The 139,563-nt window shown below is 40.2% G+C and overlaps 16 protein-coding genes across 18 annotated transcripts in view; 9 read left to right on the top strand and 7 right to left on the bottom strand.

The window, feature by feature from the left end:
- Positions 1 to 60,141: 60,141 nt before the first annotated feature.
- On the top strand, positions 60,142 to 67,215 carry LOC128260647 (uncharacterized protein CG3556). 2 transcript variants are annotated; one of them, XM_052993794.1, is made up of 6 exons: positions 60,142 to 60,510; positions 61,593 to 63,052; positions 64,119 to 64,314; positions 64,379 to 64,455; positions 64,522 to 64,604; positions 65,131 to 67,215. In XM_052993794.1, the coding sequence occupies exons 2-6, from the start codon at positions 61,606 to 61,608 to the stop codon at positions 65,143 to 65,145; spliced, it is 1,818 nt and encodes a 605-aa protein (XP_052849754.1). In that variant the 5' UTR covers positions 60,142 to 60,510; positions 61,593 to 61,605; the 3' UTR covers positions 65,146 to 67,215. The 2 variants fall into 2 exon arrangements, with proteins under 2 accessions (XP_052849754.1, XP_052849755.1); XM_052993795.1 differs by having other exon boundaries at positions 64,379 to 64,459.
- Positions 67,216 to 67,359: 144 nt separating this feature from the next.
- LOC128260646 (AP-3 complex subunit beta-2) lies at positions 67,360 to 72,528 on the bottom strand. Its single transcript, XM_052993793.1, has 4 exons — positions 71,571 to 72,528; positions 70,679 to 71,510; positions 69,369 to 70,607; positions 67,360 to 69,310 (listed from the first exon to the last, which is right to left on the bottom strand). The coding sequence occupies exons 1-4, from the start codon at positions 72,210 to 72,212 to the stop codon at positions 68,523 to 68,525; spliced, it is 3,501 nt and encodes a 1,166-aa protein (XP_052849753.1). The 5' UTR covers positions 72,213 to 72,528; the 3' UTR covers positions 67,360 to 68,522.
- A 537-nt stretch (positions 72,529 to 73,065) lies between these two features.
- On the top strand, positions 73,066 to 75,264 carry LOC128260648 (transmembrane emp24 domain-containing protein 2). Its single transcript, XM_052993796.1, has 3 exons — positions 73,066 to 73,307; positions 73,371 to 73,705; positions 74,960 to 75,264. The coding sequence occupies exons 1-3, from the start codon at positions 73,166 to 73,168 to the stop codon at positions 75,107 to 75,109; spliced, it is 627 nt and encodes a 208-aa protein (XP_052849756.1). The 5' UTR covers positions 73,066 to 73,165; the 3' UTR covers positions 75,110 to 75,264.
- Positions 75,265 to 75,921: 657 nt separating this feature from the next.
- On the top strand, positions 75,922 to 78,661 carry LOC128260601 (uncharacterized). Its single transcript, XM_052993741.1, has 4 exons — positions 75,922 to 76,202; positions 76,263 to 76,407; positions 76,952 to 77,949; positions 78,292 to 78,661. Exons 1-4 carry the CDS (start codon positions 75,963 to 75,965, stop codon positions 78,460 to 78,462), a joined length of 1,554 nt encoding a protein of 517 aa, XP_052849701.1. The 5' UTR covers positions 75,922 to 75,962; the 3' UTR covers positions 78,463 to 78,661.
- Positions 78,662 to 79,077: 416 nt separating this feature from the next.
- On the bottom strand, positions 79,078 to 83,178 carry LOC128260602 (uncharacterized protein DDB_G0271670). 2 transcript variants are annotated; one of them, XM_052993743.1, is made up of 3 exons: positions 83,000 to 83,178; positions 81,867 to 82,940; positions 79,078 to 80,971 (listed from the first exon to the last, which is right to left on the bottom strand). In XM_052993743.1, exons 2-3 carry the CDS (start codon positions 82,859 to 82,861, stop codon positions 80,701 to 80,703), a joined length of 1,266 nt encoding a protein of 421 aa, XP_052849703.1. In that variant the 5' UTR covers positions 82,862 to 82,940; positions 83,000 to 83,178; the 3' UTR covers positions 79,078 to 80,700. The 2 variants fall into 2 exon arrangements, with proteins under 2 accessions (XP_052849703.1, XP_052849702.1); XM_052993742.1 differs by having other exon boundaries at positions 81,867 to 83,177.
- A 455-nt stretch (positions 83,179 to 83,633) lies between these two features.
- On the top strand, positions 83,634 to 84,567 carry LOC128260617 (rhythmically expressed gene 2 protein). Its single transcript, XM_052993759.1, is given in 2 exon segments — positions 83,634 to 83,873; positions 83,875 to 84,567. Coding segments are annotated over 2 exon segments (747 nt in total). The 5' UTR covers positions 83,634 to 83,657; the 3' UTR covers positions 84,406 to 84,567.
- Positions 84,443 to 86,787, bottom strand: LOC128260616 (uncharacterized). The gene has a single exon (XM_052993758.1). The coding sequence runs from the start codon at positions 86,650 to 86,652 to the stop codon at positions 85,258 to 85,260; it is 1,395 nt and encodes a 464-aa protein (XP_052849718.1). The 5' UTR covers positions 86,653 to 86,787; the 3' UTR covers positions 84,443 to 85,257.
- An 85-nt stretch (positions 86,788 to 86,872) lies between these two features.
- LOC128260611 (torsin-like protein) lies at positions 86,873 to 88,118 on the top strand. The gene is made up of 2 exons (XM_052993752.1): positions 86,873 to 87,141; positions 87,206 to 88,118. The coding sequence occupies exons 1-2, from the start codon at positions 86,946 to 86,948 to the stop codon at positions 88,021 to 88,023; spliced, it is 1,014 nt and encodes a 337-aa protein (XP_052849712.1). The 5' UTR covers positions 86,873 to 86,945; the 3' UTR covers positions 88,024 to 88,118.
- On the bottom strand, positions 88,050 to 88,817 carry LOC128260613 (39S ribosomal protein L30, mitochondrial). The gene is made up of 2 exons (XM_052993754.1): positions 88,596 to 88,817; positions 88,050 to 88,533 (listed from the first exon to the last, which is right to left on the bottom strand). Exons 1-2 carry the CDS (start codon positions 88,721 to 88,723, stop codon positions 88,119 to 88,121), a joined length of 543 nt encoding a protein of 180 aa, XP_052849714.1. The 5' UTR covers positions 88,724 to 88,817; the 3' UTR covers positions 88,050 to 88,118.
- Positions 88,818 to 89,411: 594 nt separating this feature from the next.
- On the top strand, positions 89,412 to 91,717 carry LOC128260614 (helix-loop-helix protein 1). Its single transcript, XM_052993756.1, has 2 exons — positions 89,412 to 89,498; positions 90,826 to 91,717. The coding sequence occupies exon 2, from the start codon at positions 90,896 to 90,898 to the stop codon at positions 91,397 to 91,399; it is 504 nt and encodes a 167-aa protein (XP_052849716.1). The 5' UTR covers positions 89,412 to 89,498; positions 90,826 to 90,895; the 3' UTR covers positions 91,400 to 91,717.
- Positions 91,718 to 92,712: 995 nt separating this feature from the next.
- On the top strand, positions 92,713 to 98,119 carry LOC128260612 (protein Flattop homolog). The gene is made up of 4 exons (XM_052993753.1): positions 92,713 to 92,851; positions 95,742 to 95,878; positions 96,839 to 97,148; positions 97,728 to 98,119. Exons 1-4 carry the CDS (start codon positions 92,825 to 92,827, stop codon positions 98,016 to 98,018), a joined length of 765 nt encoding a protein of 254 aa, XP_052849713.1. The 5' UTR covers positions 92,713 to 92,824; the 3' UTR covers positions 98,019 to 98,119.
- A 762-nt stretch (positions 98,120 to 98,881) lies between these two features.
- On the top strand, positions 98,882 to 100,646 carry LOC128260609 (uncharacterized). Its single transcript, XM_052993751.1, has one exon. The coding sequence runs from the start codon at positions 98,912 to 98,914 to the stop codon at positions 100,607 to 100,609; it is 1,698 nt and encodes a 565-aa protein (XP_052849711.1). The 5' UTR covers positions 98,882 to 98,911; the 3' UTR covers positions 100,610 to 100,646.
- Positions 100,647 to 101,437: 791 nt separating this feature from the next.
- Positions 101,438 to 105,216, bottom strand: LOC128260628 (capping protein-inhibiting regulator of actin dynamics). Its single transcript, XM_052993775.1, is given in 3 exon segments — positions 101,438 to 103,749; positions 104,636 to 104,868; positions 104,871 to 105,216. Coding segments are annotated over 3 exon segments (1,944 nt in total). The 5' UTR covers positions 105,085 to 105,216; the 3' UTR covers positions 101,438 to 102,252.
- Positions 105,217 to 105,949: 733 nt separating this feature from the next.
- LOC128260622 (centrosome-associated protein Alms1a-like) lies at positions 105,950 to 111,993 on the top strand. Its single transcript, XM_052993765.1, is given in 6 exon segments — positions 105,950 to 106,509; positions 106,512 to 108,212; positions 108,267 to 109,213; positions 109,860 to 110,664; positions 111,279 to 111,427; positions 111,496 to 111,993. Coding segments are annotated over 6 exon segments (4,077 nt in total). The 5' UTR covers positions 105,950 to 106,097; the 3' UTR covers positions 111,559 to 111,993.
- Positions 111,994 to 112,198: 205 nt separating this feature from the next.
- Positions 112,199 to 122,746, bottom strand: LOC128260595 (uncharacterized). Its single transcript, XM_052993735.1, is given in 4 exon segments — positions 112,199 to 114,103; positions 114,106 to 118,503; positions 119,462 to 120,379; positions 122,308 to 122,746. Coding segments are annotated over 3 exon segments (5,958 nt in total). The 5' UTR covers positions 120,350 to 120,379; positions 122,308 to 122,746; the 3' UTR covers positions 112,199 to 113,431.
- A 13,339-nt stretch (positions 122,747 to 136,085) lies between these two features.
- LOC128260624 (G2/mitotic-specific cyclin-B-like) overlaps positions 136,086 to 139,563 on the bottom strand; it is a 5,996-nt gene continuing 2,518 nt past the window's right edge. Inside the window, exon 2 of the mRNA XM_052993771.1 lies at positions 136,086 to 137,614. Coding sequence (XP_052849731.1) covers positions 136,095 to 137,519 — 1,425 coding nt within the window. The 5' untranslated portion in view covers positions 137,520 to 137,614 and the 3' untranslated portion in view covers positions 136,086 to 136,094. The remainder of the gene's footprint in view (positions 137,615 to 139,563) is intronic.

Here is a 139,563-nt window from a genome sequence, read left to right as displayed (position 1 = left end):
CCAAGTGTAAAAATGGTACCTGCCTCAATAAAAGTTTGTTATGTCACCTCTTTTAAAAACGTAAAAATGTAGGATCGTTTAGATTTCAATAAACGATATCAGACATTATTAAATCAATGCTATTAATGAAATTAACAAAAGTACTAATTTTCCATGCAACCTTTTTGTTATTATTCTGTATTATGAACATCGTGAAATGCTTGAACATAAAATTAATTTAAAAGTCAATTCAAGACAGAAATATTTTGAAGCATAATTATTTGTTTGTTTTATTATTCTGTATTCCTTATTGATATTTCGGAAACTGTCGCTTATCTACACCCCCAAATTTGAAAAGTTTTTGTCTTTTTTCCCTGTTCCTAATGGACTGACGATGATGGACTTAAGCACTTGGGCCAACTCGACGGCCGGATATCGAAGGTGTAACATTTAATTTAATAAAAACTTTGCCTGTGGCTGCAGTCGCAGTCGCAGTCTGGCAGGCAGTTTTGGATTAGCCAAGCGGCGATTATCGACGGCGTGGCTAAGCCAAGCGTTAAGCACCTGGGCTAATAGAATTTGGCACGAATGTGCTTCCAACTCGACGAGATAACGTCGGATTACGGCGTATTTGTATTTTCGGATCCGTAATTGAATGCCCGCATGCGGGAAAAGTGTATAAACACGTATAGTATGTAGTATAGTTACAGTCTGGGAATCGTTGGTTACGCCCGACTGCCGGCGATTGTAAATTGTAACGCTTCACTAGCAAAAGGCGCAAAGAGTTTTAAGTGCGGCCGTAAAAGTTGCAGGAATTTTCCATTCCCCCCGTTCCAATTTGGTTAACCCTTTTCCCCCTTTTATTTTTGCCCACGCACTGTCTGAGTGTGTTTTGGGCCAAAAGTCAAATAGAATTGAATGCCGAACATAAATTACGTATTATTAATTGCCGCCGCCGCTGTCGCCAGTGTCACCAATGTCACCACCACCAAAAAAAAAAAAACCGTCGACCCAACCAAATGTTCGACAGCAAAAGGGGTTATATCGATGTTGACAACAATAACTTCTCCGCCTCTGCATATCCCCATCCCCATCCACATCTATATCCATATCCAACCCCCCACCTCATCCCACGCACTTGAGTAATTTCCCTTACAAGTTACAGATCCGACTTGTGAAAGTAAACACAAAGTTGGAAATAAATAGTCTTTCGCTAAAGGATTTATTACTACAAAGTATCTTTACAAAACAATTAACGTCTTCAAAGTTCGATTTTCAATAAATGCGATATATTAATAATAATTAAAATCATTCATTGCTAATTCTTAAACATCATAACTCGACTAAGCTATGGCTTTCAATTTTATATCGATGAAGTACACATATTTAAAAAATAATTGTATTACAAACCCAATTACCAATTAATGTGCTCTATAGGTGTAAATTTGTGCCGAAACTTTAGAAACTTTAACATTAAAATAAATTAGACATTTGTAGAGGTATCCCACAATTAAGATTTAAGTGTAGGTAAATGGAAAATGTAAGCATTGTGGCTCGAAGATATATTCCATTTAAGATCTGATATCGTGTGCCACCTGCTGATCGCCGATGACAGCCGTCCATCACCCGAAACTTTCTGCACGTCATTGGGTCGAACATGCAAACACTCCGCCGGTATAAATATTTAGATATCTCCGCCACTAAACATGAATTGGCATTATCATAACTTGCGTTTTATTGCCAAAACATTTATGAGCGACAGACAACAGCGAGGAGTTTTGTAAAGGAATGAGGAATGCGGAGTGTGGAGTGTGGAAAGTCAAAGTGTGGAGTGTAGAGTGTGGAGGGGTCGTAAGGTGGGCTCGAAATGCGTCAAAGTGCGTGACGAAGTTACTGGGTATTCGAATACCCTTCGCTTGGCTTTTAAAGGGGCGGCCCCCTGCCATAATGATCATAATAATAGTTTTACGGGTTAGAGAAGTCACAGTCGCAGCGACGGCGACAACGAGCGGCCATAATTTAGCAGCAAATCGACATTGGGTTAAATCGACGAAATGCCTTTTGTCCTTTCTTGTCGAGCAGTGATGGTTGTTTCCATTCTCAGTACCTATTCAATATATAAGGTCATATTGCAAGACCAACTTGACTATAAATAGTAAGATCATAATATGTTATACCTTTCTCATTTCATTAGGTACGATCTACAGTATCTAAAGCTTGTGTATATAACATTAAATTGCTTGACTACTGCAGCCATACGGCTTAAAATAAATACCAACGTCTTTCTATCGTTTACTTAATACATATATTTGTATTAGTTACTATTTTATTTCTTGATCAGAAAATTTTAATTTAATATAAAAAACATATAAGTAAAAAGAGCAACGTTTTTATTCAACTTGTTGTTATAATTTTATAATGTCAAAGAAGAGAAGGTGCTAAAGTTTATAAAATTTGGTTTTAATTGCCTTCAAATTAACAATGTTTTTCCCAACTTTTGGTACTGTTTGGAAACGTAAAAGAAAGGGTTAAAATGACCTGCAGTACCTTTGTCATCACTGATTTTAACCCCTTGACGGTGCGTAGATGTTGCGTGAGTTGGCTTAAAAAGGGGTGGCCTTCGGCGGGTTGGTGGGTGGGTGGCCCAAGTTTGTTATGCATATTTGATTAGTTAGCGCATTTTGTGGATACGCACAGGAAGTTGACTCTTTGCGTGCAGCACGGCGAAGGGGTTGAGAGCACCCCCGACCCCCTTCCCCTGAAACCCCCTTTTTTCTGGCGGTCGATGGGCGGAGCTGTTGTTGTACGTAAGCGGCCGCACGGCAGCAATTAAAATGCTCAACTTGTCAACAACGCATTCCAATTCCATCCCCCAATCTCCATCTCAGTCCCCTTTTTTCGCAAAACGGCTTTGATTTGTGGACAACAAGAGTCGAAGGACTGTTGACAACATGACGATGGTGATGATGATTCAGTTGGCTGTTTGGTGGCGATGATTCAGCCAAATGGGATGTTCCCAACAGCGGGGACATGACTTGGGAAGCTGTGGACACTTTTTACTGACTCTCCATCGATTCATTAGCAATCAAAGAATTTCTATGCTTTGTCGGTAAAAACCTCATTTTTTAAGTTTAAAAAAATCTTTTCACTTGAGAATGCATGTTCTTGTTTAATTTAATGTATATAAAGAAGTATATATAATATAAAATACAATAAGCATAAAATTATATACTTTCTGCGTTTAGTGTGGTTAAGTATGATAAACTGTGTATACAAATTTGTTATAACATGGGAATAGCGAACATTTTATAAACAGACCTTACAATCCGTTTGCATTGCAAATCAATCTATGCTCTTAACAACTTATTGACAAAAGATCACAAATAAGTATATATTTTTTTAATATTTTGCAACACTGTAAGGGAAAATTACACATGTATAATTATTAAGCCCGTGGCGATTTTGGCTGTTCATATTAATATTTCTTAAGCTATAAGTTTAATATGCAACGTGTAGTTTAAACAAGGACCAGCCAACATTTATCATCAATGATGGCTATTGCAACCGATAAAGAGTAATTTATCACCCATTCAGGAGAAGGGTTTTTAAGTAACTTGCAACATTGTAAGGGAAATTTGCATATGCCTCGTATGGGGTGCTTAAATATGGAATGGCAACTCTAACGTGGAGCAGCATCATTACCCACTGCATCCATTATCCCCGTGGGCGGTGCTTCAAGGCCACAAAAAGCTGCCACAGTCAGCACCTCGATTAATGGACACGGACTAATCAGGAAAGCGGGGGGGGGCATCCAATATCCAAACACACACACATCACATATTGGCGTATCCTCTGATCATATTATAAGCACAATTTCCCCCTTTTACGATTATCCTCTCATGCGAAACAGGCTTTTTTTGCGAAAAAAAAACAAATAGGGGGGCAACTCTGCCTATCAATACGTGGAAATTTGTTTTCAATTTTTTCGGTTGCAGCGGTCATAAAAAGAGCTCACGCACACACACACACACACAAACACACACATACACCTGTGCTCGAAAAAGGGTTGACAGGGAAGTCGAAAAAGGGTTAAGGGGGATCGGCTGGCTATATCCCAATACTATATACCTTTATATGTTTATGTATTTGTGCAACCATCAAAATGCAAATGCGCGACCATAAATAATGTGCACAGACGGAGACAAGCGGCCTAATAAAAACCACCCAAACGATTTAAAAAAAAAAAAAAAAAAAAATACCTATAAAACCGAGACAAAACCCAAAATCGAAGTGGGCGTGGCAGAGGGGGAAGGTGGTTGGGAATGGGGCATTTTTGGGTGACGCTTCAATGGCTGCGGCGTTAAAGGGTTGCCATCGATTTGGTCGCTCTGCTCGCGTTTAAACGACGCGACAAATTAAAATTCCCTACATCCGGGAAAGGTGCCCCCCATCAAAAATACAAATAAAAAAAATAAAAAACCCCCTTCCAATGCCCCTGCAACTGCTGCGTAGGCGTTGCTCTACAAGTTTAACCAAAAGTCATGCTCGATTAAATTGCTTTTGTTTGGCAGCCAAACGGAAGTTAAGTTACCGAAAAACTCAGAAAGCCCATGGAGCACCAGAGTGAGAGATATATCAGATACCATATATACCATATAGTCGATACCCGATAGAGGTATATCCCTCTCCACTGATCTGTGACGTAGGTGCGGCCCTCGCAGCATAATGTGAGGGAGTTGTCTTTTGTGTGTGTGTTTTTTTTTTTCGCGGCTGGGTCGCAAATTTGAAAATCAGTTAACGGCCAATTTGTTGGCCAGCCGCAAAAGAGCCGAAAATAATGCGGTGCCGCTTGGTGTGGCATTGTGGCACCCTCATCTACACAAAGCAATCCAAAAAATCACTCATTCCAACGCACACACCACACCCCACACTGGTAGCCATCGATCCATTTACTTATTAACGAAAAACATTTTCCACATTCGGTCAGTGGCTGCTGCCAAAAGATGACAAGATGATGGGATTTGCCCGATATCTGAGCCTGCAGTCCGGCGGAACTCTATTTGCGGTAGATTGTCGACCCCTCCATTGACATCTCCCCTAAATCACACAGAAAATAAATATTATATATATATATGTAAAATTCACCTAAAACAGGGAAGGAAAACCATCTATATAGGACAACCGGCCAAAGAAATTGACTTTACAATTTTAACAACACCTTCATTTAAAGATCAGTGATATAACACTCGTTAAAAAATTAATTTAAGCATTAATTTTTAAATAATTTTAAATCTATTATTATCATTTTTTATATTATAGCAATGTATAATGATATCAACTTAGATATATAAACAGTTTAATTTGTTTTGCCTGTTTTAATTTTGTTTTGCTTAGCTCTTAGCATTTTGGAGGGGATATAGGAAAAAAAAGTGTTAGAAAACAAACTTGGTGATCTTACACTTTGTGTTTTTAATGTAATTTTTGATTGATATTAAAAAGATCTTAGTCTTTTTTGTTTATTTCTTTGATGTATACAGTTTCAGTTATTTTTTACTGTGCATCTTTCAGAACGAGCCATCGAAATGAGTGAACGGTGGACATTCCCGTGGACTGGCTGACCAAACTGGCTGACTGACGCTGCCATTATCCAATTTCCATATGCAAAGCCAGTTGACATTTTGCGGCAGCTACAATAGCCACCCCCCGCCGCCGCCGCCCATGGCCCCTCCCCTCCCCTCCCCGCTCCTCCCCTTAATATGGGATATATAACCCAAAACCCCCTACCCCCCTACCCTATCTCAACTGAGCCAGTGTTCCACTTGCATAGCAATTTCGTCTGCGCCGTTGTCGTCACTTTGATTGATTTGACTTTTTGTGCTGCGATTTTCGTGTCGATTGCGAATGTTTTTGCGGGGTTGGGGCATTGGATGATGGCCATGGGAAGGGGGTTCCATCGATCGTTGGGTGTTTTTGCTGGATTAAGTCTTGTGGCACACTTGCTATAGTTTAACAAGAAATGCGACATCTTCTTAAAGTCAAGACTGTTTTTTGTATTTATGTATTGTCAAAAAATTTGGTTTTTCTGGCAAAACAAAAATCACAAACTTAAATCTTGATTTACAAATTTTTAATATATAACGAAATTGGTTACGGATAAAAAAAGTGGACCTTCTTAAAAAACAGCTCTAGAAGCCTATAAATTTAATTTATACCTTAATTTGTTTTGGTATCTCAAATAATTAACTCCAAATAATTAACTCCATACGGATTTGAATACTTGCATCGCTTTCTATACACCAGATAAATGCTTAATTGATTGTTTTAAGACATCAATGCCCATAACATAAATTTATTTATAAAAAAAATATATATTTTGTTTATATTTCTTGAATAGTTTTTAAAAAGTTTTTAAAAATTTTATTGGAAGACAAATCCCAAGTTGATCAGTATAAAATATAAAAAGATGTAATACAAAGTTGTGGTGCGAGATATAGTAAATCATGACAAAGTCACAAAGCAGCACCAAAAAAAAAGAAAACGCAATAAATGATTGTCAGCCTTTAGTAGCTGCACTCGGGAAGTCTTTGAATCTTAATCAAGTAATCGATTATACTCGATTGCGAGACCAAAAACTTTGTCACTGACCGAAAAACTGCTGAAATCCAGTCAAAATGCCAGACAAAGACCGATCCGAATCGGAACAATAGGAAAGAGTGCAGACGAGGGGAAAAGGGCTAACTGCCGGCAGAGATTGTCAATAAAGTGGATGAGGAGGGAGATGATGGGCTCCCCGAAATAGAGGGGCGAAATCCTGCCGAGAACTTTATTGTCAATGCTCCGTTTAAAATTCCAATCGACACCCGTATGCGGCAAAGTTCAAGCGACTGCAGATCCGCGGATCTGCGATTCTATATGGCCAGAACCCAGAGCCCAGAACCCTCGAGTCGAGTGTGTTTGTGCATATTTTATGCAAATTATCGCATCGCCGCAGCGATTTATGTGGACTCTCGCAACTCCAGCGACGAAAAAATGTAAAACAATTTAACACTTTACACGACATTCAAATACTTTTGTGGGAAATTACGTGCAGACTTCGCATCCGTCGCCGATTGTTCCTATATAACTACGTAGGTATAGTATAACTGCCCCCGAGTAATTGGCCGCCTGTTTATTGGGTGTCGTCAGCAATCGGCGATGGCAATTGGCAATTGGCGCTGCCAACTCCGCAGCTCAATTTCATTTCATCCTCCATAAAATCCAATCCCCGGCTGCATCTGCATTTGGCGGCTTCGAATTGAGATTGCAGGGACTGGGACATCCAGACATCTACATCTCCGTCTAGGAAAATCCTCTTCCCCAGCTGCAAACTGCATTCACACATTCCTTCTGCTTGATGGCTAAATTCTACGAAAATTCGCACTAAAATTGGTGCTAGTATTTTTACTTCGCTTTAAGTGATCAATGCGAAATTGACTAATTTATTGTTCACTAAACAATTCACCTAGATAATCATACGTACAATACATAAATAAAGAATAAAAGCCAATGGCAATTACAATTGCAGTCAGGCCATAAATATTAACAGGTGGTCACTTATTGTTTCATAATAAATATATACAAAAATTAATACATTTAAGCCATCTTCATTGCTTTGCTATACCAAACAAATTATTTAGGACTTAGTTTTACAACGCATTCTATTCTACTGTAATCGCACACGGTTATTGTCTAATTGATTGGTTTAAGCCAACAATCAGAATGAGCCATTGTTCGGTCTCTTATTGTGCTTGAAATTAAGTCCCCTTGCTATTATTACGGTCAAAATGAAATGGCCACATATTGAAGATGTGCACAGGCAAGAAAACAGCTGTATGTTTATTAAATATTTTCATTTCAGCTTGTAAAAAGTTATGGATTTTTAATTAGGAAGACTTTGAAAATATCTCAAGGGCATTCATTGGGTTAAAAAAAAGTACTTATTTGTTACAGTTACAGTTTGTAAAAACAAAAAAGTGTATTTCTGTTATATTTATCAGCTGCATTGTTTATGTGGACATTGAGATTGCAATGTTTCTGAAAATGTGGAACGCCTATAGAGAATGCTTAAAACTCCTTTTGTTGTTCATATTTTTTCACTGTATTTTTTTGAAATGTGCATATATTTATGGATAACAAAGGTATTGATATTGCTAGCCACTCGCAAATTCTTGAAAAAATCGCAGGACAATAAGGGCATTGCAACGACAACATTAAGAACAACCACAAACAGTGTTTCGGCAATAAAGAAATCGACGACGGAGGCAACAAAAATTGGTCCAAAGAATCGGGCATAATAAATTGGCTACAACTGACGGATTGTGGGCAGACAGAGGCCCAAAAAAAAAAGGAGAGAAAAAAAGCACCAAAGGGGGCAAAGGGGGGTTAAAAGCAGACGAAGAAGAAGAAGCAGAGGAAAATACGCGCACGGTTGCACAGGGGGTGGAAATGAGGGGTGCGGAGGGGGCTTAACGGCTGCTGCTGCTGCGTCCAGCATTTAACACTCAATTTAATACGAAATTTATGGCCAAGCGTCAGCGACGACATGCGAGTTCGATTGGGAGATTGCGAGTTGCACTTAGCAAAAAAAATCAGAAAAAAATGAAGAAAATAACATATGAATTGGATAACTTATACCAACAAATAGGATCATTGTTTTGTTATTAAGTTTCCTTAAGGTTTAGTATTTAAACATCTTAAAATAATAACTTATTTTACAAATATTCGTATAACTTCATTCATTTATAAGCTTTAAAATCAAGATTGAGTACGGTGGTGAAGAGCAAGGTCACACCATGCTTTATGTAGGAAACAGGCCACACTAAACGAGCTTGTTGGATGCTAAGGTGTAGTGTGACCTTAGTTCAAGCGAACATTACACTATTTAAAGCTATCAATATAATAGGTGTTAATGTTGTTTATCAATCAAAATGCTTAAACAGTTTTTCGTGAAACATTTAAAAATGATAAACCTATTTTTTCTCCGTGTGAAGAATTCAGTATTTGAGAAGTTTTGGAACCGACTGACTAACTGACTGACTTGGCGGACGCATCGCTGCACACTTGACTGCCCGAAAAGCGGGGGGAGATCGGAATGGGAGGTGGGTTATACACATATATATATAAATATATATAAACAGTGGGCTGGGGTGGGACAACTCAAACAAATTAAAGACATTAGAGTTGATTTAATTTACGCCTGGCCATCTGACCCCGCAGCAAAACGGACCTGCAATTGGCACTTTTTACGCTGCCCTGTGACAAATTGTCGTCCGGCCACCAAAAGTGACCCCGTCGATAAGAGTGGGATTGCGATTGCGATTGCCCTTCTCTTCCTGAACCGTTCCATATGGGCCCGCACAACTTAATTGCTGGGGTTGACTCGAGACCTGCCCCCGGAATTTGGGAATCTTTCGAGTGTCAATTTCGTGAATTACAACGATTTGCCAAAAGGCGAAAGCCAGATGGGCAGCGTCATAAGAGGGTTGAACGCATCGTGGGTATTAAGCCATCAGGATAATGCGTTTTCAATACTAGCCGAGCAATTTTCTAATGAACCTTGGCTTGGACAAAGGAGAAGGGACTGAGTTGGCTGCCATTGGGTTGAATATGCCTGAAATTGACAGAAGATCAAATGGAAAACTTTGTTTATAGAGTTACATGCTTAAATTACTCAACCCTTTGACAAATAAAGTAATTTTGCTGCAGATTTAAGAAAATGTTTTTCTTTTTAATTTGACACGACATTTCAAAGCCTATTTCAACTTGTGCCATTACTTTTGAGTAAAACCATATTTTCCTTTTATAGCATTTTATAACTAATTAAAAATTATAAATGTTTCCCGTTCACCTTTTTTATATAGTGTGGATCTTAAATCAATACAAAACTGAACTTACTAGTATAATTTGGTAGTCAAGAAACTAAGCCACTTAAATCCATAGCTCTTAAGTTTCTTAACTGTCAACCAGATTAAAGTAAATTGATCAAAAATAAGTCAAAGGCAACCCATTCGTCCCAACCAATTAATATCATTTAATTGCTCATCTATTTGATGCCTATTTCCAAGATCTCATCGCTTTGCCCGCCAAATGTTCACTCGATCGCAAGGGATCGCAAATTGATCAAAGCTAATCTAGGGAAAAGGTCCATCCGATGCGATGGCTACCTAAAACTAAAAACCCATCAAAACCAAGTCAGCAGCAACAAAGTAGATCAAAAAGCGAAGGCGAAGATCAACTCGGCACAAGCTCGCACTCGGAAATTTAGGCTCAGGTCCGCATGTGCCGCCTCAATGAGTTCGACGAGGGGTCTTTGGCAAGGGATCTCATAAAAAAGATCCAAGGGAGGGGGTATCTGGCCGGGAACTGCCTTTTGGTGCCCTTTAAGGCCTATCGCGTGATACGATCGCATAGCCGAATGTCGTCTTCGTCTATACTTTTCGCGCCAGGAAGAAGTCAGTGCTGTTTAAATGGCTATTTTGTGGCCATTATAACATTGTTACAAAATTATGAATAAAACAAAATATTATAAGCTGTATTAAATAAAGATTCATTAGATTAACTAAAACCTAAACATTAAATATTGTCTTGCAAATGTTTTAAGAGGTAACCAGTTGCAATTTCAGTTTAAAGACCGATAAATAAATATTGTCTTTTTAATAACATGCTTAATGAATTATTTATTTACTTGTTGGATATTATATACTCTATATAAGAACATAATAGTTTTTTTATTAAACGCAGAACTCAAACTAGTAAAACAAAAGCATTCAAAATTACAACAAATATTTTAGATGTAGTTTTCGTAGTGTTTAGAAATAAAAATGTTGAAAATTTATCTATAATATTTGCAAAGAAAACTGTTAAATTCTCTCTAAAAAATTATAATTATATAAAACATTCAAGTGCTATTAAAGTGAATTTGCTTCTTAAAAAATAAAAATAATTTTAAGGATTCTGATAAGCCAAATTAAAAAGAAAGATAAATATTGAAATATCATATAAGCTGCTGCAGTTAAAAAAATATTTTTGCCATGCAAATTCTAGCTTTTTTTTCAGCCTATCCGATCTGATCCGATCCTAACCAAACCATATGTACATATGTGGCTGCCGTTACGTGCGATCGGCCACTTGGAACCGATCAATTAGGCGCAAACACAACAGACAACCGCAGGAGAGGAATAGGCATAGGTATTCCGATTCCGGATCGGTGGAGACGATCGATCGGTGGATGGATGGTTGCCGTTGCCGGTGGCAGTGGCAGTGGAAGTGGCAGTGGAAGTGGCAGTGGCAAAGTGTTGGCCCTAATGGGAAAAGTGGTTTGGTTAAATGCATCGCTGGGCTGTCTTTTATTCGTATTTTCTTAGTTTGTGCCCAGTGTCAGAGGTCAAAGTCTGTATGAAAGTCGAGGTCATTCTATTGTGAGCAATCCTGACCACCGCACCTGACGCTCTGCCTTGGATCTTTCACACGATAGTGCGGCATTATTATATCGAATATCGCATTTATATCGCTTGGTGGTGCTCCTTCTTTGCGGTTTCATGCCAGTTGGCATGGCTGTAATTTTTAGCACGAAAGGTTTTTGTGCCACAATGCGAATGCGTGCGTATTCAACTGTCAAAGTCTTTGAGTTTTGGGCGTTTTAATCAGCAAATAACAAGGCCATGTCGGCGGTACCCTTACCCCTTCAATATGTAGTATGCCATTGAAATTGAATCGATTCGATCGGAATTGGAATTTCTTGCAGTTGTTGGGTGTCAGTTTGATAAGTTGGTTGGGTCGCCAAAACAATGCCCGCTGTTAGCGATTCTGCCCGATCCCGTCTGGCGTTAGCACCTATATAAATATATATATAGAGGTGTATTTATTCGTATATATATATATTTTATTCAGTCGCATGGAAGTGCACCCAACGCAGCAGCTGACATTCCGGAACCCAACCAGAAGATTGGGAGAGGTACTTTCTTTAGATCGATGAAGTGGCCACTGGGCAGCAGACAAATCAGCAGTTGATAAATCAATCAGGTGACAAGTAAGGCCCTATGAAAGCAGCACCCACTCCAAAATGTTCTCAATTTTTACATATTTATTTAAATATTTCTCTCGCTTTCCTCAAATTTGTGTATAGAATATCTTACCCTAATTATTTCAAAATTGTAAAATAAATATGTTATAATTTAGCACAAAGCTAATCGTTTTGTAGCCTAGATAAAGGTACAAATTGGTTTATTCGGCGATAAATTCAAAGTGCTTTTATATTTCATTAAATCTTGATTGGTTCAAACTTTTAAAAAATATAAATGCTTTTGCTTATAGTACTATCTAGTATCTATTAAGAGTTTTGGACTTTCTATGGACGTGGATTTGAAGCACCTGATCCCCCAGAAAGTTTGTCCATTGGAGCCTTGTGGCCTCTTTGTCGCTGGTTAAAGATTAATCCGCTTCCATGGATCCATGTCTGGCTTGAAGTGCCACCGCCAATATAGTACTATAGTATGTATGGTAGTGCCCCATCTCTTGGGGCAATTAGAATGTGCCGTGGCTGTTTGGGTTTGCATGACTTGGGAGCATATGATATATGCCCCCCTGAAAGCGATGCACACACGTGGCCAGCTGATTAATCACGTAAATGCGTAGTGGAGCACTCTGCCATATATATATTCTCCTGTATGCCCCTGGATATTTCAACCTCCTGGCCTCCTTTCCCCCTTTTTCCCTTCTTTCAACTACACTGATATAATAATCCAAGAACTATATAATTTACAAATTTCGCTTCATTATTTAATATAATAAATTTTTTTTAATTTTGAATTTATTTGGTTTCGGAATTGATTTTATTATTTAAAATATATAATTTAAATTTAAAACATAATAAACTGAAATATATTGCATAAAAACAATTAACACCATTTTAACTAATATTAAATCATGTAACTTAAAATGGATTGCTTTGAATGCTATTATATTTAATTTAAATATTCTATACGAAATTTGTATATTTATTTCAATTATTTTATTTTTTTTTTTTGATCAGTGTACTGACAAGTACGTGCAGCCGGAGAACACTCTTGCTCTAATGAACTAAATGGCGGCAAACGGCGACGACGACGACGACAGCGGTCAACTTGAGTTCTTGTAGCTCCGTGATGCGACGGGATGTGATCCGATGTGCTGTGATGTGATGTGCCACACGCATGCGAATGATGCAGCAGCAGCAGCAGCAGCAGTATCCTTTTGCCACCGACACTGCCACGCCCCCTTGGCGACCCCATTAATATGCCATGCGAGCGCTCAAATTGCAGGCCATCCTGCGAATGTCTCATCCGAACTGCAGCGGAAATGTGGCCACTCCTCCAATGGCATACCACACTCACAGTCACAGGCACAGTCACACCCATGCCCATAAGCCCATCGTCCTACAACTGCCTCTGAGTCCTGGAACTGACACTGAAACTGAAACGGAAACGGAACCCAAGCGAACTGAGTTGAACCGACCATAAGTGACCAGGACACAGTGCAATTTGGCAGCATCGAAGTCAACTCTCGCCATGGCGGGTCATCATTAACACACAGCCAAACAAACTGTGGCAGAAGGGGCGCCAAATGAAGAACACACAGAGAAATTATGTGGTGCAGCATAACCAAATTAAGTTTAGGAACTGATAGAATTACACAAAGATAATTTCTTGTTAAACAAATAATATGTTGTTTATGAGAATATTAGTTCAAATCAATTTTAATTTTTTATAAACACAATTTTATTGGAGAAAGAATAAAATTGTAGACTGCAAGAGCTTTACAAGTTAAAATTGTTTAGTAAATATGCAAAGTTAAAGAAATTACAGATTTTAAATATATTTGTATAACAATGGCTTGCACACTTAACTGAAAGGAAATAATTTAACTAGTTTGATAAAGACATGTATGTTCCACTTAGGTTTAATATTTTTAAGTTTGGCTTTACAAACTAAAATAATCCATTATACTTCATGTTGCAAATAAATTAGTTATTTAGAGCCCTTGATAAAATGGAATGCAACTTGTAAAGTAAGTAAATCTAATTAGGTAAATAAACTATGAATTAGATTTAACTTTTTTAAGAGTGTACATATGTCCGCGCAGACTTGCCTACAATTCAACTTTAGCCAATTGAGTTGTGTCCACTGCACACTCAAGGGGCAAGGAGGCTGCGGAGTAGGGATATGATAGAGCGGGATGGAAATGGGCGGGTCGGAGGACAAGGACTCAAAGCTCCTGCAGCCGCATAGAGGGACGGGCAAACAACAAATGGTTTACGTGCCCCTCAACTAACGGACTACCAGAGAGCTCTCTGAATCCCCATGATCCGCCGAAATGAAGTTATATAGTATAGTATGTGCCCCATGCAAATGTGGAGGTTCGGGGCAGAAATGCTGTACAGCGCTTCATCCGCTGTGCATAGCAGTTCTGTATGCATTATTTATAGTTTTGACATCTCCGTTTTAAGCGACATGTTGACCCAACACAATATTGCGACCAAAATAATATTGCTTAGTTATTGACTGATTACAATTAAAGTATTCCATTTGAAAAATATTTCTGATATTTTTTAAAACCCTTTTCTATAACTTTAAGGCCTGGAGCAGGAAGTTCTTACCCACTCAAGATAAGGTTTTGCATTATATTATATGTACAATTATATTAAGTAGCAAGGTCACACTGCGCCAACTGGAAGATAAGTGTGACCTTTTCCATACAACAGTTATGATGTGGCCTTGCTAGCCGCAAATTAAATAATGTAGATTTAATTAATACACTTATTTCAAGCCGGAAATCTCTACCCACTCAACGCACAAGTGTTTCAATTTAAGCATAAAGTGTGCAAAATCACAGTAAATACATGATAACACCCAAAAATTTACTAAAGTGTTGTCTCAACGAGGCACAATAACACAATGCTAGTTGATGATGCCTATGAGGGCACTTTTTCAATGCCACTTTTTGGAAGTCAGACAAAAGCGCAATGTGCCGCCACATTGGGCCCAGCAGGTGATTTCTTGGGGTGACAAAAGACGATGGTAATTGCTGGCATAATCGCTCCACCTCCGCTCCACAATCAATTCGCCTTTGTCCCGTAATTTCGTTAAGTCCAAGTCCAAGTAAAGCCAAGTCCCAAATCCAGGAAGCTGTCCGACCGCACGAAAAAAAAATTATCCCGTGGTTTCTGTTGCGTCTCAACCGCAGAGAAATGCCTTCGATCCACAACCCACAACCCCCTTCTGTTCGCCACCCATGACAGCTCCCGGTTCTTTTTTCGGGGGGTGGCTGTGATAATTTGGGTGCAGCGGCTGTCGCCGCGGGAAATGTAATAATACATCCGAAAATCAGTTGTTATTATTGCTAAGCGTAAGCGATACGGACAGATCCGGTGACCCCTTCCACTGCACTGAGAAAAAATAGCTGATAACTTGCTTACAATATGAATTAGAGAGTTACTTTATATAACATTCAATAAAGCGTGAGCAAACACTTCTTTTTATAAGCAAAAATTAAAAGCTTTTCCAGTCTGAAACTTAAATATTATTTTTGTTCATGACATAAAAAATTTTGTTTTTTAATTTTCTTTTTTGTAGACAGAGCCTGCAGAGCCTTTAAGTTTTAATCATCCATTGGCAAAATCAACTACTATCAGTGATAGTTATACAGCCAGGGGTGTTTAGCTCTTTTTTTTTGTATACCTGAGGCATATGAACTACGTTTCTGCTTTATATTTTTGGGTTATTGAAAAGCAATCAATCTTATTTTTAATTATTAGATATTTGGTGTTAATTTAAGAACATATAACAGAAATTTGTATTTCTGTGTGCATACGTCCGAGTTTCTCAGCGGAATTCATAACGCACTTCGGCGGCGGCATAATCACAGTAATCATAAGCCAGGGGTTGGGTGACAGGGGATGGGGTTGGGTTTTGGCTAGAAGGTGAGGGGTTACTTGGGTAGAGCACCCCACCGACTTGTTGTTGCTGTTTATTTTTTACGCTGACTCAATAGAAATGTTTTGTGCAATTGCGGCTCATAAAATCACAGCGGGTTGGCGTCTGGCGCGATCGGGGAAACCGAAAAAATAAAAAAAAAACCAAAACGGATTCCGGACCTCGAGCTCCAGAGAGTTGTGCAAAACGATGACAACAGCAATAAAAATTGGTGGCTCCTGCCCTTGCACTGCCAGTGCCCAACCTATTTTTCGCCCTTTGTTTCGGTGGTGCAAACTTTCAAATAAAGAGTTCATTTTGTGGCTCTATTAGTTAAGGTTACTAACTAATTGGTTGGGAAAATATGGAACAGTGTAGAGAAAATCCAGTGAATGATGGTTTTCCAATAGATGATCTTACAATCATGAGGAAGCTCACACTTCTTTTTTATTGACTAAGTAAGAGATTAAGGACTATACTTAAATAATCATTTTTACTTTACTCTATCTACTAGTCTGTATAATTATAAGCTGATTAGAAGATCTAGTAGTGTTGGTGTACCTAATAGCCTTTTATATTTCAATGATACAATATTTTGTAAATTAGAAATATAGATTAAAGCTTATAATGTAGTAAGAAATAAATTAAGGGTATTTGTGACTAGAGTACCTAACAAAGGAAATAAGGAGGCAAGTTTTGTTTTAATTGCAAAAACATATCTTTGGTGGGTCAGAAGGGATCTAGATCTATAAATCGTAATTTTCTATCTTTAACCCTAATTTCAAGCCAAGAGCTCTCATCACCCCATCAGTATTAATCAGCTTAAGCTGCGCCCTAATGGTTGCCATAGCCGAGTGTTGACACCACCCAAGGATCGGGGTCACCACCACCAACATCTCCAACCGTGTGCTGCGTGCTTGGTTCCGGTTATACCGTATATACATACATTGCATGAATATATATATATATATATATTTCTGTTTCGAGGGATCCTTTTCGGCGATGTCACCGCCGCTTTGCATGTCGCAAGTCCACAAAAGGTGAGTTCGCCCCAAGGAGACAGCACCACCAAAGCGAAAGAGTTGGTGGTTGGTGGTTGGGTGCTGGGTTATTTGAGCGGTGGCTCAGTGGCTTTGAGTGTGGGTGAGCTGAAAAAATTAACGGAATAATAAACAGGCGCTGCTAACGACACGCGGACAGAGCGGAAAGGCAGCCAAAGCCAGCGGCACGAATCCTTGCGAATTAATTGTAATTCATGCGCCGCAATTATCACAAAAAAGAGTCCTGAAATTTCAGGCAGTTTCAAGTTGGTTTCCCCGCAGCTATATGCCACCACAATATTTTGTACACAAACAGAAATTATAATATCCTAAGGTAGCTTGGTAACTTAGAGAGGAGCTTTACGAGATAACTTTACCTAATACTAACTTTGATTTCAAATATTATAAATAAAGAAACTTTTTATTTAACTTCTTTGTATATATTCCAATAATCAGACAATTAAAAAAATAAAATATCGATTGTTATATTCTGAATATATTTTGTGTTATTAAAAATCTTAGATCAATGTGAGTAAAAGTAAAAATGTTATAAAGAATGTCTGTACCACGGGAATTGAAATGGTAGCATGAAAATTTAGTTTAGGTCTTCAAAATATATTCAACCTGTAGGATAAACGAATGTTTTTTCTTTAATTGGGTAATCTATTTTCTTCTTAATTTCAACTGATCTTGTTAATTAATGTTCAAAAATGTCATTATAACTGTTTAAGATTTCCTATCTCTGTCATAGATCAATGTATTATTTACAATTTTTTTCTTGTGTAAATTTTCAAAACCATCGGATCTCCTACCGCCACGTCTCGTTTCGAAAACAACTCAAACTGTCAACTGTTTTCGAGGTCATAGCCTAACAACGACAACCACAACAACAACAAGAACAACAACAACAACGTGGATTTGGGGTGGTCGTTGGGTGATTTTCGATGGTTTTGTGGATGGGGTGGCTTTACCAGGGAAGACGTTCGGTGACGGAGGCTCTCGCGCTTATTTAGTGACACTGATGAGTGGGCGTGGCAATAGCAATGAGCGTTAAAGTGAGCAGCGCCATCGAGGCATAACGTTTTTGGGGAAAGCCCCCCTGCCATCGCAACTATATCTATATCTGGCTATATCCCCACCGCACACCCCCTTTTAATCAGAGGGGCTGTGGCAAAACTTTTCGCTCTTTTCCACTTTTCTTTTAGGAGGGTGTGGGGTAATAGGGGGCCTGGCCGCAGAATTATGTTGATTGGCAGCAATTTGTCATAACGTGAAATGAGTTTGTTGTCGTAACAAGCTTAAAAAACCACCAACCAACAATCCCAACCAACTCCCTCACAATCCCCACAAAAAAAAAAAACAAAAAAAAAACAGAAAGTTGGGCAAAAATATGTCGATAAAAACAAACAAATTAACATTAAATGAAAAGATTAAGTGTTTAAGTTTTGCCCTTTTGCCAGGCACGAAAGACGGCACCAGATTTCTGGGGGATTTGTCGAGTTATGTCAGCCACAAAATGGCTGCGATTTAAGAGGTATGCAAATTAGGGTATCTATATAATTTTAATTGCACCTATAACTTGGTTTAACTCATCGTAAATTAATTGTTTTTCCCTTGGAAATTGCACATTTAACAATATTTAACTCAAGTGGCTTATAACCTAACCAGAGAACATATTCCATAGATTAAAATAATACAAAAAATTAGAGATCCATGAAAGTTGCTGTCAAAACTTGGGTGCTTCGTTTACTCAAACATAGTTTTTCAACACTACTAGGACCAACACTTTGAGGTTAAGTTTTCAGCACTCAGAGTTTATGGTGAGTGTGAGGCAACTGTACCGCTCATAAAGTTTATGGTTAATTCTTCAGCTTCCCATTCGTTTCCTTTTCTCTCGCCCACTTGCAGATGAGGACAAGCTGCTACGGGTCCAATTTATATGTCTCTCTCTCACACACTTTTTAGTACAGTACAGCTCCTTCCGCTTGAAGTTAGAGGCTAAATGCAGAAAAAGCGCCGCTGACAAACGACCCGAGGCGGATCCGCAGAACCGGCCACAGCCACCGCCGGAAGTCGAACAATTTCAGGCTATTTAACTTGGCCAGCCGAGCTCCGGTTTTCAGTTACCAGTTTCCCAGTATGCAGCTTTCAGTTTTCAGCTCCGGGCCGTTTTGGTGCACGCTTTGCCACGCTTTGTTGACAATAGTTTCACAGCAAATTAAGAAAAGGTTGGACACAGCACAGCAGCCTCCGGCCGAAATTTGTGGTGACACTTTCTATGCAAATTGCAGGGCGCATACAAAATCACACTTACACACATCCCACATTCCACCTCCCCCTCCACATGGCGCAAAAGTACAGTCACCGTACCGGAAGTACAGTCACGAAAAGCGGACGCAGTGTTGCATTTGCCTGCCCGTTTTATGTATGTTTGTGTGTGTGTGTGTGTGTGTGTGTATCAGTGAGTATGTGGCAAGTTTTTGGGCAAACTCTCATAAATCTTCGCTTACACAATGTTGGCGGGTCAGTTGTTGTAGCCGCCCCGCCCCCACGCCTTCTTCCCAGTTACCCTGTTTCGCCTTCAGCTTCCCGGCAGCCGACAGAGTTGCCATCCCTATGTGACAAGCATTTAAAAGCTACATTTAAATAGCTAGATGCAAATCCTTTTAAGTAAAAATAAGAGAGCTAAACAATTCGAATTCATATTAAGGATAATAACAGCACAAACTAGTAGAGCTTTAAAATCGATTTTTAAAAACTCGACTTATGGCTTCTGGAAAATTAAGTTTTGGGTCATTTTTTGTAAGTTTTTCGAAACTGAGAAATACCATAAGAAATGTGTCAAAAATGTGTCACCTTTCTGGAAGCTTTCAAAAGAAGTAAATACCATACCAAAAATTCACCATCATTAATATTAAATCTTTTCAGGGGCAGGCTTCTTTAAAAAAATTTTGTAATAGTTCAAGTTATACGCCAAGATGTCTAGATAAGGTAAGTTGGTGACTACAAAGCATTTATTTTGGCAACACTGACAGCCATGGCAGAGCCGTAAACTTTTGACCAGCTTTGCATATTCGGGGGCATCTGTTGGCGGGGTTTTCAATTTGGCGGTGGTGTTTCAAGGCAGGCAGGAAAGTTTTATTGAACATATTGTCTAAACAACATTATCCAAACCAAAACCAAACCAAACCGAGCCGAAGTTTCGGAACCCAAACCCCTTTTTGCAGTTTGCTGTTAGTTTCGGAGTCAATTGAAATTAATTATGTTGTTGGTCGACAATTTATGCGCCATAAGTTGGCCCACAAGTGTGCGGCGGCATAAATTGCCAAGAGAGCAATACCACACGGGACGAAAAATGGGTATATAATTAAAATGCGGCAGTAAGTTGAAGTATTTTTTATATTAATTTGGCCAGGCCAATGGAAATTGTTTGAAAGATAGTTTGAAACTTTAAAAATTGTGTATTATCGGGTTTTTTGACCAATATTTTGCTTATATATATACATTTATTTGTTGATTGAACTTGAGGTCGATTAGCCTATCTTTCATTATTATCATAAAGTTATTAAAATTGTAATTGCAAATTTAACATGCTTCTTTTACCTCAAAATTGAAAGCCATCTTTGAAGTGTTATGCTATTTTTCTCCTGTGCACTGGGTCAAAATGGGGAAAGGGAATGGGTTTTTTGGCCAGCATTACATTCTGGCAATTCTGGCAATTTCCATAATGGCCAAAATTACACTGACCGCGAACAGTCGGCTGCCAAACCCTGACAAATTTCCCATCGAGTGTCGCCTGACACTTTAAACGCCCGTCTACCTGGCTTTATTCCACCTGTGATGGATAAGAAAATTACAAAATTTCATGTGACACTTCATAAAAGGAAAAGCAATTGGCCAGTCAAAGAAAATTACAGCAGAAATCACCCATCGGCTGAAGAGGTTGAAAAACGCAGACGAAGCTTGCATATTAAGCAGCTGAAATTTTTATGAATGGATTCGGGATTGGGTTAAGGGTTTAGGGCTGTGGATTGTGTGTCTTGGATTTTGGACTGTGGTCTTTTGGTTTTTTGGGATTCCGAATTGGATTGGAAGCGATCTTATCTCGGTTCGGTGACGCCGCTTTCGACACTCGGCACACACCTAGAAACCAGAAAATAAAACATTTTCAGTAGTTGGGGGGAGATCGTGACAAGTGCACTTGATTGCCCGAGAACAATGAGGCAAGATTTAACCGAAGACTGAGCTTCCCAGAATTAATAGCCCAACTGGGTTTGAAATGGGTTTGGCCACCATTCAATGTTTCATCTGGTTTCTGGGTTACTATTTAATAAATCTTATGGTTTTCTTGCTCATAATAAACACAAAAGAATTAGTAAAACCAAATAAATATACAATATTAGTCGATTGATTATAACAAGTTATCAGAAAATTCCATAAAAAAAAAACCACATATGATACGTATTATATGAAACCCTTCGCATAAGTTTAAAATATTTTAATATATGTTACTGTTTATAAAACATTTACAAATTAAAGTTTTTTTTAGAAATCAATATTGATAAAATTGAAGTCAGAAAAATACTACAATTTGGTCGAAATATAAAATGATTTATTGTTTATGCACGATAATAAAATTATTTGGTTTATATTTTAGTAAAGTTTTGTCTTATTAATAATAAGACAATACCAAAAGACTCTTCAAATTCTGTTAATATTGTCATATTTTTAATTTAGGTTTCTTCTCAAGGCTAAGGATATTTCCTCAAATGACGTCAGACGCCACTTAATTGAGAACCCTTCTCTCTCAAAAGCAAAACAAGACAAAAAGAAAAAGGACGCGGAAGAGCTGGAAGCAGCGTGGAACTTGAGGACATCCTGAATAGCTTTCTTTGGCATTCAAAGACCAAAGTACGGCACTCCAGCTCTCCAGTTCTTAACTCTCATGTGTTTATATGTGCGATTCACACCTGCGGACCCCGGCAGTTGAATATATATGTACTATATACAAGTAAACCCAGCTCAATCCAATTGCCAGCCACATCCTCAACGGAATCCACGGGAAGAACTAACTGGAGCGGAGGCACCAGGAGTGCCACTCGTCAGATAATCGCAAAACGGCCCAAGAAGAGCATCCTCAAGAAAATGATATATAAAATGCCAGTCCCCATTTTCAAGGGGGCCACAAGTCCAAGTCGGTGAGTGAGTCGACACATCAAAGCAAGTGCACAAATTAAGCTAAACAAAACCAAACAACGGGCAGAATGACAGGGGTTCTGTGAAGGGGGGCTTGGTAAAAAGATCAATCATAGGGTTAAATTAATGGGGGATACAATATCTAGTTGAGTTTGATACAAGTTATAATTACGTATGCGTTCCCAGAAAAAAATAAATTAATAAGTTTGCAATTTTTGTAAAAAAAAAACCCGTACTTATAGTACCTATAATTTCATTATTTACCTATATCATTGATTTATGATCTAAAGAGCTCTGTATGTATTTCTTCACAATAAATTGATTGTTCTTAAAAATGTATTTATTTATTTGTGTCACTAGAAAATTTAGTATTTTGCTGATACCTCTTGATGTGAAATTTTAGCGTCAAAATTTTCATTATGGGTTTTTAATTTCAAGCATTCAAAGTAAATACACTTATATATTTATCTTTTGGGCTGACATAAAATTGTGAAAAAATTATAACTATCACTAGTTGATTTAAAATATTATTGGGAATTTGGGTTTACCTAAATTATTGTATTTTGTTCCAAGCTCTTTCAATTTTGTAAGTTAGATAGGCAAAAGCTTCTGAAAATGGTTTATAAAACCCTTTGATAAGTTTACAAAAATTCCCCTTTTGAGCTACGCCACTGGTGGGGACAGTCTTGTCGGCATTCTTTCAAAGCGTATCCTCCCTGATATCCCTGAAAAGTTAGCCCCAAGTTGCAGGAGCGTCAGATGAAGTTGCTCCACTTCAACTCATACACTTAAGACTCGCTTGGTTAAACATGTGTGCGTGTGTGTATGGATGCGCGTGTGTTTATGTATGTGTGTGGGTGAAAGTTCAACTTGAAAGTAGCTGTACTTGGTTGCCTTTTTTTCAGCGCAACTTTGCCGACTCCTCAGCCCGCAGGACGAAAGGAAAGCACCAAGACGACATTCCTGGGGGCCGAGCAAATTTTTGAAATCAGGCAGCGAAAATGTGTGGGATGAAAAAAACAGCATTTTCCCTTGCCAAAGGTCACCCTATAACTGGTATTGTGTAAACAGGGAGCCAATCGATCGATTGATTCTACTTATAACCATGAGCAATATAAAACTTTACTATATGGTTAACTCAATGAGCAGTTGATACATTTTCAGAGATCCCAATTACAAGGTATTTAGTCAATTAACCTTTTTTAAGATCTAGTTTAGTGTTAGTTTCTTTGAAACCCTCCAATTTCATTACTAATATTTACAAATTAGTTTTATTTCTAAAATAATAAGATGTGATCGTTATTTTCTAAAGCTTTTGAAATAGCATGAATTTTTTTTCTATAAAGTTAAAGCAACTAAAAGCGTTTCAAGGCCTAAATCCCATCTCACTTGAATTCATGGAAGTCATTTTTTTTGCCAAAATATACAATTTATGTTTCATTTGAGCTCAATAAATGGAACCCAATAAGGTACATCTTTTGGGCATTTGTGTGATGTTTATGAGGGGAAAACTTGTCGGTGACGGCTAATAAATAGAATTAAAATGCATAAATATATAGTTCTGATAGCTGCTGCAATCGATTTACGCACACACGATTTTCCTCGTCTCCGCAGGGAAAATTTAGAGTGCCAAATGCAGTCGGGAAAAACACCACAAGAAAACACACACACACACAAACACCCACACACACACAAGCAGACATACACATGTCGAAAAGGCATTAACTAATTTTATTAAGCCATCATCAAAAAGCCGGACAAATTGCAGGCAGTCCTGCCTGAAAACGAAACGAAAAAGCAAAACTGCGGGCTAGCTACAAAATTAAATGGACTGGAAAACTGGTCACTCACTCTTGTGCCCAAGGAAATTTTCGGGGGTGGAATATCATACATCCATCTATGCCTCCTATATCCATATCCATCCATCCCGTGGAGAGTGCGTGCATAAAACATAGCTTATTACAACAATAAATACAACAACATAAACAACAACAACTGGAACAACAACCACTTTGGAGCTTGGGACACATTCACAGAACAGCAAAATTCCACAAATTCCGTACACACATGGAAAAGGAGCTTCGATGCAAATTTGGCTGCTCCTTTTGACTCCTTTGGCTGCTGCTGTTGTTGTTGCTGTTGGGCCCGAAACTAATGGGGCACAATGTGTCCACACACACACACTCGCAAACACACACACACGCAGAGCAACACACACACAGACGCACCGCCTCGGGTCGAGAGCAAAAAGTCCTGGCCTTAAACATGAGCTAAATCATCTGTAAATGCGGGCCTCAGCACGAGAGTCTCGGTTCAGTTAACAACACTGTCAGAAAATGTTCGTAAAATAAAATAAATAATTTTAATGAGAAAGCAAGTTTAAAAAAGAATTGCTAAAACATTAAACATTATATTTAAGCAATACATTTTACTGACAGTTAGCCTTCCATATAAGCCACTAATCCTAACCTATTTGTTCATTAAAAATAACATCACTTTAAATTTTATGTTTAAAGAACTTCTGTGTTTTATAAGCACTGCTATTAGTTTACCACTAATAAAGATTTTCTTAAATCCCTACAATCTATGCTGATTCAGCTCTTTTCTCTCTTTCCTAACGAAACTCTCATCACATTCTCTTTTATTCTACTTTTCAAAAAGAGAGCTTATCTCTATCAATAATCTTCAGCCACCGAAACTAAAAGCAATGTAAGATAAGTGCGATATAATTGTAAGAAAAAGGTTTGAAGTCCTAGTTATACTAACACTTTTAATTTCAAATTAAGCGTCTCATTGTAGCTAACTCTGAAAATGTAAATATATTTTAATTGTAATAAATGTATTTAAATGTTATAGCCTTATGCAGTTGGCTGTTTCGCTTTTCCATGGATTACTTTAAAAATTCAGCAGACTTTTAAACAGTTACTAATACGATATTACCTTTAAAATCCGTTATTTTTATGTCATTTGCGATTCCAAATTTTCCATGAATCGAAATTTTTGTTGATTACTGATTTCCATCACTTTCCACTTTCCATTTACATATGCGTAGATCTCTGTCTTTGTACAGAAATATTAAACTTAAAATTGGGTAAACAATTATTATAAGTTCACTTAGTTAATGATTTATAACATGAGCGCGGCCAAAATGGTGCCGAAACCGAAGATTAATTTAATTTAAAATCGTTTATTTGCATCGACGTTTGAACACAAAAACGACAACGAGTGACTGACTGCGCAGATCGAAGAGATAAGGTGCTCTTATCTCATCTTATCTCTCCATATCTCCACAAATTGCCTTAGTATACATACAAAATCTCTCCAAAGAGATTTACAGTTGTTTAGATTGCAGTTCTCAGCGATGCTGACGAAATTAAAACAAGAATACATACATTAAATTAACTGTACAAATTTGTATTGGCTCCCGACATATACAGTTGCGGTCGCAATAATAGAAGTGGGACAATTAGTCTATTAATTTGTAATCATGCTTACCTACAAAAGAATAAGTTTAAAAACATCAGATATTTTTTTAACCCAACTTTTGTATTATTATTTTTAAGTAATTCAATTTGAGGATTTTTATATTTTTCCAAATAGTTTGTAGTGTTTGCTTTTAAAATACTTTAATACGCCTTTTCCATAAACTTAAAGATTACTGTTTTTTTTTAAAGCAGCTGTGCATACAAGACTACTATTATTTTGTCCACAGCTTTGCATACATACATACATATACATACATATGCATATGTATGTATGTATATGTGTCATTCGAACTAATTTCTTGTATTTCGTTGCAAAATCGCCACTACTTGTGAAAATGAAATATTACCTAACGGCTTATTGAATTTTGGGCTGTAGATTGTTCCCTTAATCTGAATGCTCCCCTTATTTCTAGCAGTGTAGGCTTCTTCGGTCTATCGTTCGGTACGGTTCAGTTGGGTCCAGTTGTTTTGGGTGGGTTTCAGTGGGGTTTTGGCCAGCATCACAGGCATCGTGGGCATCATCAGCCTCATCAGCCATGGCCAACAGCACAGTCGACCACGTCCTCACAATGCACACGCACTACGCACATGTGTGTGGGTGAGTGGGTGAGTGGGTGGTTGGGTGGTTGGGTGGCCTTTCCAGTGGGAGGTGGTGGTCTGGTCAAGTGGGGTTGTGATTGTGAATGCTGCTGCTGACGTTGCTCTGTAGCCGTTTCAGGCGAGAAAATTAAATTGGCCAAAAGTTGAATCCATAACTTTTGGCTATGGACTGGACACACACATACACACACACACCCGCACTTTCGCCTGTGAAAATTGAGTGTGTCCAGGATGGGTAGTGAAATGGAAATGAGAACGGGAAAATTGGGGCTGCCCCAGCCTGGCTGGATGAAAATGGATGGGCAGAAGAGGCGGCCATTTTGGTTGGACCCCAGGAGAGGCCCAAAAAAATACGTGGCGAAAATGGTCACGTCGAAAATGGCAAAAACGGGAAATTGGCCATAACAGTCAGCGATAATTTGCTCGAAAACGGTGTTATAAATCTTATTTTTGGTATTTCTTTCCATACTTTGGTTTTTTTTATGTTCATTTAAAATTTAAGTTTTTAAAAAATCCTAATATAACTTCGTTTAACTGTGTTAGTAAATCTCGAACATTATACATACATAGTTTAATTTAAAATTCTCTCTAAAATTTCTTAAAATATTCGGTATTCCTACAAACACCGCTTCAATGTAAATAAATATTTAAAACAGTAATTAAATCAAAAAAGTAAACAAACATTTCGAAGAATAGAAATACTCACTAATATGAGTATATAAAACACTTAAAATGAAAGTACAAAAATACTCAATGCGAAAGAGTTTAAAATGAAACAAAAAAATTTTTCTTCTATGGTCCACTGCATAAAAATGATTTTTTTAATTTCAATTATGGCCACCCATATAGCCCGCGGCTACGGCATTATTTTCGATTTAATTTAATTTCAAACTGTGATAAAAAACAACTGCAAAATGAATACTTGACATACCGTGAAGAGTTTTCCGAGCCAAGTGGAATGCAATAGGCGCTCGAAAGCCCAGTGTCTGGCTCACAAGGGCAAAAATCCGGGGGGCTCCATGTGGAATGACGGGAATTTCAGGGACCACCGACTTGCGAGCTCCATTTTGGGGTCACTCTAATAAAGAGCCCGTGCCGGGATTCGGGAATTTCCCCTTAATACCCCGCGTTTCATAACATATATGTGTGAGCTTCTGCTTAAAGGCCAACAGCAGCTGCCCGAAAAACCCAAGGAAAACTGGGGGAAAAGCTGCCAGAATTCTGGGATGGATGCAGTAGGGAGATCCGACAGCCCGGTAATGTTTGTTGCTGCCTTGTTGACTGGAAAATATGACCGCCAGCTGTTTGTTGTTCTCTACGAACCCACCCACGAACTTCATCCCAACCCCATGCACCCACACACATATGATGATGGGTCGGAAATTTATGCACTGCCGGACCACCTCCTTAATTCCTCGGTTTATTTCCCCACTTTTTTACTCCTCTTGTCAAAGTTGGTTAAGTAATTTATCCTTTTTTTATGCTCTCACTGGACAGCTTTTAGCCCTTGAATATCTCATTCCCCTTGTCTATGATTTCTTTTTATCCTATACATAAAAAGGGGGGTGTAGGTAATTAGTAGCGAACTTAATAATTTTGTATCACTACCATTCGAATTTTAAATAAATGTAATTAATTTCAAAATTAATTTAAGAATTGTTCAAAAAAAAAACTCCCCTATTTGCGCACACTGCCGCCATCTGGCTGCCAAACGCTAGGCATCAGGTGGCGCCATCTGTGGGACGGTGACGAAACTCGACTTGGGTTTCTTTCGCTGTGGTGGCAAAACAAAACAAAAAAAAAAATCAAGAAAACAGGCTTCGTCTTCAGCGAGTTTGCTTTGGGGGTGGATTCTTTGCACTCCGAAATAAGACAGGGTTGTTATGTGTTATTCGCGGGCGACTTTCGGTTGCGAAAAAGTTTGCACAGTGTAGGGCATTCAAGATCACTGAAGGGCAAAATTCAATTAAATTTTAAATTATAAACTTCCCATTTTATACAAAATATTTTCTGGTTGTAGAAATATGGAAAATAATGTTGGCTAAATTTTGTATTTTAAATCAATTACGATTTGAAAGTAAATAAAAAATTAAAATTCTAAAATAAAGATGAGGCGGAAACAGCTATTAAAAAATTGTTACCCTGTTAACTTTGTCTGGTTTTCTTTCCACAATCCAATTTCAGCTTTGGCGCATCCCCTCTTAAATTCCACATGGCTCACTATTTAATAATGAGTTGTTAACAAACTTGTGAGCCAATGTAATTACAAATATTTTAATGAAATTAACGGCGGGATTTATACTAGAAGCTCCCAATTCATCCTCAGCGATCCTCCAACCACTTGTTGCCCCAATTCCGGATAGTTTTTCGCTCAGTCCTCAAACAAAATAAAATACAAAAGGAAAACCGAGAAGAAAATGCACAGAAAAAACCGGGAAAATAAACGGCTCATGCGTGTGGGTGTGTGCGAGTGTGGGTGTGGGTAAGAGGATAATAAAAGGTGATGGTGTGCGGGTAGTCCCGGTGGTCATGTGTCACCATTGGCCAAGTGCTTCTCAAAGGACAACGAAGACACACTCGAGAGCGAAAAGAGAGCCAAGGAGAGAGAGAGAGAGAGAGAGCCAGACAGGGCCAGAGAGAGTGAGTGTAAAGAGGAGCAAGGACTAAGGGTGGTTTTCTGCCAGCGTCGCTGCCGTGGTGAGTTTCACTTAGTCGAGGACTTCGTCCTTTTCAGATTTGTCACCACCGCCAAAGGGGAGGATTTCTTTTTGTAAAAGAAAAAAAAAAAAACGCTGACAGGGTGAAAAAAGGACAAAGGGGGAGTCCTTGTTTTTGCTATTTTTGCTTGCCAACGTCGCCGACTGGATGTTTATAAAAGTCGCCTGCCTCTGCATTTCCCTATGTGTGTGTGCGTGTGTGTATGTGTGTCTGATGTCCTGCGTGTGTGACAAAATGGTGAATTTGCTATCGCCGTCGTTCTACATGGCGTTTTCTAATAAAATGGCAGCGCCTAGGCTAAAAAAAAAAAGCAAGGAACCTCCTTCATTCGATTTCTCCCCTTACAGTCGCCTCGAAAATCAAACCCACCGCATCCACAAAAAAATACAAAACTTTATATGACGAGGAAGATACTGATTGCGTTTTGGTGTTTTTGGTTTTTTAGGGTGCCCCCTCTAATCTTTTGTTTTGATATAAACATAAATAGTCGCGGCTCTTATTAAAGTACAGTTGTACTACAACTATAAATCACCAATTAAGTTTTATAACTTTTCATTTAAAGTTATAGTTATAATATTTATTTTAAAATTCTTTTTAATTCAAGTATTTCTTTATAATTTAAAATACTTTCCTTGAAATGCCCCCCTTTGTCAAAGTACCATACAAATATTTATTTAGTCAACGTACTAACTACAATTTTCTATCTCTAATTGTTAAAAACAAAAGGATAAGCTAATATAATATAAAATAATAATATAAATAATTATTGATTTATAATAAGAAACTTTATATGGAGGAAAAATGTTATTAAGTTTTCAATAAATGCCGGGTTTTCTAAAAACAAAACGGTCAAAAGAAATATATATAATATTTGGTCTCAAATATTGGTTCAAATATTTTCAATTGTTTTTTTAGACTTTTTAAAAGTAACTTTAAAAAAATTATATTTAGATGCTAAAAAAAAAATAAATACCTATTTTTGTAACAGTTTTCTAATTTATTATTTTAGTATATAAGTTACTTCCATTTGTCTTATAAAACTACCAGTCTGACTTCTTGTTTTGCGGACATGGTCCATCCATGATTTTTTCAGTTCTATTATTCTGGGACCCTTCTTTCATGGGTGCCCCCATTCTTAAGGACTCTTTGGTTATTTCCAATTTGAGCTTGGGCGAGGCGGTCCTTCGTGTCAACCGTCGTCATCCCTAGACGCCATTGTTGTTGGTAATATTCCTCTTGGTATTGTTGTTGGTGTTTTTGGTTTTTTTTTTTCTTTTTATTTTGCGAGAAGCTTGTCCTGTTATTGTCCTGACATTGTTGCTGTTAAGCTGGCTTTGGCGTTGGCGTTGTCGCCCCGAGGGTGAAAATAAGGCATTCAAGTGAGAGACACATTCAATATCTATCTTATACTCCACATCACCCACATATATATATACATATATATATATATATGATATATATATATACCTTATATGGATCGTGTTGTTGTTGTTGTTTTTGTGTACATTTGCGGCAGCCGGCAATTTACAAATTATTTAAGATGTCATCATTTATGTATATTGATTTGCCCCGGCAACAAGAACAACTTCGTGAACAACAGTTAGGTACTTATATGCGACCATTTGCCATCACTAATTGAAATACTTTTATCAGCAGTTGTTGTTGTTCTAGTTGTGCACGGAGAGAAAAAGGTGTCCTAAATTTAATTTCATTATCACAACTAAAACAGTTTTCAATTCTCACTAAAAGACAATGAATTATCAAAACAATTTTTATGATAATTTTAAAAAGGCTCTCAATAATCAATTATTATCTTTTAGATTTTGAAAAGTTTAAAGAGGATGCAAAAACTGCAGTATTTAAAAAATATATATTTTTTGGCAATAAATACATGGAATTTGTTCATAGAAGATAATGTATTATTATTGGATTATAAAATACTTGACTATTATTTAAAAGACTAACATAAAAACATTATATTTTTAAATAAAGAATTTAAGATTTAATTCATTGAGTCATTCGATTTTGGTTTTTATTTGTGAAAAACCAGATTTCAATAAGCACTAGATATGCTCTACTTTTTCTCGCCGTGCATTAGTGGCTGTAGTCTTGGGTTCATCCTTGGTCCCTGCCCGTTTATCCTGCCTCGAGGGACTAACATCGATATGATCTAAGGGCTGCTGCTGTCCTGATTTGGCTTCCTTTGCTTTTCTTTCCTTTTCTTTCATTTCATTCCATTTCGGCTGCTTTTATTTTATTTCGTTTAGTTTGGTTTGGTTTGGTTTTGGATTCGAATCGTTTCTGTTTTCGTTGTTTGCGCCTGATTGCGCAATTCCTGCCCACTCAGCTGTAATCATCAGCCCTATCCACATCATCCTAATCATCAGGTAGAGGATCGCTAACCGAAACTAAAACAGAAACACAAAAAAAAAACGGGGAAAAAAAAAATAAACAAAATCGGGGCGCAATCTTCCGGGCAATATGGAAATGAATAACCCGCTGGGGAAATGGCAGGAATTGGGCCAATGTTTTTGCCCCATCTGGTGCCCCGGAAAATGTGTTAAATATTTCAATTCCAAATCCAATCCAATGCAATTCTAATAACCAAATCCGGGGCCATATGCAATTTGCATGGCCAGCTGCTGGCCAATAGTTCGACCCCCTTTTCAAGCCCCCAAGAGAAAATTGCCATGCGGAGTGAAAATATTTTATAACTTGTTTCACTTCATGGTCTGGGGTTTAAGATTATGTTTCGCATTTTGGGAGTTTGACAGCTAAACTGTTAAACTATCACAAATTGTGTTTAGTCTGCTGACACATTCAACCGAAGTCCCTTTTAATGGTTTTGAAGTGATAAATATCCTAAAGCCATCGATTCAAAAAAGACCACTTAGAAATGTCAATGAAAATGTGGGAATGGGAATTTGTGAAATTGAAGGCAAATGTTCTTAGCCAGTTGGTTTTATGTTCATCTCAATTTAATGTTATGTTCAATCTCAAAAGAGAATGATGCAGCGGGATTTTAAATGGAAATTGGGAAATGGTAAACTATATTTGAAGAGTTATTTCTATGAAGTGAAAATCAGCATAAAAAAATGGTAACAATCTTAAACTTTAACAAGCTAGTTTAACACGATATTGTGATTGTTTTTTTTTTTAGAAATAATGTGGGCGAAATAGAGAAGTTGGGGCTGGTGGCTAAAATCTCGGCATTCCCGGTGCAGTCGAGCATGAAGCTAATCAAAAATCGAATTCAAAATTCAAATCTCGTTCACTCACGTATGCAGAGGCGTTCGAAAGTATGCAACATGTTTAAAAATGCAATAGTCGTGTGTGTGTGTGTGTGTGTGTGTGTGTGTGTGTGTAGGGGCGAGGATGGGAGGGAGGGGAGGTTTGGCAAATTGGAGTCTGCAAAGTGGGCGTGGCGTTGAGGGGTGGCGCCAAATATGCAAATTCAAAATAAATCAAATCAAACGCGCCGCACGAGGTAACGAAGCGGCAGCAACACCAGCGCCTCGCTGACCAAGGGTTTTGACCATGCATGGGGGTGTCAAAGGGGGCTCCATCGGGGGCTACCAGGGGCGTAGGGTGCGCCCACAGCGGAGGGGTGAGGCCACCTAAATATTTTATGTTGTATTTCGCGCTGATTGTTCATCGGCAAATTGCCTGGAAGCGCTTTGAACGCTCCATAGAGCGCTCACAACAAGTGCAACATTTTCAAATATCCGCACGGAAGAACCAATAAAAGGGGGTCCATTTAGACGATACCCTGTTTAAACAAAAAAAAAAATCTATGACTCTATAAAATTTTATAAAACATAAGACAACTAGAATCAGAAAACCCAACCGAAACAATTGTCAAGTCAAATATAGTAAGTAAATAAACCTATATGTATAAGCCAAAATACCAAGCGCAAAAGAGATAAAGAAAATCATAAAAATTATATTTCCTCAAAAATGCATTATTTAATACTGAAACATAAATACATTTCATAGATCAGATAGTAAAGATGGAGGAGCCGAGTTCAAAGCTAGTTCTCAAAGTAATCGATTTCACATTTTAAGACACATATACTAGATATGTAATATTCATCATATTCTATTTGCAAAAGTATAAAAAGTATAATTTTTATGTCAAAAGTATTTCCATTCCCATGTAGCTGCTACGTGAAATATACAATTTTGTTTTATTTTTTATACATTAATTAATGTATTTATATATTTGCAGCTGCCTGAATTTAATGCAAGTCCTCCAAAAGACTCTCGAAAGGGAAATCCCGGCGGTTACAGGATGCGAACTTTGGCCGAGAAAAGTTGCACCGCACAGCAGCGCCCTCCAGCGTCATAAATACGCAACAAACGTAAAAATTAAACAAAAACATAACAAATTCATGTATGCATGTGTGTGTCTGTGTGGGCGAAGAAAGCAATATTTTGTGTAGCCATACACTGCCAGAAAATCATAATATGCCATTCCAAATTTTTAAAAAATATATTTATAATATAAGACTTTGCGAATAAAGACTAAAGTTCTTTATGAATTAATCTTGTAATGAAAAACTATTTATTTGCATTTTTAAGATCGAACTTGTGTAAAATCGCAGCCAAATAGCACTTAAATACAAGAAGTTTTGAGCCTCAATGATAAATCTCTAAATTACAATTCTTTTTTCGTCTGTTTTGAGGGAATTGGAGTTGCAATAAATCCAGAGAAGGCTGGCTAGCCGCATTGGTCGCTGGTCCCAATTCAGTTTTCTCTACAAGCTCCCCGCCGTTATCCTTTTGCCTCCGATTCCCCGAGCCCTTCGTCCTTGATACCATCAAGCATCATTCCCATTCCCCCCACTGTTTTACATCGGCGATTCCTTTAACACTCGTGAAAATTGCGGAAACGGGAGATGGAGATCCTGTGAGGGAATGGGTCCGAGTTCGAGTTCACTGTGCATAGTCAAATATTTTTCACCATAAATTTCGCACGTCCATCAAAAATTGATTGCGCAACGGACCGTGCAACTTTTGCACCTTCAACTTTCACACACACACACTAACACACACTCACACACACACTGGTGCATTGTTGGTGTTCAAATTTGAAATATTGTTTACATATGGGCATTGTCCAGATATTCACTCACCCACAGATTGGCGGTACATTTTTTTTTTTTTTTGTTGCCCCAAACAGCATTTTCCTCTCCGGCAAACCCATATTTCTATTTTCAATTTAGAACCAGCGATAAATAAATTCATCAATTCGTTTGGAAAATTAAAAACCTTTGAGCGGCTTTCCAGTTGGCTTCAAACCGGATTTAAGCGGATCTTTATAGGTAAAAATAATTAGATTAACTAGGAAAGACTACCAAATAATAATTTATATAAAAATCAACATGGGCATTTAAAAAATTAAATTTCAAGACGTTTTACTTTTCCTGTTCGTAGATAATCTAATAAAAAAAAACTTTTGTGTTTGTTCTACAGTTTATTTTTCTCAATCAAACTATTTTCTAATGTTAAAAGACCGTTTTTTATTACACAAATTAATGGAACAAATCAATAATGTAACTTCCTGCCGTTCAAATAAAAGCTGAAATGGAAAGTGACTAACTCGTTTTTTAAGTATTTTAATCCGAATTTGACCATGAAAAAACCTGAAATGTCCTTATAATTATTGCTGCTCCTGCGTAACTTGGATAAACACTGGTCTAATTTCTGTATTTGGGCCTGTCGAAACAGCGATTAAAGCGGCCGTCAATCACTTGAATAAATTTGTGTACCCTGCTGCACCTGCTGCACCACCTCACTGCCCCGAAAAGAACCCCTTGAATTTGCAGCACCACCATCGGCAATTGCTGTCCCCAAATGCTGAAGCGGATGGGGTAAAAAAGTTGAGCTGAAATGGCAGCCGAAGTGCAGCAATGTGCACTAATTTCATTGCTGAGTGCTTTTAGTGGGGACAGCATGGCAGCACCACCCCCTAAAATCTGCCAGCAAACCCAAACCCAAACCCAAACCCAAAACCCAAGCCACCAATCCACCAACCAATCCACCGGGCGAATGAAAAAGCTGAGTGGAAACTTCTGCACAAAAAAGAAAGATGTCAACAGCACCAATTAGTTTGAAAAATTGGCATAAATGAAGCCCGAAGCGGGGGGTGGTGCAAAAGTGGTGCAAAAGTGGTGCAAGTGGTGCCAGTGGTGCCAGTGGGGGGGTGGAGGGTCCTGTGGTTCTGTGGTTCTGTAAAGTGGGTGGTGCAGCTGCGACAAGTGCCTGCCATTGCCATGTTGTAAATAAATGTAGTGCGGGCTCAGCCTCGAGAGCCACTCGATTTCAAATTATGAGCACCGCCCAGCCATCTAATGAGAACTTCTATTCCACTTTTTTTTTACACGCTAAAAAAATATGGTTAATTTCTTACTCATGTTGAATATTCAAAAAGTAATTATATATATTTTTGCAATTAAAAAGTTAAGAAAACTTGTTAAGCAATGTTAAAAGTGCTTTGCTTTTATAAGTTTTATAAAGGTTTATCTTTTTTTAATTTTCATTATTATCCAAATATTTTTTATTTTTTTGAATAAATCTTGAATATTAACTGGTCTTTAATACAATTGCTAAGCTCATTCCCCATTTTGTTTTTATTTTTTTTGTCGCTCGTTTTTATAGCCCTTTTGTTTTATACATTTTTATTAAATAATATAACATATATTTGAATTGTTCATTAATTATTAACTTAAAATGGATCAAAACTATTAACAAAAATGCAAAATTGATGCAATTAAGGTAAAAGGGAAACCAAAATCTATTTATTTGTATTATTCGAGACAAAAATAACTATATTTTATATTTATTAAATTAAAAAAATTATGGCGCCCAACAATTATTACTTTACCCCCTTTAAAGTAAAGGTAAATTAAAATCTGCTAAAGCACAAAATGCTCTTATTAACAAGCTATAAATATGATGAGCTTGCAAGTCATAACGCTAATTGTTCAGTGTATTTCTGAGGTTCCTGAACTAGATGTGCGACAATATTCCTGAATGGGTCGGGTCACTCCAGAATCGGTTAGCCGCCGAGAGTCAAGTGAGTCGCCCCCAAAACCATCAAGACCATCAAAACCATCAAAACCATCGAAAGCATCGAAACCACCGAGAGCACCCACTGCTGTGGTTGGTCATTAATTAAAATACACAAAATTGCACAAGTGCCCAAAGTGCCCAAAGTGGTTCGATGGGGGAGCCAAGGGTTTTGATTCCGTTTTCTAAGTTCCGAGGTTCCCGGCTTCAAAGTGTCGCCCTCGATTCGTTTTTTGTCCCTTCTTCATCTCTGCTTTTTATTATTTTTATTTTTTTGCAACTTTTGCTTGTGTGTGTGTGTGTGTGTGTGTTTGTTTTATTTATTTATTTTTTTTTTTTGTATTTTGTAGTATTTTTTAATTAAGTACGGCTGGAGTTCTTTTTTGCGAAATGAAAGGCAATAAATGCCACTCTGGCAAATGAAATTCTCCCCATGCCGCAATTCCAAGAGAAGGGATTCCAATTTCGCTGTGTGAGGCAAGCCCAACAAATGCCAAAATGGCCGATGCTTTTTATGGGTGGTTCGGGTGGTGGTGGTGTTTCAACTGTCGCCCTAATTAATACACATCTCCTCCCACCGCCAAACTAAACCCTCTTTGAGGACAAAGGCCGCCATTTAGCGCTCAAGTGCTTGAATCTCGAGGGCCGGCGACAATATATATCAAACGCCTCACATCCGCGCACCGCTAAAGTCCTTATCCGCACACTGCTTAAATCCTGATATCCGCACCCACATCCGCATTAGCATGAACCCAAAAGATGCTGAAATTAATTTCGCAGCGCTTTTAATCAAATGCTGGCACATGTCAAATAAAAAAGAGAAGCTAGAGGGTGTAATTGCCTGCCCATGTGCCATGCATATAATATAATGTTATATGGGCGAGTGTGTGTGTATACGATGGATTATGGGGCATTTCATCAAATCAAACAACTTGCGAAAATTCCCGGGAGCCAGATCAAAATGGCCACCACCACCACCACCACCACCACCACCACCATTACCATCACCATGACCATCACTACCGCTACTAGTTGAACCACTCGGCACCCTGATATCTGCACCACCCAACCACCTTTTGATGGCATTCGAACAGACAAGGAGTTGAGCCAAGTGGAAAAATAATGAAAACATTCGTGGATAATGATGACGTCGTCGTCGACGGTCCTTGAAATCGATATAAGGTCAGTGGTTGGGGAAGTCCTGCCCTCCCCTCCTCTATATGTACAATATATGGCTAAGCCGGGATAAGCGAGCCAACCACCAACCACCAACCACCCCGATGGGAAGCCAGCCAAACCAGCCAAGCCAGCCAAGCCAGCATCCTGCCCAGTGAAACACAGCGAAATACAGCAAAATCCAGCACCCAGGACTCGAAGGGTTCGGAAATGAAATCGGGACACTCGTTCTTGTCGCGACTCAACCCAATACAACCGTCAGCGGAAGTCCTCGATAGGCCTCAAGGAAGTAAACACTCTTCAGATCCCCGCTAAAGCTTGCCGCGCCCTCGAGAATGTTGAATATTGGGCTAAAGGTTTTGGGGAGAAACAAGGAGTAAGGGTGTCGAAAACCTTCACACAAAAATAAGGAGTTCAATAAGCTATAATAGAGGTTTGAGGGAACTACCTTACATATTTTATTTTTAATTATTTCGGAAGTATGTATATAATATAGCTAAAAAGATCTTAGGGAACTACATTTATAAGAAAATGATATAGTAAAAATTGATATCAGTATTGAAAAAAAAAAAATAGAGTTTACTACATTTTTTTAAACCAGTATACAAAGCCCAGATATTATTATTATTTTTGTTATTTTGTTTTACTAACTAACAAATATTTTCCTCAGCAAAAAACAATTCAAAGGACATTTGGCCGAGCAAAATTATTAATATTTTTAAATGATTATTGTTATTAAGATTCAGTTTAAATAATATGGCATAATTGTTGCCAAAATTTGTATTCTTTAAATGTATTTTTCATCCTGGCAAAGCAAAAGTGGGAAGTACTTAAATCCTAGAAAATATATATATTAACTAGTTTTTATTTAAGACGATATATATAAAACTATTTGCAAAAACTGTTCAAAATAATCTTATCATCAAAAGGGTCAATTGCAATCATAGAAAATAAATAAAACGAAATATAATTTTAAGGATCTTTATAAAAGTCTCAGCTCCTATAAGATAATGTTTATGACTCACATTACACATTTCTCGTTTGAAATCGACTCAAAAGATGGACACATTGTTGGCAATCCCTTCCTAAGCTATCTGTCACATCGACCACTCGATTTTAACCTCCGATTCCCAACTGAAGGCCTCATTTTGTCCCACTCCCCTCGAAAAAAAAGCCCCACTTTGTAGCTGTCTGTGTTGTGATGAAAGCAGCAGGATCCGGATCCAAATCCGAATCCGAATCCGAATCCTGCCAAGGAGCAGGAGTGGAGTAACGTAAAATGTTTTGTCGTTTGTAATCTATTTACACAAAAGGATGCTTCCGACTCGGTTTCAGACTCCTTTTTTGCAGTGCCTCCCAACTGAACTCATTGCATCGCATCCCATCGTTTTGGTTTTTCAAGAGCAACGGAACAAGGACATCCAGATGGACGGACGGATGATAAAGCATTACCAACAGCAGGTCCTGGAACTGGAACTCGGATGTGGATGTGGATTTGGATGTGGATGTGTATGTTCAGCTCCTGCTGGATGGATTGTCATGGTGAGGCGACATTTCATGACAAATCCTTTGTGTATGCATTCCAGGCACTGGCACGAGCGAAGGACGAAGGACTAAGGACCAGAGCCTGAACAACACTGGACATAAAATATCGCACATAATAATATGTTTTAAGTTTATTATTTTGGTTAAACGTTAAATAAACTACGATTAATCAAAATCGTTAAAGCTGTGTAAAGTAAGCTTTTTTCAATATGTTACCATGACCTAACTTTGTGTGGACAAATTTTGAAATTAAATTTAGATAAAGAATTCAATAGCAAATGTATGTTGTTACGAAACAACATTTTATTAAAGATCGTAAAAATACAAATAACGTGTGCACATAAGCAGTTAACTTCAAAGAAACTCAAAGGAGAATCATAAAATCAATTGTTTTCCAAGTAATTTTTTTTTTTTTTAGTTTGTTATACTTATAAAAGTTTATGAATGTATTTCCATTTATTTCCTTTTTAGTTTTTAATATTTCAGGCTATATATTCCTGCTTTTCATCACTCTTTTTTCGCCCAGTGTCGTGTCTTGTGTATAGTGCTCCTGCTTTTCTGGTGTTGGCGACACAGTTGACGCGCACTCGCCAAACTCTTGCCCCTGCCACGCCTCCCACTGCCGCTGCCAACGCCTCCCGCCTCCCGCCTCCCAGCTCCCACGCCCACTTTCGTAGCGCCTCTTTGGGCAAATTTTGAGTGGAGGAGGCGATAGAACAGTGGGTGGCACACTGGGTGTGTGGGCAAAAAAAAAAAAAGAAAAGAAGCGAAATGGATGTACACCCATGTGTTATTGTGTGCTTTCCTCTTTCCTCCTCCTTTTTGGCCTCTCTGTCTGACCATCTGTTTGCCATCTCTTTCTGGGCAAAAACAACACGGGCAGAGCTCCACTTTGAAAAGAAAGATAAAAACAACAACAACTGGCTGTACTACGCCGATGCTACCAATCCCGTACCCATTATCTTTTCGAGTTTACCTTGCTTTTCCTTTATTCGCATTTCATTTCTTTTCCTGAGGCAATTGTTGTGCGCTTCTTGTTGTTGTACAAACAACACGTTTACAAGTATATATAAATGCAGCATATATGCGGTAATACCCAGGTATTACAAAGGTTCGAAAGGTATTCTCTATTTATGCAAATTTACCAAACTGTGCGAAAAATATATCATTTTATTGCATTGACTACTGCACTACTTCCTTCTCATGCAACTGCATACCAATGAAAATTGGATTCTTGAAAACAATAAAGTCAGGATCACAAAAGTTAGAAAAGCAAGACCATTAAATCGATATTTTTATATTTAACATTTACATCACCGAGTTAAGTAGATGTGAATGGCTATGACAATAATACAATATTGTGTTAATAATGGTATCAGAACAAAACTTTGTTTATGAGAAAAACGAATGAAGAAGATCTAAAATTTCAAAGACCTCAATATAAAATTATATTTATAGCTCTTTAAAATGTTGGGGATCAACGTAGAGCCCAATGCACTAGATTCACAGCATTGACATGTTTTTCAAATGTTTTTACTGTATAAGCACAATACGTGCTAAAATCTAAAAGAAAAAAAAAACATCTTCATCTGATAGTATTTTATAGTTAATAATTTGATTATAATAAATAAAACTTTACTTTGTACTATTGTAAGTTTCCACAGTGGAACGAAAACGGGGAACTCGAATGGCAGGAGCAGAACGACTTTTTCTTGTCCCAGTTTGTTCGAGGCAGTGTGTGTGTCCCGGAGACACATGCAGGGTGTTCCCCCATCCAGGCCTTTTAGGTTTCCTGGCTCCCCGAAACACCCTCCCCGAAACACCCTCCTGTAACCCCCTCTTGGAGTCCTCGAGTCGAAGGACTATGTGTTATGTGCCGTGCCGCTGTCGAGTGTTTGGTAAATAACACGTTCGCTGTGTCGCCGCGTCCGAATCTGCACCACCATCGTCACCACGGCAGCACCACCATGTTACACAGGGTTGCTGATTCAGATGGTACGATATGCCATATCCATACCATACCATACCATACAATACCATACCATACCATCGCATATGGATTGCCCAGGGGAAGCTTTCGGCTTTCGACTTTCAACGCTTTCGGGGTTGAATTTGAATCACTATACCAAACTGCGGATATGCCGCATACCATATTCTGTAGTCTGTAGTCTGTAGTCTGTAGTCTGTACCTCTGTACTACGTATTCACAAAAACCGACAGCTGGAGAGGCCAAGTGAAGTGAAGTGCCAGGGCGGCCGCCATTATGCCAATCATTTCGAAGGGCGGTGCTGTGGCAACTCTGGCAGGCGCCTAAACAAAAACAAAAAGGCGGAATAAAGCGGGAAAACGAAAGCCGAAACGAAAATGAAAATGAAAACGAAGCGAAATGAGATGAGATGATATGAGTTGAGTTGAGTTGATTCGAGATGAGATGAAAGCGCGACACGTGTAGCCACCCGCACCACACAAAATACCATCCACTTCCCACCCCCCTGCGGGCGTTTTGACTTTTAATGAAATGAATATGCACCACGAGCATCCACAAGGGTGGTGCACCCGCATTTGCACCGCCAAAAAAAGGAACTAGTTACAAAAAAAAAATAAAAAAATTAGAAACTGTTGGGAAATCATGTTCTAAGCGGAAAAAGGATCATCGTTTTATCGATCTTATAGATAATAATCAAATAAATTGTTTATATTATAGAGGCTTGACTTTACATCGTAGTCAATCAGCCTATTCTAGTTTTGACTTTCTATTAATTGTAGTATTAACTTATAACCCCTCACCCGTATAAAAACCAACTGATTTTTAACTTGTATACAATATTATTTTGAAATTATTTTTGTAAGAATTTAGAATACAAAGTACGAAACATTTTTAGAGTATTGTTCTTGATAAAAAATCATAGATAATCTTTGTAGTTAACCCTAACAATAAGCTTAATCGTTACCTGAACTCTTTCTTTTATTTTTATTATGAAAAACTCAAGTCAGTGATTTTATATATGCCTTTTAAGGTTTTACGGACTTAGAATCAAGTAATATTTGAACAAATAACTTAAAGGTTAAGCTTTGCTAAAGAATGTATCTTTATAATTCTCAGCTTTTATTAGAAAGTAACGATTAATAATTATCACTTTTTAATAATGTGCAAACCTTTAAATTCCCAACTTTTAGGCAGACCAAAGAGCAAAAGAGTAGTGTTGTATGGCAGGTATGGTAAAGCGGGACCTTTTCTCTAAGTGCACAGTCGAGTGGGCTTCCCGATGAACGTTTTGCCTTTGTTTCGGCCCTTTGTTCGCGTTCAAGTGTCGATTTGTGTGCCCCAAACTCCGGCTCCTTGTTTTCCGACTTTCCGACTTGCCGACTTTACGGCAAACTGCATCCGGCGGAGAATGTGTGCCGGACGGATCCCGTAAACTGGTGCCGTTTGCCGTTGCCGTTTGCGTTTGCGTTTGCCGGGTGTTGCCGTAATGCACTTGAGCATAATTTATGCTGTTAATTAGTCCCGACTCAGTCAATGGCCATTCACACGACTCGCCCCGATTTTTCGCATTTTCCAACCATTTTAGCCCCCACCCCTACTCCATTCCACCAACCATTTGCACCATTTTCGTGTGTGCTCGCTGCTTTTGGCATTGTTTTTGGCCCTAATGAGCCAACTTTTCAGAGGAGCGTGTGTTTAGGGCCTGAAGTGCGGATTAGGAACCCAAATGGTCCTGGATTTCAGATGGAGCCCGCCGTTTGATGATGGGATACGATCCCAATCGAGGGTATTCCATCAGCACATCGGCGAAGGTGTGATGAAAGTGGATAAAATGAGTATTTGAGAAGCTTCGCGGAAACTAGAGTGGCAAAATGGCAGCAAAACTATGCGCCCGCTCGAAATTCGTTTTAAAAATGGGGAAAAGATCGAAGTAATAAACGCTGGGGGTATTCAATATTCAAGCAAATTACAATAGCAAGCGAAATTACTTGTCAAAGACTGCTTAATGCGAAAATTCTTAAAAAATAACGTGACTATACTTAGTAAATATTTTTGGTCAAATATTTTTTGTAAAATAAAAAATTTCGTTACAATTATGTAACGCAATCGTGATCGTAAAGGATTTTTGATTTTTTTTTTTAAGATAACCAATTAAAAGGAGCTGTATTCTTAAATTTAGAATTATATCCTTAATTTTATTCTGTCAAAACTTATTTCGATTGATATGTCCCAATTTTTGAGTCAGCAAATATGTATTAAAGGCATTTTAATTAAATTTTGTAGTTTAAGATAGGAAAATTAAAAGCTTATCCTTATTATAAATATAAAAATCTTGTTTTTTAGATAACTGAAAGTATTCTAAACCGGGAGATCTAATCCTGAACTCAAATTTTCAGCGGAGGAAAACACATTTCCATCATTTGCTGCTTGAGCACGTCTGCTGCCCCGCCCCTTGATTCGGCAACCCCAACGCCCCCAATTAACAGCCATCAAAAACATATGGATACAAAAAAAAAAAAAAAAAATGGAAGGAGTTGCATAAAGGTTTTTGTCATTTCTCAAAGATATTTCGCCGTTTCTTCTTCGGCTGCTCCAAACGAGCTTTTTTAATTAACTGCTAGTTGCTCTCTCTCCCCGTCTCTTTCCCACTCCCTGCTGCTGTCTCTTTCGCTTACTCTCCTTTTATCTCTTTTTTTCTAGGCCCAAGATAAAAGAATCAGAAAAATGGGAGTTACAAAAAATCACCAGCAAAGCATTTTTTCACCATTTTTTTTTCTTTTGCCCTTTTTAATATTTTTTCTTATTTTCTTTTTTTTCTTTTTTTTAAATAGGTGGGGGGTGTTTGTCAAAGCTTCGTGGGTGGAAAGAAAGAAAAAAAAAAGTAAAAGGAGGGTGACAAAATAAGGGGGGCGGTAGAGATTGGGGGCCTTTGTTTGGTGTTTGCTGAAAAGATTGTTTTGTTGTAATGCCGCCATTTTGAAAATGAGTGGAGTCCCCAGAAGTAGCAACAAAAAAAAGGAAGAAATTCAAAATGGTAGCCAAATGAGGCAAATAATGGGGAAGACCCTTTGGGGTATGCCATGTAGAAACTAAGAGTAGTATCATCGATTTGCAATTTTTCAACCTACCAGTACCACAAGTTTGGCAAGCAAATAAACGTTCCTATTATGTGTTCCACTAAAACCAACAAAAATAATGCAATAAGTTTAAACATCTCAAATTAATATTTAAGAAGTGCCTGATTACAGATTTAAACATCTGCATTTAATAAATTTCAATCAATACCTTTCTTTTCCCAAACATATGTATTAATTATGTAATCAAAACTGTATAGCACAAGTATTCAACAAATTCTTTAAGGATTTTTCTAGTATGTGTAATCTCTACAATAAAGGTTTTGAAATTAAAAAGTATATAAGTATAATAGAAATATAATAACCCAAAAAGTGAAATTTTAAGAAGTGTGTCTTGAAATAAACTACATACAGTATTAAAGTATAAGCACTAATTGAGTACTAAATATTATAACTCCTATACTTTCAAGTTTTATTTCTATACCTTAAGAGTCTAAAACTGTAGTCTAAGGACTTCTTTTTAAGCGATATAAGTTTTATTTTTATACATATGTCATATCCAATAGTTCAAAAATCATTTAACAATAGTTTAGTTCCTATGACCATTCATTTTTGCTTCACCCAAAATTAATTACATGAAAAATAGTGGATTTTAAAACCAACAACACCTTCAGATGTTCCTAAAGGAAGTCATGTTAAACTATACATTCTTTCCCATGTGTCGGACATTCAATTAAAAGTTATTTCATCTCATTCCAGATAGGTTTCTTCGAAATTGTCTCGCAATCCTAGGAATTTGCTGCCCTGAAAAAGAGCCAAGTTGATTACCATTTCCATGGACAACTGACGAACCCTCTTGCCACCATATTGCCATGACACTCACCCCGGTACCCACTTTATATAAGTCTATATATGTATATATATATGTATATCGCTATATGTATATAAAGACAAATCTGTAGCAAAGCGTATTTATGTGTATATTTGTTGGAGAGGCGTTCTAATTAGAGAGCAAAAATTCACGCAGATTGACGCAAGCACCACTCAGCCCACACAAAGTGGGATTCTGGGTTCTGAAAGGGGAACTTCGGGGGCCAGAGACACCCTCAATCGCACAATGGGAATGCGGGGTGCAAATTCTTCAATTTAATAACTCACATCCGGAGGCGGTGATGATGTTGATGTTGATGTTCATGTTCATGCTGATGATGAAGAATCCGCTTCGTCAGGCAACTGAATGTGTATGGTATACATACACTATAGAGACCACTCGCAGATATATGGCATGTGAACAATAAGATGTTGGTACAACAACCACTGAAGGACTCCAAAGCGCCCGACGAATGGTTGACACGGACGCAAACACGGACACGGACACGGATTCGGGATAAGGACATAAGGACCAAGCACCAAGGCCTGCTTTTGGCACCCCTGAATTACCAAAATCAAGGGTATGTTATGCTGGTTAAGAAGCCCTAAGTCCACTCCCTAAATACCATCTAAAAAAAATGTATATAATAAATTAAGTGAGTTTAAAGAATATCACCATTTTGCCATATTTATGTTCAAGGCATTATTAAAATTAATTGTAGATAAGCACTATATATACAATTTATATTATATTTCTCGTTGTGAGAAGGAAAATATAATCGGGTACCATAAGAATACCTTTTTACTTAATACTTATTTAATTTATTTAATTATTTATTATTATATTTTGTAAAGTATATTCCATTTAATAAGATAAAATGTCTTTTTGGTTTTTTTCAAACATATTTTAATGGTAGATTAAAGTATAAGTAAAATCAAAATAAACAGCTTCGGATTTTACTTATATTTTAATTTTAACAAAATCATTCTTAAGATATAACAAAAAAGCAAGAGAACATTTTCTATATTAAAATGAATATATTTTTCAGGAATTTTCGTTTCGTTGATTACTTTTTTTTTCCATTTTTAGCCAATACCTATGCCAATTTATATGTTCATATTGTGGTTCAATTTTGCCACTTCAAATAAACCCTTTCTCATTGTAACTTTTGGTTATTGCAACGAAAGTCAAGTACCGGGTATCACAAAGTCGGAAAACTTGAAGGTTTTTGTTTGTTTCCCGTTTTTCCCGCTGGTGTTGTTGGCGGTGGTTGTTTGCACAACAGCAAAAAGAGGGTGTTCGGGTATTCGGGTGTTTGGGTGGTTCGAATGGGTGGGTGTGGGTGAATTATGGGTGGTGGATTGGGTGGCCATAACGGAAATGAGACGTTTCATTTACATTCACACAAAGCGCTGATTTGGTCTCGAAAATTGGGATATAATTTGGGCTTGAAAGTGGGATTTTGGTGGGATGGGTTTTTGGGTTTTACACGGGGAATTGGAATGGGAATGGGATGGGAATGGATTTGGGATTCCGGATGGCGGAACCTGAAGACATGCAAGTGACAGTTGGGTAATTTCGAAAAGAGGGTGCCGACTGTACCTGCGTGTAGTACAGTCCGCACTCTCTCGGCTCATGCATATTGAATGTATATATTCCGCCGGACAGGAACCGGACCCACAATATTCCGGCGGAGAGCAGAGGACGAAGGACGAAGGGCGGAGAAGCATTTGTATTTCCGGTGCTTAAGACAAATTTTAAAAGAGGCGCCATCAATATTTGATGCCACTTCCTGGCTGACTCGACTGGCAAACTCCGACTGGCTTTCTAACAGGATGCGATGTCCTTGGCAGTGTGGGTTGTTTTTGGCCCCACAAAGGGGGCACAAAGTGGGCGGTGAAGTGGGCAAGGCCTTATTTATACATGTCATAATCGCCTCGCTGCCGTGCGTCTGTTAATTCAAATGAAATTTATGCCTTTAACCTTTTAGCTCTCAGTTGGCAATGGCATTGGAATTTAATTTGAAGGTTTCTTAGCAAGCTAAAAGCTATTTTTTATTTTTAATGGCATAAAAAGAATAGATAAAAGTCAAGAGGTGTTTAAATATTAAGATCATTTTCATAACCTTAACGAAATATGCATAACTTAAAGTTAGTTTGTTAAACTACAAAGTAAAAAGCAAAAGACTTATTTACAATAATAAAATTTATAAAATGGCATCAACTTCCTATACGAAATTCAAAATAGAGTTCACCAAACTAAAAGCGTTAATCGCTAGTCAACATAAACTTAATTTTATTCTTAATTTATTATGATACAACTTATTACATTTTAAGTAGGTATGAAACAGACAATGCAAAATCGCTAGTCAACATAAACTTAATTTTATTCTTAATTTATTATGATACAACTTATTACATTTTAAGTAGGTATGAAACAGACAATGCAAAACATTTTAAATTTAAATTGATTTGCCAATGCTTTTGCCCATTAAATACATGAAATTATTAAATTAAATTAATTATTAAACAGGAAATTATTAAAAAGTAATTCTTACTCACTATGAAATAAATATTTCAATCTGCATTTGGTAAATTGGACTTTGCTCAATTAGTTGGGGATTTCTCAAGTATTTTGGAATTTGGCACATAACATAAAGGCTCCACAAATCATTCAATCCAAAGAATATGTGTATATTCCGATAACATTTAATGTTAATAGCGCAACACAGATTGAGCTTGAAGCCCAAATTAGTAGAATATGTATATAAAATATTGTGCATTGCATCGATATCTACGATTCAATTGGTACTCGAGTTGCGTTTTATTTTGTGTCCGGCCATCGCAGGACTTAACCCCCATTTTCCTTTGGAAATCCACTCCCTTTATCCATCTGTATCCTGAGACCAAATCTCCTGGCTTGTTTGCCCACTAAAAACGACTCCCGAGCGTCTCGAATGTCTCCAGTTTTGCCCCTAATGAGCTGCCCATTGTCCAGTTGGTGCTGTACAGGGGGGCAAAAGGGGGCGTGGGTGGTGCAAAAAGGGGCGTGGGTGGTGCAGGAGCATGAACCGCAATCGAGACAGGGACAAACTATTTGCAACTTTAGCCAGCGCCCAATTAGTGACGCTCAAATAGCAGGAACAGCAGCAAAAGCAAGGATATACTGAAGAAAAATACCAACAAAACTTTCATCTATAAAAAAAATATTATAACAAAAAGTATACCATCTTTTCTGATTGCTTGATTTGACTTGCCGACTTAAAAATTCGTTTTTAAGGTGCTTGCCAATCTTCATCTCATATTCTCAAAGTTAAATATTTATTTTAACAAGAGGAATTTAATATATTTATAAATAAAGGGTTTCAATATTAGGTAAATATATATAGTTTTAACCATTTTTAAAAAATTGCAAGTTGTAAACAATAAACCTGTTATATTAATATAAATTAAATGTTTTAAATGTTTACATAATTTCAAAGATCTGACATTATTTAATGTGATTCTAAAAATTAATAAAAACTTTAGGTTCTTCGAATTTATAGTTAGAAATGTGAAGATTTGAACATCTATTTTTCGTAACTTTTAGTATTTTCTCAACAAAATGGTAAAATCAACAACGTTAACATATTTTGATTGATAGTAGTTTTATCTTAATTTATCGTTTATATATTTTAGAGTTTTCTTTCACAGTGCATGTGCACAGAATATTGCTGTTTGGCTATTGAGCAGAATGTCCTTATCCTGACCCCACTCATTCTATCCTTTGCCGTTGGAGATTTTTGCGCCGCAGCACTTAGAAAATTGCGCCATAATCAGCCGCAAATGGGAAAAATCGGGGCCGGGGGCGGTGAAGATTTGGCGGAGAACGACGACGAGCCTGAAGTCAACAATAAGCCTGGCCAGGACCAAGGGACCTGGTCTTGATCCTGGTTCCAGGATCCGGGACAACAAAAGCCAATGCCAGTTGGCTTCGGCATGGGCCTCGACTGCAGGTCTGCAAAAGTGCTGACTGTGACAGCTTACTTTATTGGCAAAATCAAATCAACATGGCATTTGCATGCACCGCCAAAGATACAGGATACAGGACACAGCATACAGGACCTCCAGAAGGCGCAAAGAAGTAGCAGGGAAGGGGAAGGGGAAGGGGGGGAGTCAATCTGCAAATATGATGAAATGCCAGGCTGTTGGAATCGGCATAGCAATCGGATGGTAGTCTGCGCTAAATGCAAGTCAAACACAAGTCAAGAAGGGACTGCCAAGGGTGCTCCTAATGGGTCGGTGAGGGGGGCTGCGAAGGGGTCTGGGGGCCCAAGCCCCACTGAAATACGCACAGTGGCATGAAAACATCGAAAACGTATTGGAAAGTAATAAAACTAGCATTTAGTTATGCAACAGAAAGCATGTTATGCATGCGTAAGACTTTTTTGCTAGTTCAAAGATTTTTAGATCACTAATACTTTGTTGTAATTTTTTCAAACGATAATAGCTCCCGGAAAACATAAGCAACATGGCAAAATAAAGATATGTATGTATGCACACAAGAATATTGATTTTCCCTTCACTTGGTTATCTTTGTTATAAAGGCGTTCTTTGAAAATCACTCATAATAATAAAAGCAAACATTTAATTATACAAAAAATAAAGCATGCAAAGGGCTTACCTTTTTGGCTCCATTTTGGCTCCATTATATAACACTTATGTATTTGTTCTTGTAGTTTTTTAAAGACAATAACTCCAGGAAAACATGACTCACATTCCGTTATAATTTCTTATAGATTTATGTACAGATCTTCTCACTCGCTTAACTTTGCCATTAATATTTCGCAAGTTTGTAGTTCTTCTTTGGAAATCAGTTTAACAACTGTAAAGAGAGAGATTATCAACTGGAGAGATTGCAGTGTGAATATTTTTTGTGGAGAGTTAACAATACGCATCAATACAAAAACAACATGGCAGTGTGTGTGCACTAATCTAGTTAAATGCCATTAAAGAGAATCACATGAACTTATGAATGAAACTGTTTTTGGCTTGCTCGTTTTCTTATCAGTAGCGAATTTTTTTGTAAAGAAGAAAGTGTAAAATTGTTTGTGTAATTATGTATACTGTTGGCTTCAAAAGCTTTGCTTACACAAACAAATGGGCTACGAGAGCATACATACATACGGTGAGTAAAGACAGTTTAAGTACACTTTACACCGAAATTTTATATAAAATGTACGTAACTTTTTCGAGCCCACTGTATGTAGGCGGAGGCACAGGCACCACTGATTTGAAAAGGCTTGTAAAAACATTTTGCTAACGAAAATCGAAAAATTACGAATTTAACTAAGTATTCAACATGATTAGTGGTGAGATAATTATCTATTAATGATTTTACAAATTTAATGAATCTGAAGACTTTAATATTTTAAACAAAGATTTTTCTTATCACGAATTATGGTACAAATTATTAAATATGTATGTTATTTATTATTAAGAAGAAAATGTCTTTATATTTCTGTGCTGCTCAGAAAACCTATAATATCTAGAGATTTTTGGGACACGGTGTTCGAATTTGATGGGATTGTGGGGTATGTTGGGATGCTGGGATGTTTATGATGGCCTCGTCTAGGTATTGAAGCTTGTAAAAGTTGCATGGCGCTGCATTGCCGCTCAAGTACGAGTGGCGTAGTGACGAGCGCTGAGTGCTTACGCCCCCATCAAGCCTCCCCCCTTTGGCCCCCGCCCATGGAAGTCTCCACTTTGGTGAACGGCAGCCATCTTAGCCGGGAGTCACTCTATGGAGGCCTCCCCCAGTCATTCACATGCTTTCAAGTGGGCCTTTTCTGCCTCCCATTTGCAATCCCCTTTCTCTTTCAACCCCCTTTTCACCCCCCCGCATTCACCCATCTATGAGCCATATTTTACCCCCTTTTTAGGTCTGTCAACAAATCGCATTCATGACATTTTCTTGCATTGACTGGGCCACCAGTTGCCTTATATTCATGGGGGCGGTGGGTTAAAGGGGGCGTGGGTTGTCGGCTGTTTTATTTATTTGTTGTCGTCATCATCATCAGTTGTTGTCGTTGTTGTTGTTTTTCGTTGGAACCGCCATTTGCCTTTTTAGCCGTCTGCCAAGGGTTGCTGCCTCAGATTTGTAATGAGCCAAAAATGAAGGTGGGGTATTGGTGCTTTTGCCATGGCATAGGAAACTCTGGAAATTGGGGGTACGAGATGTATGAGCATCTGATTCAGGTGGGGTTGACTTGGCTTTAGCTTTAGCTTTAGCTTTGGCTTTGGGTTGGCTTTGGCTTTGGCTTTGGCGCACTTGACGCGTTTTATAATTTCCGTAAATAACAAACGGCTTAATTTGCGCATATTTCCGTTTGGATTTGCACGACTCGAGTGCCGATGGTAGGTTTTCCCTTATTTTCTTTCTTTTTGGCTTTCTATAAGGCGACTGTGGGGGGTTTTGGCTTAAGAAGGGCGTGGTCGAGGCACTTTTGTAGCAATATGCATAATTAGAAATGAGGAACAGAATGTAACGTCTTTGAAGTTTTGTAAAAATATATATTTAATGTTATATTATGTAATAATTAAAAAAGCAAACTCATTATATTTTTAACGTTACTTTAAGAAAAATGGAATTATTAGTAACAGTTAAGATTTGAGTAAACAAGTGTCATATAGAATTGATTAGTAACCTTTTCAAATAATTGTAAAGAGAGTAATATGTATTGTTTCTTGAAGGGGATTTATAAATTTGAATAAAAGATATTCAATTGAATTTAATTTCAAAGTAAAATTTTAACTTATTGATGGGTGTCTTTAAATTCTTATGAATACTAGCTTATCATATTTGTACTTTTAACTTAACCTTAAAGAAAGTTAAGAGTTCAAACATGATAAGCTAGCTGAGGAAGTTTATTTTATGCTTAACCGACTAAGAACTTGTTTTCCGATCTTAAAGAAAAGAGTTTTAGTTCTTAAAAATAAATTTATTTTTTGGGTCTAAAGGAATATCTTCCTTATAGTTTTAGGTTGGTATCACCAATTTATTTTCGAGTGTGCTATCATCATCATCATCATCATCATTTCGCATGCGGATGCTCTGTGACAAAAAGCCTTTCAACGTCGTTAGCTTAATAACTGTCAAGTTGATGTACGTGTATGAATAGGGGGCGTGGCCTGCCCATACGCTCCTTTTTTTTTTTTGCACATATTCTTTAGCTTTTGCTGGTGCAGTCAAGCCACATAATTACAGCAACAACAAGAGCACCACCCACAAGTGTAAGTGGGAGGGGGGGGCATGGTGCCAGGGTTATCCTTTCAAAGGACATGTGCCAATATGACGAACTGCGGTTGGCTGCACACAAAAAAGAACGGGGAATGCTAAAATAGAGGGGCACCGGCACCAAGCAGTCAAGAAATGTACACACTTTCAGTGATAGAAGACGCTTTTAATGTCCTGGAGCAAATGGTTTATTTTCTAAACATTAAACACTTCATTAATTTTAAGACATTAAAATATGCCTTGAAGCCCTAGCCTTACAATCGTCTTTATTAAAATTATTGATTTATATTTAGTTTAGTGTTTAGTCTAATTTTTAACGAAACCAAAGACAATTTTTGTCATTATGGATTGTTAAATTTACACCTTAGGTATATTTTGATTTTTAGCTTACTTAAATTGGTTTAAAGTTAGATAGCATAGAAAATTACTAAATAAATATTTGTTTTAAATATTTCTGTACAGTCTCAAATATAAAAAAAATTGGTAAATTTATTTTCAAAATTTTTTCAGAATTCTTCTTCAAAATATTATTTTTCAGGATTTTTTTTGCATAATGTATTTTTCGTTCTAAGGACTTATAAATAATATAACTATAGTTAGTTTGTAGGTATAAAACTACCCACATATACTCACTTTCAGAAATTTTCTCAGAGGTATTCAAAAAAAAAGAGAAAGAAAAAGAAAAAGAAAAACAGGACTGAGAGTGCGGTTCAGTCACTAGAAATGTGTGAGTGCCATTGATGTTTGTTGGGTGGATGGGATGGAATGGAATGGAATGGCATGGAATGGGTGTTTGTGGCCCCATCTGATCCCCTTGAAAACGCCCCCCTGCCCATCCCCTTTGGCAATCGTCGACCTCGACGGTCTCATTTCCTCGAGTGGCAGCCAAAACAAAAGATTTCTACTTGCTGCACCTTATCATCTCGACATTGCGGTCTTTTTATTTTCTACCCAGCCCCCCGAATGACATTTTGCACTTTATTAAAACCACATCAACGAAGCGGAAAAGTCAAATGCAATGCTGATTACCCTTGTGGTGGGTGGTGGGTGGTTAATGGTGGACTCTTGGCCACATTTGTCCTTGCGGCTGACAAGCTGTGGAAATTGGCGCTTGATGGCGTCCCTAACGGAAACTGTTTAATGGCCAACGGGAGAGGGATCAAAATCATGATTAAGGATCACTAGAAAATTGCAATTCGGGCTTGACGACACAGGACAATCGAAAACGCAGAGTGAAACACAATAAATAAAGGTGTACGACTTTTCTAATATTTTTAATAAGAAAAATAAGAAAAGAAACGTTTACATCATTTCGTAACCTTATAAAACAAATTAAGAATTTTCTATGTCTTTTGTAACAGCTTAGGAAAATTAAAAAACTAAAAGTAACGAAACAAATTTACTATCATTTTGAATTTAAATTGGTGTAAACATTTTTTCAAATCTTTTTCATGTAATGATATTTTTTTCACTTTCGTTTTCAGTAAGACATTAGTTGTCTTTAATTAAAAAAAATATCACGAAGATATTTTTCAAAACTAAGAAAACAAATCTGTAACTTAGAGTGAATGTGAAATGAATTATCAATAAATGGAAGATATCATTTAAGGATTTATTACATTACTTATATACTGTGAGCAAATGTAAACTATATTTTTCGAAATATTTACTTTATTTATTTTAAAGTAAAAAAATGAAATAAACACATTCAAAAATAGCCTAACCATTGTTAACATTACTTTGCAGATAATTTCCAAACCAAAAATAACAAACACAGAAATGAAAAAGCTTGTTCTCTCAGATGGCCTTTAAAGATTTTCTCAGTTCCCGAAAGAAAAACCGAATTTACCGCTTAGTTGGACGGTTTTCCCGCTGCGGAAATAGTCCCAAGTTCGGTTTATCAAAAAAAAAAAAAATGCTATCTGGAACCGAAAACCCGGGGAAAATAAAAAAGGAAAACCAGCGAGCAAACAGAAAATGGAGCGGGCAAGGGCAAACAAAAATAGATAGAAAGCGAAATGTGTGGGGGCGGGTGTGCGTTTTCGCCTGTCGCTGTTCCAGGACAACTGACATCTCTGCGAGGACATGCAGGACAGCAAGGACATCCAGCATCCAGCCAGGATCCCATTGCCACCACTCCAAAAGCACCCAGCAGCCGTACATAAGGCCCATCCTATGTACAGGTCCGGCAAAAAAGAAGAGTAGACAGGTGAACACAACAACACCTGAAGGAGCAGCAGGAGCAGGACGATGTGGTAGGACACCAGATGACAGGACAACGAAAAAAGAGCGACTTACCGACGGAGCCCACGTGCACAGGCAGAATATTCTATGCCAAATATATTGTAGTAGCCGCCAAAAACTCTTCAAATTCGCAAAATGATTTTAAGAAAATATTATAAAATACCAAAATGACATTTCACTTACCCCTACTTAATTAAAAAATTTATATTTATCAAACGTAACATAACATTTTAGTGTAATAATAGTATTTAAACTATTAAATTTACAATCGATTATATTTTCAAAACATATATCAATGCAATACAAAAACTGAAAATTATAGCCAGTTAAGGTTTATTATTTTATTAATTTATTGTTGATATAATATTTTGATTGACTACAAAGAACTAAAATTATTTATTAATGAATCCGGCAAAAATATATTGGAATATTCGATTTTTGAAGTATAAAGTGATTAATTAAAAAAAGTGAAGTTAATTTAAGTTTATTTGTAATGTATTTATCTAATTGATTCTAAGACAGTAAATGTATTTTTTTTTAATATTTTTGTTTAGGTTTAGAAAGCTGTGTTTGAATATTTGAAAGAACTTGAATTGTTTTAGTTTCAATATAAAAGCCATTCTTAGTTTTGAAAGTAATAAATCTAAATGGTTGGTACCTGCAAATATTTATACCTATATCGATTGTTATACTGAAACGTTTAAACTTAAGATATAATACAGGGAATTATAGAACAAACTTTAAACAGGGAATTTTTTTTTAAACCTGGCCAATTTACGATCTGGGAATGCAATCAATTTATAGATCTGCAGGCCGGAGATATTTTGAATTTTTTGGAAATTCAGGAGCCACTTCCGCAGTGTTTCGAATTCCATGGCCTCCATGGCCGTGTTGGCCAAAAAGCGGGCCCAATGAAGCAGGGGCGTGGATTGCAGGAGCGGAATGGGACCGGGAAGGGGTGGTCCTTGGCCACCTCAGACACAGGGCGCGTATATATGTATGTATGTTGGGTCGGCATAGCCAGCATTTACAGCCCTATGTGTGTGCAGAGGGTTGCTATATATAAATATATATAATATATACATATAAATCATATACAAGGGAGGGTTCCGCTTCGTTCCGTTCCGGTCCGCAAAAAGCGAGGCAAAGTAAAGCGCTATAAGAGCAAATATGGCTGCCAACACCCGAATTCGACACGTAAAGTGACGCGTTAGCTGCGTTGCTATGACAACCCAAAAAGGCATCCTGACTTTTCCCCCCATTTCCCATTTTCCATTTTCCACTGCCCAGGAAAATCTCCTGCCCTCCTTCCCAAAAAAAAAGAAAAAAAGAAAAGAAAAACGCGGTGGAAAATCGGACAAAAAAGATATAAGAGCAAAGGAAACGGCTTGGCTTTTCCAGGGTTTTTTCTTTTCTTTTTTTATGTTCTGGGGGGTTTTCGCTTTGAACTGAGAAGGACGTAAATAAAGTTGATGCGGCGGTCTATATTGGTGGGTCATCGGATTTCGTTTAATGAGATTTTCCATACACGTCGTCGTCAGTCAGGTGAAAAAGAAGGAGCAGAAGATGGGGAGTCCCCCGGATTGGAAAAGTTTACCATGGTGACGCGAATTTTCCGTCGAAAAACGGCACTTGAAATCTCTGGGGGAATTCACTTGGAGTGCGAACAATTGAAAGTACATACCACTGTTCTTCGGTCAGCTGAACAAAGGCATTTCCCCTCTTAATTAGGTGGATTTTTCTGCATTAAATATGGTTTATGTTATGTAAATAATAATAACAGCTGGGGCGGGGTTTGGAAAAACCCATTCTCAATGTGCTTTTATTGAATTAATAATAATTATATTAAAAAAGAATGGAATAAACGAGAGTAGCATGGTAAAATATACAAATTGTGGCACTGAACTTAACAAATTTAGAAGCCATTGTTTATAAGTTATTTACTCACATAACAAATAATTCTTTTTGGAAAAATATGCATAACAAATCAAATAAGTAAGCAGGATTTTGAGAATTCATTAATAACAAAAGCTCAAAACAAATTGTGTATAATGAGCTATAAAAACCGAAAATCAAATTATGTTGTAAACTTTGATTGTTCAAGCTTTAAGATATAATTAAAATACTAAAATCTAAAATGCCAAAAACCCTTAAACCAGAAGATTTTACTTTTCTTTTATCACTTTTACATATAAATAGTAATAAATTCAAATATGTTTATTTTGCGATTTTTTGTACATTTATTATATACATTTTATATATACATCTAATCATATTTTACTGTATGCCACTTAATTAAATCTTAAAATTCTTTCAAAAATAAATTAACTATGAAAAGCGAAGCCAATTAATAATGTTACATTCCAAAATGGCGCACTTCATTTAGGCTTATATATAATAAGTTAAAAATTCCCCGAGCTACGTTCACTTTTGACACGGTTCTTCATTTTTTCGCCCCCTGGGAATTAACCCAAATTGCTGATATGTTCGTATCACATGGTATTCGAAATACAAACTATAAAATACAAAAAAAAAAATATATAAAAACACAAAAGAGCGCGCAGGGTGCAATGCATTCAAATCAAGCGAATCGGGCTCGAATCAACGAAATCCGGACGCAGTTCGGTGCACTCCGAGGATTTTGATATCCTTTATTTTTGTTTCGGTTACCCATCTTCTGTATTGTTTTGTTTTTGTTTTCGTTTTGTTTTTGTGTGTGCGTCTGTATTTTTTATCAGCGCTCATCTGCCTGTCTGCATTGAGATTTTCAAACTGCACTCGCGCCCCTGAGAGAAAACAATTGTTTCGATTGCGCAAAACGTGAATTTCGTTAGCGATCCTGCAGGATAATAGCTCAAGGCTGTGTGCCCCTATTGTTGCCGTCAGAAAACTCTCAATCCTTGGCACACACACACAAACCGTTTGTCGGCTAAGCAAACAAAGTAATTGGGTTGCCAAATATTGCGCAGACAATCCCGATTCCCGATGCCCGATGCCCGATGCCCGATTCCCAATGATTTCCCCATCTCCCCCACCTAGATATCCGAATATATTTCTTTATTTTGCCGGAGATCTTGAGACGTTGATAAACACGAAGGTGCATCCTCTTTACTGAGTTGGCGGAAGCAGACAATTGTCCTTTGGCTTGAGGGAGAAGTAAGAAAGGATCCTCCGCATTTGCCAAGTAAAGTAGAGGCTAGAGGATCTACGAGAACCTAAGCCGAGAAGCTAAGTAGCTGCGATCGCCGCTTTTAGATAGATCGGTTTACAGATGCCGAGATACGAAAGAGTTGTCCCCCGTGTTTAAGGATTACATTCAAATCCAAAGGATCTGTCAAATTGTGCGTGGGTTTTACATTTTTCGTTTTTTTTTTTTTGGGACCTTAAACAAGGTGTTGCGCCAGCTGTCGCTCATTCAGAAAGTCGCCGAACGAAAGGATCCCGCTTAATATTTCGTTGGGACTCGCGGGAAAGGAGGCACGAGAGCCGTATAAAAACTTTTCACAAAAGTTCGTGGCCCAGGCTTTGAAGTGGCCGACGATCCTCTGGAAACAGCACACACCCAACGAGAATTATTTGTCAAAATTATTCAATTTATTTTCATTCAAAGCAAAAATGCAGAAAATCTGTATAAAAAAGTAAGCTCACATATATTATATATAAACAAAAATGATGTTTATTTAAACGATTTTAAAATGGCAAAAAATCGATTTTTATTATATCAAAAACTTGTTTATTTTTATTTTATAAAAGTCTAATATAAAAGCCTTTTAAATTTTAATTCAAATGCTTTAAACATAAGAATAATTATATTATCTCTATTTGTAATTATTATCTTTTCGCTGCCTATTTTTTATTTTTCAAAGATATTGCTCTGGCATTTTCTGTACACCAATGCTAATAGGCTTACCAACCTTGTTAAAATTAATAAAATGATATTAAAATTCAGTTAATAATAATAATAATAATAGTAAATATAATAGTAATAAATATTAAAATTTAATAATAAATCATTATATTTAATACAATGTATATAAAATGCCATTTTATTTAAGTTAAGTATGGTTTACATGAACATTAAATTTTCAGATATTAAAATCAATTCCAAAAAAAGTCTTATGTTATTGTTTCATATTCAAATTAACTAAAAATATTCAAATTGAGTACAAAGTGTTTCGATTTACTACTTTGTTTTATAACTTTAAAGTAATGAATGAATGAAATTACTTAACTATAAACGAAGTATTTCAAAACATTTAATAATTGTCCGGAAACATCTCTTAACTTCGAGTATTTCCTGCAGCTTAACGACCATATCCGTTGGCATTCTCCAGAGAATTAGCTCACTTTCGAAGTTCAAACATTTCCCCTTGGGCGTGTGCGTTTGATTTGCCAGGATCTCTGGGCTGTGGCTCAAAATGCCGGCAAAAGGGGGACGCCTGTCATAACTGCACAATGGGAATGAGGGACGCGAAATCGCAGGACTCACAGGACTCGCAGGACTCACAGGACTTCCTTCCTTTGTTTCGAATTCCCCATATAGATTTCATTCCGCTCAACGAAGGTAACCGATACGGATGCTTGTTCTTTTAATTGCTGGGGCGAAAACGATAGGCAATCATCATCGTCTGAATCTAAATCTGAATCCGAATGTGAATCAGAATCCGAAGTTGAATCGGATCAGGAATCAGAAATCAGGATGGCAGGATGACGGGGGCAGCGGCGTCCATTTGGCGTCGACTGTTGGCGGTCGGCGGCATTTTGATTGTCGGCTTTTGCGGCCGGCACAGAACTATATCGGATTACACATCCCAGCTTGTCCATTCGTTGGAACAAAACTGACTGATGGACTACAAAGCGGACAAGGACAAAGTGTCACTTTCGTTCCGAAGTACCGAAATACCAAAATCGGGACTGGAAAAAGAAGATCCACTAGTTGCCTTTCTATTTAGAACCATGAACTCAAGCTCATTTGCAAGAAACATGAAGTATAATATAAAGCTTTATTTAAGCCTATATTATTTTGAACTTAATATTTATGAAAAATGATCAGTCATAATATACACATTTATGTAATTGGTTTATCATAAACCATAACACATAGTAATGAAGTAATTAAAAAAATATATAAATATGATGACTAATGTCGAATACCTAACCTAATAAATTAAAATGTAATCATAAATACAACAATCTAAGTAACGAAAAAACAAAGAAAGAAAGTTTCTTAACTCTGCATTAAGTATTTACATATTTTCATAAGAAAGTTGTTTTTAAAATTAAGACTCAAATCAATATTTCGTTTTGTAAAACTTTAAAAATTTGATTTTTAGCAGAAACCAAAAAATCAAAAGATCAAAACTCTGGGATATTAGAATGGTCAAAAGTTGTCAAGTTTAATTCTTAAAAATTTTAAGCCTGTTTTTGCCAAACCTACAAAAACCCACAAAACACTTGTATTTTGTATCAAAACCTTGGGGAAGAATCTAAAAGTTAAGAATGCAATAGATTGTTGAAATCTCCATTAAATTTCCAAACGATTGGCATCCACTGCCTAAAAAATTTCACTTTTATTTAATTTCAGCATAATATCTTATTTGTACAAAATGCAAAAATGTTAAATTTATTTTTAAGCGATGCGCGCGTAAATTCCGAATATTCTGAAAATAACGACCCTGTCTTTAACCCTAAGCAGCTGAGAGCGCCATCTAGCGGATAACAGCAGACACTACAACCTAGTCGGACTGGAAACCCAATTCCAAATTTTAATTTATACACACTCCCAAACCGATAAGCGAGTATCGATTTCCTATCGGTATTTAAATATCCGATAAATGTCCTTTTCAAGGGTAACATTTTTTAGCACATTTTAAAATTAGTTAAGCTGGCAATACTGCAACGAACGGTCTGAGAGCATTGAAACATTGAAAGTCAAAAAATCGCAGAAAATAGAGAAAGGCGAAAAGTAAACGACTTCCGCCCCGCCCGCAAAAAAAAACGGAAATTCGCAATTTAAAACACCGAAACGGAAACAAGAAAAAAAGAAAAATAAATCCCTTTTACCGAAAGGAAGAAACGGACAAAAATCCAGGACTTTCAGTTGTGACAAAATCGAACAAAGGAGAAAAGTCGGATTACGGATTTCGGACTATATATATATATATATAGATTTATATATATAGCTTGTATATAGCTTGATTCCGGGTCTCAATTTGCCCGTTATCCTTGGCGGCTTCGTTCTTTTGTTGTTATTGAATTATTATGTAAGCTTTTTTGGAGTGTTGTGAGTGTGTGTGTGTGTGTGTTGTTTTTGTTGTCGCAATAAACTCTTTATTGTCAAAGGCAATTGAAAGGCCCAGGCCCAAGCCCACGCCCCCACAGCCCCTTTTCGTCCACTCATCGCCCAGCGCGCCCACTTTCCACCCCCACAAAAAAGGAAAACACAAGCGCACACGCAGGACACGAAGGACCTTTGTCTAAAAAGCCAAGTTGTTGCTGTTGCACTTATTTGATTTGATGACTAAGTGTTGTGTGTTTCGGTTTTTTTTTGTCGGTTTTGGTTTTTTTTTTTTTTTTGTTGTAAAGGAAAGGACAACGAGGCGATATCGATCGCCAGGTTGCCAATTATCGATAATTCGTGTGACGTGTGCGCTGCGAAATTCAGTTCAAGGCAACGCCTCTAGTCCTGTGTCTCCGCTTTGTGCTCTTGCTTCGCCGCCCCCATCCCCCATTTTTGCCATCCCTTTTCGCTAATTTAATAACAACATCTATGATTACATTTGCACAACCGATAGATAAATCGATGTTTTTGATACATTTAACTGTTTCTTTTGAAATGGAAATTTAATTGTATATTTCTAATTTACTTGCCTTGCTATTCTTAAAGGTTTAGGATACCCCTTTTCTGCTAATTTAATAAAAACATAAAAACATAATTGCATTTTCAAAACCGATAACTTGAAACAGCTTATGCGATTTCTTCGATACATTTAATTATTCATTTTGAAATGGCACTTAAATTGTATGATTCTTGTAAACGCTTATGAGATTCTTAATTGGTTTGTGAATCTTTAAGGTCTAAAAAATATTTTCTATAACAACAACATCTATTATTGCATATCGATTGTTTCGATAAAATCAAATTTTATATTCGAAATTAGAATTCAAGTGTAAACTTTTTTGAAGTGATTTAGTTGCTTTGTCAAAAATAATTTAAACCATTACTATATGCGTTTTCCGGAGTTCTGGCTAGAATTATTTTTAAAATTATCTTTTTTTTTTATTGGATAATAAAAATTAAATAATTATTTTTCCCCTTAATGTACCTGCTTTGTTTTTGTTTCAGAATTCTGTACAGGATGTTGTCGCTGTCGTCGCCGCCGTGGCTGCTGCTCCTCGTCCTTTTCTTCTTTGCCAATGGCTCGGCAACGGTGGTTTCCTTCACGGAGAACGTAACATTGGCGACGTTACCTGCGTCCTCGCCAATTTCCGTGAGTTTCAGTACGGTCTCGCCGGCTGCACCGCCCATTTCCCTCGAACTGGAGAATCAAACAGTCATCAGTAGCCCAAGTGCAAACAACGAAGCCAGCGATGAGCAAACCACTGGCAGTTCCAACAGCCACATTAGCAATCCCAGCAGCAGCAACATCAGTATGCCCAGCAGCAGCAGCAGCAGCAGCAGCAGCAGCAGCAGTAGCAACATCATCACCAGCAACAACAACATAAGCAATCTCGATGCCAACAGGAATTTCACTTCAATATCCACTTCGAGCACAACGACGGCCGCCAATTCTGGCGGGGATCGGGATAGGGAACGGGAACGGGAGCAGGATGCCCTCATCCTGGCCACGCCCACTGCCCACTTGAACGGCAGCAGTGCGCTGCCCGAGCATCAGACCATTGGCCAGGCACCGCCCACAAAGGGGGAGCAGGAGGCGATCCTGCGAGCCTTGGACTGGCTGAAGGAGAAGAGGGCCTCGGACTACGGCTGGGGCAACGACACCCATGTGGTCATCCTGGCCAAGGAGCTGTCGGGCGGCCGGGATCCCAACGACAGTGTCGATGCCCATGTCCTGGTCATTCAGGAGCTGGAGGACACGCTGTCCGTCAAGGAGATGGAAATCGAGATACTGGCCATGCTGGATCGCCATCACACGTTGCCCAAGCCGCTCGATCTGGACAAGCTGGCCCGGTATGTCCTCGCCCTGGGCTCCCTGTGCAAGGATCCCAAGCACTTCCATGGCCACGATCTGGTGGCCACACTGCAGCACCACGAGCCGGCGCAGGACATCGAATTCGCCCTGACCACGCTGTCGGCCTGCAGTTCGGCGGCCCATGTAAGGAAACGCCAGATCCGGCGACTGCTGGACATTGCCAGTGGAGTGACCGACCAGAGTGTCGATGCCATTGCCATGGTCATCCTGGCGTTGCGGTGCATCGTCACCGACCACCGCCATCGCCACCTGCAGCACTTCGTCCGTCGACCGGCACGGGGGCTGGCCAGTCTGCAGGATCAGCGGGGCAGCTTCGGATCGCTGCGCAGCACGGCATTGGCCATGCAGGCTCTGCAGGATCTGGAGTACGACCCGGCCGGACACTGGAACCGCACGGCCGCCTCGCGCTACATCCTCAGTCGCCAGCGGGCGGATGGCGGCTGGAGCGAGGAGCCGCTGCAGGATGGCCAGGAGCCCGACATCGGAGTGGGCCTCACCGCGGACATCATCCTGGCCCTGGGCTGGAAGGGATTGGGTGCGGTGCGGGCACTGCAGTGCGACCATGTGATACGCGAGAGCAGCGATCCCACGGGTGAGTTATCCCAATTTTTTACAAGCCAACAATTATATAGAACGGGGTTACCAATCTCTAAATCACAGCATGTTGTATCTCTTGGGCTAAGGCAACAAACGTTAATAAATCGCGGTAACATATACCGTTGAATTTGTCAAAAAAATTTCTAATCGAATGGCATCCACAGTTCAAAATGTTGAAAATTAACCAATTTCCGCAAAAAATTATGATGTACCTTACAAAAAAGTCCGAAAATTGGACATAAAATTAATTCTTCAAAAAACTTTTTCAAAATTCGATTTTTATTCCAAAGAAATATTTATTTTAATCGTTCGGGGATTGATAGTATAGGTTGCCAGCTGTTCAAAACAGCATCTATTGTGGCTTTGGGTCTTATTTTGGCAAAGTTACAACAAAAAGACTCTTCAGAAATAATTTATTCTGAAATATCTCCAAAAACACATTAAAAACTCGGTTTTTCTGCCAAAACCTTAGGAAATAATGGTCAAAAGTTTGAGTGCCATATACCGTTGAATTCGTCATAAAATTTCCAATCGAATGGCATCCACAGTTCAAAATGTTGAAATCTAACCAATTTTCGTAAAAAATGATGATGTACCCCCTTACAAAAAAGTCAGAAAATTGGACAAAAAATTAATTCTTCAAAAATCGTTTTTCAAAATTCGGTATCTGTTCCAAACAAATAATTATTTATTTTAATTGATCGGGGATGGATAGTATAGGTTGCCAGCTGTTCAAAACAGCATCTATTGTGGCTTTGGGTCTTATTTTGGCAAAGTTACAACAAAAAGACTCTTCAGAAATAATTTATTCTGAAATATCTCCAAAAACACATTAAAACTCGGTTTTTTCTGCCAAAACCTTAGGAAATAATGGTCAAAAGTTTGAGTGCCATATACCGTTGAATTCGTCATAAAATTTCCAATCGAATGGCATCCACAGTTCAAAATGTTGAAATTTAACCAGTTTTCGTAAAAAATTATGATGCAACCCCTTATTTCAAACTTACTCCTCGAATTTCTAATTTCTTTTTTGACTATTTCTTGACTTGACTTGCCCACAGAGAACGGAGAGCCGAAGCTGGCGGTTCCCTTCGGATTGAGTTCCTCCGCCGAGGAGTCGGATGCCAAGAACATCTCGTATACGTACACACTGTGGGTGGGATCCAATGTGACCGAGGCCTTCTCCCTGTCCCTCGTGTCGCCAAAAAACACTAGCTTTTTCAAAGCCATGACCCAGGCGGCCGAAATGGATCCCAGGTGAGTCAACAGAAATGATCGAAAGTTGTCCTTTAATTACTTAATAATACCTATAACCATACAGATTTATTTTTGAGGCGCGGGAGTGGCCCAATGGCCACTATGTGCACACCCTGTACGGCAAAAAGAGGAGCCCCGAGGGTGAGTCACCCAGAACTGATATTATATCCCCAGATAATACTGGCATACATTTAATCAATGTTTCAGGTATCACTACTGGCTGCTTTATCGATTGCCAGAGCTGCCCGATCCCAATAATACGCCCGGGAATCAGCTTATTGCGCCTGTTGGTAAGTTCGATTCCGATTCAAGATTGTAGTGGAACTTCTCTAACTCGAAATAGTAGATTGATAAAGAGATTACTTTCAGGGCTAAAACTATTAAAACCATTTAAAAACTATTTCAATTTGGAAGGTTACAAATCTATAAAAATTTGATTTAATTACCAAGGCCATAAATTTGAGGTTCTATACATTTTCAATAAGGTTTTAAAGGTTTTATGCCTTTAGAGAATTCTATGATTAAATTATATTATGTTAGGATTATAGCTACAGATATCAAAAACGTTTTAAAAATGGTTTATAAAGGTGTTGAAAAGTATGCAATGAAATATAAACTTCGGACTAAAAAGTATCTGTTAATTTTGTGTTGCATACTTTTAGACAGCTTTTAAAGTAATTTTAAAAAAGGTAGTGATTAACATAAGGGCATATGTTTAAAGGCACCTAACTTATGATCAACAATTCATGGCTAATTAGAGTCAGAGAAGTTTGGACCACAACGAACAGGTGATAATTGAGATGGTAACTCTTGCAGGTGTGGACGAGCTAATGGTCGAGGATGGGGAGCACTATCTGTACTGGTACAAGAAGCTCTAAGCACGCGGCCTTAGACGGAGCTGCAGTTTAACCCACTAAGCAAAGTCGATAAACACCCGGTGCTATTGGACTATATCTATTATACATATATATGGCCATATAGTCACGACTCACACACACACAACACACACGCAACAAGCAAAGAAGCTAAGAACAAATAATGGCAAACACACTCGACCAGGAATAGGTGTATTTACTACACCTATTCCTGACTGGGTGCATTGCTCCCTCTCTATATATATTGCATATATATCTGCATAATAATGGCGTAATCAAAAAAAAAAAAAAACCAAAAAAAATACACACAGAGAAAATCACAAGAGAGTGAAAGATCGGTGAATACAGAAGGAGGTTAAAAACGTGGAAGCCCTGATTTCTAACGAATAACTAGGATACAACACCCCAAAAATACCAAAATAGTTAAATGCTCTAGACCCCACAAATGATCTCGATTCGGAGCACCTCAGGCTAAAAAAAAAAAAAAAAAAAAAAAATTATGCATAAAGCGATAACTAAACGAAAGGAGGGTAATGGAAATGGTAATGTGTGATCACAAAATGTATCGACTTAAATGCACTAACAACTGGCATCGAACGGTTAGCAATCCGTCCGTTTTAGGCCCTCTCAACAAAAGCTTCGCTTGGCAGCGATGCATACATATTTCGTTGCTCGTTTAAAAAAGACACCCAAAGAAACTAAGTAAAACCAAATGCTTTATATGTTATTGAAGTGGAAGAGATAGGGAGGAGATATCCTTGGCATCCAATGGATCCAATCGATCTGGAGAGGTAGACAAAACGGAAGAGCTGGGAATCGAGGCCATCGAGAGCTAGTCCAAGCGATGAAGCATGTTATACCAAACACCGTACGTAACAATAAGTGATTGAAAATCATCCTTAGACATACACACATACTGCATAAATCGATATATACATCTTGCATATACATTTAAAGAAAACCAAAAGAGAAAAATAGATAAAAAAAAAACAACTAGTTTTATATGAAGTTAAGCAAACGAAAAAGGCCGTGGCATATTATATAACGATTATACAGGATAGCGACAAGGAGGAGAGAACAGTACTACCCCAGGACACTACTATATACAAACGCTCTATATGCCTGTCAAGCACTACTCACTCCCCATTATTGCATAGTAGATACATACATACATAAGCCCCATGCCGTACTACCCATATATAAAGTAACACTATCTATCCCCCGGAAAAGCCTACTCATTGTATATCATTATCTACATTACATCTACATCTACCACACCCACATTTCTTCACTTGTCACTCGAACTTTCAAGCCGTTGATCTTAAAGCCTAGCCTAACCGAAGAAAACTACAAACTACTACAACTACTACTTGAGAACTTTAAGTGCAGCAGCGAATCCAAAACTAAACGAAACTTAACATTACTTACCTAGCGATCTAAACTAACTCGTTTATATTATAAGCATGAAATTGAGCTTTTTAATTGTGCAGAATGAACCCAAATTAGAACACGAAACACCCACACCTAGACACTGATGGAAAAACGGAGAGAGAGAAGCGTAGGATTTGAGGAATGAGTTATGTATGTTCTTTAGCCCTGTACTATACAGTATGTCCCCTTCTATGACGACCCATAGAGTTAATTTTGAGGTCCACAACTTTCAAGCGACAGCAACAGCCGGTACAGTTGTGCAGTGTCATTCGATTTCACTCGAACTTTTCGAAATTTAATGTTTGTTCAAATGATGTTATCGATAAAAGTATTTAAAATGAATACAACTCTGTAGAAATCGAAAACATTTATCGTTTTTTGAGGAAACTATTGTGTATCATTTTATCGAAAATTCGATCAGTTTTATGTTCTTTTTAAAAGAACTTGATATCGATGATTGTGTTTTAATTAATTACAACATTTTAGAAATTAAGAAAATTGCGTTTTAACCATATTGATTTCTTAAAATTCGTTAAGTTCATCGAAAAGTATACCTTGCAATTGAAACCTGCTGCTGCTGACTTCTTATATTCTGTTTGGTGAGTGGAGAAAGTAACAAGAACAAGCGTGAATAAACATCAAAATAATTGAAAACTACATAAAAAAGTGTTTTTACTTAAGAAATGTTACCAGAATACACGTAAATAACGTTGGATTATGGACAAAAGGTAAGAATTTCTTTTTTCAAATTTAAAATTTAAGCTTTATTTCAGCTTTTAATGCGGAGAGGCGACTCATTTCGATTTCAGGCAGATTAACAATGTTGTAGTTTTATTTTATTATTACGTTCATTCATTTTTTCTTTTTAGTTTGCCATTTAGTTTTTGCGCTGTATATTGTATGAATATAATATATAATATATAGATTCGATATTCGTTTGTCTTTGCTACGATTTGAAGAAGGCCGCATAGAGCACGAAGGCAACAGATTTACAACATCAAACACTTTACAAATACATACGTTTCGATTAGTCATGCACACATTACACACACGCCTAGCTAACTAGGATGGATTGGATTTGGATTTGGATTTGCATTTGCATTTGCATTTATGATTGGCAACAATTCGAGTTCAAACAATTACACACTCGTTTCGTCTGGAATTTGTGGTTGCAGTTTGTATATAGGAATAGTAAAAGCGATTGAATCATGAATCATGTATAAAGGAGCGGGGCGTTAAGTAATCCTTGAAGCATTCAAAGTTCAATCCGGAAACTATAATAATCTCAAGCTGAGTTCATCCATTTACAAAAATAAATGGTGACTCTTGGATGCAAAATATCTCAGTGTAAGCGAATAAAAATGTATAGGAAAATATTATGTAGGTAGTCTCCGTTTTGAACAGTAACCTTTAGTAAAATATAATGCACTGTGAGACATGGAATTTGCAAAGTAGAAATATAGTTTTTACATTTTAGTATGTCGATTCCATCACTTTTCTTTGACTTTCTAATTTACAAACACAATTAAAATTAATAAATTCTTGGCTAAAGTAAACAATTACGTTTGAATTCCACTTTGCAAACTCCCATCAATCGTTAATCTATAGATTGGCATTCTTAGTTCCACTTCCGAATCACATTTTCGATCGATCGTTACATTGCACATTGAGTTAAATTTCGAGGAAAATGTTGTGGAAGTGGAATCTTCAGATATTTTGAAGAGAATTACTTTCGTCCCGCCCTTTACAGTGTATTATATTCTAAATATGAATGCTTAGGTTTACGTAGTGAGGCGGCTCTGCTTTGTTCTCCCTTTGAGTAGCCCTCTTCCCGGGGGATTCCCCTGCTCGACTTCGTCGTCGGTCAACTGCCATCTCGCTCGCATTCGTGTCCTCCATTGCTCACATGGCGAAGCTGAGCTGCAGGGCATTGCGCAGTTCGTTGAGCACCATGGATCCGATGACCATCTTTTCGCAGTTGACCAGCAGCGTGAGCGACTCCTCCGTTTGCCAGTGGAGGGTGAGCAGGACGAGGCTCTTGGAGCTCAGCGTTTGGCCGGCAAAGCAGTGCAGCTGGCCGCCGGAAGAGCTGTGCGTATGCGCCACATTGATGCACTCGAAAACCTTTTGCCGTAGAGCGCTGACATCGATCAGATCTCTTCTCAAGCCGCGCAACTCGCACTGGTGCTCGTTCATGCCCCTCAACTTGGCCCGCTCCTCGCGGTGACAGCTCTCGCCGATCTGGACGGATCTCACCAGCTCACCCACCGGCGGTTTCAGTTGCAATCGTGACGTGCCCGCACTGGAGATTATCTCCAAGTCCAGCGCATGCGTAGAGTCATTGAAATCCACGCCCAACACTCCACTGGCCGTTTGTTGCGGCTGCAGAATGGTGACGGGCGCAAACTCATTCAACTGCATGCCGGCTGGCAATGTCGAGGCTCCCAGTCGAATCGCCGTGATCTCCTGCTCGCCACGGTTCTGAAACTGCAGCTCAATGGAGCACATGCTCGAGGAGTAGAGATGCGGCGAGCGGGTGAAGCGGTAGGCCAACTGCAGCCCATGGCCACTGACCTTGTTGAGCAGCTCCTTGTGCTTGAACTCGATGTGCGAGGGACCCACCAGTTCCACCCTGTTCCGGGCATGCTGCGGCTGCAGTGGTGCCGCCTGGCCGGCCATCAGTGGAGTGCCTGTTGGGGATTAGTTTTTAGTTATCTAAATCGTTTCAGGAAGCATGCTGGCTCTCACCAGGCGTCAGGAAACCTCCCAGCGAGGGCGTCATCACCGGACCAATGGGCGGAATGTCATCCAGATCGAGCAGCAGTTCCAGATTGCTCTTGGAGGGCGTTTGCTCTGGCTGCTGCTTCTCCTCGTTTGCCTTTACCTTCTCCATTTTTGGCTGCCCAGCCACCTGCAGCTGCTGCTCCTTCTTTTCCGCTTGGTTATTGGAGTCGCTATTGGAGTCGCTGTCGTCGCTGCTGCTGCCACTGTACGCCGAGGAATCCTCGCTGTCCGAGGTGCCCGAGAAACCAGCCGCATTGTTATTATTGTTCGTGATGGCCTTCGCCGGCGAAGTGGGCATTTGATCGATAAGCTGCTTCTGCTTCGTGGAGGAAACCTTTGCGGGCAGCTCCTTCCGATGCTCCTCCTCCTCGCCGCTGCTGCCGCTGCCATCGCTATCGGAGTCACTGTCGCTGGTGCTGCTGTCACTGCTGCTGCTGCTGCCCGACTCCGAGTACGCCGACGACTTATCCTCCGATTCGGAGAGGAAGCCCTTTTCGCCAGCCGCCCCTGAACCCTTCTCCTTGCCGCCGCTACTGCCACCGGCAGCCGCCTTGGACGTTCGCCCCGAGGGGGAATCCTCGCCGGGCAGCTTCTCCTGCATGAAACCAGCTATGTTGCGCACCGACGAGTCCGGCGGGATAACCGGAAAGGCGGGCAGTTCCTTGTAGCCAGCCGCTGGCATGTTCAGATAATGGGAGAGCGAGCCCAGCTGGAAGGTGTTGCCATCGCGGTACTTGCTCTCTGGCACCGGGGCCGGCTTGCTGGCCAGGAACACTTGGCGGGCGTGCTGGCTGAGCACCGAGCTCGAACCGCTGGCCGGGAAGATGATCTGGCGCAGGAAACGGGCGCGATCGCGCACATCGTAGTTGGGATCGTAGCGGGCCAGCGTGAACACGTACTGGCAGAGCAGCGACGTTTGCTCCGGATTGGTCAGGTAGAGCTTAACGCCCAGATTCAGCACCTGCAGCTTGACCACATCCTGCTCGTCCACAAACGACTTGGCCATTTTGCGCAGCACATCGGGTGCAATCAGTGGCACCTTCTCATTGTACTCGCCTATCAACCAGATGATGGCCGCCCGAGCTGCCGGCACATTGATGTAGTCAATCAGTTTGGCCATCTGGGTGATGATCTCGAAGTGCTCGGCTGCCTTTGTCTGCAGTAGTCGCTTAATCACCACCACGCTCTCGGCCACCACGTGCTCTGAATGGTTGAAAAATTATAAATATGAATGAGATTTCTGGGAAAACCTATTGGTAAACAGAGGAACCCACCATCATGATTGGACAGCAGATGGACCAGGCCACTCAAACAGGTCTCGGTTACCTCCTTGATGCTGGACGCACATCGTCCAATTGCCTGAATGGTGGCCGCCACAAACGAACGATCGCTGCTGGAGATGTAGGTTTGGAATTCGCGTAGGATGAGCGATATACTCCCGGCCGAGGCCAAATTGGTAAGAATGTCCAGCTTGAGGAGCTTGAGATGAGTGGGATCACTGGTGCGGACAAAGAACGACTTGAGGTGCGGCTCAAAGATGCCCTTTCGCTTGGTGGCCATGGAGGCAATGCAGTTGAGCACCACACTCTGAACTTCCTTGTGCGAGCGCAGCAGTCGTATCAGCGCCTTGGCTATCAGTTGCACCTCGTTCTTGGGCGCCACATGATGGTACAGCTGCGCCACCGCCATCACAACGGATGCGTTTCGCGACTGGAGCAGGGGTTTCGTTTGCCTCAACAACAGGCGATGGTCCACATCGATGTGGTAGCTGTTGCTTGGCGAACTGGGCGTCCTGCTGCCATTATTATTGTTGTTATTATTGGTTCGGGCCTTTTTCTTGTCATCCTCATCATCACCGCTACTATTTGCGTCTTCGCTGTGGGAAGACGAGTGCGAGGATTCGTCGTAGAAACGTTCGTTTACGGGCGTTTCACCCAGACCATCGGCCAGATCATCGTCATCCGCATTGGGATCCACGAACTGCGTGCGTGCATAGCGGGTGAGCATATTGATGATGATCACCTGACCCCACTCGTCCACGTCCACCAGTAAATTGCACAGCTTTCGATAGTTCTTGTGGATCAAATCCACGCGTTCCGGGCAGACCTAAGCATATTTATGATTAATTAATATGGGGGATAACAGATTTCCTAGCTATAAAGTCACCTCGTCGAAGGCCATCACTGCCGAGCCCACCACCAAAGTAGTGCGATCCGAGAGGAGCTTCTCTATGACCATGACCAGTTCGTCCTTCTGGTCGGCATCCAACGAATACAGCTTGGGTATGGCATGGGCCGCCGTCTTCCTCACATACGGACTCAAGTCGGCGGCACTGTCCCTTATGGCCAGCATTACAATGGGTACGATCATGCTGACCCTTATGGAGGACAGAACCCGCAGGGCCGATGCCCGGATCAGTTGATTGGGATCCTTGAGGGCCCGCTGGAACGTGGATATCGAGAGCAGGGCAAGGTCCTGCTGCTCCTCGGCATAACGCACCAGGTAGACATAGACCAGCTTCTTCACCTCGATATTCTTGGACACCACATTCTTGACCACCGCCGGAAACAGGTCACTGGCATCCCGACCGCGGGCAATCATCCCGATGATCCTCTTCATGGCCTCCAGCTTGAGCCCGTCCTTGTTGCTGTCCAGCATCTGCTTGAGATCATCGTGTTTTCGCCCGTCAGATTGGAAAAACGCAGCTCCACTCGCAGGATCCGCTCCGAATTCCACATCCAAACCCATTTGGGGTCGCTCCACGTACGTGGACATGGCAAACGGATTGCTGGCCGTGTTCTGCTGCATTTTCCACAGCAATCCCCTTGGAATCCGGATGACCAATTGACAATTTGACCTTTTTTCGCGTTTTTTCTTTTATGTTTGTGTGTGGGAGTTGGCAGTTTTGTTTGACGCTTCAACTGTGAAACCTTCGATATGGAACCCTCCACTGTATATATGCTATATCTAATCCTCGAGAGGATCAGGTGGTCCTGCTTGTCCTGCCACGCAGCGGGTGAACTTTTTCGGAGGAACACTACAGGTTTGCCGAAAATTTGGTCGAATTTTGCATTTTTAGCTTTCAAAATTAGTGGTGAGCCACTATCGATAGGCATTCCACAATATACCGAATGAAGTAAAATACAAAAATACCATAACGAAGTGTTCCCGTATTAAATATTAGGTACATTTCTAGTCCCATAGCTGTGTGTTTTTACATAGGTACGTACAGAAGTAAGGGACGGCCCATAAGTATATATAAATAGTAATAGGAATAGTGTATCAAAGTAATCCGATTTTCTCCCTTCATTTAATCAAACACACACAAAATTGCGTTCAAAAAATTTGTACAAGATATGAAATGTAAGAATTAAATATATATAAAGCTGGGTTCGAAAATAATTGCACTTTTTGAGAAAGAATAAATAGTACTAATTTGCTAACAAAGATATATAATGAAACCACTTTTAAAAACACACTTGTCACAAAGTTGTATTTTTTATTTTAAAAAAAAGTTATTAATTGGTTGAGATAATTTTCCATTTAACCATAAATTTGTATTAAAAAATTGTACAAAATATGAAGGAATTGAGAACATTTGTACAAACAGCCCCTTTTCAGTGTGACCAATAGTCTTTCAAGTTTGGGATTTCAGCAGCACAGTTATCTGGTCTCACCTGGTCCGCGAACAACTCGACAACTACGTGGCTGCTGCTCGATTAAAAGTAACTAAAACCAGGCCATTTAAACCCAAATCAACAATGGAAGGGACGCTCGCCAAGGTGCTGCTCCTTGTGGGCAGTCTGCTGATCCTGTGCCGCTCCAGTCACGCCTTCATCGTCAGCGTGGACGCCCACAACGAGGAGTGTTTCTTCGAGAATGTCGAAGGCGGCACCAAATTCGGTACGAAGACTTTGTGGGATTTAACAGGGGATTTAGCTAATAAAATCATGATTCCTTTGGCAGGCGTCACCTTCGAGGTGATTGACGGCGGCTTCCTGGACGTGGACATCAAGATCAGCGGCCCCGAGAACCATGTGATGCACGAAAGCGAGAAGGAGTCCTCCGGCAAGTACACCTTTGTGGCACCGGCCAAGGGAACCTACACCGTCTGCTTCAACAACGAGCGCAGCAGCATGACGCCCAAGCTGGTCATGTTCTCCATCGACGTCGGCGAGGCACCACAACGCGCCCCCGGCGCTCCCGGCGAGGAGGAGGTGGGCCACACCAAGCTGGAGGACATGATCCGGGAGCTCTCGGGCACGCTTACCAGCGTCAAGCACGAGCAGGAGTACATGCATGTGAGTGGTGGCCATTACCGCCTATAGTTGTACAGATATATACCTCATGCTAAGGGAAAATAAGGTCATTGGTTGCCACATGAACAGGAATGGTGCATCGTAGTTGAAGCATCTATTTAGCAATTTACCAAGACCCATTTTACTTACATTTACCTTTTATTTTTAGAGCATTGTCAAATGGCCATTACTTCCTATAGATTTGTAGATATATCTTATCCTAATGGAAAAAAGGGTCGTTAGTTGCCCATAAACAGGGATAGGTCATCACTAGCCTCTTATTAGAAGTTGAGACGCATTTCAAGTAGACCCAGTACACTTTATTCTGCCTAGTTCTATTCCTTTATTTTAAAACCATTGTCACCTAAACAGCAATGAGAATGAGAAACCTATTATTGGGAACTAGTACAATTGTCTTCATAGATATAGAAGTTCACTTTCTATACCACATCAAGGGAAATCCATATAAACATTAATGTAGAATTAATTGGGAACGTCTAATAGGCAATTGTATAAATTTCACTGGATTCATTGCATTTCCATTACCTTTAAAATTAAAGCTTTGTGTATATCCATAGTATATAGATGTAGCGGTCTCAGGAACTTTTGTAAACTTTTTGCTTGAGCAAAATGGACTGGGGGCACTTATTAGGCATTTGTTAGTTCCTAAACTATATTAAATGGCGAATAGACTAGTACCATACTATTGTCTTCTTGAGCCACATTGCACGACCAAAAGTTAATTTTTTGAGTGGCTGTATCAAATTAAACGGATAAAGAAGAATTGGGAGTTAGAACCCTCATTTAAATATCATTAGTAAGACAGCCATGAAACATAAGGTTTGAAGGATTATTCCCTAGCAGTATCATAACATATTTCTTGACCAGAATACATAAACATTATGTTTACAAACCAAACTATACTCATAAGTAGAAAAGAATATTTAAAAACCATTATGCATGAAAAACCAAAATTATACCTTCTGGCTATCTTACTTAAAGACCTACGAAAAGTCCATATAAAGTATAAGTAGTTGTTCGATAAATTCTTATAATTAATCCACGACTATGCTAATCGAACCACCTACAATCTATCGAAAACCATTATGCATGAAAAACCAAAATTATACCTTCTGGCTATCTTACTTAAAGACCTACGAAAAGTCCATATAAAGTATAAGTAGTTGTTCGATAAATTCTTATAATTAATCCACGACTATGCTAATCGAACCACCTACAATCTATCGAATCTTTCAGGTGCGCGACAAGATCCATCGTTCGGTGAACGAGAGCACTAATGCCCGCGTCGTGCTGTGGTCCACCTTCGAGGCCCTGGTCCTGGTCCTCATGACTGTTGGCCAGGTCTACTACCTGAAGCGATTCTTTGAGGTCAAGCGCGTCGTGTAATCCCTATTGCGACCAGACAACCAGGATGGAGGGAGCAAAGAAGCAGCGTATTGAGCCTGGGGGATATGTGTGCGCAATGTGTGTTGCAGTCTCAGATTTAATTTAAACGATTAACATCCTTTTGTAATTAAAATAAAATACATTGTAAAAAGTAACTAGTGGCTGAAAATATTTGAATCTGTCTTGATTCCGGTTCGAATACATTAACAAAAGGGATTTCAACGGCATCTATTACAAAAATCATTTAAATAAAAAAAAATTTTTTTTTGTCAAATGACCAAAAGTTAAGACATTTTGAAAGGAAATGACAGAAAATATTTTCAGACACACATTCAATGGGGGAAATGCCACTTTGTGTATGTTTTAATTAAATATTAAAAAAATCATTTTGTTTTTTAATACCAAATGTAATTTCTCATTGATGGCCGTGGCTACGAAAAAAAGAAAATACACGTTTAGGAACTTATCTCAAAGTAAGTGCTGAAAAACTGGGACCTCAATAAAGGGATTAAGCTTGTGCAACAAGTTAAAGCATTTTTAATTTTTCAATAGTTTACTTGAATGTCGACAGTAACTTATAAAAAAATCTTTAATTTTTATCGATGCACTACATATTTATTTTCATTTGACTTTCGATCGGAATTTTTTAATCAGTCCAATAAAAATCATAAAACGTTATGCTGGAGAATACAAAGTTATTGTTTTAAAATATTTAATATATTTAATAATTGGAGACTTAACGCAGTTTTTGACACAACCCTGTGGAAAAGGTATATAATATAATCACAGAAATCGTTTTGCAGCACTGTTCTCTGCGCAGGTAAAAGGTTGCTTGTACACTTTTTCGTTATCAATGCTGAAACTTAAAGTTCGGGGAAATTTTCTGAGATCCTTTGTTCATCTGGTCACAATAAGTCGCATAATGGGTGATATGTTTGTGAAATCTACCGATTGTGGCCCCAGTTCTCGGGTTAAATTGGCGGAAAGTGAATTTGCCCAACGGTTATTGCAACAATGTCGCCAAGTGGAAAAACCCAAAGCTACATTGGATTTGAATGCATTTCAAGCGTTATCTGAGAGGTTTCCCGCCAAGGTAATATTCATTGCGACTCCCTAGATAATCCCAGATAATCCCTATAATCCCCAATTTCAGTTTGGCATCGACACATGTCGGGTTAAGGCGCAACCGGCGGATCGCAGTGAGCAAATCCGGAAGCAGATTGCCTCCGCCTATCCGGTGATTCACGAACGGACTCTACTGTTATACGCCAATTTCCTGGAGCACAAGCTTAAGTTCGGTGGGTACACACATGTATACTCAAATGCCACAAAAAAAAAAAAAACAGTTTGTTTAAGAATTTCAAAAACCTGTTTTTGAGTTTTAAAAATCTTCAAAATCTCAATTTTTTCAAGTATGTGGTCAGTTTACTGAAAATTTGGTAGGCGATCGGCCAATTTTAACAGACCAGTTTGAGGTCACCTTTTTCTTGAAACTTATTTTTTTTATAACGCTCACGTGGTTATACAATTTTGTGCCCCGATTCGGAATCTGAACAATCAAATTAGTCATTAACTTTAAAGGAGCAGTTTGGGGTCACTCTTTTCTTGAAACTTATTTTTTTTATTGTAACGCCGTAGTGGCTAAAAGTTTTGGAATCAGATTTGGAATTTTAACAATTAATTTAAAGCGAGAAGCTTAGATTCACCTTTTCTTGAAAAGTATTGACGTGGTTAAACTTTTTTGTGTACAGATTCGAAATCTTAAGAGCGAGTTTGGGGTCACCTTTTCTTGAAACCCTACTCAACAACCAAGTAATGAAGTTATATCGCAAAATTTCGCAGGCAGCGATCAGGAGAAGAGCCTTTACACGAACATGACTCTGGTGGACTTTGTGCAGCGCCTTCTGGCAAAGAGATGTGTGTGGTTCTTGGGCGGAGGAGACTACTACCACACCATGGATGGGGAAACCGGAAGCGGGGGCTTCGAGGAGGTGGGCACGCCCGCAGAAAAACACCCGCTGAAGCTAACCTCCGTACTCAGCTACGACGAGATCAAGTTGTCCGCCCTGCTCTACGTTTCCACCCACTCGGAGTTCATCAACACGGGGCGCAGGGAAAATGCCGGCGAGGTGACCCAGAATAAGGATACCATCGAACGCGAGGGCGTGATAGTTGGACTAATTGGAGCCCGTTTCGAGCGACCCGATGTAATGGAGTACCAGGATATCATGATTACAAAGAGCCAAAACACCCATACCAGGGGCTATGGTTTGCGCAACTCCTCCTCGACTGATACCGCCACTCCAGCCGCAGATCTCCGTAGAGTGTGGAGGGAATTCTACGGGGAGCCCAGAGATTTCATCTATGGGGAAACACCCAAAAACGATGATCGCTTTGAGAAGGTTCCGGAAGGTAGGTTCGATCATCAGGTGATGCGCAAGCGATTTGGCATCAGTTTCGATACCCTCCTCCTGGAGGCACAGTCGCGAGCCGAGAAGATTGGCAAGCCCGCCTATATCCATGTGGTGGGCATCGGGTTGGGTGTTTGGAGGGCCACCGAGCGGCAGAGGCAAACCTTCTTCGAAGCCTTCGAGGAACGATTGCACGCACTGGGCGAACGACTCAGTCACATCGGTGTGGTGGACTTCTCCTGGATGCATTTGACCAGAGTGGGCAGCCTGTACGATGGAGCCCTGTTTCCCGTGGACAAACATCCGCAAGGTGGCATACGCATCCGCAGTTCGAAACGTAATCCAGCCGACAAACTGGCGGAGGACATGCTGCTAGTGGTCACCTATGCCTGGGATGGAAATGCCCTTCCCGGCAACGAATTTTGGGCGGTAAGTGATAGTTACATTGCAAGTAAACATCCGGGTTCAAAACCGGTAGATAGTTCAAAAAAAAATTTTTTTTTCCAAATTAATAAATATTGTTTGGATATTTTTGTAACCAATGGAAATAATCTAAAACAATAAATACCAGGCTTGAAATACCTTGTATACCATGAAGAGCCCCCTGTGTTCGAAACCTGCTTATTTAAATATTTTACATTTATTTTGTTTTTAAGCAGACAAAATAAAAATATTTAAATTAACGACATATAAAATGAGGTCCAAAATTATAGAATATATTTATATATTTATTACAAAGCTATATGATTGTTAATCGAATTTTGCCTACAGGGAAGCCTGACCGGCAGTGGAGATCCGGCAGCCGCTTGTTCCACTTTGATCTCAGAGCTCCAGAATACCCACGTGAATGTGGACTACATGAGTGGGTCCAATCTGCACATCGCATCCCTGGAGCATGGATTGCTCCATGTGGGTGATTACGCCAAATGTGTAACTGTCTAACCCTCCATTATTTATTTTTACCCTAACTAATACTCCATTCAGCTATATTATCTTAAAATGTATACAAAAAATACAAGATGCAGCATTACAACATAACTTTAAAAACTCGAAAACTTGCCAAAATATATACAACTGTGTTATTTAAGGGGGTATTCTGGTTTAGAAGCCTGAATTTTAGGCAATATATATATGTTCTTTTATTGACATTTAAAAAAAAAACAAAAAAAAAATTTTTTTCAAAATTTCTAGACTAGAATACCCCTTTAAACTATAAAATCAATTACTGCATTTTATATAAACTGTGTCATTATAAATAAATGTTTTACAAATATTACAAATATGAATTTTTATTGGCTGTAAAAACAATAAACAATTAAACTATTAATCGCAGGAACTAAAAAGAGGAATGGCTTTGTAGCCGAACATAAGTATGTAAGGTTTGAACGAAACAACTCTATTTTTCAATTTGATAAGAATGTGGTCTTTGTTTTCCAAGCTGAAAAGCGTGACTCAATGGTATTTAATCATACCCGACTGGCAGCTGTGAAAATAAGCCACCATATTCCAAATGATTTGAGGCCCGCATTCTACCAAATCCATTGAATGAGAAATTGATTGTGTGTTAACCATTACTGAGTTCGTTTATTGAAATTGAATAGAATTATTAGCTGTCAAATGACAGAAATGTGATATTATTGTATGTACTGTATATAGATAGCAACAAGTAACACAAGATCCCATATATTTCGGCTATCGCCGGCGCTATATGGGCCAAACAATGCAGTTCAATGCAATACCCTCTCACAATCCCAAACTTGTTTTGGTTTTTTTTGTTGTTTTTTTTTTTTTTTTTTGGCATTTTTGTTAAGTATTAAAAGTTATTCGTATTTAAAACATTTTGTTCTGTATACTTCTGAAACAGCGTATATCGAAAACAGTGATATAACATTCACAACAATTTTTATGCTCAAATATATTATTATTCTTTATCAACAATAGCGTTATATGTACCGGTGCACACGCCCCCGATGAAGAGTGCAGCATTACATAGCCCCATCTTCCTCGATTTCCCACTGTTTATCGATTGCACTACGTATGTACACTTGTCTTTATATATATATATATATATATATATATATATACGATATAACTAGATATAATATAATTTTGTTACATTATTTTGTAGGTAATTAGTGCGAGAAACAGTACAATAAAATCGAAAAATCAAGCACAAACATGCTTCAAATATGAATTAGTTCAAGGTATATATGCAAGTAGGTAGGTATCGTTAACGCTTTTAGGTTTAGTTTCGTATTTTTAGGTAATATGTAGGTATATAATGATGGCAAACTGCATGAGGATCTGAGTGCTCTCCATTACAAAAAAGAACAAAAACCTGACAACTATACAATCGAACTTTAGTTACTCAATCTCTCATTTCTCAAACTTAAATCTAAATCGTAAACTATATTTAATTTGTGACTTTCACTTTCAGCTAGAAATTCCATCTTTTTCGTAATATTAAAACTTTCATTAGTTGACAATTAAATACAAAATTTCACTGTTGTGAAAATAACAACCGAAATGATATCTTACATGAACACAGAGAAATAGTTTAAAACGTGGCTTAATCATATGTTCGCTGTGCAAATAGAAACAAATACATACTTAACATAATAATCGTAATGAAAATACATTACAAAGAAAAAAAAAAAAAAATATTGCTTTAAAGCTTCTTATTAACATTATTTCTTTTTGTGTTTTAATATCCGAGCCCTTAACATGAAAATGAATGTGATATGGAAATCATATTCCCTTGTACAAATACGTTATGATTTCTTGTTTTTTGGAGGGGAGGGCAGGAATAATACCAATACCAGATATAGCATACAAAAGCAGCTGTGTGGTTATAGCATGTTAATTAAACCCAATTGAGAACAGCTTTTTGAGTCACCGAAGTTCGACTGCATATATATGCATATATATGCTTCTTTCTTATATAACATATATAACAGAGCGGCGATAACAAGAAATCACTCGTCATGTCCGTTTATTGTACTGCGTGTGTTGCGTTGCGTGTACGTTGCACGTCATTCTTTGGTGGATGGGCGTATGTTTATGGAGGCGCCAGCGCTTGTCCATCCGCCTCCCTAATGTTCTATCCATTTTACGCAAGCCAAAACCAGGTTGGACTTGGACTTCGACTTGGACTTGGATTTGGACCAACCCATAGAGTCCTTACTCATCGTAATCGCTGATGAGCAGGCCGCGCTTGCCGAATCCCAGCGATGAAACGGCGGACAGGTTGGGCGTCGTATCGATTCCCTCGAAAAGATCGCTGGTCGCCGAGCTGTTCAGCGAATTGAGGGTCACATTGAAGGTTGACCTGCCGCTGGCCGTGTGGAATCGCTCCTGGAGCTGCTGCTGCCGTTTCAGGCGGTCCAGTTCCTCCCTCAGCGCCTGGTTGCTCGCCTTCAGGCCATCCGCTTCCCTCAGACAGTCACGCAGCCTTTTTTTTTGGGTGGAACAGACAGAATTGGAGTAGTTTGTTTATTTTCTGGTGGATCACATTGGTCAAGTTCTTGTTTGCTTTAGAGCGAAACCCCGCTAATCTCATGTTCGAGACTTGAATCATTGGGACATTCGAGAGTCCAGCTCATTTTACATAAGATAAATGCAAAAAATAACCGCTTTGTGGGATTTTTCCCCTGTTATCGTGTTCAGCACTTGAAATTAAAGATGAATAATTGGTGTGTCTCTTCGTATGTTTACCCCCCAATACATCTGATACATAGTGTAAACAAATTCAAGTTTAAAAGCCCCTAAAAAACAAGAAACTCCTGTGTTCTGCATTAACAGCTCCAAATAACAAATGCTTAACTAAACGTTTGACGATTCAAGAGTTTTATAAGTGTATACCTCTGCACGGAAAACTAAAGATTAGATCTTAAAAAGGTCTTGCAGGTAAAACTAACATTTAACGTTCTTTACCTGCAAAATTTGTAAATGCTTAAAAACAATGAAGTAATTTCGATTTGCCAATAAATTTATAGTACGGACTATAGTTGATTTTTATAAAAACAAAAATGTGATTTTGAAATCGGAAAAAACCTACAGTTATACAGATGTTGAAAATCAAAAAAGGGTATGTCATTATTGCTATTATTTTGCTATATAATAAAATTTATAAGCTTAAAATCCTAAAGGACTTGAAAAATAGATGGACGGACAAACGGGCGGACAAACGGACGGGCATGGCTATGTCATTTCGTCTAGTGAAGCATATCAGAATATTTAACACTTTATAAGATTTTTCCTAAATTATAAAATTCCAAAAAAAAAAAAAAAATTGACCGATAAAAAGCAGTGCATCTATTTGTAATATATATAAATATACCACTTACGTGTCAATCTCGCCCTGCATGCTCTTGATGTACTCGCACGCCTTGATCAGAATCTGCGACTTGGAGTCGTTGGGCGGCGTTCGTCCGCTGGAACTGCTGGGATTGGAGCCAATCTTGGGATTGGAGCTGCTGCTGCTGCTGCTGGACGTGCTGGTGCTGGTCGTGCTCGTACTGCCGCTGGTGCTGGGACTCGTGCTGGCCTCACAGAAACTGGTGGAGCTGGTGGAGCTTAGGCTGGGCAGCATCTCCTTGAGCTTGAAGATCCAGCTGTTGATCTTGTCGCGGCGCCGGCGTTCCACCTCGTTGTGGGTGGCACGTCGCTTGTCATCGCGCTTCTTGTACGCCTCCAGTTTGCTGGTGGGCGTTTGGCTAGTCGTCGTCGTTTCTGGCTGGGATCGCTGCGCCTGGGCGTGGCAGCCGTAGAGGACACTGGTGGTGGTGGTGCTGCCCGAAGGAGCTGGATTCACTGCGGGCTTACAGGCAGCAGCAGCAACAGCAGCAGCAGCAGCAGGAGTAGCCCTACGCTTTTCTCCACTCAGCGTGTCCAGTTCCAATTTGATGGCCGCCTTTGCGGGCTGCTGCTGGGCCACCAAACTGGTGGTATCCTTGACCAGGTATATCTCACAGCCAGTGGGAAGCTGCAAATTGGTGGGCAGCAGCGAGTGGACATCCAAATCGGAGCCGGGTTCCTGTTTAATGGCATAGTACTCCTGCGAATCGTCCGAGTTCTCATCGCCGCAAATGGTGAGGAATATCTGGGCACCCTGGCTGCTCATCAGCGCATTTCCCGTGGCGCTGGTGAGGATTAGGCTTTGATGGCCGACCAGGGCCTCCGATAGGTCAGCCGTATGACTGGGAATATTCGCTATAAGGTGGCCGCCTGGAGGCTGGGTAGCCAGATTATTGGAGGTGGATGTGGAGGTGGAGGTGGAGCATGATGACGTTGAGGTGGAACCGAGGTCCATTTCCAGACGTGGCCGCTTTCGCACATTCATCGTGGCATTGGATGTCCCAATCGTAATCCCAATCACGTAACCCTGGATCTTCCCGGGATCTCCTCTATAAGCTCAGATCCTGGTTGAATGGTATATATGTATATCTATAGCCGATGGCCGATCTGCTCTATTACTAACTGCCGACTGCCACGAGGATTAGGACTTGGTTTCGCACTTGGTTTGGAGTCGAGCGCTTCGCCGGATTCTTGTATTGTGCTCGCACGGCCATTTAACAACACAATTTGTTGTGTTTTTTTTTGTTAACAAAATTATTTTCGTTTAGTGTGCCCGCCGGCGGGCAGCGAATAAATGCCGACAAATACACATAAGCAGGTGTTGGGCAACGCGAAAATACCAAATGTAGTATTTTTATGAGAAAAAGCTTACAGTACCAGTTGCTTTAAATATTAAATTCAAAATTGTAGATTCAATGTCAAGGATATAAATTAAAAACATTCAACCAAAAGCTTAATAAACAGTATGCAAGTTAAAGATATAATATTAAGCATCGACTTGGAAGCTTTTAAAAATTTATTTAATAATAATAATAATTTGGCAGCAAATTATTAAATAAGATTATTAGATCAAAAAAACTGAATAAACTGAATGTTAACCAAACATAACTAAACAATAGGATATAAAGATCAAATCAATCTTTAATATTTTTTAGATTAATAAATAAGAAAAACTATTTGGAATCATTTTTTTATAAATCATATTATTCAAAATAAAAGTTGCGTAAACGTAAAACCCAATGGCAAAAAGTGTGACAGCTGGCCACACTGGCCGTGCCAAAATGTCGTTGACTTCGCAATTCGTTGCAAATTTGAAACGCTTTCGCCTGGTGACCTTCGACGTAACGGACACGCTGCTCCGCCTGGAGGATCCGCTCTTTCGCTACCATCGAACGGCGGAGGAGTTCGGGGTCACCGGAGTGGATCGCCGTCGGTTGGAGCAATGTTTCCGCCAGCAATTCAAGGCGATGAGCCGAGAGCATCCAAACTTTGGCCGTTTTTTCGCCGGGATTGGAGTGGCAGCAGTGGTGGCTCCGACTGGTGACCCAAACCTTTGGCTGCGTGGACCAAAAACTGCCAGCCGAGAAGCTGGATATGATTGGCCACCAACTAATTGCCCATTACCGGACCAGAGCCGGGTGGAATCATGTCGATGGCGCCCAGGAACTGGTGCAGTGCGTCCGCGATGCCGGCAAATGTGTGGGCATCATCTCAAACTTTGACCCCTCACTTCCGAAAGTCCTCGATTCGATGGACTTCGCCGGCAAGTTCGATTTCATCCTGACTTCGTACGAGGCGGGTGTCATGAAGCCCCATCCGGCAATCTTTGAAATCCCCTTGGAAAGATTGCAGATCACAGCGGATCAGGCTCTTCACATCGGCAACAAACCGGACTTGGACTACGAGGGCGCACGGAATTGCGGCTGGAGCGGACTGCTGGTTAATGGCGGTACTGGTGGCCACCACCACTCCTTTGCCACTTTATCCCATCTTTTGGAGGCCTTGAACACCCAGCAGATCCAATGGTGATCCACTAAAGAAACTTGAACTCAGGAACTCAGGAACAGTTTTCTTCGATTAGCTCATGGCTGTTGTTATTTTTGTAAATTTCTTAAAGATTAACAAACAGAACGGGGTGTTGTATATTAAATGGGTTAAAACTAGTGTTAAATATAAATACGCAATAGCCTAGTCGCGATTATCCAAACTTTGTTGGGACATTCGAGGGGAGGTCCAGGTCCGTCACATTGTTCATTTCTAAAAGAATTTCAACTTAATTTCCATCGAACGTGTCACATATTAATAATATTTAGAGATGTCTTTAGAATTCTTGGACTTAATTAAAGCTAAGCTTTAATGTCAAAGAAGAAGACTAAAAGAATTGATTAAACAAATACTTTAATGAACTAATAAGATCCATTAAATACTTGATTTTAACGAAAAATGTGGGTTTTATAAATCTGTTATTTAAATCATAACCAAAAATTAACACAAATGTTTTAAATCAACCAGAGAAAGTGAAATACATAATTGTTTGCGTTTACAGAATGTTTAAGGAGTTTACAATTAAAATATGCTTCAATATTTAAAACAAACAGATAACCTACTTCTCTAAGAACCTATGACTTGGGGAATACATTTAATACGCTATTTATTTATCTATCTATTCAAGCTAGTTATAGTGCTACCCAAAACCTCCGCTCGAACATTCCCTGCTTATATGCCTAGTCCGATTAAACTATTCCTGCAGATTTAACCAGTATATCGGTTAACTTATGTACACGCACACGACCTAATACTATATGAACAGATTAAAAGTAAAAGCTAGTTTGTGACCCGAAGTTTTTGGGGAATGTGTGCCAGTTGTGTGGTGACCATTTACTATGTGGCCTTAGTTGCTTTGGCGGGCATTTGGGCCTTGGCTGCCTTCAGTTGCTCCAGATTGAACTGCTTGCGTATTTCGGTGGACACCTGTCGAATGACCGCATCCGTGTTGGCCTTGAGATCACGCTCCAGGACGTCTATATCCACATCCTTGCTCTCCAGCCGCATCTGCATGTCCGAATAGAAGTCACAAAAGAGCACTGGTTCATCGGAGCCATTCGGTGTCCTGGTGCTGCAATACTGTCCCCTGCGATGGAGATCATCGTTGTTGGTTTGGGCATCCAGGCCGAGCAGCAATCGTCTCGCTCCCAGCGGCAATTGCTGCTGGATCAAGCGTTCGTGGTTCTGTGAGATGTGATGCTTCAGCTTCTTGAACTCTTTCACCTCGTTCTTCATGTACTTCACATAGCTATACATCTTGGAGGTTTTCTTGGTGAGATTCTCCAGGCAGCTGATGAAATTTCGCACCTGCTGAGTGCGTGGCAATGTGCTGGGGTCCAGACGCTCGGCCTCGTCGAAATGCTGCAGCGAGCGATTGAAATCGTGCTTCATGGCCAGAGCGGAGGCCAAGACCACATGGTTTTCGGCCACATGTGGGGCGTGCTCCACGGCAGCGGTTAGTATCAAGTCGGCATCGGCTAGCCGGCCCATTCGGAACAGAATGGTGCCCAAACTGAGCAGGGGAATGTCCTTGAAGATCGGTGGAGCCAATAGGGCAGCTAATCGGGCACAGGGCAGAGCTTCCCGCGCGTTTCCCCGCATTCGCCAGTAGTAGGAGCTCAGGGTGTGGAACTTCCATGAGGCCGGATGATGCTGCAGTCCGTCGACGGCAAATCGGCGTGTCAGCTCCACCGTGGCCATGCCCACATTGGTGTCGTGCTCGCGTTCCAGGAACGCTGCAGCCAGGACCTCGGGACGAAAACTATCTAAATGATCGTAGGTGGCAGGTCCCACACTCAGGCGATGATAATCGCTGCAAATCGGCTCCATTCCCATCGCGGAGGCACTTTTCTGGGCATGCAGCTGTCGCTGGTCCGGCAGATTGATCCTTTTCAGCTGTTCGGGCGTGATCTTCAGGTAGGACATCCGCTTCTCCAGCATGTAGTAGTCCATGGCGCACTTGGCCTGCTCCGCCAGGTCCTCCCCGAATCTCATCGAGAACCGCAGGTGCTCCACTATCTGCTCCCGCTTGCGCAGCAAGTCCAGATAGGACCGCTCCACGTACTCACTGTACCTGATCTGCTCGAGAAATGCCGCCAGATTCTGGGGCTCCCGCATGTGAAAGGGCGAGTCCAGTTTGGGCACAATCTGCTCCTCGCGGAGGACCCAGTGGTTGCAGGCCAGCAGCAGGTGGAAGATGCCGAGCAGCACGGCCAGCGGACACAGGCGCATCTTGCAGTTGGATTCCGATATCGATTCCAAGCCCGGGGAATCCAAATCAAACAAAAAAAAAACTCGGCAAATCTAAACAAATTCGCCGGGGTGTGACCAGAGCGGAGAATCGGGAAAATACTATGTTAAGATCTCACTGCGAAACAGACTTTGGTATTTTTTAAAGAGTAGACGCTAACTGTGCCAGAATTAATATATATATATATTAGCGGTTGTTCTTTATTTATATTTGCGCCGGCTGGTATTTATTTATCGTTATCGGACTGAATGAGCGAAGACGAAGTGAATCCAAGATGAGCTTTCTATCCTTGTTAACGTTGTGCCTTGGGCTCCTGGTGATCCAGCCGCGGCCCCTCGAATCCCTGGAACCCATCACAATAAGCGCCATAGGATTCGGGGCCCTGGGAATAGGTGCTTACTTCAAGGAGCATACGTACTGCCGATTTACCGAGTGCTGCGACGATCGCAGCATTCCGGGCAACATAAACGGTAAGTATATATGGCTAATATGTATGTGTGTGCCTACGCTACAAAGTGGTGATTCCCCCGGCAGAGTTAAATGCATCGCTGAAGAGGACACTGTTTGGCCAGCACATTGTGGCCCAGCATGTTGTGCCGGCCCTGATGGCCCATTTCAGCAAGAGCAGCAACTCGAGGAAGCCACTGGTCTTCAGCTTCCACGGCCAGCCGGGAACGGGCAAGAATTTTGTGGCGGAGCAGATTGCCCAGGCTCTGTACTTGGAGGGCTCCAAGTCCGGCTATGTGGCCAAGTATCTGGGACAGGCCGACTTCCCCCAGGCGGAGAATGTGGGCCTCTACAAGGAGCGGATCAATCACGAGGTGCGTGCCCACCTGCGCAACTGCCCACGATCCCTGTTCATCTTCGACGAGGTGGACAAGATGCCCAGTGGCGTGTTTGACACGCTCGCCTCGCTGGTGGACTACAATGCCTTCGCCGATGGCACGGACAACACGAAGGCCATCTTCATATTCCTCTCCAACACGGCAGGCAGTCATATAGCCGATCAACTGGGCAACCTGATGAAGTATGGTACACTGCGGGAGGACACCCGCCTGAGCGACTTTGAGTCGCTGCTGAAGAAGGCCGCCTACAACTTGGATGGAGGACTGAAGAGGACAACCCTGATCGAGGCGCATGTCATCGACCACTACATTCCGTTCCTGCCCATGGAGAAGGTCCATGTGGTGCAGTGCCTGGAGGCCGAGTTCCGCCGTTGGCATCGCCAGCCCGATAAACAGATAATCGTTGATATTTTGAGTTCATCCATTAGCTATGATCGCACGCATGGCCTGTTCGCCATTTCCGGCTGCAAAACGCTCGAGAAGAAGGTGGCCATGGCCATCAACTAGAAGGGTAGTCAAAAAGTGATGCTAGATTCTCTTTCACATTTCGTATTGTATTTTTTGAGAATATTTTAAAGAATAAAGTTTAAGAGGGCATTTAACTACCAGGGATTTAGCCACTTGAGGCGGGCATCTTTGCGCAGCAGGTCGGTGTCCAGTCTCTTGGGCTGCTCATCGTAATCCTGGCGAGCTTCCAGCCGGATCTCAATGGGTCCCAGGTCCTTTGTGACCAGGCACTCGCCGTTCTCCTTCAGTATCGTGTGCCGGACATCCTGGGCAGTGGGCTCTCCGTAGGGAAACGTCACCGGGGTGACCTTGACCAGGTGCTTGATCTTCCACAGGCGCGCATTGTTCTCCGGGATGTTCTTGACCACCGTGAAGTCGCTCTGCTTGCCATCCAGCCCAAGATCCTTGAGGATTCGCTTCTCCCAGTAGGGATTACCCTTTACCGGCTTGATGCGCTGCACCCGAAACAGTTTCGACGGCTCCATGGGGGGATCCTGGTGATCCGGGGTCCTGACCAAAGGCAAAATAATCCATTAAAACACCTTATCAGGTTTCTTTTTCAAATCTATCACCTGGGATAGTAGGTAATCCCTTCGAATTTCTGGCCATTTTTGTAGAGAAACTTCTTGTTGTGCTTTCCGTAGCTCCGCACCGACCACGTGTTGCTCCTCAGTGGAGTCATCAGCTTTCCAATGTTCATTTTGTTTAATTAATTTTGTTATTTACCGGAAAATGCAAGGAAAACAGCAAGGTGAGGTAGTTATGAAATACAATAACAAGAAGTGTATCGAATGTTATCGATAGGCAACAGCCCTGTTAAGCGCAAAAATGTTAACCGTTTGGGGTGCTGTTAAATTATTTCGCTAAACTGAAGAGAAATCCCAAGAAATTAATATACATTTTTGTTTAATTGTGAAATTTTGAGGTCTTGTTATTTGTACTACTCATTTTTTTCTTTATCGGTAAATGTTTTTACATATAAGCCAATGAATACTTATAAAATAAAAAACAAATATTTAAAAGGCAGAAAATGTTTTTGATTTGTTCTTATATTATTTCCACTATCACACGTTTGTTAAATCAAAAAAAAACATGAAGTTTAACCGCCCTCCGTTAACCGGTTGCTGTAAATGTCACTTAAACAGTGCTGTTAGGCACAAAAGTTGGGCGCGCATTTGAACTTAAAATCTCGAACAGCATCCATGGGGGTGGTTTCTCTGGCGAAAAAGGGGCGGTCTTTTGGCAAAATCATCGCCATCTTGTTAGCTTCAATTGGCGCTTGTCAGTGAGGGTGGATTATTTGGCATTGGTGGATTTGCCAGAAAATGGGGTTGTTTGGCTTTTTGCTATAAAGGAAGCTGTAGTCTACTGACCGGAAGTCAGTTCGTTTTTTCGTGTTCCTAAGGCGAGCAGCAAAAGACCAGTGGATAACAAAGATATCTTCAATCTAGGAATACTCTGCACCTGTGACTGCTGTAAGTTAAAATTTTTTAAGTGGATGTAAATACGGGAAAAAAACTAACGAAAAAATTAATTGAAAAAATATATAAACAAATATACATACAAATTTAATTTTAAAGTAGTTCTAAATAAATAAATTGGGATGATAATTCAATTTATACTACTTTAAATAGTATAACATTAATAACATTATTAAGTCAATAATTGTATGCAAAAAACTATAGCAAATGGCTTATAAAATCTAATTAAATAATAATATAAATATTAAATACCGAAAAAGTGGCATATTAAATCGTTTCCAAGTGATAGTTTTATGCTTTTCCGTCACAAATATATATGTAAGTGTTGCTTTGGTATAAGGTTTGGTACAATTCATTTTTTTTAACTGAAGATTACATCCTTTCAAAATTGAATTTGTATATCTATAAATTAAAATTTAATTTTTAAAAATCCGGAAATCTCAAAAGTAATACCAAAAGTATTTGGGTGACGTAGAAAAATATTCGAACTAATGTTTTATTTAACGTTGGCCACCATGTGCACTATTTTACTTCAGTACTGTGGTTTTAGAGCCTCTGGAGACTTACGAGTCCCTGAAACTTCTTAAAATTAGATCAGATTTCCATCGATGCGGCGGCAAAATCATCTTCCTGTTTTCGCTGAGAAAACCCAAGAGAGCAATGGGCACGTATTTGACCTAATGCAATTTGTGCGACTTTTCAGAGAAACCCATTAAATCAATATGTATATATAAAATCATACGTAAGCCGAATTTCCAAATTTACCAGTTGAGGGGTTACGATTTTTGAGGTTTACCAACTCCCGCGGGCGAATAATCGTGCCGATTGTTCGGCTATTTGGGTAGGTGTGAAAATATGCTGCGAATAAACAATAAACACAATAAGTACAATAAAAATAAATGAAAATAATAGCAAACGCAAACAGAATACGGCGAAAGGGGTGTGTTTTCACCCTTCATCACAAATGTCCACAAATGAACCATAAATAATGCAAGTGGTAACCTCATTGATTTGAGGGTTTGCAGATATTGGGGTGAATGATTCCGCGGTATCTAACATTGTATGAATTAAAAATTAATTCGATACTATTTCCTATTGCTTCGAAAAAAAAAATTAAAACCAAATATGTTTTGTTAAGTAGAATTTCTATCTTCAGTACATCATAACTTTGCTAAATAAATTTTGTGATTTTAAGGTAATGTCACTTTTAAATCGGCTTTATATTGGTTAAGTGATGGTATTTTTTATAGCATTTATATAATTTAATTGTATATATATATATGTATATAATACCTTAATTCCTGATTTAATCCCTTTTCAGCTTTTGGGAGCAGGCAGAGCAGCTTGAAACCGAGTTCCCCCTCAAGGTTGAAAAGGCAAGGAGCTCCAAAATGGTCTACGACATGACCCACATGGCGGCGGGTCCGCCTCAAAGTATTTCACTGAGTCGCTACTATTTGCCCGATGAGGATGAGATGGTGGGTGCGAATAATCCGCACCTGGTGAACGAGGATTATGCGGCCAGTACGACGTTGGACATCGACAAGCGTTTCCAGGCGCGAATGGCCTGTGAAACGGCCGCCCAACCGGCACCGCCCCCGCCGCCCACGCCGGCCCCTCGTCGCCGGACCACGCCCATTGCCCACCTGGATCCCTCGGAACTGGTCGGTCTGTCGCGGGAGGAGCGTCGTCGCCGGAGGAGGGCCACTCTGAAGTACCGGACGGCACATGCCACCAGGGAACGCATTCGGGTCGAGGCCTTCAATGTCTCCTTTGCCGAGCTGCGCAAGCTGTTGCCCACTTTGCCGCCGGACAAGAAGCTCTCCAAGATCGAGATCCTCAAGCTGGCCATCTGCTACATTGCCTACCTCAACCATGTGCTGGAGACCCCCTGAGACAGCGCCGGCGCCTCCAGCTTCGCCACCAGTTGCCTCTTCAACGAGGAAAATTTCTTCGCTCCCCCGTAGGAGGTGGGGGGGCGGCAGGGGGCGTGGCCTATGCGGTTATCCTGTATCAGATAAACGGATAACTTGGCCTGTCCCTAGCCCATTATATTAGCTGGCTTGCTAACCTACGGTTAAAATATTTAGCCACAAGTTAGTTAACGCGAAAGTCAGGGAAAGTGTCTAAGGATTTCCTAAAGAAAAAGTCTACGAAATTGACATACCAGCTAAACAAACCGATTGGAATTCTGCAACCTTCAATGAACCTACGGTTACTATATATAACCAACAGTTGTCTAACAAGAAACCTCAAAGAAAAACTTAAAGTTCCCTTACAACAGATAAAGGACACCAAGTAATAACTGTATTTAAACTTTACACTATTTAAGCGGAACTGGACCTACGTTTAAATTATTTAACCACTGGATGGTAAACTGAGCACCAGAAACGCCTGGTTTCTTTAGACTCTGTTAAAAAAACAAACTGCACATAAATCAAGTATTTTGTTTACTATTTTTGAATAAAAATGAAAGTCCCTATGACCTGCTAAATTACGATTACAGCGTTTAACCAAAGGTTAAAATGCTTAATGCGTTAAAATTAAAGAAAGTTTTCCCATTTTTGTTTTTGAATAAAATGCTCAAACGTATGATGGTAAAATGATAAAGATAAGATAATTTTATTCACCCGATTTGTAATTTTAAAATTCTTTTAAACTAGGTTAAAGTGTAAAATTTCCAATGTTAATATAAACTTATCGAATGCTTACTGCGCCTTACACTATAATACGAATTGCAATATCTTATAACTCTAGAGATTTGATGTATAATATAAATATATAGTTTACAGAAAAAATCTTAAGCTATATGTTACGCCCAAGTAATCTTAAACCATAGATATACATAAACTAGTACTAATTACCTTTTTTGTCTAGAGTTTAAGTCGTGATATTTGTTTATACTCTAACTAAACTGTGCATGGGTGTGTATCTAAGCCAGACAACTAACAAATATAATATATAAATATACATATAAACAGAACATAAACGTGCTTTATGAGTTATTTTTGTGGACTTTTACGTTTTTCCTCAATCTCTTGGAGTGAAAATTCTCCCCTGAATTTCGGACCTCAGCTGGTGTGGCTGGATTTTCCATTTGTTTGGACGTTTTGCTTGGCAATGCCAGATGCTAACCGCCCCCCAAACCCCCCAAAAACGGGCGTGTCCTGTGTGAAAGGCCCCGCCCTCTTGGAAAAACAGGGCCACCTGTGCCTCAGCTGTCAGACTGGGTCTGTATTTAAACAAATAGTCAAAGCCTTGCCGCAAAAATTGTGTTTTAATTTAACATTTAGGAAAAGGAAAATTGAAAAAAATTCAAAATGGCCCTGAATTTTAGCGCACAGCAGGTGAGCTTCAAACACCCTGTATTTCTTTTTTGTATTGGGAGGCTGTCTGCCAGAGTTGCCAGCTTTCTATAAGTAACGGCCTAATTTGGTTGGCACGGGTAACGGTATAAATACATCCATTTATCTATATATATGTAAATGTGCATGTAATCATTTTCGCAACGAAAATAACAATAATAACAACAACGTGGCAATGGCAACCAATTTGCTATCCTTTTCCATCCTGGAAACAAGGAGCTTGCATTCCGACAGTCTGCTATTTTTGTGGGTGTGGGTGTACAGACGTCTATAAACAAAAACAATGGCCAGGCGACAAAATGGTTGGCTGGAATTAAGGCTTAAATCTGAGATGTTTAATTTTCTAACTTTACATATACACTACATATTTTTTAAATCCGTTTTTTTTTTTTAAGTTTTTTTGTAAATATTTTTTTTTGGTCCTGTCATTAATTAGTTTACAATAAATACTTTATTTTTTATAATAAAAATTTTTAGCAATTTGTTTAATAAAACAGTCAAATAGGCAAACTTTTTCTGCTTAATTTATGTATAAGTCTGACTATCTTGTCCTGTTTGACAACATTTTGCACAGAAAAAAATATACAAATTTTTTAAAGAATTGTTATTTTGTCTTGATTTTTTTTAAAACGTTTGGATATATTACATGTTTATATTTAATTTTTTACTTTAAAATGTAAGCATTATAAAAATGAAAAGTGTGTCGCCTGTTTTTTTGGGTTTTTGTTTTTGAGTGACGTACGCATTTTCCCTTGCCTTTCGCCCCTTGCACATTTGCAAATAGCGACAGTTAAAGTTTATTTACTTGGTAACGGTAACTTTGGACCAGGCCTTTTCGCTTTTTGCCTTTTGGCCCCCTTCGATACGAATTGTTTCCCCATATACACACACAATCGCAACGGAATCGGTTAACTGACGAGGAACTGAAGGAATTTCACCAAAAAAAAATATATATATATATCTCAAAGAAATATATATTTCTTAAAAAGTGGAAAGAAAATATCCTGGTGATGGTTTCATTTAATGGTTTTCCAATTGGCCAAGTCGACAGCTGTTCGGGAAATTGATTTGAAGGAATAAAAGGAGGAGGAAGTGGAGGAGTTACCAAAAACCAGAGGCCACGGAACTTTGGACCAAAGGACAGTCATCGACAGAGCGTGAAATTAGCTTAAGTGTTTTGTCGCCTCGACCGGGTCTTGTGCTACCCGTAAGTCCTTGGCTACAAGTGCAGCAGGATATATATATAAACGATACAAAAAGCACCTCATAGCCATGGGGTATCCGAACGCAACTTATCCCATCTCATACCCATACCCATAACTATACCCATACCCATACCCATACCCATCCCATCCATCCATCCTTGCACGTGTTTATCAACTAGCTTTTTGACTGTCTAATCCTGCGGATGCGTATGCGGATGCGGATGAGGATGCGGATGAGGATGCGAATGCAAGGACACCATGTGATAAATTGCACCCCAGAGGGTTGCCATAAAAATCATCGCTTTGTGGAGGGGTGACCTCTACACATCTCAACACAAGGGGTGCAAACTATCTATTCTATGGCATACCCATTCAATCCCATCCAATCCCATCCAATGCCATCCAATGCCATCCATCTGGACCAAGTGTTGTAATCTCTATTGTAGCTCCTTTGTTGCTAATTGAGTTTAAAATCAATTTGTATTTTTCACGCTGGAATTTGCTCGAGAGCAAGAGCAAAAGGAGGTGGTGTATTGTGTAATTGCCGTGCAAATTTAATTACAGTGCCAACATCCATTGTGGTGACCAGGCACGCGCTGCGAACGTGTGTGCTTTGTCACTCCCCCAAATCGCCCATTGTGGCACCCACTGTACCACCCACTACTGTACACCACCCACTCCAGCCACATCGATCAAGGCCTCAATCAAGTGTTGACAACCCAGTTTCCCGAGTATCGAGTTACCAGCGGTTGGCCATTTGCATTCCTTAATTGAAATCCGTCCGCGTGGGAAGACTTCTCAGCCTCTCAGACTTGAAGGTCCCTTGAACAAAGTTGTGAAACCACTAAAACATCCTTTAACTAGGTCACATCCGTTCTTTCTGGAAAGCAAAGTGTTTTAAACTCTGGCCTTATATCATGATTTTCTCGGAATACAAATTAGTTCAATATAAAAAATTCTCGTTTAAATCTATTAAATCTAAGGCCTCACTTTTAAATTACATAAGTTCTTAAAATTTAATTTTTTTTTAAATAATTATTCTTTTTTTATTATAACAAATCATGTTCATAACTTGCTTAGGTTTCCCATTCTTTGTTGTTTATATATATATTTTTTATTTGTTCGAATGTCTACTTGATTCTGTGATATTATTTTTATGATGACAAACAATTTTCATAAATTGCGGACATATTGTTACATTTAATTTTTTATATTTCTCGCATCCTATACCTGTTTATGGGTAATCCCTCTGATAAATGACCCTGGCTTAAGGATCAGTGCCTCTGTTTTTTAACTCGACTGCTTCCGAACTTTCGAAGGCAAACACAAACTCAAACTCAAAGTCAAACACAAACAAGGCATTAAGTGGCATTAGACAAATGCCTTTCTACACATGTTCCGGCGTAGAGATTACGCCGTGTAATTGGTCCCACCTCCTGGATTTCTGGATTTCTGGAGTCCTAGACCCTTTGTTCCGGGGTTGGTTCCGGTTTTCGATTCGAATGATATGGGGTGGGCTTTTTTATCAATTGGCTTGTTTGCCCGGGGACCATAAATAAGGGAATTACTCGAGGCGAGAGACCATTTTCCTAACAGGTGTCTATCGACCTCTGGCAAAGCCCCTGTTTTCATCCTTATAACTTTCGATATCCGTCTGTTTATTGCAGTTTGAGAACCGATTTGAGTCGAAGCGCCTCAACAATTGGGAGTATCCGCGATTTTCCCCACCCCGCCCACGAGGACTACAGAAAAACGCCAAGGTCCTGGCGGCCAAAAACGGACATCTACTGCCCGGAGTTAAAAAGTACGTATTTGGGCAAGATCCCAACTAAAATATAGGAAATATACCTACAGATTTGGGAAATGTATTATTTATAGTTCTGTGAAGTGGTAAAAGGGATGAAGATACTGTAATTTATGTTTTCCAATAGTATTCCATAGTAAATCGAATCTTGTTTTGAAGAATTCTAACAACTTAATATTTATTTATAGAAATTTTTTAGTTTGATCTTACATATTGTTGAGTATTTCAATAAATAATTCTCTAAAATATGTGAAAAAAGTAGCTAATCAAAGGTATTACTTTCTTCAATGTTTTTGATTACATTTTATTAAACTTTTATTAATTAATCTTATTAACTCATTTTGTATATCACTAATATATTTTTTTATACTGGAAATATTATTTAATTTTCATTTTTATAATGTGATTGTGAACATCTTAAATTTGTGTGATGTAATAATATTAAAGCTCTTTTTAAAATAAACATCTTATACCTACTATAATTATACTTTCCAAATTTATTATACCAAATTTCGTTTTGAAAGACTTTAAAAACATAAATCTTATTTATACAAAACCTTAAGTACAGTATGCACTAATATATTTTACTATTTTTATATCTCTAACAATGTATATCTGTAAAAATTTTTGTATGTAAGATCTTGTGATAAAATTAAGTTTTCAAAAGAATAAAATCATTAACGTTTTAAAAATGTTTTTTTTTAAATTTGTTTTGTTATATATTTTTCCGAAAATAATTTTTTGCAATTCTTCCATTAAATTAAACCTCTCTTGATTATCAAAGGCGTTTTATTTTGCGAAGGATTTTAATATTAATTATATGTTTTTTGTTAAAACAATTCCATATTTCATGCTCTCTTTAAATGAAGCCTCTTTCGATTGTCAAAGGCACTATTTATTGCGAAGGATTTGAATGTCCCAATATTTAATATTAATTATTACTGGTAAATGAATCCCCAGGGAGGGCAACTCCTTCGGGCAATATCGTGGGACCTTTGCCCTTCCGCTGCGCATAACGCGCAGCTTTTGCGCCCACTACGATGCCTGTCTGAGTGGGCGGTACAAGTTCGCGTCCTTTCCGCGCGACCTTTGCAGCTGCCAGCGGGAGAACCGGAGGGCGCTGGCCTGCGACCAGCGGATGACCTTGGGCCAGGAGGGGGATCCCCGTTGGATGCGCCCCAAGTGCCAGACCAAGTGCGAGGCGCTCCGGCAAATTCAGGACGTGCTCGACCGTAGCCAGCGCTACAAGCGCACCAAGTGCCAATTGGTGGTGAGTAGGGGTCACCATGTGGGTCACCATATGGGTCACCACCCACACCGTTTTTCATTTAGACACTTCGTTCCCAGAAAATTAATTTTAGTTTAAAATATACTTGTTTTACCGATTTTTTGTTTTAATGTGTTTTCTTTAAAGTAGAAAAATTTTGTTCACAATTAGTGTAAAAAATGTAATTAATTGTCCAATGTTGTATCGATTTGATCGATTTTAAAACGATATTTAGCGTTGTTAGACATGTTAAAATTTTTAAAAGTTACGATATTTTAAATATATATTGAAAAATACTTTTCCCTCTAAAATCATAAAAATGTTATCTTTAATAAGACAAAGACATGTTAATAGATTTTCGTTGTTGTATCGATTTTATAAATATGATTGGCTGTATAAAAAATGTCGATACATAAAAAAATTATTATTATAACGACACATAATTAAACGCTATATTTCAAAAGGCTTCTCGTTAACTAATGAGTCAGAAAGTTAAAAATAATGTACACTATATTTTAGTAGTTTTTTTTTCACCCCAAGCTTTCACTGTCACTTTCACCTGCACCCGCACCCTTTTCTTAGCCCGAGAAGACCGTAAAGATGCCACCCAAGGCTTTCCTAGCAGCCTGTGCGGCGTCCGGAAAAAGACGTCGAAGACGCACTGTCACCGCTTTTTCGAAAACACGACCTGCGATATATGCCAATGAATCCGCGGCCTCCTATGAAAGTCGCCACAAGGCGAATCCACCTCCTGAGCCAACGTCTAAGGACAAGAAAAAGGTTAAGGACACGGGAAAGGATAAGGTAAAGGATAAGGATAAAGGCAAGGGCAAGAACAAGGACAAAGGCAAAGGCAAAGGCAAAGGCAAATAGAAGATAAGGAAAAGCAAGGAATCGAAGGGCCAACTTATTTGGAGTCTATTATATTTTGGAAAACTGAATGCCAATTAAATTATTATATCACATTCTATTTTTGTTATTTAATCTAAGTATTTACTGATAGTGATATACACTAGCGCACTTCCATTTTTTAGCTTCGCTTAGCTCTTACATACTAATAAAATAATTAATATTTTTATGATCATACTCATCTTCCATATCATTCGTAACACTTTTTTGTTTTGTCTAACCATCAGCTTGGTTAAATATTTAATTTAGACTTTTTGTAAGATTGCATTTTTTTTAATGGAATTTCAAACAAATAAGTCTTCTATAGGATTAGCTTTTTAGCAGGTTAATAATAATAAAGGGTTATCTTGTCACTGATAAAGTCTTTAAAACTTTAATGTGAAGGTTAAGCTGTAAGTACCCGTTTGTGGTAATTTTTTTCTGAAAGTTAGGTATATTCATTAAAGCCTCTGTGAATCAAAGCACTTACTGTAAAAATAAATAAAATTATATCAATTTTAAATAAATTTGAGAAAATAACATGCAGCACGACGTTGATTTATTTTAATTGGAAGATAAGCAGCACTTATTTAACTGGATTATAAATTTCGTAACTATTTAATTTTTTTTGTTTTAACTATTAATATTTTCGTTTCCTCTGTAGGGTCTTGGCACGTAATACCCTTTTTTCCTTAGAATATTTGTATAACTCTTTAACCTCTAATTAGATGCACTAACCTCATGTTAACCCATCTGTGTGTACATAACTCATCTTCACCATCATCTCATCTCATTTCATCTCATCTCCACCCCCATCCACCAAAACGTAAGAAGTGAAACTGAAAGCGAACCTCTGACCATCCATCCATCCACCAACCATGTCGCAAACAGCCCTCCCGGAACTCGGATACACGCCAGGCGATTTGACGGAGCCGCAGTTCCAGTTACCCTCGCACCAGCAGCTCCTCGACCAGAAGCTGAGGGATAACCACGACAGTCTGCCACTGGGTCGCCTCACTTTGGACACGAGGGACACACAGCCCATCAAGTATCGGGAGTTTCCCGCCTTGGCAGCTGCCCAAAATCGCTATACGGATCATTTGGAGCGCGGCAGTGAGCTGAACTTCTCCGTTTTGGACAACGGCAAGGACCTAATCTCACTGCCCACGGTTGCCACACGCAAGTTCGACCCGGATCCCGATCTGATCAAGAAAATGCCGCTGCACTCGATCACGGAGAAGCCCAACGAGCGATGTCCCTCGCCAGTGGTGCCGGCATATGCCAATTTCGAGCTGGCCAAGCGGATGCACCAGGACAATCTGGACCACCAGCCGCTGCCCGATTGTGTGGCGGATCTGGCCTTTCGCAGGGCTCAGATCTCGGGTGGTCATGCCGGACTGGCCCTGGACATAGACCCCATTGCCACGGGCGTGGGTGTGAAGACCCACAATGCGGGGCCGACGCACTGCACCAAGATGAAGGTGTTCCGGCCAAAGACCGGCGGCGGCATTGTGCCCCGAGCCCTGGGCCACGGTGATCCATTGCGGGGCGTGGGCTCGGCGCCTGCCAAAAAGATGGGTCCCATGGACCTGGCCATTTGCTGGGACTTTAAGCCCGCCAATCCCGGCGACGAGCCGCGCCTGGCCAGGCACATAGATGGCTCCAATGACTCGGCCGGACCGGCTGTCTTCACCTGTGTAAAGACGCCGCGCGAAGAGCAATCCTCTGATCTGGGCCGCTCGGCGGGGGTGTTCACCAGCACCCTGGGCGAGGCGGATTTCTTCGACAAGGACATACTGCGGAAGAGAACGGACTTCGGAGGAGCCCGCCTGGACCGAGAGGATCCGTGTGGGTGCGACTACTCGCCGCCGGCGAGACAGCGGGCACGCAGCGTGTCCCGGGACTCGAGTGCCTCGCAATGTCGCCGGCGAGGATCCGGCATCGGAGGACCAAATGGCGGTGTGAGCTTCGGCAATCTGGCAGAGCTACCCGGACGCGGAATGCCCGATCGTCTGGCCAAGCAGTATCAATCGTCGCCCCTGCTCGGCGACAAGGCCTATCAGGCACTGAGGGAAAAGTATTTGGGTCCGGATGCGGGACAGGACTCCTGCCAGCCCATGGATTGCCGGCCCACGGGTGGACCGCCTTGCAAGCGCGATGTCCTGCTGAGGCGACCAGCTCGTCGACTCTGCCACAAGGTGGCTCCGGCTCCACGCTGCTGTCCAGCACCCGCCTTCGGAGGCCACGGACATGGCCATTGCCTCACCAGCAAGGCGGCCTTTCGAGCCGGAGTGCCCAAGCACAATGCCTCCGGCGACTTTGTGGGCATAGAGCCGGGATGTGGTGGTGGTGGTGGTGGCGGCGGAGGGCGGGTGCTAGTGGTGCCACGCCCCCGGCAGCCATACGCCAAAAAGAACTACGACATTGAGACGCTCGTGCCGCCGTTCCAAAGTCAGGCCGGCGGTGCCGGACAGGGCGGCTATCCGGAGCACTGGCGACTGGCCAGCGTCTATCAGCACGCCTACAAGCCACTGGATCAGCGGCGGCGACCTCTCCTCCAAACCGTATACAAGTAGATCAATGCATAGCCCAATACCATTTGGAAACCATTGCAGAAATAACACACTTTTCACCGTCCAGTAGTTGTCCGCCAATAGAGTTGTCCGTTCAAGAGAACAATTTATATTTTGTGTTATTAAACAAATGAATTTTACTTGTATATAATATATTCTTCTATATTATTTGTCCCTTTTTTATTTTATTTTATTTTATTTTTGTCCGCGAATAAAGTTGTCCGTTTAAAATAAATTACTTATCCTTGTCCGTATTTTTTGTCCGCCAATAGAGTTGTCCGTTTAAGAGAATATGTTGCATATACGACTTCGTCAGAAGTGTTGTCAAGAGAATTCAAGAGAATATTTTTAATAAAAGGGGAAGGAAATAAAGATAATCTCTAAAGATTGATAACAAATTAAAATGTTTTGTAGAAAAAATAAAGATGTTGTTTTAATACAATACAAAGTGTTTTTCGTAAGACAAAGTTATTGACTCCTAAGTTCAATTAACATCTTACCGTGCATTTAAATACATTATTACTAAAGTTAAATATACAAAAATAAATAAATATTCAAATAAGATGTAAGATTTTAAAATTGGAAAGTGAAATAGTTTTTCAAAATTGTCTTGTTGTGAAAAATTATTCCAATCTTGTTACAAGAAATATTTGTCGGAAATTTTTGCAACTGCATCTGTTCACAAAAATTAATAATATAGTAAGCCCCCAAAACCATTGGTCCAAAAATAGGTATAATTAATGATTAAGGTGTTCATACGATAATCCCCGTTTTCATAGAACTTCTCGGTTAGCCGAGAATTCCTAATACTATCTCCATTTCCCCCTGTATTTGTTATCGTTTCCCTGATTCAAGTAGAAAATCACAATGCATACAAAAAGTTGATGTAAAAAACAAATGTATATATATTAAAAGCATATATTAAAGGACATTGACAAACATTACATATATGAATAAACGTGCAAACATCAAGTACTTAATATTATAAACATCGTGTGAATACATTTGCAAATTTTTTTAGGGAGTTCCCTTGAATACATTCAAAAAAAATATTGATAAAACTAGTTGAAAACTTTCCATTTATAAAAATTAAAATATGGATTTGCTTTCCACTCGAAATAGGTTTCCTTTCGGTTTTTGCTGGTTTTGTGTGACAATCTTTGGGTGCATTTAAAAACTTAACTAGGTGCTAAAAATAGTGTTCAATGAATTTAATACCTTGCTGAAATGGGTGGACTTTGAATGGGTTAAAAAATATAAATAGAGGTCAGTAAACTAAGGTTGTCTTTGAATTTTTCGTTGAAAATGAACTTAAGAACTTTTTCTATGACACATCCTTATAAATCAATTTAAATTATTTTTCAATAAGTTTTTTTGGGAAACTCCTTATAAAATATAATTTCCTTTAACTGACAATAGATAAACTTTCAATTTGTGATTTTTAAACAATTAAAATACTTTTGTAACAACAAGGTAATTAGGAATTTTCTTATCAAGTAGAATTCCCATAAGCTGATCAAATATTACAATAAATTAGGAATCCCCAAAAACTGACCATATATTACTTGGCTGCCTCTATAATTTTTTGACAATTTAAAGTCCCCTCCAAAGTCGACCCATTCCTAAGCGGGATGAGGAACATGCCCTCACTTGGCGGTGGCGTAGGCATCGTGGCTCTTGTGGAACACATGGCGCAGCACGTCCCGCGTGGACCGCCGGATGCTGTTCCTCAGCGTGTGCTTCTTCTCGTTGGTCAACTGGTCGATGGTCATGTACTCGGTTTGTGGGACACTCGAGCGGAGTTTCATGGTCCGCTCACTGCCGTCGACAATTGATATGTCGGCGGGAGTGGGCTCCATCGGGTGCTCCACATCGGTGGACTTTTGGGGCCGTCTCCGCAGGCTGTGCCGAATGCTGTTTAGCAAGTTATGATGATGATTGTTTGTGGGTGCCTCCTTATCCTCAGTTTTCTCGGGTGAAGACTGGGTGGGATGCATAAGTCTTCGGATGGACTTTCTTATCATACTCTTCATTCCGCCAGTGGGTTTGGTATCAACCGATTTGGAGGACTTGCTGGAGGCGATGGAGTGGAGCGACTCCTTGCTGGTGGCTTTGGCGGGCAAAGCGGCTGGTCGATAGGCCCGAACGAAGCGGGCCGGAGCCTTGAAGTCTAGGTCATCTTCGGGCTCTTCCTCGGATTCGGAGGCATAGGCCACATCCTCCTCCTTCTGCTGCTGCTGTTTCAGGAGCAGCTGTTCCTCCTCCTCCACCTCCTCCTGCAGCTTCTCCTTCTCCAGCTGTCTAACCCTTTCCTGCAGCTTCTCCCTGAGCTGTTCGTGCAACTTCTCCTGCAGCTTCTCCCGCTCCAAGTGCTTCTCCCTCTCCAGGAGTTTCTCCCGCTCCAGTTGCTGCTCCCGCGCCAAATGCCTTTCCCTTTCGAGGAGCTTCTCCTGCTCCAGCAATCTCTCCTGCTCGAGCAGCGCCTCCTGCTCCAGATCCTGCTCTTTGGTCTCCTCCACTTCGGGATCCTCGGTTATTTCGGTGAGGGTGCGTCTCCTGGTGCAAACCAGACGTCTCTCCACTTGGCTGGTCGGGTCATCCCTGACCTGCACTTCCTGCATCATCGTTTCCTGCGCATCCGTTTCCATGAACACTGAAATTTTGGCATTCTTAGGTGTCTCCACCTCAACGCCATTCTTCCTCAGCTTGGCCTCGTTGATGCTGTTCTCCAGCTCCAGCTGATAGCGATCCAGCTCCCTGCCAATGTCCATCGAGGAGGACTCCTCGCTGATGGCACCCAGTGAGCGCTTTGGAGCCGGAACTGGCGAGAACACGAGCTTCTCGGCCAGCAGCTTGCTGGGCGTCAACTGGGCCAGCGACATGCCGTGGAAGTCGATGCGACAGCCGAGGGTCGGGGTGAACGGCAGACCGATCTTCAGGCTGGTGGGCAGCGGCTCCTCGGTCTCGGCATCCCGATCGGCCAGGGCCGGATTGGCCACACCCGCGGGATTGCAGGCCGCCTCGGAGGCCTCACTGGGGCGATGGATCTCGAAGGGATTCAGCGAGGCCGGGGCATCGCCGCCGCGCAAATTCAGGCCGGGATTCACGAATCCCTTGGCCGGCGTGGCAGCCAAGCGGATGACCTGGAAGCATACAAAAAGTTTATCAATTTTCAAGGTACTAAATACGGAAATGGGTTAAAGGTAATAATTTTCTTTGAGATTTTTCATGAGATTTTATCTCGTTAAGTTTCAAGCTGAACAATTTGCCAAATAATCCGTCATATATAAAAGGTATATTTTTTAAATTTTAACTAGCCTTGAATACTCTTCAAACATATTTTTAGCAAGAGAAAATATATTGGTATTTAAAATGTTTAAACTCCAAATTTATTGGTTGAATTAAGTATTTATCACATAACACCGGAATGGAAGCTTTATTAGCGCTTGACAATTATTTTATAAATTGTTAAATATTATTTCCGCTGGTAAAAATGAAATTCCAAACGAATTAATAATTTATAAAAGTTTAAAGCAGTAAAATTTAAAATATTTATTAAGTCACTTAAACATGACTTATTTAGTTCGTAAATAAAAATGAAACTAAAGTTCCAATAAAGGTGTTGAAAAATAAATACGTTAACAAAACGAAAACATAACTCAAATTTAAATCGGAAACAAATTGTACAAATTAAAATAATTATCTTGATTTGTAATGTTGAAATACTAAATAATTTAAGCATTTACTGTACCTAAACTAAACCTTAGCCATCGAACCAACCTTATATTATTATTTTTAACTGATAAGTATGAATATAAGGTGCAAAATATAGTTTAGATAGGCATTTATTTACTGTACCTAAATAAAACCTTAGCTAAGGAAGTAGCTTTATATTATATTATTATTTTGATCTGATAATTCGGTAAATTATATGCATAGTTTAAATAGCCGTTTATTTATAATCAGTGAACTACTTAATAAGTTGAGGATATACTGTACCTAAACTATACCTTCTACTATCGAACTTACCTCATATGGATTGAATTGCTTTTCGGGTAGTTCCAAATTCAGGCCAGGATTTTCGAAGCAGGCGTGTTCGCGCTTCTTCTTCTTGGATGGCTGATCTCGTAGGACCTCGAAAGGATTTGTGGACAATGGTTGTTGCTGTTGTTGTTGTGGTTTTGGTTGCTGCTTTTTCTGGGCAAGATCGGCAATGGACTTCACCTCGAAACCCGGAAATGGATTGCTATTCTCCTTGGCCAACGACGGCGACCGATTAGCTTCTTGGGTGTGGAACTAAAGGCGGCATTGGTGAAGCAGGATTTGGATTCCGATGACGTCACTTGGACAGCTGCATCCTGTCGAGCGTCCTTTTCCAGTGCCAAGGGAAGGGGCGGGGGCGGGGTCTCCCTTTTGCGCTTGCGCGGCGTCTCTCGATCTACAAAAGCCAATTCAGCAATGCTCTTGGTCTCCAACATGTTCCCCTTGGTATCCAATCACTTTGTTTATCCTTATTAGCTTATTTACTTCCTTTGAAAAGGACTAAATCGTTTCGATTTCAGCGAGCAGCAATTATAAACAACGAAGGGCGAAGGAAAATGCCATTTTGAAAATCCTTCAGCTGGAACCGGTTGTACTGTTAACCAACACTGGTCGCAAACCGGTTCAACTAGGGATGAGACAACTCGTTATCGATACTTGCTGCTAAAATAATGTAATAGTTTACAGTTTGCAGAAAAATTAATTTTCTTTGAAAAACATTTCTTTTTGAATAAGGAAATATATGGTAATTGATATTTAATGCGTGGAGCCATTTTATTAATACTGAAAAAACTTATAAGTTATGTTTAATAAACATATATAGATAATAAAACTACGGAAGCCGCTATTTAAATAAAAACAATAGGGAACTATGCAGAAGCTACATATAACTAAAATTATCCTGAATGGGCTTAGGTAAAATTATTTAATGGTGTGGTGCCATTTTAATTGTAAAGTTAAAACCTGTGAGTGATGTTCAATTATTATTATAACTGGTTTTAATTTGTTCGGATAAAATCAAAAGTTAGCATTAGACTACCTCAAAAAAATAATAAATGATTGGATCTAATTATTGTTGCTTAACAATGTAAATGGTATGTTGTAATTGGATATAACGAAAGACTTAATTTTAAGTCTTTTCTCTTTATAGGAAAATATGATAAATTTTACTCTTATATATTTTATTATAAAAAAAAACATTGTAATATTGTTAAACCATTGAAAAAACCGTTAAAAACTAAGTCTCTAACTATCGCTTCTAGTGTCATCCCCAACTATAAAGCTGTTTGCATTATCCAACACTGTCAGAAATGCTGGAAAAACGAAATTTGAAAACAATTCACCAAAGCGCGGCTTGCTGACTAAGAAACTGACATAAAACAAGGAAATAAACGGGTTAATCCTTGACATCCGAGTGAGTACTGGTGGCCCGCATCCAAATCCATCCACAATGTCCAGTTCCAAGCATCGCAAGACGGCTAAATCATCGCGCGTTCCGCCGCAGGCCAAAGAATATATCACCGAATTGGCGGATGATCGCGAATTGGAGCGATTCATGGCCTTCTCGTCGACGGCAAGTAGTGGAGCCAGCGGCAGCACCCACAGTTGTGCATTGGGAGTGATCATGCAGCCAGGACTCGTCTCCACCGCCGCCCGGGAGCATGGATCTCGGCCAGAATCGTGTCACAGGCGTCGCCTGAGGAGCAGGGAGTGTCCACTGGCCAAGGGATCATCGGATGAGCAACTTCTGAACCTGCCTCCATCATCGCCACTCAGCAAGCCCGCTGTTTCCTTAGAAATCCAGCCCAAAACCAGTGAATACACCATTATACCCATTGTACTGGACGACAACAAGCAGGCCATCATCAAACCATGTCATTATCCGTGGAGGACCTGAGGACACCCACCAAAGAGATGCATACGAAGAAGACGCAGACGCCCGAGTCCGCCTTGAAGTGCCACAAGCGCCTGGAATGGGATCCCGCCGCCGATGTGGGCTACTACAAGCGGGCGGTCTCGACCAGCAACATCAGCACCCTGGAGCGATCCGTTTTAGAGGAGTGCGGCTGGCGGCAGCCCAGCCTACTGCAGCAGCGATCCGAGACGGACCTGGACAGACTGCAGCAGGAGGAGGCATTGCCGGGGCAGGACAAGCCCACGCCACCGCCACTGGCCTCCAGCACTTTTGTCAATCGCAGCGATCGCCGCAAGCCCTTCAAACTGGGCTCATTGGGCAGTTCCCTGGGATCCAGGAAGGATGATTCGCCGGAGAATAACCGGAGCAGCGAAAGGCAGGATGATTCTGGCTGCAGCTCTAGACAAAAGGTTTCTGGCAGCATTTCAGGGAAGGAGCAGTCCTCCCCACGCAGCAGTTTCAGAAAAGAAGATGCCACAAACAGCTCAAAACACAAAGATAGCCACTTCCAATCCAGAAAAGAGGATAGCCAAGGCAGCTCTAAAAAAGAAGCTAACCAAAAAGACAGCTCCAGAAAAGACGAAGCTACCCAAAGCAGTTTAAGAAAAGAAGCTGCCCAAAGGGCTTGCTCCAGGAAAGATGAAGCTACCCAAAGCAGTTTAAGAAAAGTCCAAGCTTCCCAAAACAGCTCTAGCAAAGATGAAGCTACCCAATGCAGTTACAGAAAAGATCAAGCTTCGCAACACAGCTCCAGAAATATGGGATCCCTAAGCCACATTTCCAAAGAGGAAGACTCTCGAAACAGCACCAGAAAAGATCATATAAGGTTTAGCTCCCGAGATCTACAAGATCCGCAGAACAGTTCCCGCCGAGAATCGCTGAGTAGCTTGCGCATGGAATCACTTGGCAGTTACAGAAGAGACGACTCGAGGCTCAACTCGCAGAACAGCTCCAGAATGGGATCACAAGTCAGCTCAAGGCTGGGCGAATCCCGATCCATTTCGCGGCGGGAGTCCCAAACCACGTCACTATATGGCAGTTCGGCGGCCAGCAGCTTCGATTACCACATCTACATGGGTCAGGAGCATGGCATGGACAAGCCTGAGCAGCTGAACCAGCTGGATAAGAAACAGCTGGAAAAGGAGCCACCAAAAAAAGAGCAGGCCAAGAAAATTCAGCAGAAAGCAGAGGCTCAGGAACAGAAAGATCAGCAGGCAAGGGATCCAGAGCAGCAGAAGGAGCAGCTGGAGAAGACACAACAGGCACACAAGGATCAACGGAGGATTCAGCAGCAGGACAAGGACCAGAGAAAAGCTGAGCTGCGGGAAAGGGAGCGCGAACAGGAGCGTCAGTTCACGGCGGCCCAATTCGAGAAGATCCTGGGCAGTCGACGGCACGAGAACAAGGAGAATCGGCAACCAGAAGCCATTCCCTCCACATCCTCCTCTTCGGTGGGTATGGGATCGGCAGGTGGTCCGCAAGGAGACCTGGATCTGGGCATCGATTTGCTCTGCTCTCTGGTGAAAACGCGCAGTCTCAGCCAGGGTCAGCGAAAGAAACTGGTCAGGGACATAGCCAGGCGCATATCCAGTCTGGATTTGGCCGAATCCGGCAGCAGTTTGCGCTCCCTGCGAAGCAATCAAACTAGAGGTAAGCAAATAGTTGGCAAAAACCTATTCAACACTTAACCTGTTACCATTGCAGTGCCAACTCCTCTGCAGCGGCAAGATGTGGCCACCAATACCTCGAGAAGCTCGTCCATCACCATGCCTGTGCCCGCTCCCCGGAAGCTCGGAACAGGCGGCACACCTTCGCCACTGGCCGGCAGTTTCTCGGCCAGCGGCTCGACGACCAGTGCCTCCCACGATGTCGTCACCCAGAAGACCAATGTGCGGGAGGCGGCCTCCACGGACGCAGATGCCGAACCCTCGGATCTGCAAGAATGGCTGAATCCCATGACCCAAAGCGAAATCGAGTACGAGCGGCGTTTGAAAGGAGGCATCGATTCGGAGCGGCGGAACCAACTAAACTGGATCGACTCGGAGATTCGTCGGCTGCAGGCATTGCAACAGCTGTTGGCCAGTGTCGGGGTCACAATGCCATGCCCATCCGTGGACAAGGACCCGGCCTTGGCCAGCGATAACTTGGAGTTGCCAAGTTTGGAGCGGCGCAATGGGGGTCGGGAGCGGCCACAAGTTCACTTGCAAAAGGCAGCAACACCAGGCACTCCTTGTCCGCCAGTGAGAGTTGAATCAGTTGGTGTGCCACTAAGGGAACTGCCACCTACTCCCTCGGCTTCTTCTCTTAGCACCTCAGATCCAACAGCGCCAAAGCCACCGTCACCGCCACCACCACCATTACCACCTCATCTTGACCAGCAAAGAGCACAGCACCGCAAAAAGATGGCCACTCCTGTGCTCATTTCGAACAGCTCCTCCAGCGGCGGTGGTCGCAGCGAAAGCGTCTGCTCCTTTGTCCAGCAGAGGCAGCGACAGTTCCGCGAACACTACCAGAACCAGCAGCAGCAGCAGCAGTTGCTCTTGCTCAAGCAGCAGCAACTTTACCAGCAGCAACAGCAGCAGCAGCAGCAACTCTACAGGCAGCAGCAGCAGCAACAGCAAGGATCTACCATTCATCACCAGCAATTTCAGGTAAAAGACATGAAAGAAAGCTAAGTTTATTTACCCTTGCAGCTAATACAAAAATTTAAAACTCTTTAACACGACTGTATTTCGATTATTATATGCATATATTTAAAAACACTGAAGCTAGGTCGAATTTCCTCTGATTTTTTTTAACGTTTCTATGGGAAAACCCTTATGATATCGTTGTCCGATTTTTATAAAATTAAAGACCTAATTCTAGAATAGAAACTCATTGTTATATATCGAAGCATATTCTTATAACATCAAAAACAAAGGTCATGTATTTGTTGTGAAAAATTAAAGACACGGTTTTTAATTATTTCAGCCTGAAAAGGATTATAAAGGAACAGAAAAGTCGCCAAAAAATCATCTTTAAAAACATTTATTTTATTTCTTTTTCCAATTTTTGCAATGGGAGCTGGGTAAATTATATCGTTAAAATACTTTTTTATGAAATTAAAACCGTTATTATAACTCCTTACTCGAAGGATATTCTTATAAAATCAAATACAACCTCCTTCCGATGCTCTGATCAAGAATATATATACTTTATAGGGTAACCACATCTATAACAATTGACGGGTATAACAGGGGTATACAAAGGATATAGTCCAATGTCCTTATACTCAAGCCATCTCTTTCTTTTTCGTAGCAATGTCAGCGGCAACATTCGCAGCAAACACAACATCAACATCTGCAGCAACACGAAGCGCAGGAGCAGGAGTTGGAACAGGATCATCAGCAGCAGGAACAGGAAGAGGAGCAATACATGCAGATGCAGTACGCTCAGGCGGCGGGCAGTGGTGCGTATGCCACGTTGCCCCATTGCCTGAGCGGCAGTGCGGGCTACAGTTGTGCAGACAAGGAGCAGGCCATCTACTACCAGGTGGTCAACTCGCAGGATGGAGCGGCCAGCTATGTGCAGGCGGCCATGGTGGCCACAAGCAACGAGGGAGTCACCACCACGACCAGTTCGTCAGCCTCGATGATGTGCATCAGTTCGGAGATGTCCATACCCATGGGCAGGGTGAATACGTGCGAGACAACGACAACGACAACCACCACCCATCAGTACGATGATGTGGCCTGTCGGCGGGCGACGGAAAGGCAATCCAAGCCGGCGAGGCATCGCCATCGCCATCGACATTGCAATTCGGCCGAGAGCATCGGCATGCAGCGACAGACGCTCCAAGTGCGTCCCCGTGGCATCGCCTATGTCATCCAGTTCACGGCCACCGGCGACGGCGAAGTCCTGCCCGAAACGCGTTCCCTGCAGGACCAACTGCAGCTGGCGCGACCCGAGTTCTGTGCCAAGTCCAAGCAGCGCAAGGCCATCCTCAACCAGATGCAGATGATCCGCAATATGCGGCGACGCGAAATGGACCATCTGCTGGGCGAGAACAACAGCTTGGAGACGCTGGACAGGCGACTGCTGCAGCTGCCGCCTCCGGCCATTTGTAAGTTGTATAGTACATAAAACATACTTTTCGACTACAATTTTGACTAGTTCATTTGATAAATATTTGAAACATGCAAAAAAAAAAAAAAAGCAGGCTGCGTTAATTGGAAATTGTTTTTCAATCACTGGAAATGTGTTTTTACTCGTGTCTTTGTTACACAAGTGAGCTAAGTGTGTCAAAAACGTTTCGAGTTAATGTACACTGCTATTTCTGACCATTGTTGACACTTAAGTTACAATTTTTCTTGTCTTTAACATATATTTTGATTTACAAGCACTGCAAGAAATTAGCAGCTTTTGATTTGCTATCCTTAGCCAATTGTTTCTAAATGGTACAGTCCGCAAAAAGAAATTACATCTTAAAAGTATCAATAATGATATGTTTCTATTAAATAACAAATACCTACATATTTGTCGTTATATAGCATTTAAAGAAAATGATGTAAACAATGCAATTACAAATATTTAATGATTAAAATTATAATGGCTATAACCGATTTCAAGTTTCGAGCTACAATTTTGTAGTTGGGTAAATGATTAGTTTTTAGAAAATTACATTTAATATAAAGCAAATTTCATTCGATTTTATTTTGTATTAATTTCTCGTTTCAGCTCGCTTAAGGATATTCTCCACCAGGGAAATGAAGGCGATGACCACCAAGCGATGTCAGAGTTTGCCAGAAGTGTTGGCCGCTCAAAATCGCGAGCAGGAGGAACGAAGGCGTCGCTGCAATCGTCTGATGCGAGATGTCTTCAATAAGGTGGGTGTCCATCTTGCCTCCACACAATAAAATAATTTATAATTAATACAATTTTTATAACCCATTAGCGCCTTCAAAATCGCGTGGCCAATGGACAGCTTTCGCTGAATCACAGTAGGACAATCATCTAGCGAAGATGGATATAAGAATGCCACAAATCAACTCAAAGGACACCAAAAGTACACAACCCACCAGTTTTATTTTTTTTTTGCCATTGCTAGGCTTTTTGTTTTGCATAACACCTAATCGTTTCAAATTGTTAAACCTTTTAATCAGGTTGATTTAGTTAATAGGAAATGTTACAGTTTCTTTGGGTTACACTGTCACTAGTTAACTACTAACATAAATATGTATGTTTATTTTATGAAACCAGCATTTAACTAAATTTGTAAAGTTTTTTAATCAAATAAAAATACCATCACGGATTTGACAATGTTGTAATTAGAAAGATATGAAAAAAGAACACCCGATTCAAATTGCCTTTGTAGTGTGACCATACTCATATATTTTAAATAGTGTGGATTTGTGATTCTTCAATATACGGTCACACAGTTTGCCGCCAAATTTAAAATTCTTTGTTCTTAAGGATGCGATTGCATTATGGCTTTGGCTGTTTTTTACACCATCTTAAACGTTTTCACCTGATTCCCAATTTAACTTGAAATGTTATAGCTTATATAGGATATATATCTGAAAAAAATTACCAGACACCATCGAATAATAGGGCAATCCGAGGCAAAACTAAATCCCAATAAATAAAACCATCAATGATTATTTGTTCTTTTGTCATTATTTTATTTGAATTCAATTTGTAATCCATTCTCGATGCATGTGTCTTTCAGAGTTTACAATTAAGTACACTTTTACAGTTTTAAGTACATTTATAATCGCTAAGTACATAGTTTAATTTGTTCAGTAGTTTGTTGCTGCTGCATCCATCCACATTAAATATAACCGATATATTTGATATAATGTAGTTGTGTGCTTCATATATATATATTTAAATATATATATATATATATATATATATATAGGCATGCATTGGGTAAATTTAATTTCGTTTATTTTTGTTTAGCTTAAACAACGCTACAACGCGAAATGCTTTGGTTATTGCTGTAAGAAGTCCACTAATTTAATTATATAAGAATCATGCTTTTCGTATATTTAAATAGTTATGTATATATATTTAATATGTTTTATGTGTGTGTGTGTGTTTGGTTTATAGGCTACAGCAATAAATGAGTTTCGTTAAATAGGATCCTTAAAAAAAAAAGTGTGTCTAAGCCTAGGCTTACAAATACTACATGACTAAACGATTTCGTCTGCATTTGCCACCTTAAATTACTACGTTTTTAAGCCACGCTGCGGTTTCTCAAGGCCTCTTTCAATGTACATTACATTTTTATCATTAAATTTATATTATATATTATTATTTATTTACTTAAGTTGTGTGTGTTCATGTATATTTGTCGGTTTTGTGTCAAGTCTTTTTTTTTTTTTTGTCATGCTAAAATGTTCGTTGTTTTGTTGTCATTGCCGCTACTTAAGGCTAATTGTAAAATATGTAAAATTAAATTATATATAGCTAGGAAAAAAATATTTATATAAAAAAAAAAAATAGTGCTTGTCTGCAAAGATTTTGATTAGCTTGTTTGTTGCTTTTTGTTTGGTTGAACCTCTTAAAATAGGAGTTGGCAAAAAAAAAGGGGTCTATAAAAAAAAAAAAAAAAATTATATGGATGGCATAAAGCTCTCTATTGTTTTCAATTTTCTATGAAATAAAAGCCTGTGGCTTTTTCCATCTACAGAAAATATAAATGAGCAGCTAGCTTGTTAACCCTTTTTTTTTTTTTTGTTAAGTTTTTGTTTTAGTTTTTGTTATAGTTTTAGGTTTTTTGTTTTTTGTTTTTCCTTTTAAAGTAGACTACCATTAATGAAAACTATTTAAGCTTTGGTATGTTTGGTAAGGCGGTACTCCAGAATTTATGGCTCATCGTGGTCACTTCACTTGTTGTCCACGCCCAGCAATTTGGCGGCCTCGTCGGCGGAGGAGAGCAGTTTGTTAAGGATGCCCTGGTCGCTGATGCCAAGCAGATTGCCAATTAGATCTGACCCAGCCACGCCCACTCCGCCTACCTGCGAGGGCGTCGCCTCGCCCATATTCTCCTTGTGCTCGCCCAAACGACTGGCCCGCCACTCACTTGCCTTATCGAGCAGCTCATGCAGTTTGGGCAACTTCAATCCCAATTTTGAGCCACCATTGCTGCTGTTGTTGTTGTTGTTGCTGTTGTTGTTGCTGTTGCTGTTGTTGTTGTTGTTGCTATTGTTGTTGTGACAGCTATTCTGGTTGTTGTTGGACTGGGCACTGGACTGCACCGGAGCAGGGGTGCTGGGCGGACTGGCCACCTGCTCGTCATCGGAGCAATCGGACAGGCCGGGATTGTCGCCATTGTGGGCACGACCACTGTGCTTCTTCATGTGGCGCAGCATGCTGTGCTTTAGCGTAAATTTGCGTAGGCAGATGTCGCACTGGAAGGGCCGTTCGCCCGAATGCGTGCGCATGTGGCGACGCAGGTCCTCCGTGGACCAAAAGCGACGCACGCAAAAGGCGCACACCACCTTCCGGTTGCTGTAGTCGGGATATTTGCCCCGGCTGCCGCCGCCATTGGAGGCCAAGCCTCATCATCGGACAGCTGGGCGGGATGAGCGGAGTGGGCGGGATGGGCAGACTGGTTGGGCTGACCCGACGCCTCCAGGCTCTCGTTCTCGATGGCGCCCTTGGCCAGGAGCAAGGCAAACTCATGGGCATGGGCCAGCTTGATGTGCTCCAGGCACTGCAGTCGCTCCGCAAAGGAGCCCTCGCAGAGGTGACACTTGTAGGGCAGATCCCCGCCAGCCAGGGCATCGCTGGCTCCACTGGCCACCACGGCAGCGGCATTCATTTGGGCCGCCAGCTTCTGGATGAGCTGCTGTTGCTGTTCCCGCTCCCGCTCCCTCTCTCGCTCCTTCTCCTTCTCCAGTTGCTGCTCCAGCTCCCTTGCCCGCTCCAGCTCCAATTCACGCTCCTGCTCCCGCTTCCTCTTCCGCTCCAGCTCTTGCTCCAGCTCCAGTTCCCTCGCCCGCTCGCGCTCCCGCTCACGTTCCAGCTCCAGCTCCAGTTCCCTTTCGCGCTCCTTCTCCTGGCGACGACGCTGCTCCTCCAGCTCGATCTCCTCTACCGACTTGGGCACCGGTATGGGCTCGCTAACATCCTCGGTGGGCACATAGACGGACATGGCGGACTCGACGTTGCCATGCTTGCGCAGCAGATGCCGGTCGCAGTTGCTCTTGGTGGTGAAGAGCAGGGGGCAGTGGGAGCACTTGAAGGGCTTCTGCCCGGTGTGGGTGAGGATGTGGCGCCGCAGGGAGCTGCTCCAGGGGAACATGCGCTGGCAGTAGGGGCAGGACACCCGATTGGGGGCCAGGCTATAGGCGGACTTCTTCTTCGGTTCCGAGCCGGAGCTGCTGCTGGTCACGTCCTCGGTGCCGCTGTTGTTGCTCTCGCTGGCACTGCCGGAGGCGACCAGGCCCTCCTCGTCGCTCTGCTCCATGTGGTTGGCCACATCGCTCGGCCGGAAGTAGCTGTTGAAGCTCATGTTCTGGCTGGTGGCATTGTCCACCAGCTTGGCCACCGGCACCAGGTCTTGTGACTCATCCTTGAACGGCGAACTGGCCACTTCTTTCAGGGATTTGCCCACGGACTCGGCCTGGGCAATCATGGTCTTCAGGCTGCTGGCATTACCGGCCGGTGGCTCCTGCATGATGCTGCTGCTGCTGTCGGTTTTCTGGCCAGGATTGGCCGGGGCACTGGGCACTGGTGCCTCATGGGCTGGCTGCTCCAGCTCCAGCTTCAGCTTCAGCTCCAGTTTCTTCTCAGCCGCCGTCACCTGCTCCTCCTCTTCGTGCTCCTCAACCGCCTGATCCTGCTCCTCTTGCTCCTGGTTCATCTCCTCCTCCAGCTCCAGATCCTCCTCCTCGTCGTCGTCCTCCTCCTCCTCGAAGTCATCCACTTCCTCGACCGTCTCGTGCTCGTGCTCGTGCTCGTGCTCATTCTCATGCTCATTTCCATTCTCATCCTCATCGATGACCAGCTTGGGCTCGTCATCATCCATGGCAATGGTTTGGCTGGGCGTCTGGGGACTGCGATTGGCCAGCGGATTGGCAAAGTGCAGGAGGGGATTCCCTGCCACACTGCTGGAGCCATGGGAGAGGGCCTGCTGGAGCAGACCGGTGTTCTTGAGCTGCTGCGCCAGTATGGCGTACTTGACCTGCTCCGAAATGGGACTATGGCCATGATGATGGTGATTGCTGGCGGTGCTGCTGGCTCCTCCAGAGCCGGAGGAACCCATCACAGCAGCGGCGGCGGCGGCGGCAGCAGCAGCTGCAGCGGCGGCGGCAGCGGCGGCACTGGATGCCCCCCTGCCCCTCATCACATGGTGGCCACTGCGCTGCCTCTGGGCATAGAACTGCGGATGCTGCTGCTTCACATGGCGCTCCATGTTGGAGCGCAGCGTGAACCTGGCCGAGCAGTGTTCGCAGGCAAAGGGTCGCTCGGTGCGATAGCGTCGCTGCTTCTGCTTGGGCATCAGCACGCCATTCTTGATGACCATTTTGACGGGGCCACCGGGTGGGACTGGTACGCCCACGGCCATGGGATTGATTCGTTGATGTGGTGGACTCACCAGCGACGGCTTCTCCGTATGGCAGTTCGACTGCTGCTGCTGCTGCTGCTGCTGCTGCTGCTGCTGCAGCTGCTGTGGCGGTGGAGGTGGCGCCATGAAGGGGAAGAAGGGGAAACCCGGCGACTGCGACTGGAACATTAAGCTGCGGAACAATTGCTGCATGTACTGGGAGGCGGCATCTCCGCCAGCGCCGAATAGTTGCTGCTGGGCCAACAGCAATTGCTGCTGCTCCAGGGCGGCGCTCAGATCGGCAGTTCCGGTTGTCACGGCAGCCAACGGCGCCACTGGTGGCGCAGCCACCACGGTGGACATGGCCAATGGCAGCGGCGGCGGCGACGTGACCAGTGGCTCCGGTTTCTTGCTCAAATCCAGCACATCCATGCTAAAGTCCAGACCCTTCTCCTCGGTCAAAACGGCCGGCAACTTCTTGTCCACCAGCTGGTCCAGACTCTTGACCTGAATCTTCGAGGGCGGCTGCTGTTGGCTCAGCACAGGCGCAGCCACCAAATGGCTGCTGTCACCCATTAGCATGTGCTTCAGCTGGCAACTGGAACTGGAACTGGGACTGGGTCGCTCGGGGATCGATGGAGCTGCGGTGGTGATAGTTAGGCCAGCCGGATTTGGTGGCGGCGTGGGACTTATCGAACGGAAACTCAGGTCGGCCAGGTCATCGCCGCAGCGCAGCGACTTGGCGCCCTCGTCACAGCCATTGGCATCCTCGGCCGGATGATAGACGATGGCCCGTTTGACCTCCTCGCGACTGGTCTTGCCATGGCGATTCCTCAGGTGGCGCTCACAGTTGGCCTTGGTGGTGAAGGCATAGTTGCAGACGGCGCACTCGTACGGACGGTCGCCGTTGTGGGTGCGCATGTGGCGCACCAGGGCGGCCTTGTCGCACACCGCATAGGGGCACATGTTGCAGCGAAAGGGACCCGCCGGACCCACTGCACCCAAGTGCACACGATTGTGGCCCTTGAGGGCACGCAGATTGGGGAACACGGCGGAGCAGAGTTTGCAGGGGAATTCGCCGCGCAGCTTCATGCGGCGGAACTCCGAGGTGAAGGCATCCTGGGCCTCCTCCTCCTGGTCCCGACCATCCAGACTATACTGGCTGGAGCTGGGCGTATTCACCGACTGCTCGAAGTTGCGCAGAAAACTGGAGCTCGAGCTGGTCATGTTCAGGATGCTCTGGATGTCGGCCAGATCCTTGCTGTCCGCTGGCTCGTGTTTAATGGGCGACGGCGGATGCGAGATGGCTGTGCAGCCACTGGCCACCTTTTGCTTGAGATATAGCTGATGGAAGAAGTCCTCGCTTTGGTGGCGGATCCTCTCCTTGCGGTCCAGCTGCTCCTCATCATCATCAACATCATCATCATCATCATCATCATCATCATCACCATCATGCTGGTTATGCTGCTGCTGCTGCTGCTGATCCACCTCCTGTCGATGCAATGGCGAACTGCTGGCCCCCAGCAGCGGTGGCAATCCACCCGAGATGCCTCTGCAGCGGTGAGCCTGCAACTGGCGATGGCTGGCAAAGATCACCTCGCAATCGCGGCACTTGGCCGGAATGTCCGAGTGGCGCTGGTCCAAGTGGGCGCACAGCGAGGGCAGTGTCTCGAAGTCGGAGGCTCCGCAGGCGGGACAGCTGAGCAGCAGGCCGGAGTTGGGTCCATCCTCGAGGGAGGGCGAGGGCGAGGGTGTCCTGGAGGCGGCCCCAGAGGCACTGGCTCCGGCCAAAAGGGTGGCCACATCCGGTGTACTGGTCAGCATGGCCACATCCGCCTCATCGTCATCCTCATCCTCCTCCCTGTCCTCCTCAATCTCCTCCCTATCAATAATGTTGTTGTTTATGGTGGTCCTGGGGCGACGCTTCTCCAAATGCTCCGGCTCCTGGGCCTCATGCTCCTGCTCCTGTTGCTCCTCCTTGAGATTGTTGTTAGCCTTGTGCGAGTTGTTGTTGTTGTTGTTGTTGTTGTTGTTATTGAGGGTACTGCTGGTATGACTATGACCACTGGACACATCTGTGGAGCAGCTGGCATCACTCTCGTAGCTCTCCGCTCGTCCCGATAACGTAGTGGCCCCCAGTGGCTGTTGCTGCTGCTGCTGCTGCTGCTGCTTGGCGGGATTCTGTTGATGCTGGCGACGCTGTTGCTGCTGCTGCTGCTGCTGCTGCTGCGACTGTTGCTGCTGCTGCTGATGCGTCTGAGCAACTTGATGCTGCTTGTGGGTGCGCATGTGACGGTGCATGTTGCCATTGGTGGTGAAGGTCAGGTGGCAGTAGCGACAGTTGAAGGGTCGTTCGCCCGTGTGGACCAGCACGTGTCGGTCCAAAGACGATGCGGATGATAGCACCTGTTCATGGAGAGAGGGAAAAGGGCGGGAGAAACGGAGAAACAGGTGAGTAAACGGGGGTTACTATGGTATAGCCATTAAATACCCCAGAGCAGCTGTCTATATTCCTCAGTTACAACACTTACATACCCACCGACATCTTAGTTAGCCCAACAAGAACTCCCTTGAATACACATTGAACAAAAAAACCAATCTGATATGAAACCATATTTACAAAAAAAAAACGTATTTAATTCAACAATTTAATGCCTAATATCACCAAAAACTCCCTTACACTTAACAAAAACTAATCTGATATTAAACAATATTTAGAAAAAAAAAAAAAACTAATTTGGTTTAACCATTTATTGCCCAACATCATACCGGATTAATAATATGTTTCAGCTCAAGTCATAATTGGTAGCAATGTATGAACTATATTGTTATATTTAATGTAACCTTAATTTGTATTTATAATTTATATTTATCAAAATATTCATAGCATCTGCAATATATATATTTATTTATCAAAATAATCTATCTCGGTCAAAAAAAAAAAAAACGATTTTGTTTGATTTTAACCTTGTTTATAGCTACACATCATTTTAAATAATTATGTTTGTACCCATCAATTATCAAGTAAATACATTTAAAACGTTTTAAAAGCATTGCGATTTAAAATTAACTTTTTTTTTACAACCATTACTTATTATCAATGCATTAATATGCCCCCTGAATATTCTTTTTTTTTATGTTCTGCTTTTATTAACATAATTTGTAATTTGTTTAATTTTTTTTATTTGGATATTTCAAACATAATTTTTTCTTTTAAGTTGTGATCTATTGAACTATTTCAGTTACTGAGTGATTCCCATTTCTGTTTTCTTTTTCAAATGAATAAATATTGTCTAAGGAGTAATATTATGATTTGAATAACTGAATAGACATAACCCCCAATTGAATGGGCAGGATGACTCACCTTGGAGCAGATGCGGCAGGTGAAGTTCTCGGTGTCGCCGTTGGCATAATTGTGGCACCGGATGTGGTTGGTGAACTCGTGGGGCGTGGCCGAGACCACCTCGCAGATGGGGCAGACGTACTTCATGTGCTCATCCCCCGCTCCAATGCCACTCTCGCCGCTGGAGAGGCACAGGCCCTGCGGCGAGGAGCCCCCCGATCCGGCACTGCTACTGCTGCTGCTGCTGCTGTTGTTGCTACTGGTCGAGTTGCAGTTGGAGTTGGAGGCAGTTGGCCCAGATGCGGGCGCCCCGGCAGCGGGATTGGCAGTGGTGTTGGCAGCACTGCTAGTGCTGTTCCCCAAATAGCCACTACTGTGGGCCGTACTGCTGGCATCCACGAAACCCGATTCCGAGAGACTTCCCGCCGAGCGATTGAGACGGAACTTTTTGCGCAGCGAACTGGCATCGCCACTGCTGTAGTCCACCACAATGGAGGCCTGGGTGGCGCCACTGCGTCGCTGCTTGTGCCGTCCCAGACTTCGCGAGGGCACCACCTCCTCCTGATCCTCCTCCTCGTGCTCGTCCTCGTGATCCTCCTCCTCCTCGTCCGTTAGCAGATCCTGCTGCAGATGATTCAATTGCTGATGCTGATGCTGCAATTGACGGAGTTTACGCTTGCGCGATGTGACAATCGCCAATTCGTGGGGCGTTGATGTGGTCTGTGTGGAGCCAGGGCCACCACTGCCCACCAGTTTCTTGGGCGTGCGACCCAGATCGAGGTGCTCCAGCGAGGATTCCGAGGTGGTGGAGTCCCGCCGCTGACGCTCCATCTCAGATTCCGCTGCCGTGCTGTTGTTGCTGTTGTGCTGCTGCTGCTGCTGCTGTTGCTGTTGCTGTGCGGCGAGCATTTTGCCAAAAAGAGTTTGGTCAACTGAGAGCTACTTGTGCGAAAGAAAATTGGAAGAAAAAAGGACTCTTAGTTGTTGGTAAAATAAAGTCACCATGACTGTCAAATAAGTCTACCCTTAGAGTGTTGTACACCTAGTGTTTGTAAATTCTTTTAAGATCCAGAAAGTATCAAAAAAGTATAAACATACATAAAGACAATCAAAGAAAAAAGTCTCATAAAATGTTAACACAAGAGGAGAGTACTCTCAATTAAATCCCTCCAAAATTATGAATAAATTTTAAAAATAAATTACAAACTTTAAGCAGCCCCAGCATCAAACAATTATAAATTAATACTTCACAATATATATATTTGAGATATTTTTTAAAAAGCTTTTGTAGAATGTTGAAGATTTAGAGGGAAGAATTCATCATCATTATAATTGTATACTTTCACTGTAATAAGAGTAGCTCTTTCTAAACATCATCTAGAGTTGAAATGATAACAAACGCATGAAAATCGAGAGATCCCTTGCATTCCCAAGTCTTCGGTTGTCGCGTAATTCTACACTAAATCTTCAGACTCATAAACAGCTGGTCGTACATGACTAACGAAATCCAGGAAAGTAAACAATGCTTAAAACAGAAGCCAGTTAAGCGTGTTCTTCAGAAGCGGCAATAAGAAGAATTCGCGACTATTGCCAGTGCATTTGCCGAAAGGTGCTAAGAATTGAATCCAATACGCATCTGGCAGTGCCGCAGATTGGAATCCAATACGCATCTGGCAATGCCCCTCCTGACGCCTATCGAAATGTGGGCACGCTCATTAGCATTAACCGTTATCAAGGCTATGACTATAAGTGCTTGTATTTTGGGTGTATGGATCAGTTTGGAAATCCTAACTTCCCACCGAAAAAACAAATAAAAAAAAAACCTCAGAGGCTGATCAAAAATTTCTACCGATAACGAGCCCACCGTTCGCTATATGTACGAGTATATCATTTTTTTTGGATGTGTGTTAGTTGTTTGTTGTCCATTGGCTTTCGGTTTGGCCTTTCATTTTGGTTGGCTGATTTCAATTTCGCCGTGAGTCATGAAAAGTCATTGAGATAAAGACTCCCTGCCAAATATTTTTTTTGGGCGGAGAATCGGTAGGCGATTTTTTGAAAAATTCACACCTTTATGACCCTGGGAATCCTCAATGAACGAGTTCTGGTGGTCAGTGAAAAACAAATTTCTAATCAAGTGATATGATGTGAAGTGAGCCGTTTGACATGCAGAGCAACCCGGCAATATTAAACAGATCATCAATCTGCATTAACCCTCTAAACGGGGTCTCATCATCCCCGAATGTTTGGGTTTTTCGCCGACTCGGACTGTGTCAAAGTTCAAGGGTTTTGGCATTGGTCATGGGTAATTTTTTGACCCAGCTAATTGCAGGCAGAACTTGACCCAAAAAAACTGATGGAAGGGGTTTATAATAGGGGACGTTCTACGAATTAAAATGTATACAAATATTTGAAATCAATTTCTCGAGCTCATTGGTAAATGTATTATTTGACTTATTTTAAATCCATTTTGAAGACTGTTGGAAAGCGGTTTTCCTATTGATTCCAATCAATAATTATATTTATGTTGGGAAGAGCTAAACTTTTGAATCTTTAGATGTTACAATACAATTCAAAATAGTTATTGCCTTTTAAGTGATTGCTTTTACAATTATTAAAAAATTCTTTAATAATCTGTTTTAGACAATTGTAAACATATTTTCTTAGCTTTTTCTGTCAATAATTGGTCTTTTTGAGAATCTCGAAGATATTTGTTTAAAAGCTAACCCTTAGATCTATTCCAATATTATCCTTTTGTTAATCCATGTTTTTCAGCTTGAATGGGCATTCAAAACAACAAACACTCACACACAGCACAATAACAAAATAAATATATGCTTTCATCCAAAATAAACACAGTAAAAAATTACCTTAGTGAATATTTAGTTGTGAAATTTGTTCAACAATTGCGACGGCATTCCAACTCCGGATTTCGCACTTTGAAAACAATTTGGTTGGGTGGTGTTTTTGTAGAATATGTTTTCAATATTTTTGTAGTTTGTTTGTATATTATTTTAAATAATATTTGTGATAGCACTTTCTGGGTTCACTTTGTTTTATGCACTTTTCTTTGGCTTTTAAGCTTATGTATTCCAAGATTCCCAATGGTTTTTGAGTGGTAACTTAAAAAAAATGTATTTTCTTCGGGGAGTAGAATTAAGAAATTCTGTTTGTTATTTTGTTTTTTTTTTTTTCTTATTTTAAGTAAGTTATTTTGTGTGTTTTTCTCTGCTTTTCTGAAGCGCCGCGCACGAGTTTTGTTTTTTTTCTGTGAGCGCAGCCGCAGCGCACCGATTCGGCAGATGAAAATCGACTGGTAGATGTATCTACGAAGCCTATATTTATAAAAGCGCACTCGTTCTGCCGACGCCGACTGCGTCGCAGGCTGCGCTGCCGACTGCGCAGCCCGCGAGAGCGAAAACGCGTGAGAGCGGGAGGGAAAAACTACGAAGAGAGCGCTCTCTCCTGAAAATGAATGATGTATATACGACATCATACGAGAGCGTCTTGCGTTTTTACGTCTGTGTGTGCGTTAGATAAAGACGCTGACAGAGACGTCGACTGCGCTGCTCTTGAGCGGCGGCAGCGCAGCTTGGATTTTGGTTTTGGCTTCTTTGTTGGATTTTTCTTTTTCCTTCTCTTTCCGACTTCTTCGTTTCAATTTTATTTTTTTTCGGGCACAAATAGGATTACACACGCATGTGAGAGCGAGAGGGTGATATGTTCCATCTTCCAGGAGAAAATAAGAGGGCAGAAAACTTTAAAGAAAGGTGGGGAGAAGAGTAAAGAGAGGAGCAATAGGAAGACTGGATTCTCAAATAAAATTGTATTTCTTCTTTTGAACAATTCAGGAAAATATGTTGTTTAAACTTTTATCTACCATTCTTTAATGAATAAATAAAACATTGAAACAATAAAAACTCTTCTTACAATTATTTATTTATTCCAAAAACTAATAAAATTAAAAAAAAATTTCCAAATCAATTTAACCCTTATATTTTTCTGCTTCTAAAAGTATCTTAGCAAAATGAATATTAAACCTAGATGGAAACCACTTCCACCGGAAACTTTGATAAAAGTATTAATAACCGCATTTATGATAAAATTGATTTAAGCGTGTATAGATAAGAAAAACAAAATTTAAACAAATCCAGTAACCTAAAGCTTTTTTTTATTCGCATTAAGCTTAAATTTAAACAACAAACAAAAACCGGTGAATAGTCGATTTAACCGAAAAGTAAACTTATAATATACATGAAATTAAATTAAAATGGCAATTAATCCGTTTATAATCCAAATAAAATAACTACAATAACATATATGATAATATATTCTTTTGTAGATATTTGTAATATTTGTGTACTAAAATATATTACAACCCCAAATATTATATTTTTTTTTTAAATTTGATTTAACCAAAAGGATGTTTTAAGCCTATATTGTTAAGAAAATTTAGAGAAGCATACTGCAATAATATTTATAATTTAATTAAAACAAGCAGAACCATTTTGTATTTTTGGGTACATCCCGTTGCCATTGGCCACGATATATGCACATCTATCTTTTGACATCCACAGATACAGATACATTTACAGCCGCACATCCATATCCATTAACCCCCGAGCGGACACTTCCTGGGCAGTTCCTCAACCTTAACCTCTAACTTTGCTCAGAACGGAAGTCGGAGACGATCGGTTCTCGTTTTGGTCCCTCTTCACCATTTCACCTTTTCAGGGTGCGTCATCAACCATCGAGCAGCATTAAAATTAACATTAATGCACTGGAAAAAAATTGCATTTCCCTAATTATAAAATATTAAAAAACAGTAAGATAGAAGGGGGATTTCTAAAAAAAAAAAAAGTACAACAGTAAGAGATTATATTTTATATCTTTGTTATCCACTTATTTTCATTAATTCAACTTAGTGGCCAGTTTTGTTAAGTTTTTGATAATATACATATATACAAATTTAGGTGAAATATAATATAAAAAAGTTTGTTATTTTATTTAATGTATGTAGCCAACACAATAGTTTGTTATAAGTTTTCTTATTTGGTAAAAACAAATTTTTGTTTTACATAAAGTACCCTATTTTTTCTCAGTGTCTTCAATGAAAAAGCAACAACGTCGTCGTTACAGTTGACCGCCTTATACAAATTATAAAAAAGGAAGACGAGAGGTCAACTTAAAAGAGTGTCAGCTGCCGAAAGAATGTAAATTAGGTGACCAACCCTTCAGCATCTTCCCCAAAATAAAATCGATGCATTCAATCGATTCTCCACTCAGAAAAAATAAATAAAAAATATCGACACGTAAAACAATTGTAACAACTGTGCAGAAGTATAAATAAAAATAAATGAACAAAAAAGTACAATGCAAGCAAAAGAAAAATAAAAATAAAAAAAGGCGAAATTGTGCAAAAAATGCAGCAAGAGTTCAATACACTCGCCCACTCACCAATACTTCTTAATTCACACCGACACGAACACGCGCCCCTACGCACACACACACACCGTCGCACACACACACACACACAGCGACACGTGCAACGCGCTGTTTGTACACAATTTAATAATATTTACGTTTTATTTATAATGAACTTGAAAAATTCGCACAGTGGTTCAGCAATTATGAAAGAACTCAAAAAAAAATTTAATAATTTTATTATGTATTGAAATTATTATTTACAAATTGGATTGTTTTAAGAAAATATTTTTCAACAAGAATGTATTAAATGAGTTAAAGTGGTATTTGTTTTTTACAAGCCCTTTTGGATATTATTAAATCCCCATGTGAAAATGTTTAAAATAATAATATTGTTGATTGCAAATATATTTTAAAGTTTAGAATATAAATTTCTTTAGTTCTCAAAGTAATTTACAAAATAATACAAATTTCTGAACAATCGAATTTCTTTAAAACCAAATCGAAAAATTCAAATCACATTTCCTTGTCCTTTGTCTAGAAATATTAATTATTAAGATATAAAGATACAAAAAAACTTTATAAAAATCTTTCTTCCAATTTTTTCTTGATTTTTATTGCAAAATTGTATTTGACCATAAAAAAAATGGTATAGCGATCAAACAGATACTTTTCCTTAGTTTTAAAATTCATGCGTCACTGTTTCTTATTTTTTTGAGTTGGTTGCGCATGCGCGTGGGTGGCACAATAAACACGATAGCAACATATAATGGTAATGGCAATGCGTGTTAAATAAACATTAAAAAAAAGCGACCAGATATTGCATTTCTGCCATATGCAAACAGCTGAGTTTCTGTAACAATTTCCCTTTTCAATTTAGCCGTTCAATGGAAACGGAAAGTGTCGGCGGGTACGAATAACAGTAATGTGCAGTCGCCGCAAAAAAAAAAAAAAAAAGTAAAGAAGCAAAAGCCGAGCAGCATTAACATTTAATTGCAAACATTTAGTTAGCATTTAGTTTAGCATAAAACAAATAGCAAACAATGCGAACAACTAAAAATCCCACGCTCTGCTCTTCAACATTGAAAAACTCCCTCGCACTCTTGCTCCATATATTTTCCTCTTTATCACTCTGTTGTAGTTTTTTTTACAGAGAAATAATTTCTTGTTACTATAAATTTACAAATAATCTAGATTTAATTACATAAATCTATTTATTTTTTAATTCAAAAGCTATCATATATTTTTTAAGAACAATAATCCTGGAAATCTGGGCATTCTTTTATTTTTATTAAATTATAACAAGTGTAAGGAACCACAGCTCAAAAATAATAGATATTATACATTTAATAATGTAATATTTAATATTAAAAAAATATGTATATAACACGCTTTAATTTTTGCATTAATATTTTGCAAATATTAAGTTTTAAATTTGCTATGTATATCTTAGATTATTTGTATATTTAATGTTGTTATAATTATTTTCAGTGTTGGCCATTTATATGTTTTTTCTGTCGCAGCAATGCCTGAAATTCACTTTCGTTTTAATTTTTTTTTTAATTCATTTAAGCAAAGCCAGAGAGTCATAATTGTTTTAATTCGCACTCGTTTGTAGTTTTGTTTAATGCGTTTAAGGGGTGTTATTGTTATTGCTGTTGTCACCAGTGACATGTCAAGGTGACTGGGCACCCACCGCCACCCACTTACACCCACTCACCCACAAAAACAAAAAAAAAAAAAAGCTCGTCCAACTGATAATTATTATTGAAAAGGCGCACGCCGTAATTTTTGTTATTTTGTATTTTTCTTTTGTATTTCTGCTTTTGCTGAAACTTTGGCGGCAAAAAAAGCTAAATACAACGGCAAAATAACAATAACTATGACCAGCCAAACGGCTTGTTTAATAATAACAATAAAGGCAGAAAAAAACCACAGAAAATCGTAAAGAACAGAGTGTTGAAAGAGTGTTAAAACGTGGACACACCCTAGAATTGAAAAATGGTTTATTAATTGTGTTTTGTTTTTTTTTTTAATTATAAATATACCGCTTAAATCTTTAATACAAGTTTTAAAATAATTAAACTTAAGGTTACATTTTGAAAAAAAAAGATGTTTATTTTTTTTTATCTTAGGCAGGATTTGAACTCGGGTCTTTGGTTACCTTTAAAAAAAAGTATATATTTTAGCTTTTATATGATAAAATTTTAGAAGCTTTTTTTTTTTTGTCATTTGCTCTTAACAACAAACCCTTGATTAATATGCCCCACCAATACAGGGTATTACGCGACTTGTGGCCAAACAAATGCCGTTAGCTAGTAGAATGCGTCAGTTCGCAGTTTGCTTTTTGGTGAAAATCCCCGACAACTTGTTTTTGGGTTGGGGTTACGGGGACTGGGTGCATGCTGTTTATTGCCACAAATAAAAATAGATATATAAATCCGCACAAATATGTGACACAACAAGTGGGCGAATGGGTCGGGCCCACTTTTTCCAACCAAAAGGGTATTGCAAATGTATTGGATTAGAAGGAAGTTGATTGCAGTTTCAATTCGTTTTGGAGGAAACCACTTCAATATGCGATACGGATCGAGATAATAATTCTGTCTAAAATGTCGCACTCCAGGTAAACTGAACTCTTTAGACTTTACAATGACTGGAATTAAATGTTACACTTTTAAATTTAATTAATTCTTAATAGATACAAATCTATTCATATATGTATACTTTTCCTGCTAAGCTTACAACTTAAATAAATCCATACTATGATTAGTTAAATAATTTCATCACTAAGATGATGGAAAACTCATTTCAATGTATTCGAAATATCATGCTGATATGCCACCACTTAAAATGTTTTTGTTTTTAATGATCTGGTATTAATCTAAAGTAGTAAGACGTGTTTTTGCTTGGAGATTTCTTTTTTTTTTTTTGTTTACGTGTTTAATATTGCATTTATTACTTTATTGCTTAAGATTATGGAAGTTTTATGTCCTTTTTTATAAGTAAAATGTTTTTTAAATAATTGCCCTTATGTTTCATATCAAATTCTTCCGTTACTTGGTTTTTTTTGATGACTTGGTTAGCATTAATAATATTTATTGCCCAACCGTTCATGGTTCGACGACACTCGAAAACTCAGACAGAGTCTGCACAGGAGCTAAGCTCGTTAGAAACCAATTGACTTTGCCGGATCAACGACACTCCCAGAGACCTGGCTCTCAGGAAAACTCATGACCCGGGTCTGCAAATGCCCGAGTCTGGCCATAATTTGGCCATTGTGCACCCAGGGGATATTGAGTTTCAGATGGTTTGGCTAACAATTGTCGCCGATTAGCGCACGCGCCGCGTTTCCTCAAGCAGGTAGAACATGCATGTTATGGCATTATACATATATCTATGGTATATTATATTTTCAGTTCCCCCAGAGACTGGCTTTTATGATACTGCGGCCGGCGACGGGAATTATGACGGCGGCAAATCAATAGATGGATGGATATGGATGGATGGTTTGCTGGTGCAACACCGCGGCCATATCACTAAATCATGCCCAACGGGAATTGATTGCCCCGTGATGAATAATTCCGAAACGCCGAGCGTACGTCTTGCCGGGCTCTTGAGATAAGGTGTACGTCCCGTCCATTTCATGTTCATTAGTTGGCCACTCTCGTATCTTGGTTTATTTTGGGGGTTTTCCAGCGTGAAAGACCTCGTGCCGTCGTGTGCTAATTTCGTCAGGCGCCGAATGCATCGATCCTCGATCCATCCGTCTAATCACTTTACATTTACAATATACATACCTCTTCTTTTTGGATTGACTATTGTGCATCACCATCATGCTCAGTGGCCTTCGGTTGCTGCTTTCTATCTGCAGAACAAAAAACTGGACGAAAGTTCAGTTTTTAATGCAGATATTGAAATCTATATATTATACTTTGAATTAATAACTTATTTCTATCTATCTAGAAAACCAATTTAAATACTTCAGAAAAACGAAAATAAAGGAAAATTAAGGATTCGCATTATAAACCAATTTGAATCCAACATGCAAGATAGATTACTTATTATTTTTCTTGGATTACTTTTATAATGAGTATATTAAATTTATAAGGAACAAGCAAAGTAGAAATTTCCTCAAATATATGTATGAATTAAAGTTATACATCTAAAAAGTTTGGGTATAAAAAATCACTCCTATTCAAGAGTGGCCATGAATCAGAAGTGTCCAGTGCAGCGCCACATCCATCTACATCGTCATCGTCATCGTCATCGTCATCGTCATCAAACGAGTTCATTTAGTATCGAAAGGCAACCCAATCTCCCCGGAGGAGCACCTCCATATCGACGATAAGCAGCTGGAGCTCGAACATACGTATAAATACTATACAGATCGATAGGAAACCATCGAGTACTTCGCTCGAAACCGCTGTCGAACACACTCACTACCCAAGTTCTGCTAACTCGATTGTGGTTTCACATTATCTGGGATCAGTGGAATTTTGTGAAAAGTATCGGTGTATGCGGTACAAGGGGGTGTCCAAAAAAAAAAAAAAAAACAACAATAAAACAACAGAAAAAAAAATGTAAGGAAAAACGCTTTGTAAGATCTATCAGCACTTAGTCAGCGGGCAAGCAAAGGTGTGCGGTTGAGATAAGCGGGGGAGTTTCGCATGATTCTTCAAAGGTGATCCATGGTTTTGGGGTGTACGACTCTGTTGTGGGAGTCATCTAAAACTTTATGGTTACTTTCAGAGGAAACCCTACGCTCCTAAATTTGCCCACGATGATTCATCTTTGTTTACGGCTTGGAAAATGTTTTGCTAACAGGTGATCGCAGTTGTGATTTGATGATCGTGCATCCGAAATGGTTATCTCTTACAGGTGTCTTATGTCTTGTTCTTTTCTGTTGATCACAGCAGTCTTTAATAAGTAGAATTTGTTTTTTATAAGATATTTACAATTAAAGCAGGTATTATTTTGTGATTACTTCATTTAAAATGTAATCATTTAATAAGTCATCCTTTTCCAGTTTTGATCGAGATTGCTTAATGCCTTGGATAAAAAACCAGAATATCACGGATAGTATTCTTTAGGAAGGTCTTCGCATAACTTCTAACTCTATTTCTGTTGTATTTCCTCACTGATTACGATCCGCGATCTTTGAGTTAAGATAAAATAATGCCGCTTGTTATCTAATGGGCCATATGAGTTACAGTTCCCAAAATCGTCTGGGCTTATGTTTCAGTTTCCGCTTTTTTCACCTCTAAGACCCATCCCATCCTATGATCACTTTCGTCGCGACTGTAACCTTGACGGCGATGATCGTGTGGCCTACTACTACGACTTTGGATTGGATTGTTTGGCCAGCGTTTTGGGCTTTGATGTTCTGATGTTTCGATGTTCCAATGTGGATGTGTTTCCCACAGTTTTTCACCGAGAGCGAAACACAAGCCTTATCAGGCAATAAAAATAATAAAACCCAGCGAGCGAGCGGCGTCGATTGCAAGATTTATATTTATCACAACGCCAACAGATACAGATACAGATACAGATACAAATACAGATCACCGTCATTGGAGTCTGGTACTCCTATTGTTACCGGTCTCTTCACTGAACACAAAAAGTACGAAATGTTCACAGGCTAAAACCTTGAATAGATTTGATCATATTAATTTTTTTTTTCAAAATAATAAATATTTTAAATTTTAAGCTGTTGAATATCCGATATTTTAATTTTTAATTTTTATTCTGCACATATTTACCATTATTCTAAATCTCACTATAATATATTATTCCATCCCCTATTTAAATGTTATACTCTTGTATATGTATATAACATCATTTTTAATCCTTTGTATTATATTGTACCTCAACAAATATTAACTATTTCAATGCTATTCAAGTCTACCTTTTTTAAAATTCAGCATATTTTATAATGATATAAAATGATTAATAACCCTAATATTTTAAATAACTAAACAACTGAATTTTAAAAAACATATTTTAATGAACTTACTGGTTCTCAAAACTTGCTTTATTTTTAAAACAATATTGAACATTTATTTAAGTTAATTTGTTGTTTTGTCTGTTTAATTAATTTCCCTTCTCTCTTTTCTTATCAAAATCCATCTTAAGAACATGAAGAAGAAGAATAGCCCAAGAGATGAGCTTACGAAACCGTTATTCCACGATTAAAAGCTCGTCCCCTCTCTAATCCTCTCCTTCTCTCAGTTTTCAGTGTTCACTCTCGCGGCATAGACGCAGCCTCCGTGAAAATTGCAAATTAATTTAATTTCGTCGTATTTCGCTGTCAAAATGTTTTAAAAGTGCAATATTTAACAAGTTTAAAAGTGGTTGCAGTAATATTAAGCAAGTTACAATGAAAATTTCGCGTTTAAATGGTTAAATTGTTTTTTTTTTGCAGGCGACGCCATTTTACTGGAAGGCTATCAGCATCCAGTTTTCTTATGCTGCCTTTCCATGAAAATATGGAATTTCTATTATTTCGGTTTATTGAAAGTTCCTAAACGGCTCAAAAAGCAATATTCATTGCAATCACAAATGGCCCCCGTATTGATCAATGAATTACGTTTAATGTTTTGCGTTTAAATACATAGTTTATTTCGGTGTCTCATGGAAAGGGCGCTCCGCGGGTCAAGTGAAAATGTATGTGTGCGCAAGTTCTATACATACATGCATGTGTACAAAAGGTATGGAAAAATATGTATGTAGATGTGTATTTGCAAATTAACAAGAACATTTTAAAACAGGTAATGTCTTGGGCTCTGAAACTCAAACAGTCAATTCCTATGTACAACTGATTAAATTATTTCCTGATTTTAAAACATCATTTGGAGGATAGATTAAAATTAAAAAGTCAAGGTAATTCACATCTCAGTGGGTATACTTTTTTTTTTGTGTGTACGTGTCTCGTCTTCTCGTATTCCTCTGCCAAAATACATTGCTCATTAGGTTTTGGGTTATTGTCACCAAGCATTGCGATGAGGTTGGAGACATCGTCTTGGCTGGGTGCTGATGTTGATATTTGTATTTACTCAAGTGTAATTGCGAATTGTAAATGCGACAACACAGATGCTCTCGTAATTGGGATTGCGACGGGATGGGTATGGCTAATATGATGATGGCTATGATAATGATGATTTTTGTGTGAGGTTTGGTCCAAGTTTGCAGAGGAGAAAGAAGGTGTACGATATGACTGAGAAGATATTGACTGAATGACTGACTATATCTGTATCTTTTCTGTATCCGTAACTGTAGCTGTAGCTGTTGCTGTATCTGTGGCGCTGCCTTGCGCTATTTGTATCTTTTATCTGTGAAAATAAACGTTGAAAGTTTTGTAGTCTTGTTGTTTTCCTCATTTTCGACTTTATTGTTTGAACGTTGATTGTCAACTGATCGGTATGTATCTGTATCTGAGTGGAGTTTTCGATTTCAGCCGCATTGAGATACACTTAAGCAAATAATTGCGTTTTTTCCTCGCATGTGTCGCTTGAGTATCTGCATCTGTATCTCTATCTCACGGATACTGTGTGTTTTCTTTGGACGCATTGGATTTCGTTTGGCTTTTGCTTTTGCTTTTGTTCCCGTTGTTTCCTATTATCGATTATTGCATCTCGTTCTCTATTTTCCAAACAGTTTTGTTTTCCCAACGCCAACACAGACATCTTCATCGCACCATCATCATTATCTTCATGACGATCATCATTGCAACCGATGATCATCGTCATCGATGTCGACCCAACCTGACTGAACTGAACTGAACTGAGCCGAGTTGACTGATAAGAATGTTTGCTAATAAGATGGGTAAACAATATATTTCCCCACCCAGCCTTACTCCCACCCTTTCCCCCTCCTTCCACCATGATTTCTAACCATGTTTGTTGACTTTCTCATCTCTGTAGATTTTTTGAGCAACATCCAATTTTACTGCCGACGGACTGTAAGACATGTGGCGGCGATTAGACATTAAAAACTCTTTGAAAATTAAAAATAATGTGTTTAGGATGGGACTTTACACAAAATAGTTTTTTCTTTAGATTAACTGTCAAGACTATGACTTTTTTGCAAAAATTGTACATTTTGGGTCCCACATCCGTTCTTTTTTAATCCAGCAAATTCCCATATTTGATTAAAAATTGTCAAAATTTTTGTATATCTTTTCCCTTATAAAATAAGCTGATTGTTGACAGTTTTTTAGAATCTTAATTGCTAAGAGCACAAACCAAATTGGAACACTTTGACTTATCAAAGTCTTCAGCTTGTAAATTTATATACAATATATGCCTGAAATGTAGTAATTCATCCTTAATCTGATTTGCACGACTTGTAGACCACACACCCTGTTTGTAAACTCCCTTTTTTGCAGTGTGATATCTGTGCCAGTTATTGTGGCTCATCACCACCCACTGGTGGCTTCAAAGGAGCCGCCTGTCCCGCTGATAGCGCGGATGTAGATGCGGATGTGGATGCGTAGGTGGTGTCAGTGGTGTGGAGGTTGGGGGAGGTGTGTTTGTACACCTCACACTCCCTTATCGTGGAGCTTATTTTCACAACTTTTGGTGGGTGTGTTGGCCTCAGATGATTTGTGCTCCCTTAACCCCTCCCTCATCACTCATCTTTCAGCCCGTGTTTCATTAGCCCACGACTCATTAGCAATCGTGGAGATAAAGCTACGCTGACAGTTTTTCGGCACAGTAAAAAAATCCAGATGGTGTATTGTTTTTGCTCTTATTTTTAAATTCAGGTCACAAGTAACGTTTTATTTTATTCTTTTAGATAATAGAAGCCTTGATCAGGCAAGTTTATAAAAACGCCTAACAATTAACGCCTCATCAAAATACAACAATTACTATATAGAAGAATTTTTTCCTTAAAAGCTATAACTCCAAATTACACAAACACAAACGGTATTATACAGTGATGACAAACGGTATTATGTTATCTGATGACCATGATTTAATTTAATATTGTATTTCCTGTACCGCTCCAATATTTTTCTCTCTCGGGGTTTTTCTGGGTTTTAGGTTTTTTATCTTCAACGTTTTCTCTTCTCTTCTCTTCTGTTCTGTTTTGTTTTTTTTTTTTTTTTTTTTGGCACTCGCCTGATTTTGATTGAGAAACGCCAAATGGAAGTAATCACCAGAAGTTTCTATATCAATCATCTGACCCAATGAAGGGGTGAAGGGAATGGGGGGTTTTTAGATAGAGTCGAGCCAAAGGTGCCAAAGATTTCGTCAACGCAGAGTGTCCAAAAAAAGGCCCAAAATAGAACAAGCTCTGCAATCACTCGTTAGTCGTATGGTCCTATCTCCCTCCGACTCCAAAGTTGGTTGGCTGGGGCCTGTGGGCGGCTGCTTGATAAGCCACGTCCATCGCAGGTGCCTTAATTGAATTTCTGTTCTGGGCATTAATGAGAAAAATCATTGGCGATAAGAGAGCAGCCTTAAAAAAAATGGTCGCTTATCGGCTTGCTTGTCGAACTTTGAGATTTTCAAGGCTGAAGTCTTGAGACGGAAAAGTGCAAAGATCACTTCATATTTTCTCCTTGGGGATTAACTTGTTGTCTGGGGTGGTGTTCGGGGAAGCACTCAATTCGAAGAATTGCTCTATCGAGGTGTCCCTGAAACTCCGAAGATTTAACAGAAAACTGTTTTGATGGGTAAACAAAAGCCTTAGCATATCAATTTCCTGATAATAATTTTTAGACAGTTTTAGGAATGGCTTTAAACCATAACGATCTTTTAGCGCATTAAAGATTCAGGATTTATATTTTGAAATAGAAATATGAAAGTTTTCTTACAAATAAATTGAAATATTAATGGCTACTATATATGAATATAATGTTATATAATGTAAAAAAGCTCTCTTTAACTAAACCTATTGATTTACAAATGATACAAAAAACTCTTATTCATCATTGGGCCAAAAAACCTGGAGGGTTAAGTACCGATTGGAATGACATCAGGCTGCGAACAATTTTCGTGCGCAAATAAACATTTACCCTTTGCGTTTAGAAGAAGCGCGTTACGCAGTTGGCAACCCAATGCAGATATTATCTAATGCCCGACAAATCCCCCAAAAAGCTTATTCGAGGGCGGGGGACATATGACAACGGCACATCATCATTCAAATCAAATATCTTATCAGTGCAAGGGAGGGCGGGCATTGTAGGCGTCCTCGTCATTGATTTCTTCGGATCAGAATCGAAGGTCTGCGGGAAGAATCGTGTCGCCGGGCGCGTAGTCTTCCCAACTTTAGATAGACGAGGGAGGTGCTAAGGCGGTCGGGAAGAAGTATATAACTACCTTTCTATCTGGTAGACTTCACTCTGTCACTGTTCGGTTTCAAGGGGAAACGTTTCGGGGTCTTCCTCGCTGTTTGCCAATAACTTTTGAGGGTTTGTAACTTGCACCGATAACTTGTAATGCCATTTGCTCTATATATTGCCCCAACTCTCTGTTGTCTAGCCATAAAGCCAAACGAACTGCTGTCGGCTTTCGGGCTTAGAAGTCTCAAAGTTTTCTGTTTGCGATGACAACGATGCCAAGTCACGAATGTACACCGATCGAGAGTTATGGAGAATTACTGGCGCATTGGGGGAAAATTTCGGATGACGCGACGACGCCTTCATTGTGAGATATCGGCGGAAGGTCGGTTACCAACAATAGGTCGGTCTCGGCCCTGATGAGTGCAGAATATCCAGATAAACGCAAGTTGGGGGATAGTCAACAGCACTTGGAACTCCCTTTTCGGGTTTCTATGGAAAAGTATTGAGTAATAAGTATCATCTGACGTCTTAAGCAGGCAAAGATTAAATTGTTTCAAAATTGTCACAATGTCCTACAAATTTCAATAAAAAATAATCTTTAAATTGAAAATTAATTTCCGTAACAATTTCACCAGTACCAAATCTATTTAATCTTTTTTAGTGATGTTTTTTTTTTTTTTAAGGTACACAAAACACTTTTAGAAACATCAAGATTGGATAAAACCCTTCTTATCTTTGGTCATATTAAAGTAAACAGTACAATTAGTTTAAGGTGCATTTTTGCACACACAGGACGAACATATTAAATATTAAAAACAAGTTAAAATAGTTCTGATAAAATATATTGTAAGGAACACAAAACGAACAGAACATTGAATACGCTACAAATTAAAAAAGCGAAAACAAATTATACAAAACTATGTAATCCATGGCCCTTCTTTCCTTCTACCATTGACTCTGGCCCACGATGGAGTCCATCAGGGCACCGTTTAGCTCAGCTCGCAGGGCAATCTTCTGGAAATTGCTGCCCTGGTACTTGTTGAAGATGGCCTTCAGTTTGGCCTGGGGAGCATCCCGGGCCAGCTTCGCAATTATCCGTGTAATGGGTCGCAAGTGGGCAGCCGAATAACGCGAGTAGTAGGTCAAGGTGGGAGTCCAGTGGCGGTCGTTGAATCCTGTCCCAGCCCGATAGTTTCCATTGAGCAAGTGCAGCGACAGGAACAGCGAAGCAGCTGCAATCTCCGATGGCCTATAGGAGGCCATATCGTAGTCCACAGAAGCTAGCTCAATTAAGTATTTGGACATTGCATGGTGCTTATCCTCCGCGCCGGCAGCCTTCGAGTAACGCCGCAGGAAATGAATCGGCAGCGGACGCGACAGATTGCAGTCGATGGCTTTTAAGATCTGCAGCTCCATTTGACGGATCTGCCGGGCTGTGTATGTATCGTCCGTGATGAAAACCAAATCCACGATGGCCGGCGGACACCGCTCCTCGTACTTGGTAGCAATAAAGAGGGCAGTCACTCCCACCAATTGCAAATAGTTGCGCTTGGTGTCCTTAACCACTTGCAGATAACGATCGATAATGGCCACCGTTAGCTGGAAGGTTTCTGGAGCCAGGTGGAACTGCAAGTGGACATCGTTAATCCAATTGATCAGCACGGATCGCATCTTGTGAGACACCTCCTTCTGCCCGGCCAGGTGATCCTTGTGTATGGGTTGTTGCTGTTCCGCCTGGTATAAATATTCGTAGATGTCGTTCACATATTCGGAGACCAGCACCAGGTTCTCCTTGTCGTTGGCATCGATGTCCTCGATCCCAGCCAATCGCTTGCTGGAAAGAGACATGATGGTTGGCATCGTTGAGGTGGTTGCAGCGATGAGAGGCATCCTGGTCACTTCCTTCTTGGCCACTGGTTCCCGAAGAATTTCGGGAACCCCCATCGCGGGTTTGGCTAATGCAGCTCTCAGCTTTGTCAGTGATTTCTTAGACAGGTTGCTGAAATCGTGTTTTAAGGCGGGCTCGTTAACATTTTCGTTGGTACTTGCTGTTAGCTTAGTGGATTTCACAGCCGTCTTGGCCGGAATGCGATTGCGCATCGAATTTGCGCACAAAAGTGCCGAAACGCCCCCTTCTTTGGGTGGAGCGGCGGTATTGCCATTACTGATGTTTTTCTGTGCCATTTTCCAGTAATTATCCACTCGAGCCATGGCATTGGGACGGGCATCTGTGGGCTGGAGCAAATCTCCCAAAGCAGCGCGTTTTGTTGTTGCCTCCTGTGAAGGCCCTGTCAATTTCTTCAGTTGCACTTGTTGGAAATTCTCCGAAGCGTTCTCGTCGCCACGCACTTTAAGTGTTGTGCTCACCATTTTGATTAATTCTTTTTATTTGTACAGACACAAGTATTACACAAAGAGCTGAAGCTTGACTATTCTATCTCTTTTTTGTTCTTTGATCGCGTTTCCTATGAAAAGAAATATGTTTTTGATTTGAAAATATAATTTGTTCTCCGAATAGTAGTAATTTACACTTTTTAAGTCTAGTGTTGCTGAGATTTGAGTCAATTCTCCGAAAACCTGATCGAGTTTTGGGATCGAAGAAGCAAAGCTGCAGTTTGAATTTAAAAGTTTGATTTATATTCCTAGTTAAACATGTCAGCTTCTAGATAACCTTTATAAGTATCTGCTGGGACATAAAGTGTCTCTAAGTATCCTCTATTGGTGAAGTATTTGTAGGCAGAAAACAACAACAATCTAAACAGATTCTGTGGAGTGCAATGTAAACAGTTGAAGAGGCATGCAAGTTATATATCCGGGAAAAAGTATCTCCCCTCACAGATAGTACACGTTAAAAAATTATAGGGGTTTCTTCTCTGTCTTAGTCGACATAATTCAAACATTCCTCTCTTTTTACATATGTATATGTATATTTATAAGTCCATAGGTTGGCCTCCCAACGAAATCCCAAGTTCGTAATGTGCGCGCCCCCATTTATCAAACGTTGAAAATCTGGCGTCGCCTTCGATAAGGGTAAATAAGAAAATGGCCAAACGATGTGGGTCGCCACAGCACACACACATATACAGATACATTCCGTATCTGTATCTGTATCTGTATCTATGGGGCGTACTTTTTTAGGTGTATCTGTGCGGTCTGGCCGCGGTGAACAATCGCTGTCATTGAGAAACCTTCGTTCGGGGTTCTCTGGAAGCTCAAGTGGCTCATTATAATTGAGGGAATCGTAGAGTCGGGGGCAGGGGGCTTTACTGGGAGGTGTTTGCCTAAAGCTGTTTGGGCGCCATGAATATTACCGCCCAACCGCCCAGCAACCGCACACCCACAACCCCTCAAAAAAAAAAAAAAAAAACTAAATAATAAAGAAGGCACAAGATCCCAAACTCGTGGGACACTGTACAAATTCTACAAAAAAAAGCCCAACAGTAAAATGCCAGAAGGAGAAGTTATAACAACGTAGCGTTTTATCATTTTGCCCCTCGGTTTATGGCCGTCTCATGTGATAAATATATATGGCAAAAGTGTTCGAAGTTCACCCAATAAGAAGTGACTAACCCAGCGATAGGGGGAAACGAGAAAGGAACCGAAACAAACCGATCCCCAGCAAAACGATAGAATCACCGCGCCTAACCCTAAATCACCGAATTGGCAAGATCTTTGCACCTTGTTGTGATTTCAATCAATATCCTTGTAATTGCTTTAATTCTAAAGATAAAAGAACCAAATTTTGAAGCGAATTCTCATTGAAATAAATAAAAACATTGTTTAATAATAGAACAATCATGATAGTCATTGGCTTCGTCAGTTTTGTTAAATGACCAGCCATTTTTATAGGTCAGACATTGATTACCTATTTCTTGGATTGATAAACATCGAGTGCCATAAATGATTCAGATACCTAGACGATTTGCTAGTAGAAGTGCCCAAATTTGCTTATCAATTTTCAAGTCCAAGTTCTTTGGAACCCTTCAGAATGCTACCCAGCAAACTCACCTAACTTAATCTGTGTGGCAATGATTTCATTCTATGTATATATACCAAGGCGTATATATTATACAAACTCAATTGACTTTTGCACAGAATCAGCGAATTTCGCCACAGTCAAAAACAGAAAAGCGCTCACTCAAGTGGAAGTCAAAACCCAACCATCCAAAATATCAGCCCCTTTCGTATTCGGGCGGTAATACGAGAAGCCCCCCAAAAAACCCATCATCGAAGTCCGCATAGAATTCGAGTATCAGAAAACTGCATTGCCAAGATAAAAATCAGGCCACAGTGAGTTTAATAAAATATGAAATACAGAAGAAAAAAAACATATATCGAAATCATATATTCGTCGCTGCGGAGATGTTGTTCTTCTGGTCTTTGTCTTTGTTCAATGACATCAGAATCATGAAAT

The sequence above is a fragment of the Drosophila gunungcola genome (genome assembly GCF_025200985.1).
Source record: "Drosophila gunungcola strain Sukarami chromosome X unlocalized genomic scaffold, Dgunungcola_SK_2 000034F, whole genome shotgun sequence".
NCBI classification, from domain to species: domain Eukaryota; kingdom Metazoa; phylum Arthropoda; class Insecta; order Diptera; family Drosophilidae; genus Drosophila; species Drosophila gunungcola.
The sequence above is the reverse complement of the archived record's forward strand: the minus strand, read 5'-3'. Positions and strand labels throughout refer to the sequence as shown.

What these genes read in the sequence shown, in the direction of transcription:
- LOC128260648 (XM_052993796.1), top strand. Translation starts at nt 73,166, where the DNA reads ATGGAAGGGACGCTCGCCAAGGTGCTGCTCCTTGTGGGCAGTCTGCTG. An exon ending in CGAAGGCGGCACCAAATTCG is followed by an intron (nt 73,308 to 73,370) that starts GTACGAAGACTT and finishes TTCCTTTGGCAG; the next exon opens with GCGTCACCTTCGAGGTGATT. An exon ending in ACGAGCAGGAGTACATGCAT is followed by an intron (nt 73,706 to 74,959) that starts GTGAGTGGTGGC and finishes CGAATCTTTCAG; the next exon opens with GTGCGCGACAAGATCCATCG.
- LOC128260601 (XM_052993741.1), top strand. Translation starts at nt 75,963, where the DNA reads ATGCTGAAACTTAAAGTTCGGGGAAATTTTCTGAGATCCTTTGTTCAT. An exon ending in CTGAGAGGTTTCCCGCCAAG is followed by an intron (nt 76,203 to 76,262) that starts GTAATATTCATT and finishes CCCCAATTTCAG; the next exon opens with TTTGGCATCGACACATGTCG. An exon ending in CCGGCAACGAATTTTGGGCG is followed by an intron (nt 77,950 to 78,291) that starts GTAAGTGATAGT and finishes TTTTGCCTACAG; the next exon opens with GGAAGCCTGACCGGCAGTGG.
- LOC128260614 (XM_052993756.1), top strand. Translation starts at nt 90,896, where the DNA reads ATGGTCTACGACATGACCCACATGGCGGCGGGTCCGCCTCAAAGTATT.
- LOC128260646 (XM_052993793.1), bottom strand. Translation starts at nt 72,212, where the DNA reads ATGCAGCAGAACACGGCCAGCAATCCGTTTGCCATGTCCACGTACGTG. An exon ending in CAGTGATGGCCTTCGACGAG is followed by an intron (nt 71,511 to 71,570) that starts GTGACTTTATAG and finishes AAATATGCTTAG; the next exon opens with GTCTGCCCGGAACGCGTGGA. An exon ending in TCTGCTGTCCAATCATGATG is followed by an intron (nt 70,608 to 70,678) that starts GTGGGTTCCTCT and finishes TCAACCATTCAG; the next exon opens with AGCACGTGGTGGCCGAGAGC.
- LOC128260616 (XM_052993758.1), bottom strand. Translation starts at nt 86,652, where the DNA reads ATGCGCCTGTGTCCGCTGGCCGTGCTGCTCGGCATCTTCCACCTGCTG.
- LOC128260611 (XM_052993752.1), top strand. Translation starts at nt 86,946, where the DNA reads ATGAGCTTTCTATCCTTGTTAACGTTGTGCCTTGGGCTCCTGGTGATC. An exon ending in CATTCCGGGCAACATAAACG is followed by an intron (nt 87,142 to 87,205) that starts GTAAGTATATAT and finishes TTCCCCCGGCAG; the next exon opens with AGTTAAATGCATCGCTGAAG.
- LOC128260609 (XM_052993751.1), top strand. Translation starts at nt 98,912, where the DNA reads ATGTCGCAAACAGCCCTCCCGGAACTCGGATACACGCCAGGCGATTTG.
- LOC128260647 (XM_052993795.1), top strand. Translation starts at nt 61,606, where the DNA reads ATGTTGTCGCTGTCGTCGCCGCCGTGGCTGCTGCTCCTCGTCCTTTTC. An exon ending in AAGAGGAGCCCCGAGGGTGA is followed by an intron (nt 64,460 to 64,521) that starts GTCACCCAGAAC and finishes TCAATGTTTCAG; the next exon opens with GTATCACTACTGGCTGCTTT. An exon ending in TCAGCTTATTGCGCCTGTTG is followed by an intron (nt 64,605 to 65,130) that starts GTAAGTTCGATT and finishes TAACTCTTGCAG; the next exon opens with GTGTGGACGAGCTAATGGTC.
- LOC128260602 (XM_052993743.1), bottom strand. Translation starts at nt 82,861, where the DNA reads ATGAATGTGCGAAAGCGGCCACGTCTGGAAATGGACCTCGGTTCCACC. An exon ending in ATGCAGGGCGAGATTGACAC is followed by an intron (nt 80,972 to 81,866) that starts GTAAGTGGTATA and finishes CCAAAAAAAAAG; the next exon opens with GCTGCGTGACTGTCTGAGGG.
- LOC128260612 (XM_052993753.1), top strand. Translation starts at nt 92,825, where the DNA reads ATGGCCCTGAATTTTAGCGCACAGCAG. An exon ending in CTACTGCCCGGAGTTAAAAA is followed by an intron (nt 95,879 to 96,838) that starts GTACGTATTTGG and finishes ATGAATCCCCAG; the next exon opens with GGAGGGCAACTCCTTCGGGC. An exon ending in GCACCAAGTGCCAATTGGTG is followed by an intron (nt 97,149 to 97,727) that starts GTGAGTAGGGGT and finishes CCCTTTTCTTAG; the next exon opens with CCCGAGAAGACCGTAAAGAT.
- LOC128260613 (XM_052993754.1), bottom strand. Translation starts at nt 88,723, where the DNA reads ATGAACATTGGAAAGCTGATGACTCCACTGAGGAGCAACACGTGGTCG. An exon ending in GGGATTACCTACTATCCCAG is followed by an intron (nt 88,534 to 88,595) that starts GTGATAGATTTG and finishes GCCTTTGGTCAG; the next exon opens with GACCCCGGATCACCAGGATC.